At 38.4% G+C, this 139,659-nt stretch overlaps 14 protein-coding genes, 2 long non-coding RNA genes and 1 pseudogene across 21 annotated transcripts; 6 read left to right on the top strand and 11 right to left on the bottom strand.

Annotated features, from left to right (window-relative positions):
• Positions 1,830-4,263, top strand: LOC18785945 (probable pectinesterase/pectinesterase inhibitor 51). The gene is made up of 2 exons (XM_007219695.2): positions 1,830-3,437; positions 3,528-4,263. Exons 1-2 carry the CDS (start codon positions 2,498-2,500, stop codon positions 4,205-4,207), a joined length of 1,620 nt encoding a protein of 539 aa, XP_007219757.1. The 5' UTR covers positions 1,830-2,497; the 3' UTR covers positions 4,208-4,263.
• On the bottom strand, positions 8,004-8,840 carry LOC18787479 (SKP1-like protein 1B). Its single transcript, XM_007219334.2, has one exon. The coding sequence runs from the start codon at positions 8,838-8,840 to the stop codon at positions 8,370-8,372; it is 471 nt and encodes a 156-aa protein (XP_007219396.1). The 3' UTR covers positions 8,004-8,369.
• LOC109947222 lies at positions 9,483-15,775 on the bottom strand. Its single transcript, XR_002270184.1, has 4 exons — positions 13,359-15,775; positions 12,375-12,524; positions 11,834-11,891; positions 9,483-9,842 (listed from the first exon to the last, which is right to left on the bottom strand). It is a non-coding gene; the product is annotated as an uncharacterized LOC109947222 (long non-coding RNA).
• Positions 15,919-21,867, top strand: LOC18785669 (B3 domain-containing protein Os04g0386900). 5 transcript variants are annotated; one of them, XM_020557130.1, is made up of 5 exons: positions 15,919-16,221; positions 18,038-18,100; positions 20,314-20,367; positions 20,794-20,942; positions 21,291-21,867. In XM_020557130.1, exons 4-5 carry the CDS (start codon positions 20,802-20,804, stop codon positions 21,591-21,593), a joined length of 444 nt encoding a protein of 147 aa, XP_020412719.1. In that variant the 5' UTR covers positions 15,919-16,221; positions 18,038-18,100; positions 20,314-20,367; positions 20,794-20,801; the 3' UTR covers positions 21,594-21,867. The 5 variants fall into 5 exon arrangements, with proteins under 5 accessions (XP_020412719.1, XP_020412720.1, XP_020412718.1 ...); XM_020557129.1 differs by having other exon boundaries at positions 15,920-16,221; positions 20,771-20,942; XM_020557131.1 differs by lacking the exon at positions 20,314-20,367.
• LOC109947223 lies at positions 22,375-23,984 on the bottom strand. Its single transcript, XR_002270185.1, has 2 exons — positions 23,523-23,984; positions 22,375-22,528 (listed from the first exon to the last, which is right to left on the bottom strand). It is a non-coding gene; the product is annotated as an uncharacterized LOC109947223 (long non-coding RNA).
• On the bottom strand, positions 26,491-26,916 carry LOC18786098 (SKP1-like protein 11). The gene has a single exon (XM_007219058.1). The coding sequence runs from the start codon at positions 26,914-26,916 to the stop codon at positions 26,491-26,493; it is 426 nt and encodes a 141-aa protein (XP_007219120.1).
• LOC18787625 (probable pectinesterase/pectinesterase inhibitor 51) lies at positions 28,379-30,324 on the top strand. The gene is made up of 2 exons (XM_007219487.2): positions 28,379-29,551; positions 29,645-30,324. Exons 1-2 carry the CDS (start codon positions 28,612-28,614, stop codon positions 30,322-30,324), a joined length of 1,620 nt encoding a protein of 539 aa, XP_007219549.1. The 5' UTR covers positions 28,379-28,611.
• LOC18787032 (SKP1-like protein 1A) lies at positions 32,764-33,323 on the bottom strand. Its single transcript, XM_007221028.2, has one exon. It carries the CDS (start codon positions 33,321-33,323, stop codon positions 32,853-32,855), a length of 471 nt encoding a protein of 156 aa, XP_007221090.1. The 3' UTR covers positions 32,764-32,852.
• Positions 33,958-37,515, bottom strand: LOC18785527. Of its 2 annotated transcripts, XM_020556675.1 has the most exons (6): positions 37,236-37,515; positions 37,065-37,114; positions 36,807-36,912; positions 36,664-36,722; positions 34,426-34,506; positions 33,958-34,320 (listed from the first exon to the last, which is right to left on the bottom strand). In XM_020556675.1, exons 1-5 carry the CDS (start codon positions 37,347-37,349, stop codon positions 34,455-34,457), a joined length of 381 nt encoding a protein of 126 aa, XP_020412264.1. In that variant the 5' UTR covers positions 37,350-37,515; the 3' UTR covers positions 33,958-34,320; positions 34,426-34,454. The 2 variants fall into 2 exon arrangements, with proteins under 2 accessions (XP_020412264.1, XP_020412263.1); XM_020556674.1 differs by having other exon boundaries at positions 33,958-34,506; positions 37,236-37,512.
• LOC18787350 (probable pectinesterase/pectinesterase inhibitor 51) lies at positions 40,218-43,405 on the bottom strand. The gene is made up of 2 exons (XM_007218913.2): positions 41,905-43,405; positions 40,218-41,102 (listed from the first exon to the last, which is right to left on the bottom strand). The coding sequence occupies exons 1-2, from the start codon at positions 42,974-42,976 to the stop codon at positions 40,423-40,425; spliced, it is 1,752 nt and encodes a 583-aa protein (XP_007218975.2). The 5' UTR covers positions 42,977-43,405; the 3' UTR covers positions 40,218-40,422.
• LOC109947368 lies at positions 45,232-50,721 on the bottom strand (annotated as a pseudogene).
• LOC18785061 (probable LRR receptor-like serine/threonine-protein kinase At4g36180) lies at positions 91,570-94,358 on the top strand. Its single transcript, XM_020556672.1, has 2 exons — positions 91,570-94,027; positions 94,140-94,358. Exon 1 carries the CDS (start codon positions 92,056-92,058, stop codon positions 93,187-93,189), a length of 1,134 nt encoding a protein of 377 aa, XP_020412261.1. The 5' UTR covers positions 91,570-92,055; the 3' UTR covers positions 93,190-94,027; positions 94,140-94,358.
• Positions 93,393-97,853, top strand: LOC109947367 (probable inactive leucine-rich repeat receptor-like protein kinase At1g66830). Its single transcript, XM_020557315.1, has 4 exons — positions 93,393-93,859; positions 93,973-94,027; positions 97,562-97,666; positions 97,800-97,853. The coding sequence occupies exons 1-4, from the start codon at positions 93,393-93,395 to the stop codon at positions 97,851-97,853; spliced, it is 681 nt and encodes a 226-aa protein (XP_020412904.1).
• LOC109947156 (SKP1-like protein 1A) lies at positions 100,815-102,010 on the top strand. Its single transcript, XM_020556673.1, has one exon. The coding sequence runs from the start codon at positions 101,242-101,244 to the stop codon at positions 101,788-101,790; it is 549 nt and encodes a 182-aa protein (XP_020412262.1). The 5' UTR covers positions 100,815-101,241; the 3' UTR covers positions 101,791-102,010.
• Positions 102,179-120,561, bottom strand: LOC18787089 (eukaryotic translation initiation factor 5B). The gene is given in 16 exon segments (XM_020556676.1): positions 102,179-102,760; positions 103,132-103,207; positions 114,174-114,217; positions 115,236-115,355; positions 115,665-115,699; positions 115,702-116,221; positions 116,330-116,389; positions 117,046-117,111; positions 117,266-117,376; positions 117,472-117,521; positions 117,524-117,620; positions 117,987-118,094; positions 118,174-118,890; positions 119,023-119,277; positions 119,280-120,108; positions 120,387-120,561. Coding segments are annotated over 15 exon segments (3,504 nt in total). The 5' UTR covers positions 120,060-120,108; positions 120,387-120,561; the 3' UTR covers positions 102,179-102,295.
• Positions 126,100-127,122, bottom strand: LOC109947366. Its single transcript, XM_020557314.1, has one exon. It carries the CDS (start codon positions 127,120-127,122, stop codon positions 126,100-126,102), a length of 1,023 nt encoding a protein of 340 aa, XP_020412903.1.
• Positions 129,330-136,992, bottom strand: LOC18786831 (protein SCAI). The gene is made up of 10 exons (XM_007220486.2): positions 135,972-136,992; positions 135,475-135,868; positions 134,661-134,867; positions 133,929-134,150; positions 132,792-132,858; positions 132,528-132,671; positions 131,709-131,800; positions 130,614-130,796; positions 130,385-130,521; positions 129,330-129,976 (listed from the first exon to the last, which is right to left on the bottom strand). Exons 1-10 carry the CDS (start codon positions 136,085-136,087, stop codon positions 129,742-129,744), a joined length of 1,797 nt encoding a protein of 598 aa, XP_007220548.1. The 5' UTR covers positions 136,088-136,992; the 3' UTR covers positions 129,330-129,741.

Here is a 139,659-nt window from a genome sequence, read left to right as displayed (position 1 = left end):
GATACTTTAGATACCAACTTGTGTACCAACTCTCTAATAGAGGTGGAGCCCACCAATACAATGGGTCTCACACTCTATTAGAGAGTTGGTACACAAGTTGGTATCTAAAGTTGGTCTCCCTAGCATTTTCCTTCTTAAATACATGAAAGAAAAATAGGCTCTTGTTATGTCATTTGGTAAACTCTCAATCATTACAACATGAGCCCTGAATTTTAGCAAACCTGACTATTTTGTTATTTTCTTTTTGTTTTATTGAGGAGTAGAAATTTATGGATCTCGAGTCTTTGCATTTTTCCGAATTTCACAAAATATTGAGTGTTAAAATAATTCAATGGTTGTAGATAGGCTACGTCATCTATTATAATTTTTGTATTTTTTTTCAATAAAATTGATGGTACCGTCTTTCCGTTACGTCTTTGTATCTTTGTCTTGTATTAGCTCCTATATCTCATCACTATTCAGCCAAAACCCGTTGTTTGCTTTGCAACTTATCAATATTCCTCCAATTTATAACTTTTAACTTTCATAAAAATACTCAATTAATTGCAATACCCATTGATCACAGCTACTACCCATCTTTTGCAATACCCAATTGATTGTTATTTGAATTCAGCCAAATTCATGAAACAAAACGGCATATTTGGATGAAATGATAAACTACCCAATTTAAATTTACAAAAATGGGTATGGCAAGCAATTTGTTGATCCTCGAAATTTATGGCTTCATATGAACTTACTTTACAAGCAATATTTTCAGCTCAAATATTTAATATCTAAATGAGTCCTAAACTAATACCCTCAAGGCTCTCTCCAAAAGATAACCTGCAAAGAAACATTTATCAAGACTTATTAAACAACCCCAAGTAATTAATATCTAAATGTTGCCACACTATTATTATTGACAATCGATTAACATAAGGAACATGTGATCAAAAGAACAAGCTTTTGCAAATGACCCACTAGTGTAGTGATTTTGAGTCTTAACATTTTTGTAGTATGTGTATATTATCGCCTCTCACAATGGAAAAGATACTTTAAAAAAAAACCAAAAAAAAAAAAAACAAGCTGGAAACCTAAGTGAGACTGGAAACCTCAACCTTATAAGGGAAGTCAACTCTTCTTACATCAAATATTCCCACTTCTTTGACGCATTGAATCCATAATTGATTGTGTTTCTGGAGAAATTATACAATACTAGTGTAGTACCAGCTGGCATTGCTAATTGGTACTACGGTCCAATAAAATTTGGACATCTGTACAACTTATACACATCAACAAAACCGTCGTTAGCATCAACGTTAACCAAACAGAGGTTATCAGACCGGGAAAAAAAAAAAACACACCAGAGAGATTACCAAACTTAAGACTCTGTGACGGCCTTGCCAAAAGCTTGAAGTCATCCGACGGTGGCTTTAGATCATAATTGCTTCAGTCTTAGATCAACAAATTTGTGTGCAATTTTATTATTTGACTTTGAGTCATAACCCAAATAAATAAGCTTCAGGCACTGATTCATGGCCAGTGAGAGGCACAAGGGGTTGGTTGGGTACCAACACCACCAACAAGCCGTCAATTTTAATGGGAAATATGCAATCGCAAGATATAATTGTAGCCAACACCACTATTGTTTTTTAATTTGTCAGCCACCGCTCATGGGAGAATATGGAAAAAAAATTAGTGAGAGCTTATCGATGATGGCGGAGGCCGATGGAACCTATCCCAACTTTTCGAATTGAGGCCCAAAATCGATAAGGAATATGGCAAGTGACTTGATAAACTCCCAAGTCTGCGATGGTTCTTTCTTTTTCTTTTTGGCTGTGAGTCTTTTGATGGGCAACGACGAGTTTGGGCATCGGTTAAAGCCACCATAGGGACGTCGTCACTCTCAGGTGGCGCTGCCCCAGAGAAAGTAGTAGTGTTGAGTTTTTCTCGTTTGCAACAATGGTGGTTAACGGGTGCTTTTACTTTCCAGTGGTTACGGGATATTAAAGGCAGTACATTAAGTTAGTTGCTGATGTGTATAAGTTGTACACATGTCCGAATTTTATTGGACCGTAGTACCAATTAGCAATGCCAGCTAGTACTACAGTAGTATTGAATAATTTCTGGTGTTTCTGGTCTGACTTTATTCTTACCTAATATGAAATATTAGGTCAACCAAGCTACCTGCACTAGGGTTGTCAATGTCAGGAGGGTTTTCCCATCCCAATCAAGGTACCTGCATGAAAAAGGGAAAAAAACTTTCCCTTTCCTCTTTGTTAGAGAGGCCATAAGCCAACTTTCTTTTCCTAGTATGACGAGATTTCCTAAAACGAGAAAAAAAAAAATATAGAAAATATTTCTCTCCTCCTTTTCCTGCATCGACAAGGTGGCACCTTTATAGGCTAAAAATCAATCCCAAGTCTCTCAACCTTTGCAACTCAAAGCACTCAAACCCTCCAACTTCCAAAGCGAAAACAAAAACTCTCCCAAACCCAAGTTCCTCTTGCTCATATCCATGGCCTCCTTCCTCTTCCTCCCTCTCCTCTCCCTCACGCTCTTCCTCTCTCTCACCTCCGCCGCCCGCAACCTTCAACCTCGCAGGCACGTCACCGTCACCGTCCCTCTGATCCAGCAAGTCTGCCAAGCCACGCGATTTCCCGACACTTGTCAGGACTCCTTAGCCGAGCTCGTCACTGACCCAAACACCACCCCAATTCAAGCCATCCAATCCGTCATCCAGGTCTCCACCGATGGCCTCCACACGGCGCAGAAGATGGTGAAGGCTATCCTAGACTCGTCCGCAGGCAACCAAAACCGCACCACCGCTGCTAACAATTGCCTCGACGACCTCGGGAACTCCCGGTACCGCATTTCTCTCACCGCCGACGGCCTGTCACGTGGAAGCATTAAAAACGCACGTGCCTCGATGAGCGCCGCGCTGCTCTACCAATACAGCTGCTGGTCGGACCTCAAGTACGCCAATGACACCCAGATGGTCAACGAGACCATGTCGTTTCTCGACTCGCTGGTCGGAAAGTCCAGAAACGCCCTCAGCATGATGTTCTCGTACGACAACTTCGGAAACGACACCAAGTTGTGGGCCGCGCCTAAGACCGAGCGCGACGGGTTCTGGGAGCGGGTCGAGGGCAGAGGGTCAGGCCAGGGGGTTCGGGGCGGAGTGCCGTCGAATTTAAGGGCGGAAGTGACGGTGTGCAAGGATAAGTCTGAGAAATGCTACAGGACGGTTCAGAGTGCCGTGAACGCCGCACCGAATAACGCGGGAGAGAAGAAGTTCGTGATCCGCATAAAGGCTGGGGTGTACGACGAGATCGTGAGGGTGCCCTTAGAGAAGCGGAACGTGGTGTTTTTGGGTGACGGGATTGGCAAAACGGTAATTACAGGGTCATTGAATGTGGGCATGCCCGGAATCTCCACGTACAATTCTGCCACAGTCGGTAGGTTATTTGCATAACTTTTTATTTTTATTTATTACATGTTTTTATTATGCTTTGAAAGTAAAGGTTCTGATTGTTTCTTATTATCAGGTGTTCTTGGAGATGGGTTCATGGCCAGTGGTCTCACAATCCAGAACACAGCAGGTCCTGATGTCCACCAAGCAGTAGCCTTTAGATCAGACAGTGATCTCTCTGTGATTGAGAACTGTGAATTCTTAGGCAACCAGGACACTCTCTACGCACACGGCAACCGCCAGTTCTACAAATCATGCAACATCCAAGGCAACGTCGATTTCATCTTCGGAAACTCAGCTGCGGTTTTCCAAGACTGCAACATCCTCATCCGCCCTCGACAACTAAACCCCGAGAACGGCGAAAGTAGCACCGTCACAGCTCACGGCAGAACAGACCCTGCACAATCAACTGGTTTCGTATTTCAGAACTGCTTGATCAATGGCACCGAAGAGTTCATGAAGCTGTATCAAAACAACCCCGAAGTGCACAAGAGCTACTTGGGGAGGCCATGGAGGGAGTATTCAAGGACAGTTTTTATTAACTGTACCATGGAAGCTCTTCTTTCCCCAGATGGGTGGATGACTTGGAGTGAGGATTTTGCTTTGAGCACCCTTTTTTATGGGGAGTTTGGTAATTCTGGAGCTGGTTCTGATTTTTCCAAGAGAGTGCCCTTTAGTAGCAAGATCCCATCTGAGCATGTTAATGCATATTCTGTGCACAATTTTATTCAAGGAAATGAGTGGATTTCAACATGAAAATTTGTAGGGATTTTGAAATCCGTTATTAATAATAGCAAATATTAATTAGTGAATGTACAAGGAAAATCATCTTATTGTCAAAATACTTTTTTATTTGAAGTACTAAATTTTTTTTTTGGGTAAATATCACGAGGTGTCCTCACACCAAAAGGGTGGGACTAATCCCTGCTCGGAGTTTGACTTGCACCTGGCGACAAAGTGCTTCCAACTAGTTTCGAACCCCTACAACTTAGGCACCAGGCAATCTACCAGCTGGAGGTGGCAGTTTGCCAACCACACCACACATTGTACTAAATTTTTCAATATTTGAGTTTTAATGCTAGTTTTCTGTGCATAATTTTATTATGGGAAATGAGTGGATTTCAACATGAAAAATTTGTAGGGATTTTCAAATCCTTTATTAATAACAACAAATATTAATTAGTGAGTATACAAGGAACACATCAAATTGCCAACATAATTTTTCAATATTTAATATGGTAGTATTTTCAAGTACTGTCTTTAGGGATATAAATTTTTTTTGCTATATGATTAAAAAATGTAGGTTTTACACATTTGATTGCTGGATTTTTTAAAAAGGGGTCAATGGTAAAGATTGCTGAGAACATCAAATCACCAAGTTTTTAATTTACTTGGAAAAGGACCTTTTTTTCATTAGGATAATTGGTTGAGAACTGCCAACTGGTTGCTGAATGTAAGAATGTAGTCATGGCTGCTCTTGCATCCTGTATATGAATATAGAAAAACTTCAAAATTATTGCGATACCTTTAGCCGACATTGATTTGGCTGATTGAAGGAAAAAGTTTGTTTTGTTCTACGTTTTACAGTTGAGTGTTGAGGTACTTTAGGGACTTAATTCTTGGTTGGTTTTCATATTTTATTGTCTTAACTAGCCTTGTGGCTAATTTATCTAGTAGATACTTACGTTTTGTTGTGATCAATGTTTAAAAAAGCATTGAACACCTCGCCTTAAAATCGCCTCAAGTCGCATCTTGTTTAGCAAAATACTCATTTAGTGTACGCGACGAGGTTGAGGCGTTGCGAGGTGGTGAGAATGGCGGCTGAGGCACAACTTCAACGAGAAAGACGAGCCCTAATTTCATTTTCAACATTTTATACTCCACAAACGAACAGCACAACATGTGATCACTTATACAAATATCGTCTTTGAGCCTGATATTAAACCAAACGGTGTGTTTTCTCCTTCTAGGGATCTCATTGAATCTTTCTTCTACCACCAAACCCCACCCACCCGATGGATAGATCCAGTCCAAACCTGAAACTTTGATCTTCTCCAGCAGGTCCCAACCTCAATTTCAGTTTCTCTTCTCTTCTAACAAAGGCTGTAAGGAGGCTCTCTTCTACATGTTCTCTTTCTTTGTTACTATGTTTTTGTTAATACGCTTGGACTTTAGTCGACACGTTTGCTTGGACTTCAGTCATGTAGTGAAAGCAAAACTTTGTCTATTATCCTGATATATTTAAGATGGAGGTTTTGAGTTTCGCTTTTATGTTGGTTAGTTCAACTCTAATTTTAAAGGTATGATGTGAAAGCTTTCTTCATGGAAGCCATGGATGAACCAGATCAAGCTTCTCAGACTAGAAGTATTGAGAGAGAGAGAGAGAGAGAGAGAGAGAGTAAGCAAAACAGAATAGAGTTCTCAAACTGATTTTCTCATCTTACTCCTTTACAGAGTTTTACAATTAGAATTATATATCTCTACTAGCTAACTAACTTGTGAATTAAGTTAAGAACAGATTAACAACAATAACAACCACCCAGCTCATTAGCCAGCTCATCCTAACTAACAGACACGTGACCATCCTAACAGACACGTGCAGCATGAGTTACATTCATTCTGGCGGTTTGGGTTGTAGACTAACATGATGTGTTTGTTTGTGGGTCAAAGAATTAATAAAATATGTCACATAATTAATCAAAATTCACATTGATTTTACTGACTAGTGTACATTGTGAGACAAAAAAATTGGTATTTGGAAAACAATAATAGAATGTGCTTCGGTACTTAGTCTTAGATGGGACATTCAGTGGTAGGATCAACAGTGTTAATGAAACTGGAGTTGAGCTATTGTTCGAATTCAACGACCAAAATGCTAATTGGGCAATGTACTATTGCAAAAAATTGTTAAATTTTATATGAATGGGAATTATTTCGTGCGAGTTCATTTTTGGGATTATATGATTAATTTCCAAGGGATGTAATTTGTTGAGAATTTATCGAAAATAAAGAAGCTTCTAATTAACACACAAAAAAGGAGACATAACTCTTGTGTATATAAACTTTTATTTGTATTATTTTTAACAAATAAATCCTTTTCATATTTGACAAAAGTGAGGCTTGCAAAAATCTTGGTTAGACCTAACTAAGCAATCACCAAGGCCGACCCTGACTTTTGGGTGGCCCTAGGCTAGAAATGAAAATGAGGTCCATTTCTCTTTCATTCTTCTAAAAATAAAAAACTAACATGGAAAAAAATAATATGCAATTAAATACATTTTGGATAAATAAATATAGCTCCAGTATTGGCCATATAATCGCTGCCCCAATCTGAATATAAACAAGAATGAGGATACAAATAATTTGTACTCATTCATATTTCCTCGCTAAATAATCTATTAACAAGAATTTTTGGATAATTAAAAGAATTTCTAGTCCCTAATGGCTTTATTTCATTGATTGCTACTTTTAGCAATTAAATACTTAAATGCATGCAATTGATATTCATATATTATAGAATTTTCATTTGGACTCTTCAGAAACATTTGTAATCAGATTTGGGGCCTCTAAATGCCAAACTATTGAAATTATTCTCCTCTAAAATCATATTCTTCAACTTGGTACATATATAATATATATATAATTTGGTGCCCTATAAATGCGATGCCCATGGCCAGCACTGGCAATCACCTAAGCGAAAACAAAAACAAAAACCCAATAACCAATTGAATTATAGGGAGTCTCTAACTATATAATATCTAACATATTAATTTTAATAGATCACTCAAATGTCCACTGATTCTCCTTACGAATCTCCTCTTGTCCCTTTTTCACCATCCAGTCAAAATGTTCTTCAAAACCATCTGTCCATTTTACTGACGCATAGATAACATCAAATGGAGAAGGTAGATCGATTTGTCATGTAGTCATCATGTCATCATGTCTGTGTCTTTGTTTCACGATGTGAACAATTGTGTGGTGAAAACCATGTAAGCATGTTGATGACATTAATTCAAAGTGTTGTGAATGACTAAAACAATGATTGTTTTGTGTTGAGCTCCTGAATTATTATTTGTGTATTGAATTCATTCGCCATCCAAAAATTTCAATCTGGAATGGTAAATCTCCAGCTTCAAAACAACACAAAACAAATCTCAATTTATTATTATTTTGAGTTGAACTCTATTGCAATCCATAGAGTAACTTGGCCAATTTGCAAACTTGGGAAGAACCAATTAGAAAAGTCATTAAGTTCTTAACATAATTGGTTAATTCTGTTCATTAATCTTTTACGTAACATAATTGGTTAATTAAGATCGTCATTAACTTTGTTCCTGCATATTTTTTCGTCGTACGTCTTCTTCAGTTGCATACTAAACTGAGGCAGAACCAAAACCAGCCACCAAGTTGAAGAATCCAAATTCCAAAACCAAACAAAGAAGAGAGAATAGTGCCCAACTCAAAATAACCAAAATCCCCAAAAGCAAGACTTGTCTCGTGAATTCAATTCCCATTGCCTAATATATATATATATATAAGCTAACATGTTGAATGTAAAATTAATAGAATGGCCCTTGTATGAATGCAAATGATTTCGTGTGAGTCCAGTTTAGTTATTCTATGATTAATTTCCAAGAGATGTAATTTGTTAAGAATTTATTGACAACAAAGAAGTTTCTTAACACACAAAATAGGAGACATATAACTGTATCATTAGAAATATTTGACAAACAAGGTTTTGTAGAAATCTTGGTTACATCTGAGCAATCATCTAACAAAAAAATTAATTAAAAAAAAACAATTGAATTATAACTAGAAGAAAAATAATAGACAGAAAGTTGAATTATGTAATAATAACAAGTATGTAGGGGATCTTGTTATGTAATAATAACAGGTATGAAGGGGATCTTTAACTCTCTCACTCAAATGCCCATTGGTTCTCATTACGAACCTCCTTTTCTTCCTCTGGCGTGAAGTCATTTTTGATGTTGAAGATCTCACGAATCTCTTCAGGTGTCTTTCCATTGATCATGTCCGCCACAGTCTGGCAAGTCAAATCCAGCAGGCTCTTGACATTGAGATAGTTTGCAGCCAAGATTAAGTCAAACATAGTACTCTGGTCCACCTTCACGAACTCAACATCCCATTTCTTAATGTCCTCTTTGTTCTTCTCGCCATCAGCATCCTCTTCATGGTGCTTCTTGCAGTACTCGATCACCTTCGCTACGATGTTGCTAGTCACGTTCGGCAGAGGTATTGGGCCATCGGCGCAGTCGTCCTCCACCATGTGCTTGATGGTCTGTGACTGCATGGCCACAGCCTCCTCCACCTCAAAGATCTCACCGTCGTCGCTCTTTAGGGTTATTTTCTTCATCTCAACGGAGGCCATTGTTTTGGTCTTTGTAATTTTAACTAAGACTTTGAGTTGAGAACTTGGGAGAGTTTCTTTTTTGGCTTTGGTTGAGAGATTTGAGTTGCAAAAGTTGAGAGACTTTAGGGTGATTTTATAGCCTACCTATAACACCTTGTCCGTATAGAAAAAGGAGAGATATATTTTTTTTTTTCTCATATTAGGTAACATTCTCATACTAGGAAAAGGAAAGTGGCTGACGGCCCCTGCAACAAATAGGAAAGGGAAAGTTTTGTTTTTATTATATATTTTTTCTTCTTCGCTGTTTATTGTTATAAATCCTTTTTCATGGAGCTTGATTTTATCCAACCCTATTATTGGGCAAGATTTTGGTAGAAGATGATGGGGGCGCTTGGCCTGGCTGCACTAATTAAGGATGGGATGACATTGACCTCTTGATCTATCTTAAAGTGGCTGTTGGCTCGTTATGCGTTAACAGAGAAAGAAAAGAAAAGGAAAAAACTGGCTCAGAGACTGAAGTAATGAAATGTAAGATTGATACAACTTCAATTACTGAAATCAAGCAACGATTGGACCCCCAAAAAAAAAGAAAAAAAGAAGAAGGAAAATATAGGAAGAAACACAGCACACCTTTTAAAATAGAGTTGAGGAAACCAACAGTTAAAGTAAAACTCTAAACCTCCATGTTAATATTGAAATAGTAGCAACACATTCTCTTTCATCTCTATCAGGATAAATAATATACAAAGGTTTGATTTCTCTTACTGAAAATTCATAATACATAAGAAGTTCGGATGCTAGGCTGACCTCGGTTTCATTCAGATTGACTAAAGTCCAAGCATATTAATGTAACTATTACAGATGTTAAAGAAAATAGTTGCTAGTTGTCGCCTTCGGTAAACTCCCAATCATTGATGAAGGATAAAAGTATGAACCCTAATGCCAGACATTCTGGACAGCCTGAACCTGGTTTGCGGCTCAACCTGCAAATCATCCTCAAGGCTCTCTCCCAAAGATAACCTGCAAGGAAACATGTATCAAGAGTTACAAAACAACCCCAAGTAATTTGCCAATGCCTTGATGCGATTATTTATGTAGGTAAACTGTCTCTAGCTTGAATCGGAAACTGTTAGATAAAAATCACCAAAAAGTGAGAAAGAAAAGGTTGCAGCAGACACCAACAACTTTTACAACACCAATACAAGTAATCTCAAAAAACAAACACAAAATTACTCGACCAGCCTGGCAAACTAAGCACAAACTAAAAGAAAAGGGCAGAGACAAAGCAATGCGCTGGTAAGGATTGAAACCTCTGCAGCAAAAACATTCCTATGGTAAGTTTGGAGGCTTAGGACATGCAGCTCGTCCCATTGTCACCAAGCACACCCACATGTATGTAATTTTTGAAACTATAATAAACTAAAATGCATCCATTTAAGTAGCCTGAACAATTGACTTGTTGCATAATTCAAAGGACCTTCTAGCTCCAAAGGACATGTATTTTTTTTAAAAAGAAGCTCCAAACGACATGCTATTCTCCATCACCAAATAACCTAGTTTTATAGGAGCAGGATTAGTCATCTGATTTGACTTTTTTATATATACACTTCCACTTAAAGAAAAATCCAACTTCCTTCAAGGCTCTATATAACACAAAAGACAGCAGGGTAGCATTATCTCAACATTTGCAAAACACAAAAAGGAAGGATGATATGGCAGAGTACAATAATATGCAATACATATGTCATCCAGTCCAATAAGCATCCCAATAGCATTAGAAATGCAAAATCATGTCCAAATTCCACTCTACATAAAAGACAGAGATTCACTATTCTCACAAATTCCAAAAATCATTTTATGATGCGATGTGGATTAGTTCTCACAACAATTTGAGATTTGAAGTAGAAACACATGAGGAACACTACAACAAGCCAAAATATTTTTAACAACAAGAATGGAAGGTTCCAGAGCCAAATACTTGCAAGTTCTCAAAATTATAAATGAAAATTAGCCAATTTGAGTTCGGGTTTTAGCAATGGAATTATTTACAAAAAGGTAAAAACAAGTAGAATAGATTACAAGTATGACTTTGTCATCATAAATAGCAAGAGAGAAATGAAAACGTCAATGGAAAATGTGGAGTTTAATTATAGGACTCGAAGCAAGTGGACAGATTTTGCAAGGCCCATAAAGAATAGGGCCACTGAAGAGACATACGACCTTACTAAGATGTCCCAGGGAGGTGAAAGTGAAACTGACTTATTTATCCAAGGATGAATGGATAAACTCAGTTGAGTTCTTCATATAAGGGAAACCAAAGTCCCATGGTGGGTTTTTTGCTCTACAGAAGGCCAAAATAAGTCCCAGTTGCAATGTCTTAGGTTCTCAAAACTGCATACTCTAAATTCACGGTAACCCTTTTTTTGTAACACAACGTTGATGTGGGAACAAACCAAAAAGGTAACAAAACCAAAAATAAATGCATAAAAATATAGAGATGACGACGTTGACCATTGACTCTGGTACTGTTAACTACGACTTGAAGACAAGATGGCATTGGTCGGAGGTTGTTACGACGTTTCGCCTCATCTGCTATTACTCAACTCAACCCCTTCCGAGAGGTCGTGAACCGCGTGAACAAAAGCCACAGTCGAATACACATTTACAATAATTCCACAGGTATATACTTTTCAGAAAAAAGGCCATTAGCTTAGCTTCACAGAATTCACTGTGCCATTTCATAAAAAACTACTCATGACTGAAGAGGGAAACATGAAAAGTTTCCTCATTGTATTTAAAATTTTCAGCTGACTCAATCATGAAGTAGCAAAATATGTCAACACAATACAAACACACAAAAAGTAACCAAAAGCAGAACCAAAAGTTGCCATGTTTTGTGAAACCGATACAAAGTAAAACATATAAAAATGATACTCAGACAGTTCAAAATCTAGTTAATGTTCAATGAAAGTATTAGAAGAACTAGCATATAACAGACTTCGAGAACTGACCTCTATTTTGATTTTGAATTGAGTACGAACATTCTCAATTATTCTCCCAGGTCGTGATCTAAACACAATAGATACGAAATTAATCACAGTTCTATAAACAATAGCAAACAATGGACAAAGAATAGGACTAAACATTAGTATTGACTATTGAGTATAGTACAATAGCAAGAATCCAACATGAAGAGTACATAAAAGGGAGACCAGTTACAACATGACACAGAGGAAGGTGCTCTCACTCAAAACCGCCCCTCTCTCTTCTCTCTCATTGATCTCCCTCCCTTCGAGCAAGAGGGCTTGGGGCTGATCGGAGAAGAAGATTGGGGAAGAATTTTGTTTTAATTCTGTTCAGCTTTCATCGTCTCCCAGTCCTTGATTCTTCTCTTTTTATTCGTAAATCTTTAAATTTAGTATTGCTCTGTCTTTCATTCTGAAATAATTATTACTTAACCACAAAACTCTTTTGATGTCTAGAAAGAACAAGGAGTATCTTTCACTAGCTTCAACATGAAAAGAAATATGGCAGAAGAAATAAGTTACTGACCCCCTGAGTGGCAAATTGCTCTCGATCATCCAAAATCAAGATCACTTCATATGCATCTTCAAATGTCTCCCCAAAACTTAGAAGCGGCAAGGAAAAGACATTTGAACTTGCTTTGAAACCATCTGATCTAGACTTGGGCACAGGATGACACTAAGAAAATCAACGAGTCAATGAGCAACAACATATAACAGTAAACTCAGCAGTGTTCAACACAACTCGAAAAGGTGACTTTCAAATCTAATAAAGAAGTGCTATAGAGGTTCCTACTTCAGTGTTACAAATCTACTGCTAAAATTAGCATGTGACTATTAAAGTATGATTTTTAGTAAAACTCTGTATGGAACTATTTTGACACTTTTCAATTTGACATGATATTTTCAGATATATAACAATTCAAAAGAAGGTGTCAAACTTATTAACAAGGATCCAAAGAATCTAAGCCTAATATACGATTCATTGTTCTACGCCATAGATAAGCGTTGAGGAAGCCTCAACTGAAATTTCACAAACAAACAAATGTAGACAGTCAAATAAAATGAAATCATACAAAGGTTGTGCATAAGAAAACAAGAACTGGATTCTATACAAAGGTTGTGCATAAGAGAACCCACGCTGAACTATATAAAAGGTTCCAACAGACGATAGCTTAATTTTTCATTGCCACACTCAAGTGAGCACTTTAAACTGACATTTACAGGCAACCTGCCTTCGTGGTATTAGGTCATAACTACCTTCATGGTCTTTGGACATGCGTATCCTCTACCAACTGAAAGATATTCACAGAGTTCCAATCCATTTGCCCATTCCTTTGAAGGAAAATCCTTCAGAAGCCTAGGTTTGTTTTAATACACTTAAATCTCCTTCTATCTCTTTTTATAAAGAAAACATAAGGAAAAAGATAAATGCAACATTCAAGGGCCTTCAACAATGCTTATCAACAATAGGAGAATATTAAAAAGAAAATTAGCAAATTATCATACGGACCTGCTTCAGCTTTTAGGCTTGAGGTGTGAAAGGCACCCGATTTTACGTCAACAGATTCACCAACTGCCGCTGACAAAGCAAAAGGAAACTGTGGCTGTGCAACTTTGTCAACACTCTAAGAGACATAGTTAACCGCAGGAGAAGCTGCATCAGAATCCTTCATTGAAGTAACTTTACCCCAAAAGTTCAACATGGGAGTACCAGCATTTGACTCTTCTGCCGGGTATAGCAAAAAACTTTCATAATACAAAATGTAAAATAAAAGTACATAAGAGAACTTGGGTCATAAAGATACTTCTTCCGGAAACAAAAAATCAAGATACTTCTTCCCATTGATGTCATAAAGATAGCCACCTTGAAATCAAGAAAGAAAAAAAATAGCTTTCAAAATAAGAAAGCAAATACAATGACTGTACACAAGAGTTATTTGTATTTTCACAAAGACAACGTTAGGCCAATTCAAGGACACAACTAAGAAGTTTACATCAGACTCTTTTATAATCAAAGGATGCAAATCGACACTCTGCCACCCAACTGTGAAGGTTTGCTTCAAGATCTAACAGTCATTACATTCATGGGTTCTTGTAACTAGTAGGAAGGAATTCAAGGAGACAAAAACATATGGATAAACAGTAAATAGTGTGACAGAATTACTTTTCACAGTGGAATAGTGAAGACTCGGGGAATATGTAAAAAGGCTACAAGGATACAAGAATACAAGATGACTCATAATAAGCTTTCATGAGAAGAGAAATGCTAATTACTACAGATGCAACCAAAACTTGGTCCCTTTATCTAATGAAGCCACAAGGAAATGAAAGGGGAAAGAATAGAAAATACATATTACTTAGTACCTCATGTATGTATAGCGTAGGAAACCATTTCAATATTGTCTTCATATCAAATACCAATACCTCTACACTAGTCCAGGACATACAATATATCTAATTTCTAAATACATCCAAAATATTGATAAAGATTAGTGCCAAAAGAAATACTTCCACACCTTATCAGCATTGGTATTAGTAGCATTGCACTTATCAGCTGCTAAGCCCCATCTCAACAGAAAAGCAGCAGCAAGAACATTTTATAGATCCAGTAAGAACTTAAAGTTGAAAACAATGGCACAAGCAGAGACTCATATTTAGCCCCAGATTCCAAGCGTGAGAGTCGTCCTACTCTTTTCTAATAGATTTTAAACCTCAAACCACAGTTTTCCAATACCTTAGCCTCAATTAAGCCATAAGGAATAACAGTTAGTTGCCTGATTATTAATGCTGCCAGAAGACAGCTAGTGGCAGCTCATTATAGATCAAAGGCCATTTGATCCTTGTCATCATCTTCAAGAAGAGCACAAGCATCAGTGTAAAGTTGAATAGCTTCATCAGGTACAGAATCTTCCAGAGCTCTGTAAGATTCTGTACCTAACATATTTGCAAAACACAATAAGAAAACAAAATAAATCACGAAGGTATATTTGCAATACACACTAAACAAGAGCATTAGTGGCTCAATTTCCAAACTAGATCTCTATAAATACTGTAACAAACACCTTTTTTGTTTTTGTTTTTTTTGTTTTAGGTACATTAGAGTATTTCAGGTTGCAGATAGAGGTTGAAAGAAAACCCCCAATGCAGAATGGTAGAGAGAACTTACTGTCCCTTCAAATCCCAAAACAGCTAAGGAAGTTAAAAGGCTGTAAACTTTTGGGTTCAAAACAGTCATCACCAAAATTGAATAAAAAATTTATCAACAAATTCCCAAATTGTTTTGCAGTGGTTTCAACCCAGTCATCTCCAAAACCAATTAATACAATTTGCAGTTAGCTTGAAAGTGTATGAATTATGAAAAGTTCTTTTATGAACTAATTCCGGCAAAGGACTTAAATATTCTATCGAGGGTTAAACAATCTAGGACATTCCTTGTAAACCCACAGGAATTGAAAATCAGAAAAACCCACCAAAGCACCAAACCCGAACGCAACCCAGATATCAGAATCGAACATGCTGTCTGTGGTTGACATGGGTGATGAGCACAAGGACTGAAATGACTGCAAAAATCGGAAATTTAAGGCAAAAAACCTGAAAAAGATAGAGACTTTACTTACCCGCTTGTCTGTGCTAAGTAAAAAGTCAAATGGCAGCTTCTTATCAACAAATGTGTTATAGAACTATAATATCATAATCCACATGGGATTCGTTTGTCAGACCAGCCGTTACAAAATATACCAATTAACAACACAGGTCAATGAAGAAAGAAATGAAGACTTCTTCATTGACAGCAAAAGTGCCAGAAAGAATTGGAGGGCAAATTAGTTTCAAATTTCAAATTTTAGGAAATTCTATATATACTAAAACCCAATGCAACTAAACACTGTAGTTAAGCACAGTGAAATGACGAAAATGCCTTTCTTTTTACTGTTTTGCAAACTCATTTTTCTCATCATCACAGTGAAATCACGGTTTTGCTCTTAGTCGATTGTTTTGTGTTTTCTCTTTTTTGCCCTCTCTTTCCTTCGGATGTAACTAGCAGCTGTTTCTTCTTGAGAGGTGTCTGGTTCGATTTCAACTGGCTGATTGGAGAGTTTCATGGGTAAAGATGGGAGAGCTGGGTTGGTTCTTCGATGTCTACATCTGGAGGCTTTGACTGCTTTACATAGCTTGCTACCATAAAGAAGCTGATGTGGTTTGCTTAAAATGCTCTCCACTTAGCCTCTTCTTCTGTTCCCTATTTGCCCAGCCATACGTACTCTTCTGTTGCAAACGTTTCATCGTTTCTACAGCAAAACACCACCAATTTAATAATTGGAAATTTTGAATTAGAGATTTGTCCCTTGGTTGTCCCTTGCATCGTTTGTCTTCAGGTATGCTTCCCGTAAACTTTTTAACAGATATTTTGGTCTTCATCTGAAGAATTTGTTTGTTGGCTGGGAGATTTTTTTTGTCAAGGGACTTTCTTTCTTTTAGTGGTTTGATGTTCATTCGACAGTTGAAGGCTCTGAAAGCAAGCTAATATATAGAGTGACAGTAATTATAAATAGATGGATCATGGATCTTGGTGCAATTTTCTCTGTTTTTTTTTTTGGGCTATTTTTTATGCTGTTTTGATTCATGGGTTGGTTTTTATGTATTGTGTTTTTAGAAGTTGGACTTTTTGGAATTTGATATTGATATGGGAATTGAAAGCTTTCAGTTCAGGATAATGCTTTTTAGTGTGTGTTTTTTTTATATGTCAGTCAGAGACTCGAATCTTATCTGCATAATATTTCCCCTCCTTTCTGTTTCTTTTGGATTAAACCTGAAAAATAAAATTAAAAAACAAGTGTCCAATGCAATGCAATTGAGACTCTACTTAATGAAATTGTTCTCTGGCTTTTCCTTATCTGAAGAATGGCAATTTTCCATGGAAACAAAGGAAATTAGGATATTATATGGAAACAAAAGAAATTGTTGTGTTATGTATTGCAATACAGTTAGTGAAAGAACTTTTTCTTAATATATATATATATATATATATATATATATATCAGTCCCCTTCTATTGAGGGATCCCTCAAATAATTTTATTTGAGGGACGCCCTTTAGGGTACCCTACAATTCTTTTCTCAATAATCCAAATCATCTATTTTTTAGGTATTCATTCATAGATCATCCTTACAAAAAATTAGACAAATCGGAAACCGTTTCGACATCCAATTATGTCTTACAAAATCAATGAACACCGTGCTTTAAGAAAAGTACTAAAATTTCAATAACTTAATTGAGTGGTCACATGATATCGGATTCAAGTGATTTTTTGTAGAGATGATCTTTGAATGAGTATCTACAAAATAGACGGTTTGGATTAGTGAAATACAATCCGGAGTGGGGCCTACAAGGGGTGTCCCTCAAATAAGCTTATTTGAGGGATCCCTCAATGGAAGCTCTCTGTATATATATATATATATATATATATATATATATATATTCAATTCATAGTGGAAATAACTTTAAAGTGGGAAAAGATCATCAATTTTTAACAATGGGAATGAGATTTTTTTTTTTTTTAAAAGGTTGGCTACATATCAAAACACTGTCAAAGATGTAGCACATGTGGCACTAATGCTCTAATTGGGGATCACCGGTTGTTCAGAGCCCTGTTTTAGAATCTAAAATGTCTTTATTTTTCGCTCTTTTGATTGTTGCTTAATTTTTTTTTCAAATTGCTCCTCTGTAAATGGTTGGTTGCAGGTCACAATTATGGGCCATTGAACTAATTTTCAGAAACAAATTGATCACATTGGCCTAACTAATTAAATAGTGTTTGATTTTATCGAATTTGTTTTTTATAGAACATTTGGTACTGGTCTACACTGTCTTGCATGCATATGGGTTTTGAAATGAGTTGTGATGTGTTTATTTAGTTTTCTCTTTATGGTGTTGGTTACTTTTCAACCAATTAACATGTGATTCTCCTCTCAAGGATTTTGAAAAGAAACCAGTCTTCACTTTGTATCATCATATTTTCATGTTTTCAATTGTTTGTGTAAGAAAAGGAAATGAAACAAAAAGTATAGTTTCTGTTGGGTTCAATACCAAAATCAGTATTGAAACAGATTAATTAATTGAGACTGTCTTATCTCACAAGCAAAACCAAAATTATATTTATTAACCTAATTTTTTTTTTTCTGTCTTTGTATAGCTGTTGTGATCCTGCTTTTGTGTGGCTGTTTTTCAAAGTGCTTGATAGCTTCTTTGACTACAGGTTAGTGTTTCATCCATTTTTCAAAAGACTGCATGCATGGTGGCTGTAGTTTATTGATTGCCAAATATTATGACAATTGAAAATTCTCATTTCTGTGGTTCTGTCAATATCACGGTGCATTTGCTTTGCTTAATTACAGTTTAGGTGTGATTGATAATTTAAAATTTTATAAATGCATGTTTTTTCTCCTTTCCAGTTATCAATCTGTTGCTTGGGGTTTTAAATTTCTGTGCATAATGAGTAAAAGGACTAGAGACAGCAAACGAAATTAGATGATGCAAGAAGCTCATAGTTTTGCCATTTCAAATGGTATAGAAATCTCTTATGAAAGTGTTTGTCTTGCTGATGATAAACATAAAACCAGAGAAGAAAATGTGTCAGATTCTGACAATTTACCAATTATCGGTTAGAAGAAGAAAAAAGCCAGGGCAGTTCCAAAATTGCCTCTCCTACTTCCACATCAGATTTTATACTCTTTCCTTTTCAATTCATTCATCTCATTAACGTACACATTACATACATAATATTTCATTGTTCACAGCTTAGTTCCCCACTCAATTTCTCTATATTAAGTGGTAGTTGATTGCATTGAATTTGGGCAAAGTTTCCTTTCTCATAATTGTCTTCAATTATGATTCAATTTTTAAGAAAATTTATCAACTCTCTTTTAAAATATGATTTTTCTCAAACGTCTTTTAGAATGCAATTTGGTTTCATTCCTTTGAGCCAATGTGTTTGATTTTAAAGCATTTGCCTTGCATAAATTTTTGTGGTTTACACAAGTGATGTACATATATTTCAATTCTCCCTGATTCTAATATTTTAGTCACTTGAAATTTTTGTTCATATTAAGAAACTTCCCTGTTTTTAGAAGTTGGGGTATGGAAATTTGATAACTTCAATAAATATATAAATTTATTTACTCTTTTTAATTAATTATTAAAAATTTATTTATTTTCGTATTTTTTTGGAGCTCCCATATGAACTGACTTTCAATTACATTTTTCAAATTTGAAACATCATTATTAAATGTTTTAAATGTAATTAACAAAACTATAACCTATAGCGTCTTATCTCTACCTTTATTCTGCTTCTATAGCTTACTTCTCCACTAGATTATCTTACTTCTATAACAAATTTGCTCATTAGTTCACTAGATCATCTTATTTCTGTTTATAGGTTATTAGGTATTTTTAGATCATTTAAATTGTGGTTTGTTCAGTTTTTGTTGTTAGCCTTAATTCTATAACAATAGCCATTGTCTTTGCTCAAATTTTCTCATTTGTTGACACTAACAGCTACCGTTTACCAAGTTTATACCAACAGAGTCAACACCCCTTAATTTGATTCTATTAAAATTGTCACAATTGTTTTCAGTTTATTTTCAATTGATTCAATAAAATTGACCTTATACTTTTATCCATCAGATTAATCGAATGCTTGATTTATGTAAATTGTTATTTCTCTGGTTTACTTTTTTAACTTAATTCTATCATAATAATTAACGCTTGCCATTTTCCGACTTTAAAACCTCTTGAATGGAGAAGAAGGAACATCAGCCGGCTACACAACAAATGCAGCAACAGCTAGATGCCCTTGCAAGAAACATCAAAAAAGAAAAATTCATGTCCACCACCCATTAAAATATAGATAAACGCATGTACAAGTTTTTTTGGAACAATATGCAGCTCAATGCTGCTCATATTTTGATGTTTTAATAACTGCTTGATATATTAAAATATGCATAATATTTTAACATAACAAGCAGCATATAAAACAGGTTAGTTTATTTTTTACAACTTAAGCTTGCCAAACTAAGCATGATGGCACTGTTTAGATCTCAATTTATATATAAATAGGGCCAGTATTTTAACATAACAAGCAGCACATATATCATCTTATTAATTTGTTTTTTGTAACTTAAACATACTAAACTAAGCATGATGCTACTATTTAGATCTCAATATACATATAAACAAAGCCATATTTCCTACATATTTTTACGACTTTATACACATTGGACGCAATTTCAAAACCCACAGCATTGCACGGGTGCCCTTGCTAGTACATATATAAAATAGGAATACATTAACGTACAGTCTTACCAAAAACAAATTAGCACAGTTCTTAAACCGAGCTGAGCTTTTTTTCGCTGACTGGCTCTCTTCTTCTTTCTCTCGCCGTTGGCTCTGTCAATCGGCTACTTCCACCAGATCTTCACGCTCTCTTCTTCACCTCACCAAGCCACTTCCACCAGACCTTAAAAGGTATTTTCTTTTTCAAAATGGGTTTCAAATTTCTTGGCTTTAGGCATTGTTGTGAATGTAGTAAGCCTATGAGCTGTCGATTTCATAAGAAAATGCCCAAATTTTTCATGTCATAAGGTCTACCCAATAGATGAGTTTACTGTTTTTGTCTATTGTCGAACGTTATGTTTAGTCTGTTTAGTTTCTATATGTTTCATGGACTTGTTTCATTGTGTTTCACCCTTTCGGATTATTTCTAATAAGTTTTTGCCTACAAGTGCATTTAATTCTGAAGTTCTCTGAAATTCTTTGCAACTTTCCATAACCTTTAAAATTCATGATCTCTTTTTCATCATAAGATGTTTTTTGTGTTTTATTTGTACTGTTGGGTATGTTTTCATTAGTATTATGATTGTTTTTGCAGATAATTTCTTTGTTAATTTCCAGTTGATGAAATGGGAGAACCTCAAATGGAAGATCTATCCACATCAAATCCCGTGATTGAACTGGAAGGGGATGAATTTTGGCCACTTTCTGGGAAACCCTTTTTCGATGTGGTTCTGACGAAAACAAGTATCAAACCCATGTGCCAACTGGTAAATAATCCCCTAATTTCTCATGTTTAAATGGTGGTGAGACTTCCTTCTATGTCAATTTCTTAACTATTGGTGCCAGTCTACATGATCATAGTTGTCAATTGACCATTGCAATGAAGTAACAATTTGTTTGATGAGCATAATATATGGGCAATTTGCACATACGTCTTAGTTTTAAATAAAGAGTTGCCTTGTTTAAGCGAAAAATAATTTAGCTACTGTTGAAACTTTCTTTTTCTTTGCAACTGTAGGCAATAATGTTGTGCATTGCTAATTCACTAATTTGGGATTATCATTTTCTTTTCTTTAATTAGTCTAATTCGTTGAAACAATCATTTGTTTGAGCAGGTGGTCCCAGGCAAATTTAGTGCAACACTACCTTCCTGTTCAATCCCTACGGTTCTCACATTTCGGGGCAAGAACTGGGAGATGACATATCATGGGTCATCCAATTATAAAAGGCTTGATAACTGGAAAGCGTTTGCCATTGACAACAATTTGAAGGTTGGAGATGCATGTGTGTTTGAACAACTGGAGTGCAGCAGTACTAGGCTAGTATTCAGAGTCCAAATTCTCAGAGGTGACATCCCATCAGAATTTCTAGACAAGCTTGATGGTGATAATGTAGATGCACCAATTGTTCTCGAATAGTATATGCCGTATTGTCTTTTACTGGATGTTGTCAATTTCCCGAATGAGGTTACTTTCGGAAGCTAATATGATTTGAATTTGATGGAACTCAAGCAGAGCCTATTAAGGATGCGATAATTGTATGATTTTGAGTCCATGTGTTCCAGTCTAGGAGTTATGGTGTCATTTGACACAATACTTAAGTAACATGAGTATCTATTACTGTTTGGATACCTTTAAAGAATGTAATTTAGTAGCGTACTTTCTAACAAACATCCTCTTTAATAATTTCGTACCATTCAACTGTCATGCTGCTCAAAATGCATCAAATAACTTGAGGAATGATTTCTGAAGGTCTCATAATCGATGATGGTAATTGTATTGTCTGTTTTTTTGATGAGTGAGATTTAAAGCAAAAAACGAAAAAAGAAAGAAAAAAAAGAAAAGAAAAGACTTTACTTACCCGTTTGTCTGATGTGGGAGTTGGAGATGGAGAAACAAGCAAGGGAGAGCCAGAGAGAGGTTTAGAGCAGTAAGGATAAGCCCAATACATTTGCAAAACACAATAAGGAGGATGATATGGCAGAGTACAATAATATGCAATATGCAGAACTCAAATTCCAAATTTCTTCACAAATGTGTTAGTTTAACAATTCTTGACAAGAGCAAATAAGCAGAGTAAAGTTGTCTCCTGAGGTGTAAATATGTTATGTCAGGCTAAATCCATGAGATAAATAAATTCTATTTAAGCATCCCAATAGCATCAGAAATGCAAAATCATATCCAAACTCCACTCCATATAAAAGACAAAGATTTAACTGACAACCATTTCACCATAACTTGATTAATACAAACTCAAATAAACAAAGGAGCCAAACAAAATATACATTACCATGTCCAAATTAATAAGTTTCCTGGCGAGCCTGATGATCTGCACCTATTTCATCTGCATATATCTACAAGGAAATAAACCAAATTAATAGGTTTACATTTACCCCTCGGCCCATTGTAAGACTTGGAAATCATTAGAGGGGTAGTGCAATAAAATCAAATTAAATTCCCGATCGAATATGTTCCTCCCCATAAAAGTAATTCTCCAATCCAAATATCTTAACAATACATCTTCATTGCAAATTTCATATTTAAATGATGAACCAAACTTAAATGTGATTCGATCAATGACAACATACAAATAATATAAGTATAATATAAACAATATAATATAATTATAATAAAAATAATATAAGTATAATATAAGTCATGAAATCAACAAGCTATAAGTTATAGCTGTAACTACTATGGTATAGGGCTTGTTTCGTTCAATGAAAATTGTGAGAGGGGACATATTCCCAATACGTCAAGTACACTTAAGTCATATTTAGTCTTATTCAAGCCTCTACACTTGAAGTCCCAATACAAATTTTTTTTTTTTCTTTTCTGAAACGACGTTTGTATAGAGGCTTTCACTCTATAAGGGTGGTAGCCCTCTCCATTGGAAGTTAAGTGCACACCTACTCTAATAGTAGCTCTCACCTAGTCCCTAATGGGTAGCCCTCTCCATATTTACTAAATTGGTGTACTAGCTTCACAATAAAAACTCATAAGAACACAAAAGAGAAGCAAGAAACACATAAAAACTCATATATGCCAGTGCTAAACACAGAAAAACAATATGCTCAAGAACTATCCACTTTCCCCCCAATACTGAGCATACGATGCAGTTCCTTCGTTGCACACTCAGTACTGGACTCAATACTGAGCATACGACATAGAGTCCTGGTCGCATCCTTAGCGGAGTGGCAAGAAGGGCACCACTGGTCCCGAGTGGAGGCCGGAGATGTCGACTCCACCGCCACAAAATGTGGCAAGGGCAGTGAATATGGCGGCAGGGAGTTACCTTTAGGTAGCAAGGGCCCGCCCAATACTCAAGTATTCATATCGAGAACTTACCTTTGTGACTCTGCCTCGGCCTCCCCATCTGAGAAGAGAAGAATGTTGGACGCAACGCCTTCGAGGACTGCTGTCGTGAGCTATGGCCACCACTGGTTTATTGGGATAAATAATTACCCTCGAAACTCATCCTTCGCCCAAGAATAGAAGAATGCTGGATGCAACGCCTTCGAGGACTACCATCGTGAGCTATGGCCACCACTGGTTTACTGGGATAAAGAATTACCCCCGAAACTCATCCTTCGCCCAAGATGACAAGAATAGACGCAACGCCTTCGAGGACTACCGTCGTGAACTATGGCCACCACTGGTTATTGAGATAAAGAAGTATCCCTGAAACTCATCAAGATTGTTGCTAGGCTAATCTTGCTACGCATAATCAAGACTGTTGCTACGCAGATAAAGGAAAAGTGAAACGCTTGAAAACCCCAAAATACCCTAGATAAAAAGAAAGAGACTAGTCTCATTTTTACGCATCCAATGGTTTAGAACACACCACCATCCCTCATCCAATTTACTAGGAAACCATATTTTAGTTTTAAAAAAGAATAATGCTACTCTTACCATATTTGTATACCACATTTTTATACCACATGATGTGGCAAATGAGGTGGACAACCACATTAATTAAAATTATTTAATATTTTCTTTTCTTTTATGATTCATTAACACTTTTAAAAAATTATTAATTAAACTTTCTTTATTAAAATACACTTCATTAATTTAATTGATGTGATATATGATATAGACATGCCACATCATGTGGTATAGAAATGTGGGATAAAAATGTGGTAAGTGTAGCATTAAAAGTTCATGTCACTTTATACTCCAACAAAAAAAAAAAATCGCTTTTACACAAATGATGATCTTATATGTAGTCATTTCATTTTACCTTTGTATCATTACTAAAATATGAAGCGGCTATAATACGTATAAAATATCTAAGTTTATTATTCAATAACTTTCTTTAAAACATACGGTAAAAAATTCGATCATTTGATAAAAATGTAAATTTATTTATTCTGTTTTTGTAATTTGTAGCCTTTTTTTTCTTTCTGTAATACGTGAAATTCCAAATAAAATTGGCGAATAATAAGTGTATTATTGTAAAATATTTGAAAAATATTATTGTCTTATTTGTGAAAATAATGCATGAGTACGTGCATAATGCTCGAATCGTACGTTTGAGCTCAATAATATACAATTTTGTTCCTATTTTTCAAAAGCATACGACAAACAATAATTTTTTATTATTAATAGGTACGTATGCATATCATACGTGTATTAACTAACTGTGTTATGTGGAGGAAACTGACATTTTTACCTTTATGTCAACGTACTGGGTCAAGAAATTAACCAGTAAATATTTAAATAGTATAGCCATGCGGCTATACTATTTATTTAAAAACTAAGAAAACGGGACCCAATATAGCCGTGTGGTTATACTCTTTAAATATATTATATTTACAAAGTATAACCGTGCGGCTATACAATTTATAAAAAGGACCCGCCTAGCGCCTAAGTGCCCTCTTTTTTTTTTTCCTTTTTTTTATATGAGTATAAATCCGCGACTATACTATTAATTATTTTAAAAATATATATTTTAAAGGCACCGCAGTATAGCCGCAACGATTGGTTTAGCTTCTGTATTTTTGGTAATAAAAACTGCAGCTAACATTTTTTCTGCCATATCAATTAAAATGTGGGATATTTTTTGTCAGAAAGTAATTATTTTGTTTGGTGTTGGTTGTTAAACAAAAAAAGAAGAAGATTTGTTTGGGGTTTTATGATTTTATCCTTTTGATTTGTAACAGATTACAAATTGTTCAAAAAATGGGGATAATATTACTTTTGTTCATAATACCATAGTACTTTTTCTCAAATACCTTTCATTATAAATTCATTTTCATAGTTCCTCATTCCCAAATTCTCATTGCATTCTCCCTAATTTAGGAAATTGTGCATCTAACTCCTATACAGATGACTGTAGCACTTCGAATGCAGGATAACTGCTCTTAACTACTTGAGCTAACATACACTTACTTTATTGATTTCTAATTATTGTAACAATAAGAGAGTAGAGAAAGAGAGGCATAATTGAAGAAGCATTTTCGCATTCCATTAAAACTTATCGCTTCCTAAAAGTTCCTCTGTAATTTGATGATAATAGAGCATGATACAGAAACTAGCAATGAACGAGGTAATATATTATAAAACCATTGATTTTTTCCATCATTATACATTTGTAAACATTATTGAGTTGAGATGACCCTCTCAGTTTCTCAAATTATGAACTCTTTAGGAGTAAATATCAAAACAAGTAAATAGTACTTTAAATTTTGTTTCCTCTCAAAAAGCTATTTATTCAATAAATTTTTTATTACATGTAGCATGAGATGATCCATGCATGGTTACAAAAGTTCGAACACAAGATTAAGTTTTTTAAAAAATTATTTTAGCTATTTTTTCCTCGTAAGTGTGAAGAAATTAGATAGATCAGTGTGTGAAGGTATTTGTGAAGTGATGGGACACTTGTGTTTGGAATGGTTTGTGATGAGGGGAAGAATAATTTGCACTCTTACTGGCTCATGTATGTATGGAAATTATTTTGTGTGAGTACAGTTTGGGAAGTTCAGTAAATTATTATTATATGATTAACGGGGATACGGCTCTTGACGCCACCTTGGAGGGCATTGTTTTTGACATTTGGGAGCAGGACATGAGGGTACTCGCTTTGCCACTCGTTCTAGAGGTTCCCATGTTTGGGATGTGATTTGGCCACATTGGCGGTTTAATGTACTAGCTGGGGATGCAAACCCTTTATTTACGTCTATGAATAAAATTTCCCGAATTTTGGCACCCAAAAAAAGGAAAGTTAATTATTATATGATTAATTTCTAAGATATGTAATATGTTAAGAATTTATCAAGAAAAAAGAAAAAAGGTATGTAGGGGTTGTCTAACTCTCTCACTCAAATGCCCACTCATTCTCGATGTTGAAGATCACACGGATCTCTTCAGGTATCTTGTCCTTGATCATGTCCGCCACAGCCTGGCAAGTCAAATCCAGTAGGCTCTTGATGTCCAGATAGTTTGCAGCCAAGATTAAGTCAAACAGCTTGCTTAGGTCCACCTTCACGAACTCAGCATCCCAGCTCTTGAGACTCTCTTTGTTCTTGACATCGGCATCCTCTTCATGGTGCTTCTTGCAGTACTCGATCACCTTCGCTAGGGCGCTGCTGGTCACATTTGACAGAGGTATCGCGTCATTGACACAGTCGTCCTCCACCATGTGCTTGATGGTTTGTGACCGCATGGCCACAGCCACCTCCACCTCGAAGGTTTGGTTGTCGTCGCTCTTTAGGATTATCTTCTTCATCTCGTCAGAGGCCATTGTTTTGATCTTTGTGATATTAACTAAGTCTTTAAGTTGAAAACTTAGGAGAGTTTTTCTTTTCTGACTTTGGAAGTTGAAGAGTTGAGTGATTTGAGTTTCAAAGACTTGGCATGATTTTATAGCCTGCTCATAACACCTTGTCCAAGTGGGAAAAGGAGACAATTTTTTTTCTCTCCTATTAGGAAACATTCTTATATTAGGAAAAGGAATGGGCTGATGATGGCTCCTTTTTCAAAAAGGAAAGGGAAAGTTTTTATATTTTGCGATTTATTGTCGTAGATATTTTTCATACAGCTTAACTAAAGTAACTTTTGATTTTGTTCAATCATATATTGTGATAATTCCTTTTTCCCCCGATAGGCAAAACCCCATGACAAAATTTAGAAGACGTGTTAGGATGCTGGCTAGTTTCACACATGCATCATGCAGAAACATAAAGCCTACAACACCTGACTCTTTGGGGCAGATTTTGCATTTTGGTAGAAGATGATATGGATGAGATGAGATTAAACTCTTGACCTATCTTAATCGTATGACATATTTTCGTACATTTTCTTACCATTTTACTAACCCTAATGGCTTAGCTGCAGGCGCACTTTCCATTCATAAACAAGAAAGTAAACAATATGGCTTGAAACAAGCTTAGTCAAGCTACTCAAATGTAAGATTGATACCGTTTCAATTTCTGGAATTCAAGCAATAGCTGGAGAATAAACAAGAAACTCAAATGAATTACATCCAATTACTGTTTTACAATGCCGACTTTTTGTCTCACAATGTACCACTAGTCAGTAAAATAAGATTTTGATTATTTATGCGACATTTTTTACTAATTCTTTTACCCACCAGCACACCTCAACATTAAAAGTAAAACTCAAACCCTCCATATCCATATTCATCTGTACAAGAGCTCTTACTCAAAATTCATAATTTTAGCCTCCTGATTATTCTAGTACATGACTGAACTTCTATGCTAGGTGAACCTCGGTTTCGTTCAGATCTCGTCTAAACTCCAAACATAGTAATGTAATTCTTAAATACATGAAACAAAAATAGGCTCTCGTTATCTCATTTGGTAAACCCCCAATCATTACAACATGAGCTCTGACCCACTATTACAGTGATTTCGAGTTTTAGCATCCTTATAGTATGTGTATATTATCGCCCTCACAATAGGAAACTTAAGTGAGACTGAAAACCTCCACCTTGTAAGGGGAGTCAACTCTTATTACATCAAATATTCCCCCTTCTCTGACGCATCGAATCCATAATTGATTATGTTTCTGGTCTGACTTTACTCTTACCTAATAGGTTTTGTTTCCTTGTAATATATACTGATGTAATTTAGCTCTAGTTCTTTCCCTTATTGAGTCAACGGAATTATTTACACAGCCTTCTATGTTCTTTATGTTTGACCAATATGGTTGTCAATGTCATGAGGGTTTTCCCATCCCAACCAAGCTACCTGCATGAAAAAGGAAAAAGAAACTTTCCCTTTCCAACTTTCTTTTCCTAGTATAACAAGAGATTTCCTAAAACGAGAAAAAAATATAGAAAATATTTCTCTCCTCCTTTTCCTGCATCGACAAGGTGGTAGCATTATATATATAGGCTATAAAATCACTCAAACCCTCCAACTTTCAAAGCGAAAACAAAAACTCTCCCAAACCCAAGTTCCTCTTGCTCATATCCATGGCCTCCTTCCTCTTCCTCCCTCTCCTCTCCCTCACGCTCTTCCTCTCTCTCACCTCCGCCGCCCGCAACCTTCAACCCCGCAGGCACGTCACCGTCCCCGTCCCTCTGATCCAGCAAGTCTGCAAAGCCACGCGATTTCCCGACACTTGTCAGGCGTCCTTAGCCGGGCTCGTCACTGACCCAAACACCACCCCAATTCAAGCCATCCAATCCGCCATCCAGGTCTCCACCGATAGCCTCCACAAGGCGCAGAAGATGGTGAAGGCTATCCTAGACTCGTCTGCAGGCAACCAAAACCGCACCACCGCTGCTAACAATTGCCTCGACGACCTCGGGAACTCCCAGTACCGAATTTCTCTCACCACCGACGGCCTGTCACGTGGAAGCATTAAAAACGCACGTGCCTCGATGAGCGCCGCGCTGCTGTACCAATACGGCTGCTGGTCGGGCCTCAAGTACGCCAACGACACCCAGATGGTCAACGAGACCATGTCTTTTCTCGACTCGCTGGTCGGAAAGTCCAGCAACGCCCTCAGCATGATGTTCTCGTACGACAACTTCGGAAACGACACCAAGTTGTGGGCCCCTCCTAAGACCGAGCGCGAAGGGTTCTGGGAGCGGGTCGAGGGCAGAGGGTCAGGCCAGGGGGTTCGGGGCGGAGTGCCGTTGAATTTAACGGCGGACGTGACGGTGTGCAAGGAGAAGTATGAGAAATGCTACAGGACGGTTCAGAGGGCCGTGAACGCCGCACCGGATAATGCGGGAGAGAAGAAGTTCGTGATCCGCATAAAGGCTGGGGTGTACGACGAGATTGTGAGGGTGCCCTTAGAGAAGCGGAACGTGGTGTTTTTGGGTGACGGGATTGGCAAAACGGTAATTACAGGGTCGTTGAATGTGGGCATGCCCGGAATCTCCACGTACAATTCTGCCACAGTCGGTAGGTTATTTGCATAACTTTTTATTTATATTTATTACATGTTTTTATTATGCTTTGAAAGTAAGGTTCTGATTGTTTCTTATTATTTTTCAGGTGTTCTTGGAGATGGGTTCATGGCCAGTGGTCTCACAATCCAGAACACAGCAGGTCCTGATGTCCACCAAGCAGTAGCCTTTAGATCAGACAGTGATCTCTCTGTGATTGAGAACTGTGAATTCTTAGGCAACCAGGACACTCTCTACGCACACGGCAACCGCCAGTTCTACAAGTCATGCAACATCCAAGGCAACGTCGATTTCATCTTCGGAAACTCAGCTGCGGTTTTCCAAGACTGCAACATCCTCATCCGCCCTCGACAACTAAACCCCGAGAACGGCGAAAGTAGCACCGTCACAGCTCACGGCAGAACAGACCCTGCACAATCAACTGGTTTCGTATTTCAGAACTGCTTGATCAATGGCACCGAAGAGTTCATGAAGCTGTATCAAAACAACCCCGAAGTGCACAAGAGCTACTTGGGGAGGCCATGGAAGGAGTATTCAAGGACAGTTTTTATAAACTGTACCATGGAAGCTCTTCTTTCCCCAGATGGGTGGATGACTTGGAGTGAGGATTTTGCTTTGAGCACCCTTTTTTATGGGGAGTTTGGTAATTCTGGAGCTGGTTCTGATTTTTCCAAGAGAGCGCCCTTTAGTAGCAAGATCCCATCTGAGCATGTTAATGCATATTCTGTGCAGAATTTTATTCAGGGAAATGAGTGGATTTCAACATGAAAATTTTGTAGGGATTTTGAAATCCGTTTATAATAATAGCAAATATTAATTAGTGAATGTACAAGGAAACTCATCTTATTGTCAAAATACGTTTTTGTTTGAAGTACTTTTGTTCTACATTTTACAGTGGAGTGTTGAGGTACTTTAGGGACTTAATTCTTGGTTGGGTTTTTCGTATTTGCTTGTCTTAACTAGCCTTGTGGGCCAATTTATATAGTAGATACTTAGGTTCTGTTGTGATCAATATGTTTAAAAAAGCGTTGAACGCATTGACTTAAAATCGCCTCAAGCCACATCTTGTTTAGCAAAATACTCATTTAGCATACACGACGAGGTTGAGGCGTTGCGAGGTGGTGAGAATGGCGGCTGAGGCACAACTTCAGAGAGAAAGATGAGCCCTAATTTCACTTTAAACATTTTATACTCCACAAACGAGCAGCACAACAAGTCCCAACCTCAATCTCAGTTTCTCTTATCTTTGAAATTCCGAGAAATACTAACAAGGGCTGTAAGCATGCTCTCTTCTACATGCTCTCTTTCTTTGTAACTATATGTTTATGTTTAAGTTTTCCTCCCAGCCAAAAGCTGTGTTTATCTTCTACAAAACTTGTTTCGTTATCTGCAACTAACCCAAGAGGCTTGTACGTAGTATCATGAGGTCTTTCAGATTATATCATCGGCCTCGTATCTAATACCACAAAATTTTATTACGAATATAAGATCAAATCTGACAAATGAGTAAGAAAGCTTTTGAGAGAGATGAATGGGAATTGAAGGACACATTAGTGCAATATATTTTTGAGTGGTTTGGATAGATCCCTTCTAAATTTTCCACACAGATTGATTTTGTGTAAACCTTATGTCCTTTTTTGTTATTCCTGCATTGGTATATTATCCTGATATATTTACGATGGAGGTTTTGAGTTTCTCTTTTAATGTTTGTTGGTTCAACTCTAATTTTAAAGGTATGATGTGTTTGGTTTAAAGAATTAATAAAATACGTCACATAATTAATCAAAATTCACATTAATTTTACTGACTAGTGTACATTGTGAGACAAAAAATTGGTATTTGGAAAACAATAATAGAATGTGCTTAGGTACTTAATTAGACTCAGCTGGGACATCCAGTGGTAGGATCACCGGTGCTAACGAAACTAGAGCTGAGCTATTTTTCGAATTCAACGACCAAAATGCAAATTGGGCAATGTATTATTGCAAAAAATTATTAAATTTTATATGAATGGGAATTATTTCGTGCGAGTTCATTTTTGGGAAGTTTAAGGATGTAATGAGAATTTATCAAAAACAAAGAAACTTCGAATTAACTCACAAAAAAGGAGACATTACTCTTGTATATGTAAACTTTTATTTGTATTATTTTTAACAAACAAACCCTTTTCATATTTAACAAAAGAGAAATTTGCAGAAATCTTGGTTATACCTAACTAAACAATCACCTAAGCGAAAACAAAAATAAAAACCCAAAAACCAGTTGAATTATATGGAGTCTCCTTACGAATGATATCCAACATATTAATTTTAATAGATCACTGGTTCTCCTTACGAATCTCCTCTTGTCCATTTTTCACCATCTTGTTCATAATGTAAACAATTGTGTGGTGAAAACATGTAAGCATGTTGATGAAATTAATTCAAAGTGTTGTGAATGACTAAAACAATGATTGATTTGTGTTGAGCTCCTGAATTATTATTTGTGTATTGAATTCATTCGCCATCCAAAAATTTCAATCTGGAATGGTAAATTTCCAGCTTCAAAACAAAACAAAACAAATCTCAATTTATTATTATTTTGAGTTGAACTCTATTGCAATCCATAGAGTAACTTGGCCGATTTGCAAACTTGGGAAGAACCAATTAGAAAAGTCATTAAGTTCTTAACATAATTGGTTAATTTTGTTCATTAATCTTTTGTGTAACATAATTAGTTAATTAAAATCGTCATTAACTTTGTTCCTGCATATTTTTTCGTCGTACGTCTTCTTCAGTTGCATATACTAAACCGAGACAGAACCAAAACCAGCCACCAAGTTGAAGAATCCAAATTCCAAAACCAAACAAAGAAAAGAGAATAGTGCCCAACTCAAAATAACCAAAATCCCCAAAAGCAAGACTTGTCTCGTGAATTCAATTCCCATTGCCTAATATATATATATATAAGCTAACATGTTGAATGTAAAATTAATAGAATGGCCCTTGTATGAATGCAAATGATTTCGTGTGAGTCCAGTTTAGTTATTCTATGATTCATTTCCAAGAGATGTAATTTGTTAAGAATTTATCGACAACAAAGAAGTTTCTTAACAGACAAAATAGGAGACATAACTCTATCATTAGAAATATTTGACGAACAAGGTTTTGTAGAAATCTTGGTTACATCTGAGCAATCATCTAACAAAAAAAATTATTTTAAAAAAACAAACAATTGAATTATAACTAGAAGAAAAATAATAGACAAAAAGTTAAATTATGTAATAGTAACAGGTATGTAGGGGATCTTTAACTCTCTCACTCAAATGCCCATTGGTTCTCGTTACGAACCTCCTTTTCTTCTTCAGGCGTGAAGTCATTTTTGATGTTGAAGATCTCACGAATCTCTTCAGGTGTCTTTCCATTGATCATGTCCGCCACAGTCTGGCAAGTCAAATCCAGCAGGCTCTTGACATTGAGATAGTTTGCAGCCAAGATTAAGTCAAACATAGTACTCTGGTCCACCTTCACGAACTCAACATCCCATTTCTTAATGTCCTCTTTGTTCTTCTCGCCATCAGCATCCTCTTCATGGTGCTTCTTGCAGTACTCGATCACCTTCGCTACGATGTTGCTAGTCACGTTCTGCAGAGGTATTGGGCCATCGGCGCAGTCGTCCTCCACCATGTGCCTGATGGTCTGCGACTGCATGGCCACAGCCTCCTCCACCTCAAAGATCTCACCGTCTTCGCTCTTTAGGGTTATCTTCTTCATCTCAACGGAGGCCATTGTTTTGGTCTTTGTAATTTTAACTAAGACTTTGAGTTGAGAACTTGGGAGAGTTTCTTTTTTGGCTTTGGTTGAGAGATTTGAGTTGCAAAAGTTGAGAGACTTTAGGGTGATTTTATAGCCTACCCATAACACCTTGTCCGTGTAGAAAAAGGAGAGATATATATTTTTTCTTTCTCATATTAGGAAACATTCTCATACTAGGAAAAGGAAAGTGGCTGACGGCCCCTGCAACAAATAGAAAAGGGAAAGTTTTGTTTTTATTATATATTTTTTCTTCTTCGCTGTTTATTGTCATATATCCTTTTTCATGGAGCTTGATTTTATCCAACCCTATTACTGGGCAAGATTTTGGTAGAAGATGCTGGGGGGGCTTGGCTGCACTAGTTAAGGATGGGATGACATTGACCTCTTGACCTATCTTAATCCTAATGACTTACCCTGACGACTTAACTGTTGGCTCGTTATGCGTTAACAAAGAGAAAGAAAAGAAAAGGAAAAAACTGGCTCAGAGACTAAAGTAATGAAATGTAAGATTGATAAAATTTCAATTACTGAAATCAAGCAACGATTGGCCCAAAAAAAAAAGAAAAAAAAAAAAAGAAGCAAAATATAGGAAGAAACACAGCACACCTTTTAAAATAGAGTTGAAGTAAAACTCTGAACCTCCATGTTAAAATTGAAATAGTAGCAACACATTTTCTTTCATCTCTATCAGGATAATATACAAAGGTTTGATTTCTCTTACTGAAAATTCATAATACAGCCTCCTGAATATGCTAGCACATAAGAAATTCGGATGCTAGGCTATCCTCGGTTTCATTCAAATTGACTAAAGTCCAAGCATATTAATGTAACTATTACAGACGTTAAATAAAATAGTTGCTAGTTGTCGCCTTGGTAAACTCCTAATCATGGAAGGATAAATATGAACCCTAATGCCAGACATTCTGGATAGCCTGAACCTAGTTTGCGGCTCAACCTGCAAATCATTCCACTGCATGCAAGAGGAGAATTGGAAAATGAACTCTGACTTTTATCAATCCTGTTTTTTTCTTCTTTTTCCAGAGTTGGAGAAATGGATGGGTTCATACGAACTTACTTTACAAGCAACATTTTTAGCTCAGATATTTAATAATTAAATGAACCCTTGATACCCTCAAGGCTTTCTCCCAAAGATAACCTGCAAGGAAACATGTATCAAGAGTTACAAAACAACCCCAAGTAATTTGCCAATGCCTTGATGCGATTATTTATGTAGGTAAACTGTCTCTAGCTTGAATTGGAAACTGTAAGATAAAAATCACCAAAAAGTGAGAAAGAAAAGGTTGCAGCAGACACCAACTTTTACAACACCAATACAAGTAATCTCAAAAAACCAACACAAAATTACTCAACCAGCCTGGCAAACTAAGCACAAACTAAAAGAAAAGGGCAGAGACAAAGCAACACGCTGGTAAGGATTGAAACCTCTGTAGCAAAAGCATTCTTATGCTAAGTTTGGATACTTAGGACATGCAGCTCATCCCATTATCACCAAGCACACCCACATGCATGTAATTTTTGAAACTACAATAAACTAAAATGCATCCATTTAAGTAGCCTGAACAATTGACTTGTTGCATAATTCAAAGGACCTTTTAGCTCCAAAGGACATGTATTTTTTGTAAAAAGAAGCTCCAAAAGACATGCTATTCTCCATCACCAAATAACCTAGTTTTATAGGAGCAGGATTAGTCATCTGATTTGACTTTTTATATATACACTTTCACTTAAAGAAAAATCACAACTTCCTTCAAGGCTCTATATACCACAAAAGGCAGCAGGGTAGCATTATCTGAACAGTAGGAGAAAATACTCTGCCAATATAACTTCAGCATCTTAGTAAGTACAGAAGCAAGGATGGCAGCCAACACAGCACATCTAATCCCCAACATATGGTAAATTTGTTATACTTTAACAACACTGCCGTAAAGCAGAGAATTCCTCAACAAGTTTTCAAAGCCACTTCCAGAAAGACCTAATTTATAATATGAATTGAGTGTAGACCAAATAGGCATGATTCACATCACTATCTACTATTACCAAGTGACAATAAGGTTCACATCCTCACACTAAATAACAATAATCTTTGTAGCATGTCCAACGTCCAGATCAGTTATTTTATTTTTATTTTTAAGTAAGAAATTTATCACATTGGCCATAACCAAGCATTGAGGAATGAGAGGGAAAAAAACAGAAAAAAGAAATAAGGATAGCACAAAATCAATCTGCATGGAATGCATAGAAAAACTAGAAGAGATCTGTCTATCTTTTTTTTTGGTGTCGAAAGAAAGGATCGATCTAATCCATTCCACCATTGTATCCCTCAATTCCCATTAAAGAACGGTCTTCTCCCTAAAAAAATTATGTTCCTCAATTACCAGATTTGATCCAATTCGTAATAAAATTTGGTGCTAGTAAATACGAAAGGTGGCTGCTGGTATAACCTGAAGGGCCACAAACCACGGGAGACTGGCCTTGATGAGCACCACCAACATTGAATTAAAAACTGAGAAAATAGTAATAACATTTTAGAAGGAAGAGAAAGGTTCAAGAATATATCCCAGTTGTCAAATGATAGTGCAATACTCAGCTAGCCAACCTCCATTAGGTAGGGGATCTTTATGAATGCCAACTATTTGCTAGTCAGTACAGTTCTGAGGATATATTTCAGTATAATACCAGAAATTGTGTCTTTTAAGAGGTCCTAGACTGGTCCAACAACTGCCCTTGACTATTACTACCTTTAACCAATCGCAACACAACCTCAGTGTCTATACTAGACAAATTAGCCCACAGGCGGGTCAACACAAGCAAATATGAAAACCCAACAAAGAATTAAGTCCCTAAAGTGCCCCAACACTCAACTGCAAAATGTAAAACACTTCAATCAGCCAAATCAATTTTGTACTGTTGGCTAAGGTATCGCAATCATCTCAAGTTTTCTATATTCATATACAGGATACAAGAGCAGCCAAGGCTACATTCTTACATTCAGGAAAAAGAGGCTTGATTTTTCACCTTCTTAGTGAACCAGTGGGCAGTTCTCAACCTTTTTTCCTAATGAAAAGAAAAAGAAAAGTCCTTTTTTCCAAGGAAATAAAAATAAAAAGTTGGTGATTTGATGTTCTAAGCAATCTTTACCATTGACCCCTTCAAAAATCCAGTAATCAAATGTAAAAACTACATTTTTTCAACTATGGCCCTTATGTCGTCTTCAAAATTCTAATTATCATGTTGCATCAACTCAATCGTACAGCAAAAAAAAAATTAGTATCCCTAAATACATGGAACTTACTTGTGCATACAGTACTTGAACTCTTGGCCCCTAACTAGATCTTTCTCTCCTTCTTCAAGCTACAACCAGAACACATGCCACATAAAATAATAAGTATAACGGAACCAAGCCAACAAAGTAGAGTATAAAATAGTCCATCTTACCGGATCACTCTCGTAGACAAGCTCATAACAAGTTGAAGAAAGGCATCGCACAGCACAATTCTCTTTTGCTATCAAAGAAGCCTTGCATTGCCAACCCCACAATCCGCTATTCCCATAGTGAAAGCAAAAAAAAAAAAAAAAGGGAGCAATCAGAGCACTATCTTATCTATGATTTGCAAGCTGACAATATGCTTACTACTAGGCAAAGCACAAAAAATTAGTAAATGGGAAATTAAAAAGAGAGAAGGAGGTTGGTACCTCTCAATATCTGCATAACATTGGTTCTTCTTTTGCCTCGTCTCCATATCCTGCCAAATACCCACATGCAAAAACCCATCAAATTTCGGAATTAATAAAAAGAAACAAAAATCCCAACAAGCATAGTATCGAATAAAGAAATTAACAGAAAGTAAGAAACAGAGGCATTACAGAGATTGGGCGACGAGACTTGGCGAGAACTGTGGGAGATAACAACAACAATAACAAAACTAAAAGCACTGGACTTCCGAGCGAGGAAGAACATGAAGAATGTTGATTCGCCATTCTCTTCTTCTTCTGGGAGTTGAATTTTGAACAATTTTGACTTTCTCTTCTTCAAGTTTGTGAGATGAGAGGCACGGACACCTGACGTGACTTAGGCTCAGCTCAGTTCGCTGCAGACGCTGCTGGATTAAGCTAATAGCCCAATTATCATCCCCATCGTTTGGCCCGTAAATTACTTACTTTTTTTTTTTGGACGAAAGCCCGTAAATTACTTTGATGCAACCAATTTGACCACTTTGCCTAACAAAATATTGTGTATGTGTGTGTGTGCGTTTTTTTTTTTTTTTTTTTTTTTGGGGACCAAAATTTTGTGCTTAATGGTCTTGCAGTGGACTCTTTTATAATCTATTCTATGCTATTATTTAAGAAAATTATCTTTATTGATTTAAAAGGATAAAATATCAATTTTTCTAACTATAACCAAACCATTCTGATAATTGATTTCAAATAGTATTATAAAAAATAAAATAAATTTTTGTTCAAGCGATAGTCTAAAATAAGTCTAATTGATGTGGAGGCGGACTCGAATGAGGATTTCACTAATAAACTCATTTTACCATGACATAATATACAAAAACTCTTATAAGTGAAAAACCCAAAACTAATTACTTGTCTTTTTCTTTTTTTCCGAACCTGTCGGCTGTCGGTGGACTGCTCGAGCTGCTCTCACTTGTCATTTTTTATTTGGTTCTTAATGTGTTAAAATTTTATATTAACCAATTAGAAAATAACAGTGACTAGTTTTGGGTTTTTCTCTCCAAATAGGCTCTATATGAATTTTTGTATAACATGTCATGCTAAAATAGGTTTTTGAATAAATATCTAGACTAGAATTTGGATGCAAGGCGCAGACTCACTCCCTAGTTAACTAACCTAACATCTTCAATATTAAAACTTAAATATAGAAAATTTTAGTACTTCAAAGTAGGGGTGGAGCGGTTCAGTCCGGTTTGGTTTCTACCTCACACTGGAACTATTACTATTTAACCGGTGCAGTTCGGTCTCGTTTTGATGAAAAATATTATGAAATCGGTCGGTTCGGTTTAAACCTGTTCCGGTACAGTTTCCAGTTTTTTCAGTTTTGGACAGGAAATTATTTTATTTATTTTCAAATTATTTATTTTTACAACTTTCAACTAAAATTTTATTTTTTTGGCTTAAAAATTCACAAATGATCCAATTTCATGCAAAGAGATATAATTGGGCCTGAAAAAGGTGCTTTGAAGTTGAGTTTGGGGAAATATTAGTTATGGGATTATAAATTTAGCATTGGACTTAAATAATTTTAAAAAAAATAAAAATAATACGCAGTTGGTCTAGTCCGGTTCGATTTTGTAAGTTGTGAAACCGACACTGGAACCGATTTGAACCGGTCTAGTTCGGTGCCAATTTGTTGACTTTTTAGTCAACACGATTTTTTCTCCTTTTTCCCATTCGGTGCAGCTCGATGTTTTGATTTTCTGGTCTCAATGCCCACCTAATAACAAACTTATATATTTAAAAGCTAACTACAAAAGACCCATGAGGTCATTTTCAATATAGGCCATGGGGTTTTAATTTTATAAATTACACCCTCAGGTCTCGTTTGGTACGTGGGATTGTACTGACTCATTTATGTCGATTAATATTAATTTGTTATGGATAGTATTGACTATTTATCCATAATATTATAAGGTGTTTGATATAATTCCGGATAAATAGTTTGACTAAGTTATACATATGATAAGTTTTTTTCTTTCTTTTATTTTTGTCAAAATCTATAAGACAAGATTACATCAACTAACTCATTATTATAATTGTAGAACTTGGGATGTTTATTGATGGGAAATTTTTTTTTAATCACATTTTGATATATTTTAAAAAAAAAAAACCATACTTTCTGATGGTTTTTGTGTTGACATCGTCCTTTTACCATCCTCCTCTAAACTCAAATGCAATATTGAAATGTGTAGTTGAGATTTTACCAGATAGAGTCAAATCCTGGTTGAATTGCTCTGACATCTACAGCAACCCAACCCAACAAACAAGTCATGTATTAATTTGCATATAAACAAACAAACATAAAACTTAAAAATCAAGAAAGTATAAAACTTTAAATCAAAATGAAGAAAATTGATGAAAGCAATAAACAACGGACTTGTTGAAAGGGGAGAACGTCAGAGCCGAGCTTGGACTTGTTAAAATCTCCCTCGATAGGTGGAGAAATATCCGTTGATTGCAGAATTGACTTCGTGATGTTCTCTTTATCCTGGGGACTTTTTCTTCTATTGGGTATGCCAACCCCACCAACCCATGGAATTGCAATTTCACAAACTTGGACGTGGTCGATCGCTATGAAGCGAGAGTCAACCCCAACCCCAACCGTTGACTGGTGCCTCTTGCGTAGGAGAATCATAGGGAGAAGAAGATGAAAAAAGTCCAAACTGTTTAAAAGAGTCGGGTAATTAAATAATACAAGTTGACGATATGGACTATTTACTCCAATTTAGAATCTAATACGATGTACCAAACGAATCTTCAATGTTTGTTTTCAAACATGTCCATATTTTATTTTTATGAAGACATACATGTCCAATTTAATAAACCGTGTGGTTGGAATATTGAATCTCAATTCTCCGTGTGTTATTCAATGAAGATTGTGGTCGAAAATACACGTTCTTATTCAACTTTCATTCTCAATCAACCCAGACAAGACTGCAGACTTTTTCCATTTTTTGTCTCTCAGACCAATTTGGATCTCTCATCTTGTTCAACGAATGCGACTTACCTTGAGGTTGAAACTTGTTCGTCCAATGTCCCAGAAAACTCTGAAAACGAAAGAAATAAATCAGTGATGGTTGATGGCCTTTTGCTCATGACTCATTCAAATCTCACGCCAACCAGAAATGTAAATTATAATAAAGAGGGCACATTATAGGGTAAATGTTACAAGAACTGACAAAGAAAAAATCAACCATATTTCCCTCCACAGCTCCACTAAAAAAGTATTTAATAATTTGATATGAGCTTCTTGTACACTCACTACTAATTAATATTTATTGTTATAACGGATTTGAAAATTCCTATAAAATTTTCATGTCGAAATCCACTCATTTCCCTGAATAAAATTCTGCACAGAATATGTATTAACACGTTCGGATGGGATCTTGCTGCTAAATGACACTCTCTTGGACAAATCAGAGCCAGCTCCAGAATTACCAACTTCCCCATAGAAAAGGGTTTTCAAAGCAAAATCCCCACTCCAAGGCATCCATCCCTCTGGGGTAATAAGAGCTTCCAAGTTACAGTTTATAAAAACTGTCCTAGAATACTCCTTCCATGGCCTCCCCAAGTAGTTCTTGTGCACTTGGGGCTTGCTGCGATACAACTTCATGTACTCTTCCGTGCCGTTGATCAAGCAGTTCTGAAATACAAAACCTGTCAACTGTGCGGGGTCTGTTCTGCCGTGGGCGGTGACTGCATTGTTTTCGCCTTTCTCGGGTTTCTGTTGTCGAGGGCGGACGAGGATGTTGCAGTCTTGGAAAACCGCAGCTGAGTTTCCAAAGATGAAATCAACGTTGCCTTGGATGTTGCATGACTTGTAGAACTGGCGGTTGCCGTGTGCGTAGAGAGTGTCCTGGTTGCCTAAGAATTCACAGTTCTCAATTACAGAGAGATCACTGTCTGATCTGAAGGCTACTGCTTGGTGGACATCAGGGCCTGCTGTGTTCTGGATTGTGAGGCCACTGGCCATGAACCCATCACCAAGAACTCCTGCATAATAAGTATTAAGAAACAATTAGCATCCTCACTTGCTCAGGAAACTATCAAGCATAACAGGAAAAAGCTCAAGGAAAAATTGTTGCTTTCATGTCACATTTATTTCCTACAAAACGTGGGTGAAGTTGTGGAAAAATGCAAACCAGAAAGAAAACATGAGAATCAAAATAATAACAAGTGCCAAACTGAATGAAACACATTTCTCTGTTTTGTCTTGGGACAAAATTATTGCTAATTGCTCAAAACAAGACACACAAATATTCTGATAAAAATGTTCCTTGGCAATATCATCATGACTCTCTCGGTGTCTTGAGAGTCATGTGCGACAGCAATACCAAACCAAATACGACAAGTAGTGGAATCTTAAGCTAAGCCTTTGAATAAACCTGAAAATCTTAATGCCATAATACCTCTCAAATCCCCTAGCTTAGTACTAGCCAGCCATTATCCTAAGCACCCATACCTAACAAGATTAATTGAATAAACTCTCTCTCTCTTCCCATTCCGACTAAATACTTCCATGTCTCAAAGAATGAGTTCATTTTACTTCAGAAACACATGAAAGTGTTTCCCACCATTCTTTACGTTTACAAATTACAATTGCTTAGATGGACCGCAACATAAGAGTGTGTTCCAGCATGTACTGCACGCACCCATCCTCCACAATTACGTGGGTGCGGGCCCACACCACCGCACCACAAATAGTGTGATCGCTATCTACTGCATTTTTTTTTCACTACCGAGTTCGAATGGCAAATTAAAATAAAAAAAATAAAAAAAGTATGCAATGACCTACCGACTGTGGCAGTGTTGTACGTGGAAATTCCGGGCTGGCCCACATTCAACGACCCGGTAATTACTGTTTTGCCCATCCCGTCGCCCAAAAACACCACGTTCCGCTTCTCTAAGGGCACCCTCACGATCTCGTCGTACACCCCAGCCTTAATACGAATCACGAACTTCTTCGCTCCCGCGTTATCCGGTGCGGCTTTTACCGCCTCCTGCACCGTCCTGTAGCATTTCTCGCTCTCCTCCTTGCACACCGTCACGTCCGCCTTTAAACCCGACGGCACTCCGAACCGAACCTCCTGGCCGGACCCTCCGCCCTCGACCCGCTCCCAGTACCCGTCGCGCTCGGTCTTGGGAGGGGCCCACGACTTGGTGTCGTTCCCGAAGTTGTCGTACGAGAACATCATGCTGAGGGCGTTGCTGGATTTTCCGGTTAGGGAGTCGAGAAATGACATCGTTTGGTTGACCATCTGTGTGTCGTTGGCGTACTTAAGGGCCGACCAGCAGTCGTATTGGTAGAGCAGCGCGGCGCTCATCGAGGCACGTGCGTTTCTAATGCTTCCACGTGACAGGCTGTCGGTCGAGAGCGAAATGCGGTACTCGGAGTTGTGGAGGACGTCGAGGCAGTTTTTAGCTGCTGTAGTGCGGTTTTCGTTGCCTGCGGACGAGTCTAGGATAGACTTGACCATCTTCTGCGCTGTCTGCAGGCCATCGGTGGACACCTGGATGGCGGACTGGATGATCTGGATTGGGGTGGTGTTCGGGTTAGTGACAAGCCCGGCTAAGGAGGCCTGACATGAGTCGGGAAAGCGCGTGGCTTTGCAGGCTTGCTGGATCTGAGGGTTGGGGGAGATGACGTGGCTGCGAGGCGGTTGGTGGTTGCGGGCGGCGGAGGTGAGAGAGAGGAAGATAGTGAGGGAGAGGAGGGCGAGGAAGAGGAAGGAGGCCATGGAAATGAGAAAGAGGAATTTGGGTTTGTTGGATGAAGAACAACATGGTAGCTTGATGGGTTTTATGGGTTTTCGAAGATGATGGGTGGTCATGGCGTCATTGGGTGCGTTATGAATTTGGGTGCGCATTCAATGGGTCAATTTTAGAATTTGGAAGTTAGTGGGTTTCGGGAGTTGGATTTGGTTTGTTTGATTCTGGTTTAATTTTAGGCAATAGGAATTGAATTCACGAGACAGGTCACGGGTATGGCTTTTGGGGATTTTGGTTGCTCTGTGTGTCACGGATTTACAGAGTGCTAGGTTTAGGGATTTGGAGATTTCAGTGGAACAAGGAAGGCCATCTGGCAGATTTGAATTGGGCGAGGGAAAAAGGCGAGCAGTAAACCACTCCGCAGCTCAATTATTTCTCTTTTGGTTTTAGACTTTGGATTCTTCGAATCCGGGGGATGGTGGAGAGAGTTTTTGGTTTTGTTTTCAGTTTAGTAAGTAACTGAAGGAGAAGAAGATAAAATATGCAGGGTAGTTAATGACAATCTTAATCTACCAATTATGTTACGGAAATGTAGGTTAACAACTCAATGGACTTTTCTAATTGGTTTACTGTTTTACTTTTTTCATGGGTCAATGGTATCTTGACGAAACAAGAAGATAACAAACAAAATAATAATTCACGTGTCTCGTTTATGACAAACACATGTACGACTAATTTGACGGTCTCTGTTTCACAGTGAAACTTCCATACAACGGCGGTAATATTTTTTCTAATTTTCGCTAATATCGTAATAAAATATTTTGATTAAAATAGTAAAACAGTGTAATCCGGTTATAAGTAAAATTTTCTACCATAATATGAACAGAATTTTACCCAAATAGAAAGAAAATATACATATTAATGAATATTGTAATCATTATCATTTTCCTATTAAGATTTTGAGAAGTATAATATGGTCAATGTAGAGAATCTGAGGTTTTGTTGTCAAATGGTAGCAATCAAGAGGTTTTATTATACTCTTAAAGAGGCATCGAATTCTGATTAGCCTCGATTATCTTCATTTATATATATTTTTGACTTTGTTTCGTCCTTCAATTAATTTCTTTGATTTCTTCACTTTCTCCATCGATTGCATTGTTTGACTTTTTTAGTTTCATGCCTTGAAAAAAAAATCATTATGCCATTATCTTAAAATTAAACTATATTTCACTATAATTATAAAACAAGTCAGCACTTGCAAATTATTTCCACTCTTTGTGATTAAATTTGCACAAAGAGTGGAAACAATTTGCAGATCATGCCATGTTTTACTTAGGCCAAATTCTTCACGAAACCTTTTGAACTGCAGAGTATTTCTTTTGTATAAAGAAGAAAGATGATATATAATTCTCATGGCAGCACTTGAAGGAGAGGAGGAGGACGGCGAATAGGGTTATATAGACAAAGCAATAAAGAAGGAAGAACTAGGAGTAGGTGCTACTGCAACGAAGATGGAGGGATTGTTAGCCGTTTTTATTTTGTTTTTTTTTCCGTAAAAGGGACTGTTAACGTCAATTTTAAAGAAAATTGCAAACTTATTAAGTGGGTGTGTTCTCACGCATTGAATTATTTGGATGGTCCATATTTTATGAAATGCGGGTAAATATACAATCTCTAAATGGAGAAGCTCGGGATCCCTACTATAGTGCCATGAGAGTTCGAGCGTAATGGTTGAGTTAACTACAAAAGGTTTGGCTAAGCACGAGTTGAAAATTGACATTATTTGCTAAGCACGAGTTGAAAATTGAAATTAATTAACACATCAATGTTTCGAGCGTACTTCTGGAGGGCTCCAAATGGCAATCATAAATATTCAAGAAAAACCTGGAAGCACTTTGTAGGCTTGTAACCATTGCAAGATATTTCGTTAAAACTCAAAGGAACATTTAGATTGCACATGACCTCACCGCCAATCACCTGATTCTTATCTTTGAAAGCAATCACCACGTCAATACTGTAAAGGTGAGTAGTATTGAGAAGCAAGGGTTCCTCAAACACCATAAGCTTCCACCCTTGAACAACTGCATTCTGAAAGATGGTTGTATTATTGGCTTCTAGGCGAAACGTTGTCTGGCTGTCGATCAAGGTGACAACGCCAAATCTTTTTTTCTTAAATAGTATGCAGTGACTTGGTTGTCAATCAACTCAAAGGGATCCTTGTAAGGGTTTGTGAGGGTGATGTTGAGGGGGAGCTTGTAGGAGAGAGTATGGTTGGTTTCGGTGTAATTAAATCGGGTAAGATAAGCACCGTTGATGCTGAATTCAGGGCCTTTTGGCTCTTCCACACTCAAGCAGGCATACAAAGTAGTGCAGCTTATAATTAAAAGGAAAAGTAACAAATAACAATTATATCTTGCGTAAATCTTTAGTTTTTCATAACAAGATCAAAAAGTATATACCATAGACCTTTTAACCAAGGCCAGAGGTTTATTTTCCTAGTTTAAACATGATGATACACACTGAACGAATATAGTCATGCAGGAAGAAATGGAGCCATTAAGAATATTACAGGAATGCTTACGCTGTTTTAATGCTTTCTGCAGCTTCAGAACAATTTGGATCACCTTCCACAAGATATCAGTTTCTTAAGTCCACACCTCTAATATACGCAACGGAAAGACCAAGCACATCAGCATAACATAAAAATAATATAATTTCACAGTAACAATATATGATGACAAAGAGCCTAGACTAAATCCAACATTCCAGGAAAGCTAAACCATCAAATGCATGTAAACACACACTAGAAGTACACAAATTTCTCTAGTAAATATTGGAGCCAAAAGAGCCAAGCATAAATAGAAAGCAAAATAAATAAGAAACAAAGACAAACCAATCATTGTTTAGTCATAACTAATCAGTTGTAGTCATTCACAACCCTTGAATGTGGTGCATCATAGTATCCTTGCACAAACATAGTCAGGATGATATCCTATTGTCATTCAAGTACTGTTATCCACACAACATGCATACATGTTTTCCACCCATACTTTTGATTCATCTACTTTCAATAAGCAAACAAATGCTTATCTTCAATACCTACCAAGCAACACAGTCTACATATGGGAAAATAAGAGCTTCCTTTCAAATTCGTCATCCTTGACATGAGCACAGAAAAATGTTACAAATCCTCAATAGGTGTATATATATTCAGTAAAAATAAATTTTGTTTTCAGCCTTCTATTTTGATATTCTCCTATTCATTCTCTAACTAAAGTTGGTTATTTAACATAAAAGCAGATTCATATTAAAAGTTGAAGCTAAAGCCAGAAGCTAAAGCCAGAAACACTAGTTGTGCGGTACTGAGTATGTAAAAAAACAGCTTAGTTATGCTGCAACATCTGTAAAATAACATGCATGCAACATATAAAAGCAACTTCACAAAACAAATAAAGACAAAACCTTGAGTCATTTCGTTAAGAGCCAATACCAAAAGTCTCAGTTTCTGATCCCGGTAACGGTTGTCTCTGATTGAACAATGTAAATCATCCACTTTCTTCCTCTCAAAAATAAAATCAAGTACATATTCACTCTCAAGATGTTTATGACGAGCTACTCAGATTCCATCTCCAACTGGTAACCTCCTAACCTGTAGAAGAGTCAATTTGTTAACTCCAACAAGTGGAAAGAAGATTGGTAACAAGAACAAAGACAAGAAAGTTTAGTAAGACACAATTGTTTACATCGTAAAATAACAACTAGAAAATTCACTATTCATACAAATCTCAAAAATCATTTTATGATGCCATGCGGATTAATACTCACAACAATTTGAGAGTTGAAGTAGAAACACATACGGAACACTACAACAAACCAAAATATTTTTAACAAGAAGAATGGAAGGTTCCGAAGCCAAATACTTGCAAGTTCTCAAAATTATAACTGAAAATTAGCCAATCTGAGTTCGGGTTTTAGCAAGGGAATTATTTACAAAAAGGTAAATACAAGTAGAATGGATTAGAAGTATGACTTTGTCATCATAAATAGCAAGAGAGAAATGTAAAAGTCAGTGAAAAATGTGGAGTTTAATTATAGGACTCAAAGCAAGTGGAGAGATTTTGCAAAGCCTAGGCAAGAATAAGGCCACTGAGGAGACATGCAGCCTTACTAAGATGTCCCAGGGAGGTGAAAATGAAACTTACTTACTTATCCAAGGATGAATGGATCAACTCAGTTGAGTGCTTCATATAGGGGAAACCAAAGTCCCATGGTGGGGTTTTTGCTCTATAGAAGGCCAAAATAAGCCCCAGTTGCAATGTCTTAGGTTCTCAAAACTGCATACTCTAAATTCACGGTAAATGCGGGAACAAACCAAAAAGTAACAAGAAAAACAAAAATAAATGCAAAAAAATTACACACTTGCAATATATTACTGACAATTCTACAGGTATATACTTTTCAGAAAAAAGGCCATTAGCTTAGCTTCACAGAATTCACTGTGCCATTACATAAAAGACTATCTCATAACTGAAGAGGGAACCATGAAAAGTTTCCTCGTTGTATTTAAAAGTTTCAGCTGACTCAATCATGAAGTAGCAAAATATGTCAACACAATACAAACACACAAAAAGTAACAAAAAGCAGAACCAAAAGTTGCCATGTTTTGTGAAACTGATACAAAGTAAAACATATGAAAAGGATACTCGACAGTTCAAAATCTAGTTAATGTTCAATGAAAGTATTAGAAAAACTAGCACATAACAGACTTCGAGAACTGACCTCTATTTTGATTTTGAATTGAGTACGAACATTCTCAATTATTCTCCCAGGTCGTGATCTAAACACAATAGATACAAAATTAATCACAGTTTTATAAACACTAGCAAAACAATGGACAAAAAATAGGACTAAACACTAGTATTGAGCATAGTACAATAGCAAGAATCCAACATACACGACACAGACATGATGACATGACAAATCTAAAAAATTCAGGAAATACACAGGGGAAGATGCTCTCACTCACAACCGCCCCTCTCTCTTCTCTCTCATTGATCTCCCTCCCTTCGAGCAATTGAGGTGGTAAGAGGGCTGGGGATTGATCGGAGAAGAAGACTGGGGGATATTTATGTTTTAATTCTGTTCAGCCTTCATCTTCTCCCACTCTTTGATTCTTCTCTTTTTATTCGTAAATCTTTAAATTAATTTGATAAATTATTGCTCTGTCTTTCATTATGAAATAATTATTACTTAACCACAAAACTCTTTTGAAGTCGAGAAAGAACAAGAAGTATCTTTCACTAGCTTCAAAATGAAAAGAAATATGGCAGAAGAAATAAGTTACTGACCCCTGAGTGGCAAATTGCTCTCGATCATCCGAAATCAAGATCACTTCATATGCATCTTCAAATGTCTCCCCAAAGCTTAAAGGCGGCAAGGAAAAGACATTTGAACTTGCTTTGAAATCATCCGATCTAGACTTGGGCACAGGATGACTCTAAGAAAATCAACGAATCAATGAGCAACATATAACAGTACACTCAGCAGTGTTCAACAGAACTCGAAAAGGTGACTTTCAAATCTAATAAAGAAGTGCCATAGAAGTTCCTACTTCAGTGTTGCAAATCTACAACTAAAATTCGCATGTGACTCTTAAAGTATGGTTTTTAGTAAAACTCCGTATGGAACTATTTTGACACTTTCAATTTGACATGATATTTTCAGATATATAACAATTCAAAAGAAGGCATCAAACTTATTAACAAGGATCCAAAGAATCTAAGCCTCATATATGATTCATGGTTCTGCCACATAGGTATATTTTGGAAGAAGCCTTGAGGAAGCCTCAACTGAAATTTCACAAACAAACAAGTGTAGGCAGTCAAATAAAATGAAATTTTTTCCTCGGAAAACAAGATCTGGATTCTACTCCACTTAAAATACTAAGCAGTCAATTTTTGTGCACAAAAAAAGCAAAAAATAAAAACAACTTTCTCTGTTCAAAATATTACCAGGAATCATTTCCAAACTAACTTCATTCATCTCAAAATAATTGTAACACATTTCTTATCAACATTTTAGCATATAAATCTACTTAAATGACTCCCCTTTGAGCTTCAAAGGATGGGAAGAAATAAGAGGGAGGAAAGTGGGTCCATATCACTTGACATGACATGATATTATGGAAAAAGAAAACCCAAATCAGAGGGAAGGTCTAAACTGAACTAAGCAACCAAGACCAAACTCTTTAGTTAAAAGTTTAATCTTGAAAAGGACAGTGTCAGCAATTATAATAAATCAATGAAGATCGAAACTGATTATTATTCCCAGTCCACAAGTCAAGATAAAATTAAAAAGCTAGTAAGAGACATACCTTCACAATGTATAGCCGTGGAATATCAAATGATTTCTTCCACCTACTCACAGTAGGGGATAACAATATCATTTCCGTGGCTGAGTCACGATGAGCAAGCTCCTGATATGAAATATTGTCCACATCCAGAACAGAAAGCACTTTAGCATTAGCAGTTTTTTCAATGGGGTTTTCCATACTAGACCCCATGAGACATTCACGTGCAGCTTCCTGACCTTCTTGACTAAGCATGTACCTGCAGTTTCTACATGCATTACCATCTTCTAATAGCAAAAATGCAATCAAACTGTAACTTGACAATTTCCAGGTCTACGTTTGTAAGAACTGCTCGCCATAATACATGATTTCTAAACATTTGGTTCAAGCAAGTACTAAATCAGGTTGAACCTAACCATACCACGAACAAGGTTCCATAGCTAGTAGTATCATTATTTGCTTAAGCCTGTAATCAACTCAAATGTCAATTACCTAACAAGAAAATATTTGCCCATTGCCGGTTTGACAAGACATGCTTCTATTAAACAGAAAAGAACTAACTGTACAACAACGATTCTAATAAATTTCACATGATAGTCCATCTGTAAATGATCATTTATATGAAAACAGATCTTTCCTACTATATACTTTTTAGTTGTGAATGATTTTGTAAGTAATTCATTTTTCATAAAGACCATGTGGTTCATTTTTCCTTGTTCTGCGTAAATTTGTGAAGTTCATAAGGCGAGAGCTCTTGCCATTCAAATTTACAAGTACAGAGGCAGAAAATTGATATAAGATAAATATTAAATTTCTAGACAGCATAACAAAACATGAGAAAGAAATGTAGAAACAAAAGAAATACTTTGCTGGGCAACTCGATTTGATAACCTGTCTCTTGGATATCAATGTCTTCATGCAGGACCATCCACTATACCACTCCCTTGCAGAACTCCCAAAGCGTCCAGCTTTTCCCTTTCCCTTCTCTGGCCCAAAGAGCAGAGAACCCAGTCTCAAAACATCACATACATTCAAATTAAACCCAAATAAACAAAAATAAAATAAAAGATAATTACAGAACTAATATCATAAATTAACATACCTTATTGGCACACGAGAAAGCCCACTTGCTTCAGCTGCATCGATAAGATCCTATTTACGCATAAATTCATTCCCATTTCCAATTCCCCGGATGATAACTTAACATCAGAAAACTCCAATTTCACAAAAAAAAAAAAAAAAAAGTGACAAAAGAAATTCAACCACAGCTGTGTGAGAGTGCACTGCAGTGCATATTAGCTAAAGAAAAATTCCAGTTACCTGTAAAGTGTAATCAACAATGCATATGCTACAGAATTCTTCTGAGGAACATAGCGTCTGCTTCCTTTGGTTCTCTTATCTAAACAAAAGGCATATTTGACAGCAAAACTAATGAATTTGAAATGGAGATCATATAAACAGAGAATGTAAAGCCAACGAGGAATGAAACGCACAGTTTCTAGACAAGTCTTCTGGTTCAGAGCTGCCTGAATCGGTCTCGGAAAAACCTTGCATGAGGCGCGAAAATCAACTTCACCACGTCGCTTGGAACGCCTTCGGTAAATAATTTGTTGAGGGACAAAGAAGGTGACAGAGTTGGGAGGAAGAATTAACGGCCCAGAGGAATCCAGTAGGCGTTTTCGGCCCAAAGTAGAGACAAATCCAGAGCTTTTTTCTTTCCTTCAATAAAATGGCACTTATGCAAAAGACTCAATAGTATAGTGATTTGGACTCATTAATGCAGTGGTTTGGAATAATTGTTTTCTTTTTCTTAGTAAAGTCTTATATTTGAGTCCTAACATCTGTGTTGTGTATATGAGTTTAGTATATTATCGCCCTTCTCAATATGAGATGTCCTTAAAAAAAAAAAATTGGCACTATGCCATGTAGTTATTCCTTCCTCCTATATATGAAACTCATGTGTATGTGATTCCTTAAAAATGAATATATGATCAATCATGTAGTTGAATTGTTTGGTTAGATCAGAGTTCTAGTGAGAAAGGTTAAAGGTCTGTTTGGTATTTTACTTGGATCCCATTTTATGAACTCAAAAACAGATTTTAAGTTCAAAGTTCAAAAAACTCATTTGATAGGCCTATTTTTAAAAATCCAAACCCAGAGAACAAATTTTTCTTTTATAAAATTCTTTGGACTCAAATAGCTATTTTATGCTAGGGAAAATTAGACTTTCATATTTAAAATTTGAAGGGGTGCCTTTAATTGATGGGGCATTGATCTATGCAAATACCAATTTGATGAGACTGAAAATCTAAAATATAAACTCTAACAATCATGTCAATACATGGAATCGAAGCTTAATTATGTGTGTAAAGGTGAGATTTTCTCGATCCATTTGTTCGATCCACACACTCATCTAGTACGCCTAGCTAACACAATCTTAAAAATAGAATAGAAGTATTACAAGGGGGACAAAATACAAAAAATCTGTTTAGGCATTCAGTTTTTCCTCATGCAAATGCTTCGTTTGCACAATTATGACAAGGCATCCACAAAACACATTTTCTACCATGTGCCCGGAACAAGAGATGATTCAATTAAGAAAACCTGCATGTGACAACATAAAATATCAAGTAAATAAAATAATCTGCAAGGAAAACATATAGAACTAATTGAGAGACCAATAATATTACTCCTAGTATTGGTTATTGTGAGAAATAATTGGATCAGTATTTAGGAAGAAAGTTACCTTCAGGATTGAGATTGACTAAATTGCTATAAAATAAATACTGCACATAAAACAGATTTTTACAAAAGGAGAATTGAATTAGAAGAACCTTAATTGAGTCGAGGTAAGTGTTGGACACTCTGACCTTAAGACGAATTACGCCCCACACTGGTGCTTATGGTTCACTAGCGTTCGCCTTCCAGGATACAACGACTCCCCTCCTTATGAAAGAAGTACTACAATTCACAAGGAACTTTGAACCAAAATTATGCAGGAACCTCTCTTTATGAAAACTCTAATGCTCTCTATATATGAAAGTATGTATGTAGAGAATTGATTGAATGATTAAAACTGCAGGAGGATTGCTCTATTTCTAGATGATGAAATACCCTTTCCAAAAAGGTATCCCAATATGAAAAGGCAAACAATGCATCCCTTGGTCTGAAGAGTTGTCACCCCAAACAATGCATCCCTTGGTTTGAAGAGTTGTCAACCCCTATGTGAAGATGTCTTTAACCCAAGGGTCATGTCTTTAACCCAATGGACTTTATTATCGGATTTACTTGGCTAATCAGTAAACGTGATGTCTTGAACTGTTCAGCCGTTTGTGCAAACCCAGACAATAACACTCACACAACACCCTTCTAAACATATCTGGTTCGATCGGTTGTGCTCGTTTTGGCCCTGAGCGATTCCTGGTATTCATGAGAGCTTTAGAGAATTCAAGCCTTGAAAAGTTCTCATAGAAACGGCCTCATTTCACACTCACATAGGTGACTTCCTATTAAGAGTATCCTACACTACCCCACTCGATATTTTCAAGCTATAGGAATCATTAAAAATCAAAGATTACCCTAAAACACGCTACAGGCAGCACTGTTTCATCATAGGACATGGGTAGGAGATGTAATCTCGGCAGTGCTACTACTTAATCATCCATAATTTGGTTGTCCCTTTTGAACCTAGATCTTGGGATCTCCAGTCAACTAGGTTAGGTATCCACTATGGCTATGGAGACTTTAAATATTTAGGCTTATGCTCCCATTCCCCTCGATGATCAACTAACTCTCTAGTTTGACCTTTAAATATTGAATCCACTAGGTTGACTATATCATAATTTCATATATGGAAATAAATTCCATTCAAGAGTAGTTGTACTACGTTGAACGTTTAATTTATGAGTAACCTTCTAATACTCAGTTAGACACCCCCACATTTGTGGTACTTATAGGAAGGTCTCTAACCTTCTCATACGTTGTATAAGAGAAATTTAAACTCTTGTGAACATCAAAGCCTCTCTCCACAAAAACGTGGTGCTTATGAATTAATCTAGAAAATTTCCATTTTCTCTGTTAGGAAATAGAATTCCAAATTTTCCTTCATGTCTGTCACCCCCTCAATTTTCACATAACTGTGGAAGGTATTAAGCAACATGTTAATCATTTTTTTTCATATGCCTAAGAAGTAGAAAACTTTTACTTTATCCTTAAAGAATGAGATAATAGTTCTATAGTATTAGTTTATAATTTCCTTTAAATCAATTTAATGTTGCATTAGTAATAGAACAATGTTTATAATGTAATTAACATGTTCTAGTTACCATACCCTCATTAATTGATTAAAGCAAATCATTATAAAACTAATTTTCCTTTATAAAGTGCACATCAATTTATACATAGGGTAAGGCTTTGGTACCCTTTGTTCATATGCATCTCATTCTATAGGTAGTACAATGGAGATATTTATTCTTAAAATATCTTCACTTCTTAGGCTCTTTGTAATAGAACTACTAATTAGCTTTCCCCCTTTGAAGCCTCAAAGTTTTCATATCAAGTGCCTCACTCGAAATACTTTGACTGGTTTCTAACCATGACCAACATGGTTGCTGGCATGATCTATGATTGTTAACATAGTCCTACATGCTTTCTCATTTCTCATACAGAGTAACAAAGTCCCACACAATTTACAAAACAAAACTTTTACAAATTTCTGAACTGTAACTTAGATTTGTTGAACTTTGAATTGTATAAAACAAAAGAAACCAACTGAAGGCTATAACTGTCTATTAATCCAACTTTGTATTGTATATATGACAAAAGGAAAAGAAAGCCAACTAAAAAGGGAAAACTGTTGTAAAGAATAAACATGTGGAGCCCACATGTATGGGGCCCACAAAGAAATTAAGCAAAATATTTTGGAAGCTTATCACCTGTACACTCACGGGTATCCTTTCTCAGCCTATAAATAAGACCACCATCAGAGAAAGAGAGAAGATAGAAGAGAAAGGGAGAAACGGAAAAAGAAGAGGAAAGAAACAAAGAAGAGGAAAGAAAGAGAGAAGAGAGAAGAGGAAAGAGAAGAGGAAAGAAAGAAGGGGAAAGAGAAAAGAGGAAAGAGAGAAAAGGAAAGAGACAAGAGGAAGAGAAGGAAGAAAGAGGAAAGAGAGAGCAGAGAGAAATTCTCCTAGAGAGAAAATTCAGTGAGCCACACATATTGTAAACACTAAAGTTGTAGCCATATTATTTTACATAGTGGAAAAGTTACTAATGCTGCTCTCCGGGGACGTAGGCATAGCCGAACCTCGTTAAATACTGTGTCTCATCTACTTTACGTGCAGCTCAATATTCGCACATATTCCAGGTCATTTTATAACACGTTATCAGCACGAGAAGCTCTCAGGTATAATTTTTGTGCTGCACTATTATTTATACTACTAACCATTATGTTGATGTAAGGAATAAAAGTAGTGAAGAATCTGTGGTCTGCTAGACAGATATACGAGCAAACCAACTGGAAGGATAAGTTCCTTGTCTCTAAACTTTTCCATTATTTTATTATTTCTTTACAATATTTAATACATAGTAAGGTTAATGCAGGTGTACTGGTGACATTGGAAAAGCAGAGGCTTAAATTCAAACATGTACAAAACCAATTTAATATGATAAGATATGTTGGAAAGCTGTTTTTGGTTTAATATATTATAATGACAAAAAGAAAAGAACATATGCAATTGGGAGCATGCATATACACAGAACACATCCTTATCATTCGATTATTGTTTACTTTTATATATGTTTATCTTATATATATATAATTATAATATTAATATTGAAAGGTAGAGGTTTTTATCCCCACATTTATTTTATTTATGGTATGGTGTAGGTTTATTACCCATACGACAATATTTAAAGGGTGGTGCGGGTTTATCGTCCACGCCTTTGCTTATTTATTTTATTTATGGTATGGTGTAGGTTTATTACCCATACGGCAATATTTAAAGGGTGGTGCGGGTTTATCGTCCACGCCTTTGCTTTCATTTAAATGTATGGAGCAGAATTAGTGCCCATACAAGCACGTTTACTTTACCGCACATTTAATTTTATTTAAGGTATGGTGCGGGATTAACGTCCATACAACAAGCTATTTAATTTATTTAAGGTATGGTGCGGGATTAACGTCCATACAGCAAGCAATTTAATTTATGAATTTATTTTACCGCACATTTACATTTATTTAAAGTATGGTGCGGGTTTATTGTCCATACCAGTAATTTATTTATCAGCAATTTATTTTATGGATTAATTGTGCTGTATGATGAGTTTTTACAGTATGCAGATCAGGACCAGAAGTTCCTTGATCCTCATCATACAATTACATCAGGACTTGAAGATCCTTGATGATGATATTAATATGAGAGCTGGCAGTCTCTCCGGTACTGTATTTGTAAACATGTGATCGGACTTAAGGGTCCTTGATCCCTGACATGTAAATAAGGACCTAGAGTTCCTTAATGATGTAACAGTACCGTATTAGTTTCATGGTGCCGTACACATGGATGATAACTGTACTGGCAGATGAATAGATACGTATTCATGACTTGATGAATAGTACTATTCACATGAATAGTGACGTATGCATAAATATGAACCATTTTGGGTAAACCGTCACTATATACAAAAGGGAACCTGCAGTTTCATCGTGCCGTACACATTGATGATAACTGTACTGGCAGATGAATAGATACGTATTCATGACTTGATGAATAGTACTATTCACATGAATAGTGACGTATGCATAAATATGAACCATTTTGGGTAAACCGTCACTATATACAAAAGGGAACCTGCAGTTCCTTAAACTCATGGATGAGCAATTAAATGAGATGCCAGAAGTTCCTCAAAATATGGACAATTATGTAAGGGCTTGAAGTCCCGAAATATGTACAGAAAATTGTAAAAATGTCCATACCATAAGAATATGTGGCTTTGGCCTGAAGTTCAAAATTTAACAGTGTTGAGAACCTGAAGTTCCAACAATTAAATGGACAACCCTTGAGGTATTATTGCAAATTGTGGTATGCCACATATTTCTTTGGCATAAGAAGATGATGAATTTAATAAAGTTCAATTTTGTTATAATAGACACCTCAAGGAAGAAATATATTTTGTGAATTCCGGTTGTTAAGAATACACCGCGAAATGGATAATATCAATATAAACCTCAAATAATGAATTGAGGCTCCCCACATATTTTGTTATATCTGGGCCGGAAGCCCATGGATCCAAATATATGAGAGATCCTAAACTTGAAGTTGTGGGTATATAGTAGTTAATGCTCTTCACTACTATATTGCGATATTATCATGGCTTTTACTCAATTCACATTTCATGTCCATTTGAAAAGGGCAAATAAATTCTGAGTTTGTGCCCAGGCCAAAAGTTCCGGGCTACCATGCAATTTGGGAGAGACAATGTGGTTATTTGAACCTATAAGGCACAAGGTTCCAAATCGTCATTTTGAAAAGACGTAAAAACCACAGGTGCAAGTTTAAGAATGTGCGCAATTATTATTACAGGAATATACAACAGATAGATTTTTTTCACCTGCAATGAAGGTGCAGGCCCTGTAAAATCTATAAAATTACATTATGTTCTGGAACCCTCTGAAGGAAGAGGACGGCGCCTCTTAAGCTTGGCCATGAGCTTCTCGTGGTCTCCCAAAATTCTTTCATTAGAGACCTGCAGCATGTCTAGCCTTCTCAGTGTATCAACAGAGTACGAACTCACCAGTTTCAACAAGGAATTATTCTCTCCTTTAAGTTTCTCAACCTCCTGTTGAGACTCATGAAGCATTCTTTGAAGAGGAAGCCATTTTTAAGAAGGTTTCGAAGAAAGTCTTAGGAAAACTAAAGTTTCAGAAAATGAAGAAATTTGAGTTGAAACGCAGTTGCTCCAATCAAGTTTTGCAAAGGCCATATCTATAGGAGGAAATATGGCTACTGTTTTTCAGGACCCCAATATCTTCTCGAATCCCCATATTATCTTTTTCTTTCCTAGAGTCCAAAACTTCACGTGGCCTCTAATAATGCCTGTCGGCACTTTCGGCGTTTTCAAGTATTATTTTCAAAGCCGATCTTGCTTTACGGATTTCACGGAGCTACTTTTTCAAAAGTATCCCGAGAATCTCGCAATTTTCCTATGGTTAATTTGAAATTCACCGGTTCTACCTATTCATTGTATTTGTGTATAAATGTGTTACTAACGAAATTTTCTTTGCAGAAGACATCCAGTTTACTCCATACCTAGTGATGCGATATCTACTTGTTTTTCTTATCAGTAAGCACTCAATATGCCCGAGAAACAAGACTATCTCTGATCATCCATTCAGAAAGCAAGACTATCCCTGATCATGTTTCCGCTACATCAGGGAACTGTGAAGGCGACCTTATGCTCTAATCTCCTGAGGTCCTTCTAGACTAGGAGAAATGAGAGCTTGTTGTCTGCTCCCACCAGCTTCCTTCCTTGATTGCTTACCTTACCTTGCAATCAATATCACAATCTTTTTGCATTTTTTCTCTTTTTATAACTCTCTGTTCATAAGAGATTTTATTTCTTTAGAATGAACATCTGAAGAATGAATCCATGCAGTGATCCTAACTCTGAGAGTTATTTGTTTTTGACAGAGAAAAGAATTGTGATTTTTGCTCTTGCAGGATATAACAAGATCATCAAGCGATACTTTATATTTACTGGGCCGATACGAGCTTGAATGATACTTGAGAAAAGTTTCTCCCACCTAAGGATGTAAGCAATACTTGTGTTATTTTATGCTTATATACCTATTTGATATTTTATCTTGAAAGGTAACCAAATGGGGAGATAAGTCCGTTCCAAAAGAATGGCTTGTATGTATCCATGAATTATTAACGCAAATTTTACAGATTGCAAGTTGGATACATTGATAATACACTGCACAGATTAAAGTCCCATAAGAACAGAATATGGGTATAGCAGTGATCAATATGATGCACGCCTGTTGCGTAGCAAATGATGTGGATTGAAGTCCCGAAAGGACAATCCTTTGACATGTCAATATTGATATTATGCACGCCTAATGCGTAGCAAATTATATGGGTTAAAGTCCCATAAATTAATTGACATGTATGTATTAATCTGTGGCATGCCTGCAGCATGACAGATATATGGGTTCTAAATGTTCCAACTCCCTAAATGGAGATTATCCACGCCCTACTATAAAATAACGCTCCATTGGAGGTTATAATCCACATTCTCACATAATAAAAGCCCCCTGCAGTGGCTTGGGTACCCAAAAGCAAAGAAATGCTTATAATTGATGCATGCGCATGCAAATGAGAATGGTGGGATCATGAATTGATGAATGACAATTTTTGATTTTAGAGTAGCTACTCAAATCATCAATGGGCTGTGTTGATTGGAACCACGTTCAATTATTAAATGTCGACAATATTATTGGCCAAAATGGAACGAGGTAATTCCATTATAAATGAGAATGAACGTGAAAGAACAAACCCACAGTACGAACCCCAAATTTGTCAATACTGAAAGTTATACTTGGGTGTTCGGAATAAAAGGGAATATACCTACTTTGTATGACACACTGTTTTCTGGCAGAAACAAGGAATGTTGGGTTTTCTCCATATTTACAGATTCAATTGTGCCCCCTCTTATTACACAATTACGGAGACCAACATATTATCTTTAAGGGTTATTAAATGCACGGAGCATATCGCCAGAAGCGATTTTCCTAAAGATGTATAAATAGCTGGGTTAAAACTATATAATGTGTCATAAAGTTTAATCCCTTTTAAACAAAATCCGTTGAGCGGATTGACATTGCATAAAGCAAGTCCCTAAAGGACATGTGCTTGAAGCACAAAATTTGTACTCAATATTAATATGCATAAATTACCTCAGTGAGTACATTAATTATAATGTGATTGCAACACATTAAAAGCTTCTGCAGAATTCACGAAATATTTATCTCAACTTAAAGATCGAGCATTATGCCAACGAGATTCTTGCTTATTCTAAGAAAGTATTGAAGCATTTTTATGAGGATTATCCGTTGGGCACTTTAAGGATTTTCCGGAACTATATTGGACCGGACATCATATTTTCCAGATAAGGCTCAACTCCATCACCATCATTTTGGGATGATGTGAGGTATATTTGATGCTATCTCCGCATAACACCATGTATGGGCATATTCTTTCATATGATCTTACAAATAGCCCAGGTTTTGTTGGAAACGCGGACTCTGAAAATTTCTATAATTTACATAGAGATAGCTCACTGGAAATATATTTACTATATGAATTGTTGGTGGCTACATCATTCACTCACTCCGAAAGATTCTCACTCCAAAAGATAGTTATGAAGACATCAGGGGGAGATATTAATCAGGGGGAGCATCCAGAAGTATGCTATACAGATTGTTGTACTCTTCTTTCTTCCTTCCATCAGTTCTCTACCTTACTAGGTTTTCTCCAAGCAAGATTTTAATGAGGCAACCAATCTAGGGACATGTGGTCTCCAAGGGGGAGTGTTGTAAAGAATAAACATGTGGAGCCCACATGTATGGGGCCCACAAAGAAATTAAGCAAAATATTTTGGAAGCTTATCACCTGTACACTCACGGGTATCCTTTCTCAGCCTATAAATAAGACCACCATCAGAGAAAGAGAGAAGATAGAAGAGAAAGGGAGAAACGGAAAAAGAAGAGGAAAGAAACAAAGAATAGGAAAGAAAGAGAGAAGAGAGAAGAGAGAAGAGGAAAGAAAGAAGGGGAAAGAGAAAAGAGGAAAGAGAGAAAAGGAAAGAGACAAGAGGAAGAGAAGGAAGAAAGAGGAAAGAGAGAGCAGAGAGAAATTCTCCTAGAGAGAAAATTCAGTGAGCCAGACATATTGTAAACACTAAAGTTGTAGCCCTATTATTTTACATAGTGGAAAAGTTACTACTGCTGCTCTCCGGGGACGTAGGCATAGCCGAACCTCGTTAAATACTGTGTCTCATCTACTTTACGTGCAGCTCAATATTCGCACATATTCCAGGTCATTTTATAACAAAAACAATTAAAATTTGGTTGCTGTCTGTTTGCAGCGTTAATATCAATGTTAATTAAAGGAAATCAACTCTATATAGAATAATCAACTAATTAAAACTCAAGTCATCAATGCAGTAAGGCACTTGAGATACAGACAAAAAATCGTACTTTAAAAACTCAGGTCAGTAATGCAATAAGGCTGACATACGCATCAATTTTAAACTGTTTTGCACCTTTTCATCTAAATGCATAAACAGAGACTAATATATATAGCAATTAACACAGATTTAATTCGTTTTAAGATTGTTGAAAATATGAGTGCTAAATTGCTATAAAATAAACAGAATAAATACTGCACATAAAACAGATTTTTACAAAAGGAGAATTGAATTAGAAGAACCTTAATTGAGTCGAGGCAAGTGTTGGACACTCTGACCTTAAGACGAATTACGCCCCACACTAGTGTTTATGGTTCATTAGCGTTCGCCTCTCAGGATACAACGGCTCCCCTCCTTATGAAAGAAGCACTACAATTTACAAGGAACTTTGAACCAAAATTATGCAGGAACCTCTCTTTATGAAAACTCTAATGCTTTCTATATATGAAAGTATGTATGTAGAGAATTGATTGAATGATTAAAACTGCAGGAGGATTGCTCTATTTATAGATGATAAAATACCCTTTCCAAAAAGGTATCCCAATCTGAAAAGGCAAACAATGCATCCCTTGGTCTGAAGAGTTGTCACCCCAAACAATGCATCCCTTGGTTTGAAGAGTTGCCACCCCCCATGTGAAGATGTCTTTAACCCAAAGGTCATGTCTTTAACCCAATGGATTTTATTAATTTCCATTCAAATAGGAAAATTAATATTAGTTAATATTAAATTTCCAACAGTTTCAAAATAGAGAACTCTTCTGGATTACCATTCAATAATATTCGTACGCCCTTCAAAACTACTGAGGTTCAGTATCTTCGAGACCACTGCAGGTACCTCATCTCCTATGAGTTGCGGTTTCATTTGACTTGCCGAAAACTCCTTTGTTAGGAATGACATTCTCATCATTTTCTTGTTTGACATCCATGTTTTCTTCAGTACAAGCACAGAGAGAAAGTAAACATCAAAACAATGGAAAACAACACAAGAGAAATTAATTTTCATCCAGATAGAACCAAGGTAACTAGACAAACAAAGATATTGCTCAAATTATTTCTAACAAGCACAGAGAGAAAGTAAACATCTAAATCCAGTTTAACTATAAAGTATAAACATCATCAGAATCATTCTCAACAAGTCCATAAGAAGTGATCCCATTTTTTTCATCGGGTCGGGGTAGAGACCAAAAGTCTTGAGCGACCAATTCGGCAGAACAACTCAAAAGATAAAGAAGTATCGTTAATTTATAGACCAGAACCACAGAAACAATAAAGAAATTGAAATGGAAAAGGGAACAAAGATTACTTTCAACAAGAAAACGTAGGTATAAAATCCTCCGTATGCAAATCTTTGTACAAAAATTGAAGCATTTTTAAATCCCACTTCCCAAAGAATTGCTAAGAAGAACATGCCTCTTCACCCACGGTTTGTCCTTCACTTATGCCAGGATCTGGTGGATCGGGATAGTGAACTCAATGAAGGTTTCTGTTCTTGGGACTCATTCTTGGATTTTGTGTTCGAACTTGTCGTTCTTTTGGCTTGACTGCCTTGTTGGGTGGTCAGCTTACTTGCTGACTTTATTCACAGCAATACGGTTATTGTCCTAGAGCGCGTAGCGTTCTGCTGTTGTGATGACTTCTACCAAGGTTTAGCTCAAAGTTATGGTTAGCTCACGGTATAGCTCGTTCTTGGTTGGCAAGCCCTTCTTAAAAGTTGAGGATGCAATTAAATTATTGTATCCTATGATGTTCGCCTTTTCAGCCTTGAATCTTTTGAGATAGTCTCAAAGGGACTCATCTACCTTTTTGCGGAGGTTGAACAGGTGGTCTGGGTGCTTTCTCACCGTCTTGTAGGAGGTGTACTCCTTTGTGAAAATGAGGGCGAACTCCTTGAAGCTGCCTATCGATGTGGACCGTAGATTGTGGAACCAGTCCTGAGCTGCTCCTTACAAAGTCATTGCGAACACTTTGCATATCAGGACGTCATCTGCCTTGCACAAGATCATGGTGCTTTTGAAGTGCTTCAAATGGCTCTCGGGGTCAAAGTCCCCCTTGAACGGTATGATGGACAGTGCTGCTAACCGCTTCAGAGGTGTTGCCTGCTCCACCACGCTGGTGAAGGGCTAGGAGTTAACTCAATCAAGTTCCGTGTAAAAGGCCTCCTCCGTGCTTCCCTTAAGTTGGAGAGCTTGGAGTCGGTCATTTACTAGCCTTTCGACATCTTCTACCTACAGGGTCGGTGGCTCGAGTCGGCGTCTTCGGTGCTCCGAGCGCCACTGGTTAACTTCCTCCTTAGCTTTCAAGGGACGATCCCCTTGGTTGTTTTGCCCGTGGGGCATATTAAGAGATTGAGCCTGTGAGGATTCTTCTACGACTTGTTGCCATGTGTTGGTTCTCGAGCGGGTTGGTGAGCGTTAGTTGTTACGTTCGTCACACAATCATTCACAAACTCCAACTGCTTGTGGGCCCAGCCTAGAATGGATACTTCCTTGTAAGCCCAAGCCAGCGTGGACATTGGACTGTGGGCCCAGCCTCTAGCGCACATTGGTTCTTGGACCTAACCTCAAACGGATCGTCGACTGACTTAGAGTATGGCTTGCAGATGTCTGTGTCTCGTTAACACGATCTTGTTCTCTTCCTTACCCGCTTGTTTCTGTTCGACCAGCTTGGTGAAGGAACAAGCATCTAATGCTTAGGAAATGAACTTTAGCCACAACCTATACAACAAAAACATTCTAAATGGCGGATTCATTTTGTTTATACTAGTTGAGTTAAACTTTTTTCACTTTAAACCAAGTATCTTAGCCTAGTCTCTTTGAACACAAATAGAAAAGGGAAAAAGGGAATAGATCTTTACCCTTGATGACATTTTCTTGATTTCTCAAGAATGAACACCTTTGTTGGAAAAGCCTTTTCTTTCTCTTGATTTTGACTCATTCACCTTAAGGCTCCAAGATTGGAGTCCTCTACCTCACCACACCAAATGCTCTTAGAGATAAAGAGAAGGCAATCAATAAGTATAGATGTGTAGAGGCTTTTTTGTTTCGGCAGCTACTGATGAGCCTAGGCTGCTGTAAAGAGCCAAATGTACTAAATTACCCATTGAGTTTGAGTTCAAGGATCAGACCCCAAGATTGTTTCAAAAGGGTAGCTGAGCCTTAGGAAACACCTTGGTCTTCTTCATCAATGAAACCAACAGTCGCTTACATATAAATTCTTGGCTTGGCATGAGAAGCTTGTGGCTTGGGAGCTGAGCATTTATGAGTTTAGCATGAGAAAGAGAAAGAGCTGCGATTTCCTATGAGAAACAGAGTTTTTAAGGTAAGGGGAAGGGATTCTAATAGGGTTCATTGAAGAGAGAGAGATGGGGGAATAACAATGGGTGTGTTGAGTAGTTTCCGGCAGCTTGAAGAAAGCTCTGTCAAGCTCTGGAACACTTTACCAAAGGAGACAATTGTAGAAGATAGAGGAATGAGGCTCAAAATTGCAGAAGTTTAAAGGATGGGAGATGAAGCTTGCTCTCTGGATGTGTGTTGTTTGCCTTTTTTTGAGTTGTTTTGTGGGTAGAAAGTGCCTCCCTTTTATAGGCGTTGGAAGCTCCTCCTTTCCAAGAAACCCTAATGGTTTCTCTTCCATTTTGCCAAGTCTCCCATTTCATTTCTCTTCTCTCCCTTTAACTCGTCCCATTTTATGAAATCTTCCTCTGTCCAAATACACAATGACAAGATTTTTGGGAGCTCTAAGGCTTTCCCGCAGCTGCTTCAATAATGAACTCTCATTTTTGGCTACCTCCTTATCTTATTTCCTTCTCTCTTCCATGGCAAGAGCTGGTGGGAGAAAGGAATGGGTAAGGGCACTGGTCTAAAGGGTGTTTTGCTCAAGTATCCTTTGGTTTTTAAGATGGCTTGTGTTGGGATTTGTCTTTGGCCATGTGCTGGAGATTGCCAGCAACCTGCATATGTAGGTAACCTTTGGCTTTTGTTGTTGTTTTGTCTCCAGCCACGTGCTGGAGACTTTTAGATATTTTGTTGGTCACTTGTGCCATTCTTTAAGGTAATGGGCTAGGTCACTAAGGGGATGGGCCAATGGACTATTTTTACTAAGGTGATGGGTTAACCCATTAAGGAAATGAGCTAATTCCCCTCAGATCCCACATTTGATAACCCACAGCTTACATCATCTTCTCCTAACTGTTATCCTCACTCAATTACCCTATGTTGTTGAATCTTTAATGAAACGATGTGTCTCACAAGTCTGGTTTCAAGCGTTTGGTTTATGAAGTCCCTTGTTTTAACAAAACTCTGCGTTTTGATTTAATTTCCCATAATCTCTCTCATCCATCCAATAAAATCACTAGGCTCAGCCCAAAATCTCAATTCCTAATTTATTAACCCAAAAGTCGAAGATAAGCCCTCATGGTTAGGGCTCGGCCCAGCCTAAATTTAATGTGCTTGGGCTGGGCTGGGGTGGGCTTCAAAGAAGAGAGAGAAAATAACGGGCCAGGTCGGGCTGTGATTTTTTTGAAAATTCAAAGCCCAGGCTCGACTCATGGGTCGGGCTTGAGAAAGCCCATCGGGCCGAGCCGAAATGGGCCTATTTCATTCGAAAAGAAGAAGAAGAAGAGGAGAAAGAAACAATGTGCCATTGAAAAAGAGGCACTCAGCTGCATCATAATTAGACCTTAACATGTTTTAAGAAATAATTTTAAAAAATAATAAGTATCATAAAAATATTTTTTGAAAAAGGATGGTATGAATAAATATGCAAATGCTTGGTGATGGGTTCAAGAAAAGCATGATTATATTTGGTGGTATGATTATATTTGGTGATATGATTATATTTGGTGATATTATATATTGTTCGTCTTATTCTTGATTTATATAATTGTTGTATTAATAATTGACACAAATTAATGTGCTAATCATCCAATTATAAACTAGGAATGAGTAAAGAACAGTAAATCAAATGAAACAAAACAAGAAATCCAAAATAAGCACAAAAAATAATTTCTATCACCCTTTTATCACTACTGTATCACCAGTTTATCACGTTTTAGGCAGAGACGGATTATGAACTTCCTCTATTTTTCAGTTTCGACATTTGTCCAGTTTTTTACCTATAACTTTTCAACCGTTTATTCAAATTTTGTGTTCTTTATATGGTTGGATTCAGCACAGAAAAATGAAGAACACAACGTGATCAAATGTAAAAAATAGATACAAAAATGAGCAGAATTTAGTGGAAACAAACACAACGTTTCAAACAAGTAACACACAAAAAAAATGAAAGAGGGGGGGTTTGTGATTCAAGTGATATAATCCTAATCCTAAATCTGTATTTATGCATAATTATTTATGGATGCAGGCCTAACATGCCAGGCTTTTGTGAGCTGGTTGGGTTGGGCTAGGCTTCAGACACCGAAGCCCATGTCTAGCGCAGCCCAATGCGGGGCGGGGCGGGCCATCGCAAAGCCCGTAATTGGCCGGGCCGAGCTATTTCACAATGGGCCAAGTGGGCCCCCATCGGCCCATGAGTCCGTGGGCCAAATGATGAGGCCTACTCAATGTTCATATTATCACCTCCATGCCTCAAACATTGTTAGATATTTAGCTGTTGCTTTTGTTTTGTTAATAATCCCTATTTCTGAGGGACTTAGTTAGCATTTGATCTATTCTTTTGGAGAATCCCATAAATGTTAGATCGTTAGACATGGGATATTGTTTTTCTTGTTTTCATGTTCAGTTTGTTTCTGTATGCCTATTTAAGCTAGGTCTCTAATTTCATTCAATAACAAGTCAATTTTCACAAGTTGTTTACACTACTGTATTCAAAGCTTAGATATTCAACATCTAGTATCAGAGCCCTATCAAGGGGCCTGATTAACAAGGAAGCCGTAGTCTTCTCACGCAGTTTGCTCTAGTTGTAGATAGTGATCCTATAGTATTTAATGATGTTGTCAAGAATTTAAAATGGAAGAAAGCCATTGATGCAGAGATATAGGGATGGCAAAAATCCTCGCCAAGTCCCGTCCCCGAGTCTAATTTTGGAGCAAAACTGGGATTGGGTACAGGGATCCCCAAAGTTTAAAAATCCCTAGAGGGTACAGGTTGGGGATGGTATTGGCATCCCCATCCCCGAACCCAGCCCGATATTATCTGTTTATTATTTTCAAATTAATAAATATATAATATAATATCCTAAAAATATTCAAATGAGTAAAGGAAGGAGGTTCAAACCTCTGACCTTCTCCTGTAACGTTAAAGCCACAACCTTACCACCAATGCACAAATAATGCTTATGTTACAATTAAAAATCAACATATTTAATAATTCCCATTGTTTTTGAATGTTGGATTTTTTTACTGGAAATGGTTTAGATTTCACTTATGTTGGCCTGCAAAGCATGGCCATATTTGATGCATAGAAATGCTTCTTGAAGCAGGAGCAAATGTATGTGAATATCCTAACTTTCTGTTTCTTTTCAATTCGCTTTTTTTGTTTTTTGTTTTTGTTTTTTCCAAATATGAACTATGAAATTACTGTGGGTTATTTTGTCAGGCATTTATATTTTTTATACAAAAAATTGGGTATTCAAGGCCAGGATGGGAGATAGCCCCCTAATGGGGACGAGGACGGGGATTCCTCGAAATGCTTAAATAGGGGATGGAGGCGGGAACGGGGCCGGTATTGCCATACCCAAACCTTACTTGGCCCGTTGCCATCCTTACAGAGATAGAAGCAATTAAAAAGAATGATACATGGGAGTTAACTCATCTTCCTGAAGGAAGAAAAACCATTGGTGTTAAACAGATCTGCAAAACAAAGCTAATAAGAAAGGAGAAGTTGACAAATTCAAGGCTTGACTAGTAACTGAGGGATATACACAAGAATATTGACAGGACTAGTCTCGAATTCCTCGAAATCCGGGATGAATCTAGTGGTAATTCCGACATCATAGCGATGTCGGCCCCACTTATTAAAGAAACGAGACTTTCTGCCAAAATTTCGACAGAGTCTCGCCTGAAAAATGAGCATTTTCAAATTTCTTCAACATGTTAAAACATATTTAATAATCCCAACCGGCAGCATACACAAGGTAAAAACATGCAATTAACCTCAATGGCCTCCGGCCTTACAATCAAACCATAACATGGCGACATAAGAGCAATGTAACAAAATTCAGTTTACAAACAGAATATAAAGTTCAACGGGTGATTTAAGAGTCATCCTACATAAGCTCGGTGATTCGGAAGTTCAGAGCTCGACTCTGCTACTCGGCTCCAATCAACTACTGTCTGGAGGGAGCAAAACAGAAAAGTGTGAGTGGACAAAAACAAGGTTTAGTTTGCATTGAGAACAACATAATATAACCCCCACCGTTTAGAAAACGATGCTGAAAACCATATGCATTCGAAACCAATATAGCCATAAGTATATATATAGTTGAGTCAAACCATACTGAAATCCGAAGTCCAGCAATGACACCTTGTCACTCATCCCATTCAAACCTTTTCTTATTATTCCCATACTAGTCCCTCGAAACGAGTGCCCATTGGCACGGCGAGCGAGGAAGTATCCTCACCTATAAACAAGAATGAATGAATGGATACACACACACACACACACACACACATATAATACAATATACATAGATATATATAACTCTGACCACTACAAAGTTTGTTCCAGGGAAACAATCCAACCGGGGGATTGTTAGACTAATCCACATGGAAGAATCCTCAATTGACCATGTGGCTAGGGAATGAGCCATACAACTGGGACTAGGCTTACCAGCACGTATACCAAAATCCTCAATACTTGTACCGCTTGCTGCGTGCGAGTAGCCGAAGTACATATTTCTGAATATGAGGACGAGATTAACATAAAGCGCCTCAAACGAGAACTTTAAGTAAAATCCTAGTTTCCCAAGTTTCAAAATGTTTGAAAGACGAACGAGACATTCCTACGGTCCAACTACGTGTTTCGAATATTGGAATAGTCTCGGGAGACGCTCGGTCAACCGAGTGGTCTAGCTTTCCAAATTTGGTCAACCATGACCTCCGATTTTCTATCTAAAAGTTCCTATGGGTTCCACAAGGTTTACTAAACATGTCCTGCAAATTTGGTCTGAATCGAACGGTCGGATCGCTCGCAATAAAAATCGGACGATTATCATTTAACGCAAATTTTAAGTCATTGAATCGGAACATCCGGGAGCCCGATTCACGATCCGCCAATTCCTACATGATCCTAGAGATACCTAGATCAACATGTTTTAAAATGAGATCGATCCAACGGTCTAAACATATCGAACTGGGATAACTCCTAATATGTGTAATTCGATCGATGGTCAAACGATAACCAAATTCCAATCCGAGTATACCGTCGTGCTCAGGACTACATGGGAATCATTTTAGGGCCAAATGGGACACCCAAACAATACCCATGCGTCGGCAGCACGTGGGTACTTAGATTAATTCCAGTGATCCAAAAATCTCCAAACCGCCGATCAAGACCTATACCTACATGACCATGACAATGAGTGGAACAACTTTTGCTCTTGGACCATGGCCGAAAAGTGGACGGAGATAACCATAAATTCAATTTGAAATCACAGAAATGGATCCTATACAACCCAACTATCAGCTAGAACACATTTAGAGGATGAAAAAGCATACCCATATCCAAGAAATTGGTGGCCAAAATAGCTGTAATGAACTCCAGGAAGTTATGGGTAAAACTGACGACTTTTTGATATTTTCAGGCAAATAACAACAACGTTGGCGGTGGCTGAGGACTAGGGTAGGAAGGTAGCGGCGCGCTGGTTCTTTTGGTACCAACCCCGTCAAGTTTGGGGGCCAAAGGTGGCAGCTGTGGTGAGAAAACCGATCAGCTCTGTTAAGAGGAGGGCTGTTTCGTGACAGAAGGGAGAGGGGGAGGGAGAGAGTGAGAGAGAGAGAGAGAGAGAGAGAGAGAATTTCGAATTTTAAAACTCAACTTTGAATTATTTACGGTTATGCCACTATGCTTTCATTAATTATAACTTCTTCGTTACAACTCCAATTTGAGCCCACGACGTATCTACGGACTCATCTTGACACGATCTATGTATTAGTACAATTTATTTCCCCAAAATCCCTCCGGATTAAAAAGGAACCAAAATACCCCTACCCCGAGGGAAAAATTATAATTTCATAATTTATTAAATTAATTAAATTAACGAATAAATTTAAATTTGGGTCGGGATGTTACAAATGTGGTCTTGCTTATGCTAAAGTTTTTGTACTAATTGCAAGGCATGATACCATTCGTTTGGTGGTTTCATTGGCAGCACAGAACTCTTGGGCCATTTATCAACTTGATGTAAAATCTGTCTTCCTTAATGGTGAGCTGAACAGGAAGTCTTCATTAACCAACCTCCAGGTTGTGTGAATAAAGATGAGTAGAAAGTTTATAGACTGAAAAGAGCTTTATATGGACTTAGACAAGTACCCGGGGCTTGATAAAGTCGTACATATTCTTACTTCTCAAAGACAAGCTTCCAAAAATGTCACTATAAGCATACATTATATGTCAAATATGGAGAGGGAGGTAATTTTATGTTTGTTTGTCTGTATGTAGATGATTTGATATTCACTGGAAATGATGAAACAATATTTGTTGAGTTCAAAAAAATCTATGATGGATAAGTTTGATATGTCTGATCTAGGAAAGATGTGCCATTTTCTTGGTATTGAGGTGGTGTAATCATCAGCTGGAATTTTCATTAGCCAACGAAAGTTGCTCAAGAAGGTTTAGAAAGGTTTTCAGATGAATGATTGCAATTCTATTCAAAATCCAATTGTTCCAGGTTGTAAGCTCACAAAAGATGAAGAATGAGTAAGAGTTGACAACACTCTTTACAAACAAATTGTTGGCAGCTTAATGTATTTATCAGCCACTCGACCAGACATGATGTTTGTGGTTAATCTCATCAGCAGATTCATGGAAGCTCCAACTGAACTTCATCTTCAAACTGCAAAAAGAGTGCTTCGATGCTTGAAAGGTACTGGTGATTATGGTGTGTTTCACAAGAAGGGAAAAGGAAATTCATTAATTGATTTTAGTGATAGTGATTATGGCAGGGGTTTGGAAGATAGAGAGTACATTTGGTCAAGTTTTTATGCTAAGTTCAGGTGTTGTTTCATTGTCCTTGAAGAAGCAGCATGTTGTTACTTTATCTACAACTGAAGCTGAATTCATAGCAGCAGCTTCTTGTGCTTGCCAAGCTGTTTGGTTAAGCTCAAAGAGATACATTGCAATCAGGTTGGGTCAACATTGATTTATTGTGATAATAGTTTGGTTTTTAAACTCTCAAAGAATACTATGTTACATGGGATAAGCAAACATATAGATGTCAGGTTTCATTTTCTTCGTGACCTTACATGGCAGGACCCGCCCTGAATTTCTCGAAACCCGAGAGAAATCCTATGGAAATTCCTGACATCACCCCGATGTCGGGCCCACTTCTAAAACTATATCCTCTTTTCCCCAAAAGGAATAAGGGTACGAGACTTTCTGCTGAAATTTCGGCAGAGTTTCCCTTGTAAATTGAACATTTTTCAAAAATTTCAACCTGCATAAAACACATTTAATATCCACAACTGGCAGCATGTACAAGATAATATCATGCAATTCACATAAACGGCCTCCGCCCTTCAAATAATTCGAAAACAGAACCGCCAGCAATGCTCTTGAATCAAATTATTGCATTAAACAATGCATATAACAAATTCAAACTTATTTATGAATGCCTACTGTAATAAACATAGAATAACTTTTTAATCAGGCCTCGTTTCCATACGAAATTCAAGACCAACTACAAATTCAAAAGTTTAGCCCGCGGCTGCACCTAGGCACTACCCTAGGCTGCCTACGTACCCTTACTGAGGGATCAAGCCACATGTACTTCTTTCAATAAATCCCGATTCAAATCCTCATACAATACCTTTATTCATCTCCCATATTATCACATAATCTCCCCATACGCCGGAATATCCAACGCCACGTATAGGGTCTGTCAACACACCGGATAACCTACGCCACGTGCGACCTCAACATATTGTCACATGATCTCCCCATACGCCGGAACATCCAACGCCACGTATGGGGTCTGTCAACACGCCGGATAACCTACGCCACGTGCGATCTCAACATATTGTTATATGATCTCCCCATAGGCCGGAACATCCAATGCCACGTATGGGGTCAGTCAACAAGCCGGATAACCTACGCCACGTGCGACCTCAACATATTATTACATAATCTCCCAATACGCCGGAACATCCAAAGCCACGTATGGGGTCTGTCCTCACGTCGGATAACCTACGCCACGTGGGACCTAACAATCACAAAATCTCCCCATACGCCGAAACATCCAACGTCACGTATGAGGTCTGTCAACACGCAGGATAACCTATGCCACGTGTGACCTAACAATCTATCATCTTCCCATACGCCGGAACATCCAACACCACGTATGGGGTCTGTCCTCACGCCGGATAACCTACGCCACGTGGGACCTAATAATCTTAAGGTGGTACTTACACAGTGAAATTAATATTCGGGGAGGAACATAGGGTAGTGCGTATAGCACCTCAAACTGACATTCTAAACTCTTTTTATACCTTTATAAATATATATATTAATTTCTAATATTATGTAAACCTCAACAACAGTCTAGCATCCGATAATCCCCTAATTTAAAACAATAAATTTAATATCCTAATCCCACAAAATCAACATAACTCAACAACGCTCAAGACCTGTCACTAGGGTCATTATAATCCTCCTAGGAAGGTAAAACTACATCGAAAGACTCCCGGTCAACCCAGGGTCAAACTACCCAAACTTGGTCAAACGGATCCACGGGGCCCACGACCCCCAAATTCCGATCCGAGGCTTCCTATGTGTTCTACAAGGCTTAGGACACACGTCCTACAAGTTTGGTCCATATCGGACGGTCGGATTGCTCACGATCGCACGATAGGACGGTTATTGTAAAACATAAACTTTAAGTTATTAAATCGGAACATCCAGGGCTCCGATTCACAATCCGTAAATTCTTACACGATCCTAGAAATTCCTAGATTAACATATATTAAATTCAAGACTATCAAACGGTTCAAACCTATCAAACCCGGATAACGTACAATAGGCGAAATCCGTTCAGGGTTCGAACATCAACCAAATTGGAATCCGAGCACACCAACGCGCTCGTCACAACAAGGGGATCGCATCGGGATACAATGCCCCATTTCTAAAGTGCCCATATGCCGACAGCGCGTGGATGTCCAAAGCGATTACGTATCGCCGAAAAATCTCAAAACCACGGCTCAAGACTCCTATCCTAGGTATAACACCCTATTTGGAACTATTTTTGTTCTTGGACCTACCCCAAAAAGTGACCGGAAGTGGCTGGAATCGGGATCCCAAAATTGGCCGATATCCAATTCAAAAATCAAGTTACTAACACTCAAAATTAATGCAATCCTACCTAACCATTAGCTAGATCATGGAAAATAGGTAGAAAAGCATAAGTCACTCGTCAAATTTGGTGGAGAATTGAGAGAGAACGAGCGGTTGCAAAATCTGTGAAAACCGGCTCGTTTTTGACGGAATCCGGTGGCAAGCGGGCTACTCGTGACGGGAGTGGGCTGAGGCATGACGGCGGGGTTGGGCTAGTTAGGTTGGTACCGGTGCCGTGGCCTGTGGTGGTCGGAACCGGTGGCTGCGTAAAAACTGATCGGAGGAGAGGGCTGCGCTCAGGAGAGAGAGACCACGCGAGAGAGAGAGAGAGCGAGAGAAATCTGATTTTTTTCAAACCCTTTTCGCCAAAATTACAGTTATGCCACTGAGGGTATTTTGATTGTATCTCTCTTGTTACAATTCCAATTCGAGCCCACCACGTGTCTACGGACTCATCTCGCCATGCTCTACGCAATGGTATAGTCGAAATACCCAAATTCCTTCCTGGTCAAAAAGTCAACTTTAAACCTAATAAAATATTCTAGGGGCAAAATGGTATTTTAACTCAATAAATTAGTACTTACTAATTTATTTCAGACCGGGTCGTTACATTACAAAAGAAGAAGTGGTTGAGCTGGTGTATTGTTAGAGTCAAGATTAGATTGCAGATATATTAACCAAACCATTGAAGTTGGAAACGTTTGTAAAGCTGTGAGGACTGCTTGGAATCTGCATATTTCCTTCGTAAACTGATTGTTTGAGTAGCATTCACTTTAAGGGACGGTTTTAGATATTTACCTGTTGTTTTTATTTTGTTAATAATCCCAATTTGTCACTGACTTAGTTAGATTTTGATATATTCTTTTGGAGAATCCTATAAATCTAGGACTGTTCGACGTGGGATATTGTTTTCCTTGTTTTCTTGTTTAGTTTGTTTATTATGCCTATTTAAACTAGGTCTCTGATTTCATTCAATAACAAGTCAATTTTCACAAGGTGTTTACACTACTGTATTCAAAGCTTATGTTGAAGAATATGAGTCCCACATCGAAAACTTAACTAAATAAAATACAAAATATAATGAATGGTTTTACTACTAATAACACCGAGGCCTTTTGTGATAAAACCCCACACCTACTGGGCTTTGTAGGTGGTTAAATTGGGGACAATATCTCAGTGTTAATTATGATCTTGGACAGTCTAAATGATAATATGTGATTGGTAGCCGATTTATACTTTCATGCATAGTATTATTATTAATAAATAATATGTGTTATATTGTTTTTATTTTATTTTATTTTAGTACAAGTGATAGTTTAAACTAGATGAGAGTGTAGTTTCTCACATATTGACAAGACCCGACCCAAATTCCACTTTGGAATCCGAGCCGAACCCTATGCGTGTCCGACACTTGGTAGGTGCCGAGCACAATTGACCTAAATGCCCTTCTACGTAAAATTTCAATTTAAAAACAAACTTGACTTCTACCGAAAATTCAGCAGAGTCTCCCCTGTAATCTGATCAATTCCCAAATTTTTACCTATAAAAAATAAGCATATATATATATATATATACAGACCAACTACCAGCATGCATATGTAAATACACTCCAACAGTTTAAATCTAAGTTCTAGGTCAGGGTATCAGAGCAACACTATGGTGACACACCCTCGCAAGAATCAGGTTAGCCTGATCCGCCCTCCTCGCAAGACTCAAGGGGCACTAAGCCCACCTGAGCTGCATCTCTCGCTTCCACAGTTCGAATATCCTAAGTCTCGTGGGGCAAAAGTCAAGCATGCTGACTTAACCAAATACTCTACTTAAACGTAAATAAAACTATCTCCTCTTGTCTTAAAACTCTGCCGCCATCCTAACTGATATCTAAAGTTCTTCCCTTTACTATACTCAGGTACTCTCATCCCGGCAGCAAGTAAATAAAATACTTAACCTTAGCACTACATGCCAGAAAGCCTTCGATCTATTGCATACTTCTAGAGATCACATAGTGAATATAAATTGCATAAAATCATTTTGAAAGCAAAGGTCCACTCACCCCTGATCCGAGCTAGCGGGACCTCTTAAAGGTCCTTCTTGCGGGTCCGTCTGTGCCCGTATGTCTGATTAAACATCATGAATATTTAATAAATAAAACTGCTCGGTACAAGCATTTAAATAAAACCTTGACCCCCGGCTCCTAGAAGTGTGTGCACTAATTTAGAAATGTTTCCTATACCCACAAAAGCTTTCCTTACATTTGAGATGGTTGAGAAGTACCTTGGGACTCAAAAGCGTTAAAGTCCCAAAAAGTCAAGCCGGGACCCCGTGGGCTCGCGACCTTACAATTATGATCCGTAAGCTCCTAGAGCTTTTAAAATACCTAGGACACAAGTCCTGAAAGTTTGACCTCGATCCGACGGTCGGATTGACCGCGATCATACCATTGGATAATTATTGCAAACCTAAACCTCGGGTTCGCGATTTCGGAAAATCCAGGACTCCGATTTACAATCTGTCAAATCCTATACGATGCTGGAAATGTCTAAAACAACATATCTGAAGATGGTTACGGTCCAAAGGCTCAACTGTATTGAACTCGGAAATCACACAATATGCGATATCCGTTCGGGGTTCAAACGTTGTCCAAATTAAGATCCGCGAATTCCTACTCGCTCATGACAACACCGGGATCACTCTAGAACCGAATGTGGTCACTACCTTGCTGCCCACGCTCCTCCACATGTGCTGGCAGCTCATGGGTGGCTTGATAAATTCCGACAACCACAAAACTTTAAAATCTTGAGCCCAACTTCCTACCCTAGGTTTAGAACATAATTTGAAGCCACTATTGTTCCTGGACCTACCCCAAAATTAGCCGGAAGTGGCCGGAATCGCACTCTCAAAATCGGTTGAAACCTAAATCGAAAATCAGTGTATCTACGCTAGAAATTCCTGGAATCCTACCTAACCAGCAGCTAAGTCACGAAAAATAGCTAGAAAACCATACCTCACTCATCCGATTTGGTGACCGAATGATGGAGACCGAAGGCTTGGAAATTCTATCAACACCAAAGCCATCTCAGACGTTTTCCGGCGGTTCCAAGGGCAGGAATCGGTCGGGAAAAGAAGAGGAAGCGGTGGCAGTTCGAACAGATCTGGTCTCGTGGCCGGTGGTTCACGGTGGTGGCGATGGGTGCGAATGGAAGGTGACGGCTGGAGGGGGAACGTTGGGAGAGAGAGAGAGAGAGAGAGAGAGAGAGAGAGAGAGAGAGAGAGAAGACAGAGGGAGAAGAGAAAGAATTGGGGTTTTAAAATTCTGATTTTGAAAATTACCATTTTGCCCTTCTTCGTATTTTGACCGTATTTTCTTCGTTAAAACTCCGATTCGAGCTCACTACGTGTCTACGGACTCGTTACGTCGCGCTCTATGCAACGGTACAAGTGAAATTTCCAAATTCCTTCCCGATCAAAAGTCAACTTTTTCCTTACTAAATTACTCTAGGGCAAAATCGTCTTTCTCCCCAATTAATTAATGATTAAATATTATTTAAGGATCGGGTTGTTATACATACAATACCAAGGTGCCATGAAAGTTCGAACCTGAGACCATTAGTCTGCAAATCAATCTTTTTTTTCTTACTAGGAACAGTTAATCATTGTTATCTAAAATCTGTCCATTGAAGTTTTAAATTACCCCATTCACCTAAGTACCAATTTCACCTTCTCTTCCTCTTTTGACTTGTAAGTCTACTTTCCTTTGTAGTGTATTTGAGACGAACTACAAAAAGACGAATATTCGAATAAAACAATTAAGTCATCACTTGTCTACTTGCATCATGAAGAGATTTTTTTTTCCTTTAATTGTTTTTTTTCCCACAAACTGTGGTATTGACTGAGAAAGAGTATGGAGTACGTTCTATAACCTTTTTTTTTTTTTTTTTTTCTTTTTATGTAAGATTAACTCCTTACTGAATGTTACAGCACACAAGCACACACCTTGCATATTGAAGGTGAAAGATCTACACTTTGGAAAGCCCCCCCTCCCCCTCCCCTACATTATTTAGAAGAGAAAAAAGGAAAAAGTATAGAATGAGGGGAACAAGAACCAAAGCTACTATTTCTTTTTTCGGTAAACAAACGATAGTCTCTGAACTAATTAAAACTAATGTAATCTACAAGGAAAGGGATTTGAACTTGGGCTGAAGGGGTAAGCTCGTCGTCCTAACCAATTAACCTAAGCCACATTTGCAGATGTATACAAATACAATAATATTGTCCAAACTACTCTAAATCTAAACTACTATATTACCTTCCTTTTATAGTCAATATGACTTTTCCCCTTCAAACTAATTATGTCTTACCGACAACCTATTATTTTATTTTTTCTATAAATAAAACCCAATTTTTATAAGTAAAACCCGATGACTGGATCCTACTCATCAATTTACCTAATTAAACTTAAAATCTGATTTATTGTACTTTTTTTAGATTCAAAAAATACCCATAATTAATGTTTATCAATATGCACATAATACATTAATGGTGTTTCAATTTTGCATAGATTTAGGAAATTTTAAGTAACTTTTTCCTCTATTTTTTAAAATCAAGTACTCTTTGGAATGTCCCAATTTGACCATTTACTGTTTTAAATTTTAAATTACTATTGGTCAGATAATTTTTATATCAAAATTTCAGGTCTTAATGATTTGTATAGTTTGAAATTAAATTTTTTTCAAAGGGAACAGATGGATCTAGAACTATAATTTCTTGTTCCCTATAGTTTTAGATACATCTATTTTAGGTTCTCGAAATTACCTACATTTTCTTAGGTACACTAAAATACAACAAACTAAGGTAATTAATTCTTAGTTATAAAAAAAAGAAAAAAAGAATTATGGATAATTAATTTACCTATACAATCTCAGTAAATTCTTATACTTACAAAATGGGTGCATTTTTGCTCACCACTTTAATCCTAGGTGTACCCTCACCACCCCTCCCAAAAGTTGACACATGTCCATGGGTTTAACTATAGTTAATTCTTTATTTGTTATTTATTTGATGACATTATTATGAGAGAGAAACAATACTTCAATAAGATTTTTCCTGATTTACTCTTATTCTAACGTAGCAAACTTTCCACTTTTCTAAATTAATTAACAACAACCCAAATAAATAATTGGCAATTGACAGGCTTCAATACTTTGAAGAACACGCCCAAATACTTTGAATCTCAATTGGCTTTATGTTAACTCCATTTTTGCTCACCACTTTGTTTTGTCTCATTTTGTTTACAAGAGACGGTTTTGACTGGCCTTTGTTTGAAACCTCTATTTTGGTTGGAAGAGAAATCTTTAAAAGATGGTAACTTTTAGCTGCTTCTTTTGAGTGCTCGGCTGATTTACTTTTACATATGATATTGGTTTTAGTTGCATTTGAGACCCTTATTTTTTATTTTCTTAACGTTTCTACCAACATTGGACTCGAAAAGTGGAAAGTGTCAATTATTTATTTGGGTTGTTGTTAATTAATTTAGAAAAGTGGAAAGTTTGCTAGGTTAGAACAAGGGTAGATCAAGAAATTTTTTATTGAAGTATTGTTTCTCTCTCATAATAATGTTATCAAATAAACAAAAAATTAAGAATTGACTACAGTTAAACCCATGGACATGTGTCAACTTTTTGGAGGGATGGTGAGGGTACATCTAGGGTTAAAGTGGTGAGCAAAAATACACCCCTTACAAAATATAGGTAAATTGGTACCTTTTTTAATTTTATAAATAACGTGCCTAATTTTTCATAAATAATGTACCTACTTATTTTATAGAACTAATAACGTTGCTATTTTTTATATATATAAATAATGTACTTATTTTCTCATAATTAATGTACCTTTTTTCTCTATAAATATTTATGTATTTTATATATAGATAATTTACCCTGATTGAGAATTGCTCATCGTCTTCAGAATCTTGCCCTTATTCCGACTGAGAATTGCTCCTCAACCAATCCATATGCATCTCACCACCCAAGCTCTCTTGCTTCACTGGGACCGTGTTTTGCTCTTTAGTTTTTTTTTTTTTTTCATTTTAGTTGGTGTTTAATTTTTAAACTTGTGTGTTTTAATAACTATTATATTATAATTTATATCCAAGGGTGGGTGACCATAATTTCCTTGGCCCACAGGAGCCAAGAAGAACGGGACCAAGTAATTCATATACTAATCATTTAACGAGCAACAAAACAAATCAAATCAAAGAATCCCAATGCAAAATGAAGGAAGCTGCTCCAAAACTCTATGATTAGATATCCGACACTAAATATACATAAGCTCACTGTCTTCGGAGTCATGGGAACTCTGAAGTTAAGCGAGTTGGGGCTAGAGCAATCCCGGGATCGGCTCTGTCGCATCACGATATTGTCCGCTTTGGGCCCCCCCTTTTTACCCTCACGGTTTTGTTTTTGGGAACTCACAAGCAACTTCCCAGTTGGTGTTCTCCCAAAAGGACTCGTACTAGATGGAGGTGGAAATGTACATATAAGGCACATCACCCCCTCTCTGTTGGTCGATGTGGGATGTTACAATCCACCCCCTTAGGGGGCCCGACGTCCTCGTCTGCACACTGGCACCACATGGCAGAGTAGCTCTGATACCAAATTGTCACATCCAGGGATCGGCTTTGCCGTAGCACGATATTGTCCACTTTGGCCTCCCCTCTCTGCCCTCACGGTTTTGTTTCTGGGAACTCACAAGCAACTTCCCAGTGGGTCACCCATCCTAGGATTGCTCTAGTCCCAACTCACTTAACTTCGGAGTTCCCATGACTCTTAAGCCAGTGAGCTCCCGAAAGGCCCCGTGCTATATGGAGGCGGACATGTACATATAAGACACATCACCCCATCTCCGTTGGTCGATGTGGGATGTTACAGATGGGATGCAAAGCCAATGGTTGAATGGACATAGGAAGGCACCTTACCAAGTCAAGTCAAGTCAATGCGTTCAAGTCAGTTGGAGCACACGTTAGAAGGCAAATCACCATATCAAGTCTAAGTCACAAGTCTTCGATCTCATCCATTAATTTTCCCAATATTCATTGATTTATTACTTGTTTACTTGGACCACTGACAAATTTTTCTTCAATGATCTTTTTCCACATAGCGACATGAGTAAGAGTCGGTTGTACGTTATATGGTTTTTTTCTTCTTCTTTTTAGAAAATTTGGTATAGACTTTAGATGACATAAGTGAAATTGGACCTATATTTAAGAGCTTCTTTTTGTAAATTATGCCACTCTAGATTCTTATTTTTTGTTGGACCCACCCTTGACTCTTAAGTAGAAAAAACTTAAACTTCGTGTAACATTAATAGTGTGTTTACTAATCAGGAATTAGAATTATCATCAGGAATTGAATTCCACCTATGGAGGATTCCTGCGTTTACTTCAAGGAATTTAAAAGTAAGTGAGGCCCACATAAAATTAGGAATTGAATTCCTGATTTTAGAGGAATTCATTTCTTGGGTGAGAGGTTGTATTCTAATTCCTGGAGAACTAACCTATTAGGAATTCATCTTTTTTTACCTATTATATCCTCATATAATTTTTAAAATTCCAAATTTGCCATCGACTTTAACCCAAGAACAAGGACATTTTAGTAATTAGTACCACTCTTACCCCAATTCCATATGGTTTAGTAAACAACTTCAATAGGAATCTGGAATCTAATTCTCTTAAATCAAACTGCTCCTCAATTCAATTCATCCTCAATTCTATTCCTCCTAATCCAATTACAGATTAGTAAACATGTCATAAGAAACAAAAATCAATTTGGTTGCTCCTGAGAATTAAAGCAGATAATTTAATCCTTATGCATTTTATATAGCATATAATTTACTCCTTTATATGGTTTTCTCCTGTATGATTGTGTGGCACTGTTTTTGCTAAACCTTGCTTTTTCTTTGTAAAGGCTTTCTTCCTTTTTTCCTATATATATCTAATGCAAGCTAGTATATATGAAGAAACACTGAGACAAACATATATCAATATATATATACTTGCAGTGTTTTTGCATGTGCATGTGCTTTTGATCAATTAACATGAAGGGTGACGGAAGGTGCTTTAAGATAAACACACCAAACAACGACCACCACCACCGATAAAGAAAGATAGAATTACTCCACCACCTCTGCTCTTTCATAGAATGGAGAAAATCAAGACTGATATGGACAACCAACTCCACATCCACCTTTGAAAATCTAAACATAATCTTTTAAAAAAATCTCTGCAAAAAAATAAAAAATAAAAAACCCAGTCCACCCCCAATCTCCCATATCCCATGTCTCTTACGCACCTCCCCTTCCCCTTCTTTGTATGCCTGTCTCTCTGTTTTCTCTCCCTCTCTCTCATATGGGTTGGGTATGGTGAGAAAAAAAATCCATATGCATCTCACTACCCAACCTGACTGAGAATTGCTCATTGTCTTCAGAATCTCGCCCTTATTCCGACTGAGAATTGCTCGTCAACCGATCCATATGCATCTCACCACCCAGGCTCTCTTGCTTCATTGGGAGCGTGTTTTGCTTTTTAGTTTTTTAGTTTTTTTTTTTCATATTAGTTTTTGTTTAATTTTTAAACTTATTTTTTTAATAACCCTTATATTATAATTTATATCCAAGGGTGAGTGACCACAATTTCCTTGGACCATAGGAGTCCAGAAGAACGTGACCGAATAATTCATATACTAATCATTTAACGAGCAACCAAACAAATCAAATCAAAGAATCCGAAGGCAAAATGAAGGAAGCTGCTCCGAAACTCTATAATCAGATATCCAACTCTAAATATACTTAAGTATTTCGTAATCATCACCGTATGTTTCACTTAAGTCAAGTCCACATTTGCAAGAGGATAATTGTAACTTGTGCCCAGGGGGATGAGATGCAAAGCCAATGGTTAAGTGGACACGGAAAGGGACCCTACCAGGTCAAGTCAAGTCAATACATGCAAGTCAGTTGGAGCACACGTTAGAAGGCAAATCACCATATCAACATCAAGTCTAAGTCACAAGTCTTCGATCTCATCCATTAATTTCCCTAATATTCATTGATTTATTACTTATTTGCTTGGACCACTGACAAATTTTTTTCAATTATCTTTTGACACGTAGTGACATGAATTAAAGTGGTGAGTCTCTCTTCCTTTTGTTCATATGTGGCCTTCATATTCACTTTTCAGTCTTTCATTTGAAAACACTACAATGGCACACTCTTGTAGCTTCCAAAGAAATTCCTATGCAGCTTCTTGGCCCTCCGAGTTCGGGGAAATTAGGAAGTGGAAAAACAATTTTCTGAAGCTGACCAGTTGGCTTTTCAAAGAAAGAAAAAACATAAAAATGGTAAAATAAAGTAATTGAGCAATTGAAAAAGCGAAAGGAAAAAAAAGAAATTACCGTTTGTTGACGTTTGAGTTAAATGTGGATGTGTAAAGACTTAAAAGTCTAGTTTACACTCAAGTATGTAGACTTAACAGTCTTTTTGTAGAACCAAAAAATTTAAAAGACTTGACAGTCTTTTTGTGTGAGTCAATCATCATCAGTTTGCATACGAAGACTTCAAAGTCTACTTGAAGATAACTGTCCACAGCAAGCTCCTTGCCGAACATTACAAATTACTAAGATGGACAAATGCTCAATAGGATTTAATGAGGATAATTAGTTGATTTAAGGAATATCTCTTTTTCACGTGTCATTTTTTATTGACCGGTGAAATATGTGTTTCCGCAGATCCCGCATTGATTGTCTTAGTAATTTCCTTTGCATCTAAAAATAATTTATTCAACCCTAAAAAAAAAATATTACTCCATCTTGAAATGTTTCCCCTTAAACTTGTTTGCCACACTAATCACAAGGTATACTAGTAAATGTTTCAAATCACCTAGGATAATTTTTTCAAGCATTATTGTGGAGATAGCAATATAGTGCTATTCCTATTACAAGAAATATTTTTCCTTTCTGAATGATACATTCAAATGTATTTCACATTGAATCTACATATACGGGTGGTTGTCCACATGGCATTGTATGAGAGCATCATTGAGCTATGTCACTATTCAGCAAAACAGTATGCTATGTCACTGAACATACACAATTCTTTTTATATTAAAAAAATTAACCCAAAATTTTAAAAATAGTACTTTTATTTATTTATCGAAATTTAAAAAATAGTAGTATGAACACTACATCTATCATCCTCCTTTTTTCCACCAAAAGAAATCTTATTTGATCTTTCTCATTTCTAATTAGTCTAATCGGACAGTCAATACCTACTTAACGTGTGAGTTCCATATGGCTGTGGAGACTTAAAAGTCTTCGAAAATTGTACAGTGCGCTAGGTGTATTGATGCGCCATGAATTAAACCTAATGCGTACGTTGTATAGTTTTTTTCTTCTTCTTTTTGGAAAATTTGGTATAGCCCATTTCTGATGACATAAGTAAGATTGAATCTATATCTAAGAGCTCCTTTTTATAAATTAGAACTAAAGAGTTCTCCTCATTACAGGTTACAAGATGCCACCCTAGATTCTTATTTTTTGTTGGACCCACCCTCGACTCTTAAGTAGAAAAATCCTAAAGAAAGGCAAAATTACTCCACCACCTCTGCTCTTTCATAGAATGGAGAAAATCAAGACTGATATGGACGACCAACTCCACATCCATCTTTGAAAATCTAAACAAAATCTTTTTAAAAAATCTCTGCAAAAAATAAAAAAATAAAAAACCCAGCCCACCCCGAATCCCCCCTATCCCATGTCTCTGATGCACCTCCCCTTCCCCAGTCCGCCCTATCCCATGTCTCTGTCTTCTCTCCCTCTCTCTCATCTGGGTTGGGTATGGTGAGAAAAAAAAAATCCAGATGCATCTCACTACCCAACCTGATTGAGAATTGCTCATCGTCTTCAGAATCTCGCCCCTATTCCGATTGAGAATTTCTCGTCAACCAATCCATATGCATCTCACCACCCAAGCTCTCTTGCTTCACTGGGAGCGTGTTTTGCTCTTTAGTTTTTTTTTTCTTTCATTTTTTTTCATTTTAGTTGTTGTTTAATTTTTAAACTTGTTTTTTTAATAACGCTTATATATCCAAGGGTAGGTGACACAATTTCCTTGGACCACAGGAGTTCAGAAGAACAGGACTGAGTATGTAATTCATATACTAATCATTTAATAAGCAACAAAACAAATCAAATCAAAGAATCCGAATGCAAAATGAAGGAAGCTACTCCGAAACTCTATGATCAGATATCCAACACTAAATATACTTAAATGTTTCTTGATCATCACTATAATACGAGAAACTTTTGTGTGTAATCATAAGACCCCATGTAATATTAACCTAAATTATAGGGGCATTTCAAAATAGACTTGGTCAATAACCAAAGTGTTTTGAAAAACTCTCGTATTATAGTTGTTGAATAAAAACTCAATTTCATTTATTATGATCAATAATATATAGTTATTATATTAATATTGGGTAGAGATATTTCCATATGTTTCACTTAAAGTCAAGTCCACATTTGCAAGAAGATATTTGTAGCTTGTGCCTAGGGGGATGGGAGGCAAACCCAATGGTTGAGTGGACACGGGAAGGCACCTTACCAAGTCAAGCCGAGTTAATATCTGCAAGTCAATTGGGGCACGCGTTGGAAGACAAATCACCATATTAAGTCTAAGTCAATAGTTGCGTTGAAAGGCAAATCATTATATCAAGTCTAAGTCACAAGTCTTCGCGATCTCATCCATTAATTTCCCCAATATTCATTGATCTATTACTTGTTTACTTGGACCACTGACAAAGTTTTCTGCAATTATCTTTTTTCACATAGTGACATGAATAAGAGTCGGTTGTACGTTGTACAGTTTTTTTCTTCTTCTTTTTAGAAAATTTGGTATAGTCCAATTCTGATGACATAAGTGAAATTGAACCTATATCTAAAAGCTCCTTTCAAAGAAAAAGCATAAAAATGGTAAAATAAAGTAATTGAGCAATTAAAAAAGCAAAAGGAAAAAAAAAATTACCGTTTGTTGACGTTTGAGTTAAATGTGGATGTGCAAAGACTTAAAAGTCTAATTTACACTCAAGTATGTAGACTTAACAGTCTTTTTGTGGAACCAAAAAATGAAAAGACTTAACAGTCTTTTTGTGTGAGTCAGTCATCATGAGTTTGCATACGAAGACTTCAAAGGCTACTTGAAGATAGCTATCCAAAGCAAGCTCCTTGCCCAACGTTACAAATTACTAAGATGGACCAATGCTCAATAGGATTTAAATAGGATAATTAGTTGATTTAAGGAATACCTCTTTTTCATGTGTTATTTCTTTATTGACCGGTGAAATATGTGTTTCCATAGATCTCACATTGATTGTCTTAGTAATTTCCCTTGCATCTAAAGAAAATTTATTTAACCCTTAAAAAAAAAATATTACTCCATCTTGAAACGTTTCCTCTTAAACTTGTTCGCCACATTAATTACAAGGTACACTAGTAAATGTTTCAAACCACCTAGGATAATTTTTTCAAGCATTATTGTGGAGATAGCAAAATAATGTTATTCCGGTTACAAGAAATATTTTTCCTTTCTGAATGATACATTCAAATGTATTTGAAATTGAATCTACATATACGGGTTGGTTGTCCACATGGCATGGTATGAGAGCATCATTGAGCTATGTCACTATTCAACAAAACAGTATGCTATGTCACCAAACGTACACAATTCTTTTTATATTAAAAAATTAACCAAAATTTTAAAAGTAGTTCTTTTATTTTATTGAAATTAAAAAATAGTACTTTTATTTCTGCGTCTTACTTTTTAACTCATGCGTCATAATTAATTTGGTTTCTATAAGTTATGATGGAACAATTAGAGTGTACTTAATTTAATTACCTCCATAATGATTTGTATTCTTATTTGTGAGAACTTAGAATTGCACCTTGACATTCTTGTCTCATTGTGATTGATGTGTGATTTCCATAACATTAATTATGCATTGTATATAGCAGATAATTTACTCCTTTATATGGTTTTGTCTTGTATGAATGTGTGGCACTGTTTCAGCTAAACCGTGTTTTCTTTGTAAAGGCTTTCTTCCTTTTTTCCTATATATATCTGATGCAAGCTTAGCATATATGAGAAACACAGAGACAACCACATATCAATATATACTTGCAGTGTTTTTGCATGTGCATGTGCTTTTGATCAATTAACATGAAGGGCGACGGAAGGTGCTTGAAACTCTTTCTTGCATTATCGATCCTTTTCCTACAAAACGTAAAAGGAGGAGAAGTTGGCCACAGCTACAACCACAGCCACAGCCTCAGAGATGCTAAAGTGACAGTGAGGTGCATAGAGAGGGAAAGGCAAGCACTACTTGCATTCAAACGTGGCCTGGTGGATCACTTCAATCATCTCTCTTCTTGGGGTTCAGAAGCCCAAAAACAAGATTGTTGCAGATGGGAAGGAGTCTATTGTAGCAACCAAACTGGCCATGTGATTCAACTTGACTTCGATCAACCAAACTGGCCAATTTCATTTTTTTTTTAAGGTAAGATTATTAGTCATAAACTGATTGAGTTGCAGCATTTACAATATTTGGACCTTACATTTATTGATTTCAATGGGAGCCAAATTCCAGATTTCATTGGTTCTCTGACCAATCTAAGATACCTCAGTCTCTATAACTGTAATTTGGTTGGTCAAATTCCAAGTTCGTTTGGAAACCTCACGCACTTGCAACATCTCTACCTCGGCCATAATCAGCTTCAAGCAGAAAATCTCAATTGGCTCCCTGCTCTTTCTTCTTTAACGTATTTGGACCTAAGCGGAGCCAATCTCAGTACTGTTTTCGATTGGCCAGAAGCAGTACTTAATAAGCTCCCTAAATTAGTAGACTTGACCTTGGAGAACTGTAGTCTTCCTCCTCTTCCTACAACAATTCTTTCCACTATTCTTTACAAAACAAATTGTTCTACATCTCTTGAAAATGTTTATCTCTCTGATAACCATGTCACTTCGTCAATATTTCTTTGGTTGTCCAACTACAGTACAAGCCTTGTTGAATATTTGGATTGCAAAGGGAGCAAGAAATGTACTGAGAGAGAGAGAGAGAGAGAGAGAGCAGTGAGCCTTAGATTGTTCTAACAGAATTCTTACTCTGCATAAACATTACAGCAGAGCTTATATTCCCTCATGACTATTACATGTTCTCTCTTACATCAGTAGATTCAAATCTAACGGATTGCAATAGTAGGCCAATGTGAGTATGACACATGGCATTACACAGCTGTCCTAACAGCTGGGAATTCAAAACAGACTCAAGCAATGCACCTGGCATATAAGCACAAGGCACATAGCTAACACAGATTAAAAACAGATTGAATATAAACTGACATAAAACTTAGTAACTAATCTGAAATTAGCTAGACAGTTTACATTTTAACACTCCCTTCTAAAGTGCTAGCTGATTTCACTCCAAGCATTCTCCTCAAATAGTCAAACCTGTCTTTGGGAAGAGCTTTGGTGAAGATATCAGCAATCTGCTCTTCTCCCTTGCAGTAGAGCAGTTCAATCACTTCTTCTTGTATTGCATCTCTAATAAAATGGAACTTCCTTTTAATATGCTTGCTTCGTTGATGAAAAACTGGATTTTTAGCCATTGCTATGGCTGAAGTGTTGTCACAAAACACAGTTGTTGCAGTCGTCTGTTCTTCCCCAAAATCTTCAAGAACAAACCTGAGCCAAATGGCTTGTGATGTAGCTTCTGCTGCACTCACATACTCTGCCTCTGCAGTAGAGAGAGCCACACTGTGTTGTTTGACTGATGCCCATGAAAAAGCACCACTTCCAAATGAAAATGCATATCCAGAAGTGCTTTTCATATCTTCCTCAGATCCACTCCAGTCACTGTCACAATAACCAACTAAGAGTGCAGATTTTCCTGTCACATACTCAATTCCATAGTCAATTGTGCCTTGTATGTACCTTAGAACCCTTTTAGCTGCCCCATAGTGCATCTTAGAAGGGTTGTGCATGAATCTTGCAAGCAAGCAGGCAGAGAACATGATATCTGGCCTGGTTGCAGTAAGGTACAGCAGGCTGCCAACAATTTTTCTGAACAAACTTTCATCTGCAGCATCACTTCCATCCTCCCTTTTCAATTTATCAGTAGCCACTAATGGAGTGCTTACTGACTTGCAGTCTTTAAGTCCAAACTTATCCAAGAGAGTGAGAGCATACTTCTTTTGATGAATGAAGATGCTCCCTTCAGTTTGTGTTACTCCGATACCAAGAAAATGGTGGAGTAAACCCAAGTCAGACATCTCATACTTGCACATCATTTCAGCTTTGAATTCTTTCATCATTTCATCACTACTTCCTGTGTACACTATGTCATCTACATAGATTGACACTATTAGTGTTCCCACACCTTCCTTTGTTCTCACATAGAGAGTGGCTTCACTTGGACTTTTGTGAAAACCACACTTACTCAAGTAGGTGTCAATTTCACTATACCAGGCCCTTGGAGCCTGCTTCAACCCATAGAGAGCTTTTCTTAACCTATACACCTTATCCTCATCACCTTTAACCACAAAACCATCCGGTTGATCAACATAAACTTCTTCTTCAAGGACACCATTTAAGAAGGCTGACTTGACATCCAATTGCCATAGTTTCCAGCCTTTCTGAGCAGCAAGAGCAATGAGAGTTCTAATGGTGTCTAACCTTGCCACAGGAGCAAAGGTTTCATTGAAATCAATCCCTGGTTTTTGTGTGAATCCCTTGGCAACAAGTCTTGCTTTATGTTTTTGAATGGAGCCATCAAGATTAAGCTTAATTTTGAATATCCACTTCACTCCCACAATTGGTTTACTACTTGGCCTGTCAACCAATTCCCAAGTGGAGTTTTTCTCTATCATAAGTATCTCCTCAGTCATAGCCTTCCCCCAAGCTTCATCTTTGACTGCTTCTTCAAAATTTTCAGGTTCAATGATGCTCATCTTGCATTGAGCATACACTTCACTCAAATTCTTCCATTTCTTTGGGGTGTGATCATAAGGTTCTAATGGAGCAGAGTCTTGAGTAGTATGCACATCACTATTTGTTTGTGTTTCCATAGGAGACTGCACAATCTGTTGCTGTAACAGATTTGGTTCTGAATCCAAATCTGACACAGTTGAACTTGCTCCATCTCCCCAAGACATAGGAATTTGCAATGCCTCACTTGTTTCGCGCGAATTCCACATTGCTTCTTCATCAAAAATAACACTCCTAGACAGTTCAATCTTTTGAGTTCTCAAGTTGAGCACTCTATACCCCTTTTCACATACACCATATCCTACAAATACTCCCTTTTCACCTGTGTCTTCCAGCTTGTGCCTTTTCTGTGTGGGGATGTGAATATAGCATAGAGAACCAAATATTCTCAAATGCTTGACACCTGGTTTTCTTCCACTGAACTTCTCAAATGGAGTGGAATTGTCCAGTGCACTTGTAGGACTTCTGTTTTGCAGATATACAGCTGTATTGACAGCTTCTGCCCAAAACTTCAAAGGGATTTTCTTCTCATGCATCATGGCTCTTGCCATTTCCATCACAGTACGATTCTTTCTCTCTGCAACTCCATTCTGTTGTGGAGAGTAGCCTACTGTCAGTTGCCTTTCTAATCCCATCTCTTCACAGAACTTTGAGAAATCCAGAGATGTGTATTCTCCACCTCTATCACTTCTTAGCTTCTTAATTTGATGACCACTTTGTAGTTCAACCATGCTTTTGAACCTTTTGAATATGTTGAATGCTTGAGACTTATGCTGCAAGAAGAATACCCAACACATTCTGGTGTGGTCATCAATGAAGGTGAGAAAATATCTGTTTCCTCCAGGAGTGATGGTCTGCATTGGACCACAAATATCTGAGTGAATCAGTTCTAGTGGTTGAGAGGCTCTCCAAGCTCCTTCCTTATCAAAAGAGCATCTGTTATTCTTGCTTACTGCACAACCTGAGCAGACCTTCTCATGTTCTTGTAAATTGGGCAGTCCCTGAACCATATCTTTCTCCTGTAACAACTTCAAACTAATATAGTTTAGGTGGCCAAATCTTCTGTGCCACAGCCAGGAAGTTTCTCCAATTGTTGCTCTGTTTGCCACAGGAGGATTGACATAGTCAAGATTCAAAGGAAAACATCTGTTTCCCTTCATTGGCACTCTTGCAATGCAATCTTCCAGCTGCCTATCTCCATAGATATCAACTGCATTGTCACCAAATACAAGCCAATGCCCATGTTCTATCATTTGACCTACACTTAGCAAATTTTCATCTAACCCTGGTACAATCATGACTTCTTTGATATATCTAGTCACACCCTTCATTTCTATAGCCAAAGTCCCTTTGCCTATTGACTGCACTAGATCACCAGTCCCCATTTTGACTTTACTCTTCACACTTTTATCAATATTTACAAGTAATGACTCATGAGAAGTCATGTGATTGCTGCATGCACTATCAACATACCACATATTCACATTCTTTCCAATTGTTGCAGCATGGCATGCATAGAACATAATAGCAGGTTCAGTTACCTGATTTGCAATGTTAGCAAGTTTCCCTGCCTTGTTTGCTTGGTCACAGTCCTTGACAAAATGACCAAAACGATTGCAGCCATGACACTTTGGTTTTCCTTTAAACCAACACTCACCATAGTGTAGCTTCTCACAATGTTTGCATTTTCCAGACTTGTCTCCTTGACTTGGTTTTCCCCCTTGATTGGCACTGTTTTGAGGTTTAGAATCCCATTTCTTATCCTTGGACTTCCAGTTCTTCTTTGATTTATTTGAGCCAGAACTAGAACTTGATTGTGATCCTTTTGAGTTTATGCTCATGCTGCTGAAAGCTTTCTCAGTGGTGCTTTCTGCATGTCTGTCAAGGCGCTGAGCAAAACCTCTTAATGCTGCAATGACCTCCTGCACTTCAATAGTTTCAATGTCCCTAGTTTGCTCAATCACATAACAGACTGGATCAAACTCCTTGGTTAGACTTATTAGCAGTTTTTGAACTATCCTCCCTTTGGTCAGATCTTCCCCATATCCCTTCATTTGATTTACAAGCTCAAGTAGCCGAGTGATGTATCCAGACAAGATCTCATCATCCCTCATCCTGGTGTACTCAAAATCTCGACGCAGACCCTGCAACATGATGGATCTGACTTGCTTATCACCATGAAACTCTTGATGCAAGATATCCCAAGCACCTTTTGAGGTTTCTTCATTTGAGATTCTGGGGAAGATGTCATCTGAAACAGCACCTTGGATAATACCAAGAGCCTTAGCATCCTTCATCAACAAGGACACCATTGCTGAATCTGATGACCCTTCTTCATCAGCTTTTGAATCTGGAACTTGAAGGCCTTTCTCAACCAAATTCCAGATTCCATGAGATTTGAAAATTGTTCTCATTCGAATCTTCCAAAACTCATAGTTCTCTCCATTGAATATTGGAGCTCTAAGATCACTCCCTCCTGACCCAGCCATCTTAGACCAGAATCAATGAGCTGAGAGTAGGAATTTCTCGTTGGATTTCCAGACTCAGCTCACACAGCTTCAACTCCCTATCCAGATCCAACCTGCGCACCTGATACCATGTTGAATATTTGGATTGCAAAGGGAGCAAGAAATGTACTGAGAGAGAGAGAGAGAGAGAGAGAGCAGTGAGCCTTAGATTGTTCTAACAGAATTCTTACTCTGCATAAACATTACAGCAGAGCTTATATTCCCTCATGACTATTACATGTTCTCTCTTACATCAGTAGATTCAAATCTAACGGATTGCAATAGTAGGCCAATGTGAGTATGACACATGGCATTACACAGCTGTCCTAACAGCTGGGAATTCAAAACAGACTCAAGCAATGCACCTGGCATATAAGCACAAGGCACATAGCTAACACAGATTAAAAACAGATTGAATATAAACTGACATAAAACTTAGTAACTAATCTGAAATTAGCTAGACAGTTTACATTTTAACAAGCCTTGTCTTTCTTGACCTCTCCTACAATAATCTAACTAGTTTCATTCCCGATTTCATTGGAAACATGAGCTCTCTTGTGCATCTGGATCTCTCTGATAACCAGATTGAAGGAGCGAATCCAAATTCGTTTGCAAGGCTGTGTAATTTGCAAACATTGTGGCTTCAAACAAATCATCTGAGTGGACAATTATCCAAGTTCGTTCAACTATTGCCTAGATGTGCTCAAAACTCATTAGAGGATTTGTCTCTCTCTGAGAATGTTCTTGCGGGGTCATTAAACAATCTTACAAGCTTCTCATCTTTGAAAGCCTTGCATCTTGATGCCAATCAATTAAGCGGAAAAATACCTGAAAGTATTGGGCAAATGTCGCAACTGGAGGACATCGATTTCAGCATAAACTCTTTGAAAGGGGTGGTTTCAGAAACTCATTTCTCAAAACTCTCCGAATTAAAATATTTGGATTTATCCTTTAACTCGCTGGTTTTAAATTTCCATTCTGATTGGGTTCCTCCCTTCCAGTTGAGTGACATAAATTTGGCGTCCTGCAAGGTCGGTCCTCTTTTCCCAAAATGGCTTCAAACTCAAAATGATTCTTCCCAGCTTGATATTTCGAATGCTGGAATTTCTGATGTCCTTCCAAGTTGGTTTTGGAGAAATTTTCATCGCGCATACGTTATTAATCTCTCACAGAACCTAATCAGAGGAATATTTTCAAATTTGGTAGTGAAGTTTACAGACCTAGCGTTAGATCCAAATTATCCCTTAACTCGAGCACAAGCCTCACATCTGGATCTCTCTAATAATAACATTTCAGGGTCGCTTTGTCCAGATATGAAATTAACATATGTTAATCTTTCAAGCAACAGTTTTTTTGGAGAACTTCCAGATTGCTGGAGCGATTTGGATACTCTAGTCATGCTTGATTTGAGTAACAACTCTTTTTCCGGAAAACTTCCCATGACAATAGGCTCTTTATTTCAAATGCAAACTTTGAAATTAAGAAGCAACCGATTTGTTGGAGAATTGCCTTCATCGTTGAAGAACTGCGCAAGTTTAGAAGTTATTGATCTGGGAGATAATAAATTATCAGGACCAATACCTACATGGTTAGGTGTGAGCTTCAAGAATTTGGTTATCCTTATGCTTTCCACTAATCACTCTTCAACGGAAGCATGCCCTCACAATTATGCCATCTAATACACATTCAAATTATGGATTTCTCCATGAACAACATCTCTGGAAGCATACCCAAATGCCTGAACAATTTGACTACTCTGGCTCAAAAAGGAAATTCAATTCTATCCAGCAGACATCCTTATTTTAGATTTACACATAGGCCTGATTATCAAAAAAAATATATTAATTATGAGGATGATGCAAGCTTCATCTGGAAAGGAATAATGCGGAATTACAAAAGCACTTTGGGCCTTGTGAAGAGAATTGATCTCTCAAGCAATAGATTAACAGGAGAGATTCCAAGTGAAATCATTCATCTCGTTGAGTTGAGTTCTTTAAACCTTTCAAGAAACCGGTTAACTAGTCAAATAACTCCAGAGATTGAAAAATTGCAGTCATTGGATTCTCTTGATTTGTCAAGAAACCAGATAGATGGAAGAATTCCGACAAGCCTTGCTCGGATAGATCGTCTTAGTTTCTTGGACTTGTCATATAACAACTTGTGTGGCAAAATACCAACAGACACTCAGCTCCAAAGCTTTGATCCCCTTGATTATGCTGAAAATCCTCAACTCTGTGGCCCTCCACTTAAAAAGATGTGTGCTGATCAAAATGAGCCAACTGACTTGAGCAATGAAGAGGATAAGGATGAGTTTATAACACAGGGATTTTACATCAGCATGGAGATTGGGTTTGTTGCTGGACTTTGGGGACTTTGCGGCACTTTGATATTCAACAGGACATGGAGATACACATACTTCAAGTTCTTGAATGATTTAAATGATTGACTTTATGTGAGGACAGCTTTGATCAAGCGGCAACTAAAGCTAGCACATGCTTAATGGATAAGCTCGCGGAGGTACTCTTTCTCTCTCATCATTAATTTCGTTTTATAATTATTTTCTTATTGCAATTTTTCATTTCTCCAAACTGACGGGTATTAATTTGTTTACTTTGATATTTAACTGCAGCATCTAAATTAGGAGAAAAGTAGCTATAGCTGAATGCCTCCTTTTAGTTCAAGTGTGGAAGATTGCCAGTAAGTGCACGCACATCTGGAGAAGAGTTTCCAAGTTAATTTGGAGTGCTTAGTAGGAATAAATATGATTTATATTGGTGTTAATTACTTGTCAGAACAATTAATTCGGAGTTCTCCGATTTATGTTTTTTATTTGATTGAGAGAAATAAACAGATCCATTCAAATCCAATCATAACAGAGGCAATTATAATTATACATGAAGAAGACAGCCCCAAAGGATGGTTCTTGCAAACAATAAACCATACAAATAAGCAAGACAGTACAATTTAAGCAAGAACAATGAGCAAAACTCCACTGACATTTTAATCCAAGCTCACTCCGATTAATGTATTAATTCCAGCTATAGTGTTATTTTAATTAACTAAGCCAAAGCCAAAGCGAACTTGATTTCAAATTACAATGTGAGGCTCTGTTTTGGTCATCTATTTGCAACGTACAGCTTCTCCTTGTAAATGTGTGGCTCTGTTTTGGTCATTCTTTCCTTTCATAATTCAACATCTTGTTCTGGGCACACGGTAGAAGATGCCTTTTTGTAAATAGACTTTTTGTATTTGGTCAGGCTTGCAGTGCTCTATTTTGTAGATTTTAAGATTGTATTAGGCTTACTTGTGAGCTTCAAAATGCCTTGTACCAAAGTTTATGTATAAAATGTGTGCTAAATCTTGTGTGTGGAGTACATGATTGAAGGTCTTCCTGGAACAGCAATCACAAGTATTTTCTCTCTTTTCAATTTGTAGAAATGTTCAAGTTCTTGCCCATTACTCACAGATAAAGGCTCCAACATATGCAATTCCATCAAGGCCTGCAGGCCAATCACTGCTGTCTCTTGGATATTACAAACATTTGTAGAGCCATAATGAAAACTTGGTAGGCAAACCCAAATATTCGCATTGACCATTTGCTTAAACTTGATAGGCTAGCAAGGGGCTTGTAGCTCAAAAGGTTAAGAGCATCTATTCCTGCATTTAGTGACGGACCCATACTTTTTTCCATATGGGGGCATAAAAAACATTTCATAGTTGGCTCCTACAAAGTCTAGGTTTTCGTAGCAATACGATATATATTATAACACATAATCTATTTCAATAATTTTTTTAATATATGATTTTGGGCCAAAATCTAAGGCTTTATATATTGGACCACATGTTTATTAAGTCTTGGGTGTTGATATTTTCAATATAGGAGAGGTTTTGGGCTAAAACCTTGAATGCTTTACTTATTTAGGGTGCTAAGTGGGGATTTTGCATGCAAAATATTAGCCAAGTGTCTTATTTTTATTGGCAAAGTGTTTGGCTAGATGGGTGATGAAAACACCTAAGTGTGGGCAGCTGCTCACAGTAGGCATGTATTGGGTCCGCCAATGTATACACCCATGTTTTCTGCATTTCCACATCAACCCACTTAATTATAAAATAGAAAAAAAAAAAAGAAGGAAAAGAAAGAAAATAGAAAAAATATAACAATATCAATTTAAAAAATGTAAATAAGAGTTTTACAATTATACAATTAGTCTATCAAAATTCTTATCAAATATGAACAAAATCCATGTCAATTACACAATTAATCTAACCAAAATTAATACAAATTAATCTAACCAAAAGTACATGTGATTTGGAAGTCACGACATAAAAGTAGACGTGATTACAAGTTTGGGGTAACTTTCGATGAATTTTTTAGAGCAAATATGACTTTTTAGTGAATTTATGATGTTGGTCGAATTAAAAATTGACACGTGGCACCTTGTTAATACATCATTTCAAAAAGGAAAAATGAGAAGCGCTGGATTACAACCCCTTCTTCTTCGGAGAGCTCTGCAACTTCAATTCTAAAAGCTTTTAAAAACTTTTAAAATTCATAACTTTGGTTGTAGGGCTCCGATTGACGAACCGTTTTCTCCTACATGATCGTGAGATCTAGCCCAACAATATAAGGTAATATTCAGGGTCTCACCAGCAGCAAATAATACAACCTCTGTGGCCTTTCGTCGCTGTGTCCTTTCGTCAAGCAACTTGCGTGCATCTCTTGGGGTCGTCGTTCTGCTTGCCATGTGGTCTGCTCAGACCTCCACAAGCTGTCCATAGCCATTTTTCCAGCCAGTTCGTGGGGTCAAGCGACCCCTCTTGTCCCTTAATCCGTCCGTCCCTGCCTGCACTCGAGGTCCTAGATGTGATTCCTTCCTCCCAATATCGCATGTAACCAAAAACAAACAAAAAACTTGATAGGCCAGACCCAGATGAACCTGGTTTTCATAAACTTATTGGTCAGCTTGACAGTGGCTTATTAGAAGTCCAAATTGGTTGGGAAAGTAATGTCCACCAATTTTAGCAGATACCCTTTTGGACAATGTTGAACAGAGCACTTAACTTGATTGTTAATGTCTAGGGCCCCTGATAACACAGAGAGAGAGAGAGAGAGAGAGAGAGAGAGAGAGAGAGAGAGAGAGAGAGAGAGAGAGAGAGAGGGAGAGAGAAAAGAGAGTTGAAGAAGAAAGACACAGTATTTTTAGAGAGATTTGTATATTGATCTTTTCATCATGACTGATTACAATAATGACTGTTATATACAGAGTTAATCCTGGACTCTGTTATACACAGAGTTGAAGAAGAAACATTCGGATGATCCCCGTTCAATACATGGCCTTCCTCCTAAATGTCAACGTGCAATATTGAACTTTGGGTTAAAGTAGGTTGAATTCCACCAACATCATGACATTGTATGACCTTTGTACGGATGGAGCCCAGAAGCAAATGATCGACAAACGTCTAGATCCAAGAACAATTAAATGAGAACGACAAACATCTAGATCCAACTTCCAAGAACAAGCAAATGATCGACAAGCCTCTAGATCTATTTAATAATGCAGTCCCGCTCACCTAAGGTCCTAAAAATGAGATCATGTGAGGTCCTCTTTAAAAACGGCCCTTAGATTAATCTAACGGCACATATCATTAATAATATTAACCCACACTCGTACTCCTTGTTTTATTCAAACAACCCTTTTAATTTGTTAAAAAAAAAAAAGAGACGCACGTTCAAACGCTTGTCTTCAGCTTCTCGCGATCTTTTGGCAGCATCACCTGCAACTTCTCTCTCTTTCTCAATCTCGTCAAGCATTTGAATGTAATGGCCAAATTTCATTGTAAATTAATTACGTGCCACAGCATGTCATGATGAAATAAACGGCAGTGATTGGTGTAGTAAACCCTTTTAATGGTTCCAGATATCTTTCTGGTCTTTCGTAATCTTTTCTATGATGATAGAATGCAGCAGGTTTCAATATTTTCTGCATGATACATTAACATCTTCATTATCAATGTGATAATGTTATGTTCATTGCTTTAATGTGTGACCAGAGGTTAACATTTTTGCATGTTCTCTGCAGGTACATGGGTACAAAAGTCGGTATTAGTGATTTAGATCCACTGAGATGGCCTGGTTCAAAGTGGCGGAATCTTCAGGTGGCTTAAGCTACTCTGAGCTTTTACCAAGTGATCTTGCTTTTATGTTCCCTAATCAATATTATAATGAAGAATTTTTCTGTTTGCTTTGAATGTTCAACGGTTGATTCTTCTACGTTCACTTCATTAACAGGTAGAGTGGGATGAGCCTCCTGAAACGACCATTACACTCTGGATTCTTGGTTAAGTTTTTTATTCTGTTTTCAAGCAGGGAAGTCTGTTAGATGTTTTTTAATGACTTTTTTTTGTGCTACCAGGAGCAGAAACTGAGTGGGGAAATTTGATTAGAAGACCATCCATTCGGGTTCCTGAGATTGGAAATGGGAACTCTTTTCCTTACTCGATTTTAAATCTATGAACTCTTTTCCTTACTCGATTTTAAATCTATGTTTGGAACAGCTAGTCAATATGCTACTGAAACCTCAACTTGTTAATCATGCTGGAACTTTAGCTGCTCTACAACAGCAATCGGCTGCTAATGGAGATTTAATAGCAGATATGAAGACCATGCAGGCCAAACTCAACCAAAAGAATCCGGGTGTCTTTACAGAAGGTATATCTATGGAGAAAAAAAAAGAGAGAACTATGAAGTTATTAACAAAGAAAAAAATGGAGACATAAACATATAGATAAATGTAAATAGAGAACTACGGAAAAAAAAAATGTAAACATAGAAACACACCAAAACATAGGAATAAATAAATAAAGAATTGACAAAAAAATTCATATAAAAAAAAAAGACAAAATAAAGTAGGCCCATTTAGGCCCGCCCTATTGGACTTAACCCAACCCGACTCTTTTCAAGCCCGACTCATGGGATGGGCTTGGGCTTTGAATTTTCTAAAAAAATCGGGCCCAGCTCGCTATTTTTTCTCTCCTCTTTGAAGCCCAACCTGACCCTGCCCAAGCCCATTAAGTTTGAGCCGGGCTTGACGAGGGTTAATTGTAATGGATTGGAGGTGTGGACAATAAACAAATTCTTGATTGGAGAGGGAATATATGATAATTGATTGAATTTAACCACATGGCATTCTGACCTATTCTCCTATGTGCCTCACATGCTACACTTATTTGATTGTGTTTCATGCCTCATGATGCAATGCGTGTTTTGGATTGGCTAATGCCTGAGAGAGTGAGAGAGAGAGAGATTCTTTCTGTTTGATTCAAAATGAATGAACTAATTGTCTAGGGCTTTGAAAATGGTTTGTGGAGGTTAGTGGAGGTATGAAAATGGTAGGAAACTAATGTTTGTGTACAAACAAAATTGACTAGGGCTTTGTTCTAAACTCAATAGGGGGAGTTGATTATTGTGGTAAATAATCCTCAATTTTACCTAATCTAGATAAGGACCAAAAACTAGCATGTAGAACACATCAAAATTACGAAAAATTGCCTATCTATTGCTATTGGAGACTTTGAATTATCGATATAGCAAACAACTAGTTCAGATATACACATACCGTGTCTTTCCTATAGAGATAAGTTTGTGAGGCATCTGTTTGTGTACTTGAGAGCTGTTGGGTTTGTGTGTTCTCTTGTATTTCTTTGGTAATTAATAAGAAACTTCCTTTGGTTAGGAAGATACTCCAATATTGGAGGAACCCTTAAATTGTTTGTGTTCCTTATTCTTTGTTCATCATTTGAGTTCTTATTCTGGCTTAAAGTATAACAAGTGGTATCAAGAGCCCAGTTTCGGCATACAGAATATAATGGATTCCTCATATCATATGCTCCTCGAACAAAAGAAGCTTGTCAAGCCAAGTACATATGCAATATTAAACATCATTCAAGGAGCGCAGGTTGTAACAATATCAATAGTATTGTAACTTGCATTGCAATCCTACGCTTCTTGTGAACCAACAAAATTTATACCGATGAAGATATTCATTATTCATTTCATGATCATATTTTACCATTAGAAACATGAAATGGAAATTATGTCAATTAAAAGGAATATTAAAAGATTGAAAATTAATGAAAGTGAAATGGAAAACTTTTCGGAAATGTTTTATGTAAGGAGATGTGATGCGCAGAAAAAGCTTTGCAAATAAGATCACCCTATATGGCACACTTTTGGTAATACTAAGAAAGTAATCGGAAGATATCACTTTATTTCCTTTCTCATGTTTGTTTTGAGTAGGAATGAAAAATAAAGTTTGTATAATTTTCCAATTATATCCATATTAAATCAAATAAAAAAATGCATTTAATGATATATTGTAATTCTAAATTGTTAATTAGGACAAAATGGTCATGAAAAACGTGCATTTAATATTTGCTCATTTTCCCAAACTTTCCTATGAGGAGGGAAAACAAAACTCAAGTTGGGAGAAGGGCTTCCCTTTCCCCTTACTTTCCCATGTGCAAGTCTACTATTTCTCATGCATAAACTTACCAAACATGGGAAAACAATTGATTTCCCATCTCCAAGCCTATTTTCCTATGAACTAAATGGGGCCTGATAATGAAAGTAACCGTTGGGAATGAAAGTGAGAAGAAAAAATCTTCGTGTAGCAAAGTGTTAATCTTGGGAAACTTACAAGTAGAAAAGTGAAACTTACCTTAATTTCTATAAACAAACCCTACACCATTTAATTTCTATAAACAAACTCAAAAAGGACAATTGACCATGTTGAATTTAATTTTGATTGTTGAATTTAATTTTGATTATTAAATTACTTTGATGTCATGTTGAGTGTTTTGGATTTTTATTTATGAGCTTTTGAGGTTGGGCTTGTTTTAAGAAATGGATGGAAGTTTTGTAATTTATAGGAAGTTTGAAGCCTCTTTGTTATATTGTAAATGGATTTTGTGTGTGTTTCTAAAGTTCATTTCACGTATGTTTTTTTATTTATAATTTGAACCTCTATATTAGTCATAATAGTGAAACTCTCTTATTTTTACATGCTTTCTAGCATCTGAGTTTTCCTTTTTAGAGTACCAAGAGAGAGAAATACAAATATCTAAACCCAATACATACCAAAACAAAAATTGGGTATTTGGTTGCTGAGAAACTTCGTCTTTGGAAAAGCAGATGGAATTTGAAGTTGGGGAAATGGAGCCGAGTATTTAAAGTGTGATTTTGTTCTGTTATGAATTTAAAGTCGCCCCAACTGATGAATTAAAAAGTTTGAGTTTAATGCAGGAAAGCAATCAGGAGTCGTGCATTATTTTTCTGAATTATGGCTATAAGGGTCAAAAGATACAGATGAAAGAAAAAACCTTTCCCTTTCCAATTTGTTACAGGAAAAGTTTTTAAGAACTTTCCCTTTCCTATCTGTTACAGGTCAGACGCACAAAAATACAATTATTCCTATTTGTTACAGGGGCCATCAGCCAACTTTCCTTTTCCTAGTATGAGAATATGTTTCCTAATACGAGAAAAAAGAAAAAGAAAATATTCATCTCCTATTCCTAAAAGAACAGGGTGTTAGGAGTAGGCTATAAAATCACCCCAAAGTCTCTTAACCTTTGCAACTCAAATCACCCAGCCCTTCAACTTCCATAGCCAAAAAAGAAAAACTCTTCCAAGTTCTCAACTCAAAGTCTTAGTTAATATTACAAAGACCAAAACAATGGCCTCCGTTGAGATGAAGAAGATAACCCTGAAGAGCGACGACGGTGAGATCTTCGAGGTGGAGGAGGCTGTGGCCATGCAGTCGCAGACCATCAAGCACATGATGGAGGACGATTGTGCTGATGGCGCGATACCTCTGCCGAACGTGACCAGCAACATCCTAGCGAAGGTGATCGAGTACTGCAGGAAGCACAGTGAAGAGGCCGCTGATGGCGAGAACAAAGAGGACATTCTGAAGAACTTCACCGATGGCGAGAACAAAGAGGACATTCTGAAGAAGGCCACCGATGGCAAGAACAAAGAGGACATTCTGAATGACTGGGACGCTGAGTTCGCGAAGCTGGACCAGGTCACTTTGTTTCACCTAATGATGACTGCAAATTATCTCGACATCAAGGGCCTGCTGGATTTGATCGCCAACACTGTGGCGGGCATGATCATGGGAAAGACACCTGAAGAGATCCGTGAGACCTTCAACATCAAGAATGACTTCACATCTGAGGAAGAAAAGAAGATTCGTGAGGAGAACCCGTGGGCATTCGAGTGAGAGAGTTAGAGATCCCCTTACATACATGTTATTATTACATAATTTGACATTTTGTCTATTATTTTTCTTCTAGTTATAATTTTTTTAACTGTTCTTTTTTAAATAAATTTGTTTGTTGGGTGATTGCTTAGATGTAACCAATATTTCTGCGAAACCTCTTTTGTCAAATATTTCTATCTAATGATACAAGAGTTATGTCTCCCTGTTTTGTGTGTATGGATGAAGCTTTTTGTTCTCAGACAAATTCTTAACAAATTACATCTCTTGGAAATTAACTAAACTGACTCACAGACCAAACGGCTAAAGTTATCATGATTGCTCCTCTAATTTTTTTTTATTGGCAAGAAAAACATAATCACCAAGATTGACAACCAACCAAAAGATCACAGGCAATAAGATTTATTTATTTATTTTTCCATTGGCAATCTTTGTCAAATACATATCAATATTAACAAAAAACTGCAGAAATCAAGAACCTGATCAAAATTCCTGAGTTGTGCAACTCCTACACATCTTTGTACAGCAACTGATATTTGGGAATTCGTTCCGGCGGCAACGGGCAGCTCACGATCAGCTTCCCTTTCATAGCTCCTCTAAAAATCGCCTCCACGACATCAATGAAGTCCTGTTTTTGCTGAAACGCACCGACCCATTTGGTGTGATCCGCTGTTCCCGAGTCCATCTTCATGTGGTGGGCATTGAAGAAGAACACCGTCGATGGAATCAGAGTGATGTCGAAGTATTTGGCGTAGACTTGAATGTCCTCAGAATCGATATCGACGAGCGCAATTGCTGCGAACTTTGAGACCTCTCGCGCCGTTTTGTCGAGGATGTCGTCGAGGAGGAGGCAGACGGAATCGGAAGCTCGGCCGAAGCGGAGGACGAGGACTTTGTCGATGGTAGATCTAATGAGAGAATCCACCTCTTGCTTCTTCGTCAGCGTCGTCAATAGGTAGCTCATCTTCCTCCCCTGGAGGCACAGATTTAAACGCAGTGAAGCAATTCGATAACAGAAGTTTGAAAAGAAAGGGAAAGGTTGCAATTCAGAAAACAGAGAGATCAGGAGCATGGATGCGGTTTTGGGATCTGAAGGAGATGAGAGAAAATAAGAAAATTAGGATTTTGGGCCTTGGTATTTTTATTGATGATTTAAAATTAAAAAAATTATCAAAATTGGGATTTGGGCCTTTGAATAAAAATTGAAAACATAAAGTAATAAAAAATGCTATTTAAAAAATGCTATCAAAATTGAGAGTTCATCCTGACTATTTAAAATTACAATTAAGAGCTGTGGTGAGTTGTACATTGTCCAAGACTTACTGTAAACAAAATCAGACTTACCCGGTAATTCGCTTTCAGTGCATCAATCGACCTCCTTGAGATATGGCTGACAAGTTCATCTTCAATTCCAAAATGCCTACTGTTTGTGCAAATAATCTCACGGGAGAATATTCGCTTCTAGATCCTTCAACCTTCGATCTTCCTTCTCTCTCTTCCTCGATTCCTGTAAAAAAGACTGGAGTAAATAGACCACACCCGGGGGGTGTTGGCCAAAGGCCCTCCGATGCCTAAGTTAGTTCGAGTGTTTGTAGGAAAACAATAGCTAAGCAAAGGGTACGGAGTTTTATGTAGGGTGTAAACCGGGTGGCCGGAGCCGTGTGTGGTGGCCGGAGCCGTAGGGAGAAAATATGGAGAGTGGAGAGGGAGAGAGAGCTTCGGGTATTTCTCGGGTATAAGGAGTAGGTTTAGATGTCCCTTGAATGATGAATGAGGTCGTCTATTTATAGGAGCCTCGGGGCTAGGGTTTCGTAGGAATCCAGTTGGGCCTGATAATATCTGAATTAAATATATATTATCTCTTAAGAAGATAATATCTGAATTAAATGATATTATCTCTTAAAAAGATAATATCTGATTTAAATGATATTATCTTCTCTTTATTAGGATAATATCTTAATTAATGATATTATCTCTTTAAATAAAGATAATATCATATTAATTAAGATATTTATCCCAATTAATTAATTAGCCAGATAAACTGGTTTAATTAATTAATTAAAGAGATAATCTTCTTTTCCACGTGGCGTGCCCTGATTGGAGACGAAAATATATGCTCCCACAAATGCCCCCAGCTTCTGCATGGCGCTTGTGTGGCATGTAGGAGATGAAATTATTTTTTTTCGGACTCTCCAACTGTGTCTGGGCTTTATTATGTGAGTTGGACTCCTTTGCAGATTGGATTCCCAATTGGTGTAGGCTTCTGACTGTTGTTGGAGTTGGATTCCCAGTAGGAATGAGTTTATGATTCCTTCTTGACTCGGGTTGTCCAACCTGTATAAATACAGGGCTTCTCTTCACTCTTTCTCACATTGCAAACTTAACTTCTCTACTTTCTAGCTTGAGAAAGATCTTGGAGAGTTTTGTACTGCTTGTCGAAGAGAGGAGTTGCCGTGCATCCCAAAGTAAGTCGAGCACGTAAATTTTTTATTCATCTTCCCATTTTCGCGGAAGGGACCAGCTGGGTGGGAATAGGCTGGTTGTCGTCGTGACTGGTTGCCAAAGATGATTGGAGCAGTGGTGGCCGCTGGTGGCTGCCGAGCGACAATCAGGAAGAAGTTAGTGGACTGCCCCATGCTGAGAATGTCGAGAGATGGAAGCAGGATAGTCCGAACCCTGATGATTTGCCTGCTGAACAGGATGAGTGCTTTGCTGAACCCCCCACCAAAAAGGAAGGTCGATGTCAAGTCTTCGAGAACTCCAGCTACTTCTTTGCGGGCGAGGAATGTGTCTCCGTTGAGGAAGAAGCCAAGGTTCCTTTCTGCTGAGAAAACCCAAGTAGGAGCTATTCCCGCGTCATCTGCCAGAGTCAAACATCTTGTTGGTGCAGATAGCAAGAAGATTGGTGGTATGCGCAACATTAGGGATGTTCCCCTTAAGCCTCTCGTTGATGAGTTTGGAGATCGTGATCTGCTCCGCGACGTAGTTCGTGCACGGTCCAGGTCACCTGTTGAGAAGCCAAGAGATGCTGATTTTCCTCTCCGAAGTTCGGGTCGTTTGCACCAGTAGAAGAGTGGAGGTCGATGTGCGAGGTCTACTCATCCATCTAACCATCATGATCCGACTGTTGAGTCACAAGCAGTCAAGCGTGGAGTTGATTCATCGTCGTCGGTTCCTTTGGAAGTAAGGTTAGCAGAGGCTAAGAAAGCAAGAGAGTCATCTACTCGGGGAAAAAGTTCTTCTGCGACATCAGCGGCTGATCTAAAGGTGGACAAGCCTAGCCCTACAGGGGATGCAGGCGTGTCTGATCTGCTCAAGATTCACTTTCTATCAAGTCCATCCTCTTGTGCTGAGCTGGTTGATCAAGTCCGTCAGGCTGGTGATCTCGGTACTTTTTCAAGTCTTTCCTTGGAAAAACAAAGAGAAGCAACATTTCATCTGCTTCAAAAAGGAGTGGTTTTTGCTGCGGAGACCATCCGGAACTCGTCGTCTGCTGTTGCCCCCTCTTCTCCTCAGCTTAGTGAGTTGGAGAAGAAGAATGCTGAGCTAGCTAGCAAGCTTTCTGCCGAGCAGACTCGTTATGAGAAGAAGACGTCTGATTTGCGGGCGATGATATCTGAGCTGAAGAGTTCCCTTACTGAGAAAGATTCCGAGCTGAGCTCTTCTGCTGTTGACTTGGCAAGTCGAAAAGATGCTTATTTCCGCCTTGAGCGCAAGAATGTCGACATCTCTCATAGTTATGACAAGCTTTTGGCTAGATTTCACGCCTATCATAAGTCTGCTGAAGAATCCAAGTCCGATGCTGTCATGGATGCGTACAAGTTGGGCTACTTGGACTGCACAATTGGATATGATCCCTTCTATGCCATTGGAGATGAAGACATCGAAACGCTCTATCCTGACTTGCCCCCTGTGAAAGGTGAGGAGGCTAATGCTGCGAACACCGAAGGGGCTGAAGAGCAGGTGGCTGAAGACGCGGTAGCTGAAGAAGATGGAGCAGAGGATGATACAGCTGATGAGGCGGCGGCAGACGTCATAGATCATGCATGTGGAGCTGCTGAGAGCGTGGCTGATCAGGTGGACGCTGAAGAGGCTGCAGATCAGGGGTCTCCTGCTGGCGTTTCGGAGTAGACGAAGACTCCTTTATTTCTTTTCAGCTTTTGTAGTCTGCTTTTTGTTTAGAATAATTGGTCTTGTTTTGACCATCTTCTTTTTGTTTGAACTTGGCCGGTTGGTCGCTTTACTATGGAAATTTCAGTCTTTATTTTTTCAACTTCAATTTGCACATTGTCTTGTGAACTGCTTGAGTAACCGATTAGTGTCCTGCTGTGTATTTCCCTTGGGATTTTGGCAAAAGCCAGGGTCCCCCTTGAGGGACTCCGGGCGTGTTCTGCATTTTTCCAGAAAACGCTTTAAGACGCTTCTGGTCGTTGCCCTGCGTCTCCCTTAGGACGCTGCTTATGGACAACTGTCTGACTATCCTGCCCCCCTTAGGAAACGGATAGGAACCTGGATACCTCCCTTAGGAAATTCCTGGCGCACCCTGCAACCCCCTTAGGATGCTGCTTTGTGGGCTGCGTCTCCCGAAGGACGCTTTTGGTTGTCGCCCTGCGTCTCCCGAAGGACGCTTTTTATGGACAACTTTTTGACTATCCTGCCTCCCTTAAGAAACGGATAGGAACCTGGATATTTCCCGCAGAGAGCATGGTGACCCCCTTTTAAGAAATTCCCGGCGCACCCTGCGTCTCCCTTAGGACGCTTTTTTAGCGGGCCACGTCTCCAAACGGACGCGTTTTGTCGTCACCCTGCGTCTCCCTTAGGACGCTCCTTATGGGCAACTGTGTGACTATCCTGCCTCCCTTAGAAAACGGATAGGAACCTGGATACCTCCCTTAGGAAATTCCTGGCGCACCCTGCGTCTCCCTTAGGACGCTTTTTTAGCGGGCTACGTCTCCAAACGGACGCGTTTTGTCGTCACCCTGCGTCTCCCTTAGGACGCTCCTTATGGGCAACTGTGTGACTATCCTGCCTCCCTTAGGAAACGGATAGGAACCTGGATATCTCCCTTAGGAAATTCCTGGCGCACCATGCGTCTCCCTTAGGACGCTTTTTTAGCGGGCTACGTCTCCAAACGGACGCGTTTTGTCGTCACCCTGCGTCTCCCTTAGGACGCTCCTTATGGGCAACTGTCTTTTGTTGTGGCACATTCTGGAATTTGCAGTAGTTGCTTCTCTTTTTCAGAAATGTGCAGTACTCAGTCGTCTGCTGGGGACTGAGCAGGAAGCGTCATGGATAATATCTTTGGAGATGGTAGGCGTTCCATTGTCGCGGAATCTCCTTCCCTTCCATGGTGTCAAGCGTATAGCTTCCTCTGCCCCCGGACCGGCTGATTATGTAAGGGCCTTCCCAATTGGGTTTCATCTTTTTGGACCCTTGTCTTTGTGCAGTGATGAAGGCCTTTCTTAGCACAAGGTCGCCTGGTTGAAACTGTCTGATCTTGGCTCTTTTATCGTAGTAAGACTTCAACCGCTGTTGATAGGAGGCGACCCGGACAATGGCCTTCTCGCGCTCGCCTTCAAGTAAGTCAAGGTTGAGTCTCATCTGCTCGGAGTTCTGCTCAATACTGCCCACTTCGATGCCTATTGAGGGGACAGTGATGTGAGGAGGAATGATCGCTTCAGTTCCATAGGCGAGGGAAAACGGGGTTTCGCCAGTTGATCTTCGCTTGGTGGTGCGATAAGCCCATAGTACGCCAGGGAGCTCATCTACCCATTTTCCTTCGGCGCCTTCTAATCTCTTCTTTAGACAGTCCAATATTATTTTATTGGATGCCTCGGCCTGGCCGTTGCCTTGAGGATATCTTGGAGTAGATAAATGCTGCTTGATGCCGTACCTTTTGTAGAAGGCAGTGATCTGCTTGCCGATGAATTGCGAGCCATTGTCGGTGACTAGTGATTGTGGGCAGCCAAACCGGCAGATAATATTTCTCCAGATAAATCGTTCCACATCATCTTCTTTAGTAGAGGATAGAGCTTCGGCCTCGATCCATTTAGTAAAGTAATCAGTGGCGACGATCATCATTTCTTTCTTGGCAGGTGCCGTTGGCATGGGGCCTACTAAGTCGATGGCCCATTGCATGAAAGGCCACGGACTGTTCTGCGGATGGTAGACTTCGGCAGGCAGATTAGGAACTGGTTTGTACCGTTGGCAGCGATCACATCTTTTGACATATTCAGTAGAGTCATGGCGCATAGTAGGCCAGAAATAGCCTACGTTTAGGGCCTTCTGGGCGAGTGACCTGCCCCCAGAGTGGTTGCCACACTCGCCGTCATGAATTTTGCAAAGGACCTCAAGTGTTTGAGGGTACTTTATGCAAGTGAGATGAGGGCCGGAGTATGATCTGCGAATGAGCTTGTCGCCCTGCATGTAATATCTCGCGGCTTTCTGTTGAACCTTCCTAGCTTCGGACTTATCCATTGGCAGATTTCGATTCACCAAGTAGTCGATGATGGTGTCTTGCCAGCTGGGGTCTTCATCGATCTGCATTGAGTCAATTGGCTTTATTTCATCGATGCTTGGTCGGTCAAGGTGTTCGACTGGGATGGAGCATCTGAACTGGCTGTCCAGCGCTGATCCTAGGCTTGCCAACGCATCTGCATGAGTGTTCTCTGCCCGTGGAATTTGTTGGATGGTGAAAGTAGGAAATTCTTTCAAAAGTCCTTGGACTTTGTCGAGGTACTGAATCATTCTTGGATGTTTTGCCATGTACTCGCCTGAGGCTTGATTCGTGATCAGCTGGGAGTCTGAGTAGATGGCTAATCTCTTGATCGTCAGTTCTTTTGCTAGGCGCAGTCCTGCGAGCAATGCCTCATATTCTGCCTCGTTGTTTGACGCAGAAAAGCCTAGTGTGATGGCTTGTTCCAACAAGGTTCCGTCTGGGGTGATTATGACGACGCCTGCCCCTGATCCTTTATGATTTGATGCTCCGTCTACATGCAATTGCCACATGTCGTTAGGTAGGTTTGAATCGGCAGGGGAGGTGTCGTCTGCTTTTTCCTTGCTTTTCGTGACCATCTTCTCTTCTTCGGCTGTCGGAGTAAACTCTACAACAAAATCTGCTAAAGCTTGGGCTTTTATAGCAGTCTTCGGCCGGTAGAGGAGGTCGTATTGACTGAGTTCGATAGCCCATTTCATGAGTCGCTGAGAAGCGTCGGGGCTGTGGAGGATCGATCTCAAAGGAAATTCTGTTATGACAATTATCCGGTGCGCTTGGTAGTAGGGCCTTAGTTTTCTCGCGGAAACTACAAGCGAAAAAATGAGCTTCTCCATTTTCGGATAGCGAGTCTCTGCATCAAGGAGAGCTTTTGAAGTGTAGAATACCGGATGTTGTGCCCCCAGCTCTTCTCGGATGAGAGCTGAGCTGACAGCTGAGTCGGACACCGCCAGGTAGATGTACAAGTCTTCGCCTGGTATCGGTTTTGAGAGTAAGGGAGGTGAAGTGAGGTAGGTTTTCAAGTTTTGAAAAGCTACTTCACACTCGTCATCCCACTTGTCCCTATGTCCTTTCTTCAAGGCTTTAAAAAATGGCCTGCACTTGTCGGTAGATTTTGAGAGGAATCGGTTGAGGGCTGCCGCCCTACCCGTTAGACTTTGTATCTCCTTTGTTGTGGCAGGTGACTTCATGTCGAGTATAGCCTTGATTTGATTTGGATGTGCTTCAATTCCTCTTTGGGTGACTAAGTATCCCAGGAATCGGCCGGTCGAGACTCCAAACGTGCATTTGCTCGGGTTCAACTTCATGTTGTATTTTCGGAGTAGGCTGAATGCCTCGGCAAGGTTCTTGATGTGGTCTGCTCGCTCGGGAGCCTTGACTAGCATGTCGTCTACGTAGACCTCCATAGTCTTGCCGATTTGCTCCTTGAAAATTTTGTTCACCAGCCTTTGGTAAGTTGCTCCGGCGTTCTTCAGCCCAAAGGGCATGACTTTGTAGCAGTATGTACCTCTTTCGATGATGAAAGAGGTTTTAGCCTTGTCATCTTCATGCATCATGATTTGGTTGTAGCCGGAGTAGGCGTCCATGAAGCTTAGCAGTTGGTTGCCGGAAGTTGAATCGACGAGCTGATCAATTCTAGGCAGTGGAAAGTTGTCTTTAGGGCATGCCTTGTTGAGGTCGGTGTAGTCGACGCACACTCTCCACAGACCTTTATCTTTTTTTGCCACTAGAACAATGTTCGCCAGCCATTCTGCGTAGGAGACTTCTTCGATGAAACCAGCAGCTAGAAGCTTATCGATCTCGGTTTCAATGATGGCAACCCGCTCGGGGGCGAAGTTACGTCTCTTCTGCGCTACAGGTTTGATGGCTGGGTTGACGTGTAAGCGATGGCAGATGATCTGGGGATCGATGCCAGGCATGTCGGATGGCGACCATGCAAATACGTCTTTGTTGTTCCGGAGGAAGGCTGCAAGCTCTATCTTTTCCTCATGGCTTAGGCGCGAGCCGATCCGCGCTTTTCTCTCTGGCTTGTCAGGATCAAGGGGTACTAGCTCAACGTCCTCTTCGGGCTTCCATCCTTCTTCAGGAGAGACCTCCGGACGGATTCCCTCGACTTGGTCCTGATTCTTTGATTGCTATTGGGGAGTAGCTATTCCCTTTCCTTTCTGGTCTGCTCGGCCGTCAGGAATGAGATCTGCTTTCTCCTCTGCTTGTTCTACTCCCTTTAGATCTGCCTGATTCACAGGGAGGAACTGTGTTTGCTTGCTTTTCTTCAACCCTTGAGCTGAGCATTTTCTTGCCATTGCTTGATCGCTGTTGATCTGGCCGATACCGCCCCCAGGGATTGGGTAGCGAATCTTCTGATGTGTGGCAGAGGTGATGGCGTTGATCTGGCCGATCCATGGTCTGCCTAGAATGCCATTGTAGGGTGAGATCTCATCAATAACCATGAACGTTTGCGAGCTGATTACAGGTGGAGAGTAGACGTCGAGATCTATCGTGCCCACGGTAACCGTCGTTGCGCCATTGAAACCAGTCAGGGACTTGGCTGATTTATTGATCTTTGCCTCTAAGCCCATCTGTTGGACGACTGCCAATTGTAGGATGTTGGCTGCACTGCCCTCATCTGCATGGACTCGGTCGACCATGGCCTGAGCGATTTGAATGCTGATGACAAGGGCGTCGTTGTGCGGTAGATCCAGGCCGATTAAGTCTTTCTTTTGGAAGCCGATCACGGGATCGTCTTCTGCCAGTGAGAGGCTAGTTGAGACTTGGGAGATCATAGTAGCCTGTTTGATCTTCCTCTTCTTTTCTTTGTTGGTCAGTCCGGACTTCTCAGAGTCGGCTAGGATTGTGTTAATCCTTATGACCTTCTGGGGTGGCTCCTTGGCGGTATCGCGGTCTTCTATATGCTGGATGGCCTGCTTCGCGATGAACTCCGTGCAATGACCTTCTCTCACAAGTTCTTCGAGATGTGCTTTCCAAGCAAAGCAATTATTCGTATTGTGCCCATGTGTCGCATGGAAGGCACAATATTTTCTGGTATCCCTCTTGTCCGGATCTCCTTTCAAGGGTGGCGGTCTTTTTACCCAAGGTTTGTTCTTCACTTGGGCTAGAATTTGATGTATGGGGATAGAGAACTTGGTGTAGTTCTCTTTCGTCGTGGCCTCTCTTTGTGGGCGTGACCTGCCTTTGTCTTTGTCCCTGCTGCCAAGCCTGTCGCCTCTTTGTTCTGCCCGTTTGGCCGGTCGATCTTCCTGCTCAGTGGACTTCTTCGCGGCGATTCGATCGTCATCCCAGAGTGCGTAGCGTTCTGCGGTCGCGAAGACCTTTTCCAGAGTCTGGCTGGGAGTGATAGTCAGCTCGCGGTATAAGTCATGTTCTGCTGGAAGACCTTTCTTGAATGCAGAGGATGCGATTTGGTCATCGCACCCTACGATGTTGGCCTTTTCTACTTTGAACCTCTTGATGTAATCTCGAAGGGATTCCTCGGGCTTCTTGCGCAGGTTAAACAGATAGTCAGGGTTCTTCTTGATCGTCCGATAAGAAGTGTATTCTTTAGTGAAGACGTAAGTAAGCTCCTTGAAGCTGTTGATCGACCCGGATGGCAGGGTATGGAACCAATCCTGAGCTGCTCCTCGCAAAGTCATTGCAAACACCTTGCACATTAGCGCGTCTTCAGTTTTGTAGAGGATCATAAGGCTCTTGAAATGCTTCAGATGACTTTCGGGGTCGGAATCGCCTTTGAAGCATGTGAAAGAGGGCGTTGAGAATCTTTTTGAGGGAGCAGCCTGCTCGATTTTGGCAGTGAAAGGTGAGGAGTTTGCTTGGTCTACCTCAATGCGTAGTGCATCTTCAAAATTTCTGCCAATCTTTAAGTCTCGAAGTCGGTTATTCACAAGCTTCTCAACGTCTTCTGCACGCATGGCTAGTCGGTCATGTTGATGACCTTCGTGATTTAGACGATGCTGATTGACTTCGTCATTGGCTTGCGAGGGTCGACCTTCTCGGTTGCGCTGTCTAGGCGGCGTGTTGGTGGACTGCGCTTGTGAAGGATTTCCAGTAGTTTGGCGACGAGAATTGGTTCTTCGAGAGCGAGTAGCGGAGCGCCTTTCTTCACGGTCCTCATTGTGATGATTGTCGAGTTGGCCTCCCTGGGGGACTATCCTTTCGTGAATGTTTCTCTGTGAGTGAGCAGCAGAGCGCCTTTCTTCTCGATCCTCGTCTCGATAGCCGTCAAGTTGACCTCCTTGGGAGCCTAGCCTTTCCTGAACGTCTTCCTGCGGGCCCAGGCGAGCTTGGATGTCAGGTATTGGGCCCAGCCTATCGCGCACGTTGGTCCTTAAATTCAATCGAGGTGGGAAACTTCGTCTGCTCTGAGTGTGGCTTGCGGATGCTTGCGACATGTCCGCGAGCTGATCTCGTTGTTGCGCATTTCCTTGTCTACTTACTCCTGCTCGACCTGCTTGGTTCCCACCGAACTGCCTATCGGCGGGTTCGTTTATCCTTCTCTCTTCGCCCTGTTGTCCAAGGCCAAGGTTTTGAGCCAAGTTTATTTGATTGAGGAATTGCCTCATCAAATTGTTTTGGTCGTCCATTCTCTGAGTTAGCTGGTCAACTCTCAGATTAAGGTCTACTTGACTTCGTGGATCGGGAGGAGAGAAATGTGTAGAGCCCAATTGCACACGGGCTAGGTTTTCGTTGGATGTGTGCGTGGGAGCATGCGTCGAGCGTGGAGGCAATGGAGGGAATGGTTGAAGTTGCCCCGAGATTGGGCCAAAGTCGGCGGTGGTAGTGAGCCCAATTGGATGTGAGGTTCCACCATGCTCAACGGTGGTGCTATGAAGGTGGCTAGGTCCGGCCATGGGGCCTTGAGATGGTACAATGGCGGTGGAGGCCAGTGCGGTGGTCCTCACTGCGAGTCCAGCAGGTGGCACGGTGGTTCCAGTCACACGGGGTGGCTGTTGAGGGTTCATGGCGGCGATAGGTGGTGGGGCCGCCATGTCGATCGCGGGATCGTGGGAGGAGTAGCTTTGGGCCGTCACGGATTGAGCCATAGCGGCGGTTTTGCTCCTCGTGCGCTTGCTTCCAACCATGGTTGTTTGGAAGGCTTCGGTGGATTGGAAAATAGGAGGAACGGATTCCTTGAGCACGCGTTGAGTATAACTCGCACTCTCAACGAAAGCACCAAATGTTTGTGCAAATAATCTCACGGGAGAATATTCGCTTCTAGATCCTTCAACCTTCGATCTTCCTTCTCTCTCTTCCTCGATTCCTGTAAAAAAGACTGGAGTAAATAGACCACACCCGGGGGGTGTTGGCCAAAGGTCCTCCGATGCCTAAGTTAGTTCGAGTGTTTGTAGGAAAACAATAGCTAAGCAAAGGGTACGGAGTTTTATGTAGGGTGTAAACCGGGTGGCCGGAGCCGTGTGTGGTGGCCGGAGCCGTAGGGAGAAAATATGGAGAGTGGAGAGGGAGAGAGAGCTTCGGGTATTTCTCGGGTATAAGGAGTAGGTTTAGATGTCCCTTGAATGATGAATGAGGTCGTCTATTTATAGGAGCCTCGGGGCTAGGGTTTCGTAGGAATCCAGTTGGGCCTGATAATATCTGAATTAAATATATATTATCTCTTAAGAAGATAATATCTGAATTAAATGATATTATCTCTTAAAAAGATAATATCTGATTTAAATGATATTATCTTCTCTTTATTAGGATAATATCTTAATTAATGATATTATCTCTTTAAATAAAGATAATATCATATTAATTAAGATATTTATCCCAATTAATTAATTAGCCAGATAAACTGGTTTAATTAATTAATTAAAGAGATAATCTTCTTTTCCACGTGGCGTGCCCTGATTGGAGACGAAAATATATGCTCCCACACCTACCATACATCTTTTGCTGCTCATCAGGATTCGTCCCAACTATCTGCATGAACACACAAAAAAAGACTTGAATAAGCACACTACAATTAAGTGCAACGGTTTTTTCTTTTTGGTTAAGAAAAGAATAAATTGACCAAATGCAGAGTAGAGCAAAGCCCAAATAATACAACAAAAGTTCAAGTGGACTTCAATATCAACATAGGACAGGAAAAACACAACACCAGAAAACAAACAAAATACAAGATCACAACCACAGTAACAAGCCAATCCAGACCTAAATGATTGCAGCACACAATCAGCTAGCAACTAACACTTTGGCAACATGCTAAGTACGGAAGAATTGTACGAACCAAGGCCAGAAGAGCCCAAAGAGTAAACTCCAAGTAAATCAGGCCACCATCTAATAGCAGTCAATAACAGCAAAATGAAGAAACAAACTGGAAACAAGGTCATAGCTCCAACTCCAAGAACATGCCAAACCTGTCTAAAAGACAGCGCAAACACAGCAACCAGCTAGTCACTAAAACCAAGGGGATTCAGAAGCAGACAGGAACCAGATCACCCAGATAGTAAAGAGGAGGAAAGGCAAAATGCTAAAACCAATAAAGAATCATAAAAACGAAGGCCAAAAATGCACCAAAGAACTAGCTCGAAGAAGTCCAGCATACTCCATCAGGGAGATCCCAATTGGATTTGATCAAGGATAACAAGGTAGACAAGAGTTTCCCATTCAAGTGAGCTGCAGCCCAATCAATGAGCCATGGACATGGAATGCAAAGTTTCCGAGTACCAAGATTATCATTAAAGGACTCCTAAACCCTATGAAGATATCATTAGTCATACAAAAGAGCATTGATCCAATAAAGCCTAAATTTCTACGAGCCACTATTTCATCAATAAAGTGATAAAGCCCTATAACTTCTGCTGGGAATAACTCCATAGATTTACGCATGACAAGAATAGCAGCAGCTTCAAAAAGAACATTAAAGGTTGCAGAAATGTACTACCAACTGATATTGACAACATGAGTGTGTATATATACGTGCCAAAATTTATCATACCTTAATGGATACCTTTATCCCCTTTTTCGCTATATCAACAGGTCTGTGGTTAATTTTTATGGATGCGATGCGCCCAATAGTAATAAAATCTCTTTGAGGAAAACAAATTGGAGTTCCAACCTGCACAAAGTGCGTAAAATATAAAGATAGCTGGATATAATTGACAAACATTTCGTTAATCTTATAATATAACCCTTTCAGAAAACTCCTGCGAAGCCCCCTGAGAATTATCTAGACCCCAGTTTCTAAAATAAATCATGAAAGTCAATAAATCTTCTTGAGAAACTCCATTAGTTTATCCAAAGTGATGCAGGAGCTTCTAAAGGCTTTCAAAAACCAAGTGGTTTGGGTTCTCATTAAACATTTTTTTCTTTTTTAAGAGGAGCAGGGTGTGTGGAAGTAAAACAAATCCAGTGTATATAGTAGTACCTTTAAAATGCCTTCAAGAACATCAACCCCAAGAGAATTGGATCCTTCTTGTTGAAAACAGAGTTTGGTAAAATCTTGATCATAGAAGGAAAGACAGCTTCATCAGCAGATTCCTTCTTCTTTTCCTCCTTGAGATTGTTGATATAGCCCTTAAATTGATCGAATAAGTGATAGATGATATCAGCCATAAACATCTTCACACCCAAATCATCTGCAAGTTTCCAGGCCTCTGGTGTCACTTTGACATCAAATGCCAAAATGGTGGCAAACTCTTTCTTCTTTTCAAGCATTACACTGGCCTTCATGACATCCTTTTTATGTACAGTGCCTTTACTAATACCACTAACAGGAATATTAACTTCTGGGGTCTTCAGAAACTCTAGCAATGCTTCCAAGGAGCCTAGAGTAGATGCTTGTACGCAAACTCCCTCACCACTCTTGTCAATCCTGCTCAAGACTGACTTCATGTCTCCCATAGCTGTTTCGTTGACCTCTTCCAAATCATCATGAGGCCCTACCACATATAGAGCAGCACCAGCAATAGCATGCTCAAGACACTGCGTAAAAAATGAAACATCAAGTAAATCTCACACAACAGGAGTCCACTGGCAAATACCTTATAAATAAGTAGAAGTGGACTGGCCTTGACTTCAACCAAGAATTACCGGTGCTGTGATTTTGATACCCTGTGCGCCCTTGATTGCACGATGATTCTGATACGTTCCCTGAAACCAAGAACCATACAATCATCATCTGATGCAATGGACAGTGCGTTGTCTCAGACATTAGAGGTTCATATGAGAAACCAATTTAACTTTTGGAATAATCCAGTTGATAACAGAGAAAAAAAAATCAAAAGATATATTCAGCAAAAAGGATGTTCAAATAGTTAACATCGAAAAAAAAAACCCTGATGCACTTCAACATTACTTAAACAGGAAAAGAATCTCAAGTCTGGAACCTATTTTATTATAAAGTTAGAAATGCCACATGGATCGTTATTGAGGGGAAAAAAATGTAAACGAAAGATCCCACCGGATTGAATTTAATCCATGAAAGGAAATAGAATATTTTATAAAACTAGGTTAATTGTATGGTCCAAAATGTTTCCTATTGTATCTGAACTGAAAAAAAAAAAATTAAGTAAGCTTTAATCCAAACCACACAGGGTAGCTACTGGAACAATTTTGTGCTAACCTGGTCTATCAAGAACAATTACTGAAAAACTTTTATAAAACGAAAATTGGAAAAGAAAAAGAAAATAAAAGAACACAATATGCATGTTTAAGGAAAAATGCAAATGCATTCAGTCAAAGAGAAAGGCCTAAAAATACATCAATAACAAAAAGAATATGTCAAAAGAAAAAGAAGAAAAACTTACCTTCACACGAAGTTCGTTCATCGGATGCGGTGTCAATAAAGCTCGAATTGAAGTAACAATAGGTCCCTAAAAAGACCGAAAATGGTATTTAACATGTTAATCATCTCTAAAATTCTGAACATGTTGACAATACTAAAGCATTTGCATTTGTAAAACAAAATAACGGAAAAAGTATGCAAAAACTGTAAAAATGTCTTTGATAAAGATTTTAGATGCTTGCCTGTATGCCGCAAACAACAATTTGATCTCCTTCATGAAGCACGCCATTAACCAGTACAACATCAATTGTTGTCCCAAGGCCTTCAATAACCTTAACCTCCAACACAGTGCACTGGTGCACAAGATCAGCCTCCAATCAGATCACTCAAATTTCTCAACTGTTAAACCCTTTTACATAACTGGAAACAAGGTGAAAAGGAATCAAACCTGCATTTCATTTCTGTAAGTAAGGTTCTCAACCATAGTTTTCTCTGTAACTTAGCCAACACTAATAACAAATCTGGAATCCCTTCACCGCTGGAATATTCACAAACCAAATTATCAGGACACAGCAGAAAGATAACCACTGAAATAACCTTCACAGCAGAGACCATAAATACAAGATAAGGCTAGAGCTCATAAGACATACCTAATGGCACTTGTAGGTACAATTCTGTACGTTTCCCTCATTTCTTTATCCATATTATTCAGTTCAGTATTTAATCCCTGCTCCTTGAATTGAGTGATAATCTGTCAACCCATGCAAACATTGAAGGTTTAAACAGGAAAGTCAAATTAAATAAAGTGAAATAAAAATATAAGGTTGCAATGCATTCAGTATTCAACCCCTGCTCCTTGATTTGAGTGATAATCTGGTAACCCAATACAAAAATTGAAGGTTTAACCAGGAAAGACAAATTTAATAAAGTGAAACAGAAAGACAAGGTTGTAATGCACAAGACCTGTACAAGCTGGGTTTCGAACTGTATTTTTACATCCTTTGATTGCTGCTTCATTGCCTTCTCAATCGGTGCGTTACAACAGGTTTTCCACCCGTATAGTCTGTCCACCTAAAAGTTGGATATTCAAGAAAATAAAATTAAACATTGATGAGGAGAAACTAGTAGTGAACCAGATGGTGGATTTGACCATAATAAACCTCATCTTATTCAATGCAACAATGAACTTTGTATTCCTCATTTTCAAAAGATTGAGTGACTCTATTGTTTGAGGCTCTAAGCCATGCATAATGTCAACAACCAAAACAGCAATATCACATAAACCTGAACCTCGTGACCGTAAATTAGTGAATGACTCATGACCAGGGGTATCAATGACCAAAAGACCTGGGACCTTCAGCTTCACATCAGCTTTCAGTTCCTTAGTTCTCTCACGGATGTTCTCAGCAGGAAAATATGTTGCACCAATTTGTTGAGTAATACCTCCAGCCTCACCTTCCTGAACATTTGTGCCTCGTATACAATCTAATAGCTTAGTTTTACCAGTATCCACATGGCCCATAATGCAGCAAATAGGTGAACGAAGGTTATCCTCACTCTCTTTGTGGGCAGCATCTGAAGTTGCTGTTTCTTTTTCAACAACAACATCTTCCTTCCTACTTTTTTTCTTATTCTCAACATTCTGAGATTTTATTGATTGAGTAGGAACATTTTTCTGGGCAGAAACTGTTGGCTTGGCACCTGCACTCTTTATGTGTTTTTTCACAACAGGTTCAGGCTTAGAGTCAATCTCTTCATCAGAAAATCCATGTTTAAGAGAAAGATTAACAGCAGAATCATCCCAGCTCTTTGCATCCCATTCATCAACATCATCAATTTCTTCTTCTGCTTCTCCTTCCATTCCATTCTTTTTAACAGATTCAGCAATGTCAGATTTTTCCTCTATATATGTTGATTCCACCTCTTCAACATTGTCACATTCCACAGAATCCAGCTCAGGTACAGTGTGTTGCTGGTTTTCTTCTTCTTCTTCTTCTATGTTTTCCACTGCCTTTGCAGGAGCCACACCATTTGGAGCGATGGCTGCTGGTTTTGACTTCTTTTTCTGAATCAAGGGTCTATTAGCCGGTTTCTCATGGTCTGTGGTAGGGAGAGGCAAACTCTCTGTTGCATTAGCAAGTATCTGGTTTCTCATTGCCTCCAGCCGACGGGCTTCTTCTTTTTCCTTTGCAGTCATAGGCTTGCCTTCCAGTCTCTTCTTTAGTAGTTTCTCCCTTTCTCTTTCCCTTTTCCTACACGTCTGGCATCCTCCCTTTGCCTCTCAAGTTCTTCCAGCCTAATCCGCTCCTCTTCTTCTCTCCTCTGTCTCTCCTCTTCTTCCCTTCTTCTTCTATCTTCCTGTTCATTTCGCCTAGCAAGGGCCTCTTGCATCTCTCTAACATGCTTTGGCACTTTCTTTTCTGCTGCTTTACCTTTCACCTGATTTGTCTTGGGTTCTGTCCTTTTAATTTCTGTTTCTTCATGGTTTTCATCCCTAACATCCACAGAAGAAGTAGCATCCCCTGCAGCTGCCTTTTTCTCCTTTTACTTCTCCTTCTTCTTTTTCTTCTTCTTTGCTGCCGCAGACAGCACAGCAGGAGGAACTTCTTCACCATCCTTCTCAGCCGAACCATCGACTGAGGCAACTAGATCAGGTTCAACCTCGACTTTCTCCTCTTGCTTAGGCAGAGCAGCAAGTTTCGATGTCGAACACCCATCACCTAGCTCAGAAAGAATCTTATCCAAAACATCTTCTTGAGCAGTCCTTCCAGTCTTCTTCTTTTTCCTACTTTTCGAAGTTTCTGGAACCTCTTTACTCTTCATAACTTCAGAATCAAGAGCTTCGACTTTACCAGTTCCCGTACTTGATTTTTCTGGTTCAACTACATCCATAACGTCACTCCTAACCCCAGCTTGTTCACTCAGTGCAGTAAAAATATTACAATTGTCTTTCTTTTTGGATGATTTCTTCTTACCTATGAATATTACACTGTTTGATGTATCAACAGATTCCAAACCTCGACCATCAATCCCCATTTCGATGCTAAGAGCTTAGAGTTGAGATGATATTGATACTGAAACCTAACTGATAAAAAAAGAAAATACATAATCAATTACGCTAATAAATTCCACATGCAATGCCTGAAATATCACGGTATCATACTATCAACATGTAAAGCGGGCATAAACAAATTGGAAAATCTGAGATTCTAAAGAAATTTCACCGAAATTTGAATTGGAGAAGAGGAAGCAGAAGAACTCCTTAAAACCAATCCCTAATTACAGTTTTAAAATTCTGCCAAAACAAAAAATAAAAATAAAAATGGAAAGGAATCAAAGATGAGATGAGAGAGCATTCAGTACCTGGTAGTAGAAAAAAAGGGCAGAGCTTCTTCTTCTTCTCGCTACCTTCTCTCTCTGTGTGTTTAAAATTGTAAGGTTTTATTGCTCCTGCTTTCTGCCGACGAGGTAGGCGAAGTTTGATGTTTTTTTTTTTTTTAAAAGCCAGTTTCTTGGAGGGCAAGTAAAAGCCCTCCGACTGAGGCCGATCATTCAGATAGATGGGGGTAAACTAATGAGCTCGGATATTAATGAACTCTATAGAAGAGTTATCTATCGGAACAATACTCTTATCGATCTCTTAACAACAAGTAGATCTACGATCGCTTTTTTATTAGCGAGGGAATGCAAATTTATTTTTTTAAGGGTTTTTTCCTTGAAAGAACAAACTTTTTAAATTTATATATAAATATATATAAATAGTGAATTTGATTGAATATTATATTTTTTTTATACCGGAACTTGTATAAAGAAATCGTAAATAGGGTTCGAATTTCATAGATAATATGGAAGGTATTGTCTATAATGATAGGCAAATAAAAGACTTTAAATAGATGTGGGCTAAGGACTGTGTTGACTGAAGCTTTCGACACCCCGGAAGGACAAGGGGAGCATCGAGAGGTTGAATCCATAGTAAATAAGATGGCATAGACATAGAATGGGATTTTTGGACAAATGCCAAATGCCACATAAGAAGCTTTTATTGACCTTTTTTTGCCTTTCCTCCGTCTTACGGGAAAAACGTCTCAGAGAACACTCCTAATGAGGAGAAATTATAGGGTTGAGGAAAAGAGATGATCCAATAAACGCCAACTATTAAATAAAGTGATTCAGAGAGCGAGAGAGAGAGAGAGAGAGAGATGAAGGAAAAGAAGGGGACGGGGCGGCAGCGAGGGGGTACAGGACTGCAGACCTTGGCTGCAGTCGTCTTTTCTTTTCTTTTTTTAGTCTAGTTCTAAAGGGTAAAACTGATACCTAATATCTAGCTAGAAAATAATTTAATTAGTGGAGGGTTAAAAAGACACATGTCAATATATGAGTAGAAATATCACCCGCTAACATGAAGATATCGTATCATCCTATAATTTCACCTAATCAAAAATATTATATACAAAAGGGATTTCTTGTGGACCAAGTGAGCGACCTCCGGGTAGCTTCCTTCCAAATAGTTATATGACCTCACTAACTTACGAGTTCACTCTTCACCAGACATCTTCCCATTCCTTTCCCAATTCCAGCATTTCTAACCTTCTCTCTTCTCTCTGTTTTAATTTTCTTCCTCGTCTGACTTTTATTTCTCATATCTATTTTATAACTCATCCCTGTTATAAAATGAACTGGTATATGTGCGAATATTGAGCTGCACGTAAAGTAGATGAGATACAGTATTTAACGAGGTTCGGCTGTGCCTACATCCCCGGAGAGCAGCAGCAGTAACTTTTCCACTATGTAAAATAATAGGGCTACAACTTTGTGTTTACAATATGTATGGCTCACTCAATTTTCTCTCTTGGAGAATTTCTCTCTTGCTTTCTTTCCTCTCAACTCACTCACCCTCATTCTTCCTTCTCTTCCTCTTCTCTATGTGTGTAAACTTCTCTTGATGGAGGTATCTATTTATAGGCCTAAGACATTGGTTGTTCACCTCACAATATAATTGGTAGACAACATCATTAATATTCTTCAATCAACAACATCATTAATATTCTTCAATCAACAACATCATTAATATTCTTCAATCAATTGGGTAGTGGTTTGGTTTGGTGGGTGTGTGGTTAGGTTTAGTGGGTGTTAGTTGGCTATGTGGGCTTCACCTATTCTTCTTTACTTATTCTTCTTTACAACAATCCCATTGTTTTTGTTTTTGTTTTTATTTTTAATACAACACTATCAATATGTCATAAGGTTCGAACTTGAGACCATTGGCCTGCAAGTCAAGATCCATTTCTACTTTTGGATAGAGAAAAGCAATAATTATTCATAAATTAAGTACAGAGACCATAAGCCACAAGAAGTCAATACAAATACCTATAAAGAATTAATACAAAGATGAAAGCATAGTAACCACGCAAATGTTAATCCAGATACATAGAATGACTGGCCTGATAATTTTCCAATTTAGGGTATAATAAATTTTTTTTTTTTTTAAACGGAACCAAACTGAAAATCGATGATTTGGTTTGGATAGTGTTTGTGCAAATAATCTCACGGGAGAATATTCGCTTCTAGATCCTTCAACCTTCGATCTTCCTTCTCTCTCTTCCTCGATTCCTGTAAAAAGGACTGGAGTAAATAGACCACACCCGGGGGTGTTGGCCAAAGGCCCTCCGATGCCTAAGTTAGTTCGAGTGTTTGTAGGAAAACAATAGCTAAGCAAAGGGTACGGAGTTTTATGTAGGGTGGGTGGCCGGAGCCGTGTGTGGTGGCCGGAGCCGTGGGGAGAAAATATGGAGAGTGGAGAGGGAGAGAGAGCTTCGGGTATTTTTCTCGGGTATAAGGAGTAGGTTTAGATGTACCTTGAATGATGAATGAGGTCGTCTATTTATAGGAGCCTCGGGGCTATAGAGTTTCGTAGGAATCGAGTTGGGCCTGATAATATCTGAATTAAATATATATTATCTCTTAAGAAGATAATATCTGAATTAAATGATATTATCCTCTCTTTATTAGGATAATATCTTAATTAATGATATTATCTCTTTAAATAAAGATAATATCATATTAATTAAGATATTTATCCCAATTAATTAATTAGCCAGATAAACCCTGATTGGAGACGAAAATATATGCTCCCACAAATGCCCCCAGCTTCTGCATGGCGCTTGTGCATCAGGTAGGAGATGAAATTATTTTTTTTCGTACTCTCCAACTTTGTTTGGGCTTTCTTCTGTAGTTGGACTCCTTTTGCAGATCGGATTCTCAATTGGTGTCGGCTTCTGACTGTAGTTGGAGTTGGATTCCCAGTAGGAATAAGCTTGTGATTCCTTCTTGACCCGGGTTGTCCAACTTGTATAAATACAGGGCTTCTCTTCACTCTTTCTCACATCGCAAACTTAATTTCTCTACTTTCTAGCTTGAGAAAGATATTGGAGAATTTTGTACTGCTTGTCGAAGAGAGGAGTTGTCGTGCATCCCAAAGTAAGTCGAGCACGTAAATATTTTCTTCATCTTCTCTTTTTCGCGGCGAAGACCAGCTGGGTGGGACCAGGCTGGTTGACGATGTGACTGACGGCCGAAGACGGTTGGAGCGGCGGTGGCCGCTGGTTGCTACTGAGTGAGTATTGGAAAAAATTTGGTGGTCTGCCCCCTGCCCAAGGTGTTGAGAGATGGAAGCAGAATGGTCCAGTCTCTGATGATCTGCCGGCTGGGTAGGAGGAGTGTTCCGCCGGACCCTCATAAAGAAAGAAAGCTGATGTCAAGTAGGAGCTGTTCCCCCGTCGTCAGATAGGGTTAAACATCTCGTTGGTGCAAATAGCAAGTAGATTGGCGATATGCGCAATATTCGGGATGTTCCACTCAAGCCTCCTGCAGACAAGCTTGGAGACCGTGATCTGCTATGTAAAGTAGTCCGTGCGCGATCTAGTTCACCTGCTGTGAGGCAATGAGATGCAGATATTATTCTTCGAAGTTCGGTCGTCTACACCAGTCAAAGGATGGAGGTCGAACTAGGAGGTCTTCTCATATACCTAACCATCATGATCCAGTAGTTGAGTCACGAGCAGTCAAGCGTGAAGTAGATTCAGCGTCGTTGACTCATTTGGAGGTGAGGATGGCGGCGACCAAGAAGACGAGAGAGTCACCTTCTGCAACGTCAGCGACTAATCCCAAGGTGGACAAGTTTACCCCTGTAGAGGATGCAGGCATGCCTGATCTGCTCAAGACGAACTTTCTGTCAAGTCCATCCACTTGTGCTGAGCTAGTTGATCAAATCCGTCAGGCTGGCGATCTTGGTCTTTTCTCAAGTCTTTCCTTGGGAAAATAAAGGGAAGCAACATTTCACCTGCTTCGAAAAAGAGGTGGTGGAAGATATCACGAATCATGCAGGTGGAGTTGCTGAAAGCGTGGTTGATCAGGCGGATGCGGAAGAGACTGCAGATTAAAGATCTCCTGCTGACGTTTCGAAGTAGATGAAGACTCATTTATTTCTTTTCAGCTTTTGTAGTCTGCTCTCTGTTTAGAATAATTGGTCTTGTTTGACCATCTTCTTTTAGTTGAACTTGGCCGGTTTGATCACTTTGCTATGGAAAATTCAGTTGTTTTTTTTAATAACTTCAATTCGCATAGTGTCTTATGAATTGCTTGAGTGTTTCTGACTTGTGGCATGTTTAGCTTACGTCTAGAGACGTGTCGATGAGAATGGCTCGTGAGAGTGGCCTACGTCCGGGGACGTGTCGATGATAGTAACCCATTTTGCCTACGTCCGGAGACATGTCGATGAGAATGGCTCGTTTGGCTTACGTCCAGAGACATGTCGATGTGTGTGACCCGTTTGGCTTACGTCCGGAGACGTGTCTATGTTAGTGGCCCGTTTGGCCTACGTCCAGAGACATGTCGATGAGTGTGACCCGTTTGACCTACGTCTAGAGACGTGTCAATGAGTGTGGCCTGTTTGGCCTACGCTCGGAGACGTGTCAATGAAGGTGACCTGTTTGGCCTACGCCCAGAGATGTGTCGATGAGTGTGGCCCGTTTTGACTACATCAGGAGACGTGTCGATGAGTGTGGCCCGTTTGTGTGGCCCGTTTTGACTACGTCAGGAGACGTGTCGATGAGTGTGGCCCGATTGGCCTACGTCAGGAGACGTGTCGATGAGAGTGGCCCGTTTGGCCTACGCCCGGAGACGTGTCGATGAATGTAACCCGTTTGGCCTACGTCCAGAGACGTGTCGATGAGTGTGGCCCGTTTGGCCTACGTCAGGAGACGTGTCGATGAAAGTGGCCCATTTGGCCTACGCCCGGAGACGTGTCGATGAATGTGACCCGTTTGGCCTACGTCCGGAGACGTGTCGATGAGTGTGGTCCGTTTGGCCTACGTCAGGAGACGTGTTGATGAGGGTGACCCGTTTGGCCTACGCCCGAAGACGTGTTGATGAATGTGACCCGTTTGGCCTACGTCAAGAGACGTGTCGATGAGGGTGACCCGTTTGGCCTACGCCCGGAGACGTGTCGATGAATGTGACCCGTTTGGCCTACGTCCGGAGACGTGTCGATGAGTATGGCCCGTTTGGCCTACGTCAGGAGACGTGTCGATGAGAGTGGCCCGTTTGGCCTACGTCCGGAGACGTGTCGATGAGTGTGGCCCGTTTGGCCTATGTCAGGAGACGTGTCGATGAGAGTGGCCCGTTTGGCCTACGCCCAGAGACGTGTCAATCGCTTTTGTGAACACTCCATTGGAAAGAAAAGCTTGAACTTGTATTGATGTCTGTGTGACGACATTGCTTTATTAAACAAAAAGATGAGCTTGCATGAGTAACATCAAAAGTAACTTGTCTTCAATGGAGGTGAGGGAGGCTTGGGTGCCTGCTTAGAGCCTAACTGATAGGTGAAGACTTTCATGGATAGTCCCCCTGGAGGTGATGGGCATTTCATTGCCTTAGAACTTCCTTCCTTTGAAAGATGATGAAAGGTTTGTCTTCCATAACTTGGTAGCTAGTGACGGCTTGGAAGGCTAAAGTCGCGTGCTTGATCTTTCTCTTCTGTCCCCTGGTGGTCAGCCCGGGCTCTTAGAGTAAGCTAGGATCATGTTGATCCATATGGCTTTTTTCGTGGAGGCTCATTGTTAGTTGCGTCACAATCCTTGATTTGTTGAATAGCCCCCCTTAAGATGAATTCCGTGCAATGGCCGTCTCTGACTAGATCTTCGAGGTACCTTTTCCAGGCGAAGCAGTCGTTTGTGTAATGACCATACCCTTCATAGAATATGCAGTATCTACTGGTATCCTTCTTGGTTAGGTTCCCCTTTAAAGGTGATGGTTTCTTCAACCAAGGCATGTCATTTACTTGGGCTAGGATCTGGTGTATCGGGATAGTGAACTTAGTGTAGCTCTCTGTTGCTCGAGCACCTTCCTGAGGCTGTGATCTGAGCTTGCCGTTCTCTTTGCTTGCCTGCTTAGCTGCTTGATCAGCCTTCTTCGCGGCAATCTGGTCGTCGTCCCATAGTGCGTAGCGCTCTGTTGTAGCAAAGACTTCTATCAATGTTTGGCGGGGAGAGATGGTCAGCTCGCGATACAGCTCACATTCAATTGGCAACCCCCTCTTGAAGGCGGAGGATGCAATTTGGTCATCACATCCTACAATGTTTGCCCTCTCTGCTTTGAACCTCTTGATGTAGTCTCGGATGGATTCATCGGACTTCTTGTGCACGTTGAACAGATGGTCAGGGTTCTTCTTGATTGTCCGATAAGAAGTGTACTCTTTGGTGAAGACATAAGCAAGCTCCTTGAAGCTGCTGATCGGCCCGAATGGCAGGGTGTGGAACCAGTCCTGAGCTGCTCCTCGCCAAGTCATTGCAAAGACCTTGCACATTAACGCGTCTTCAGTTTTGTGTAGGATCATAAGGCTCTTGAAATACTTTAGATGGCTTTTGGGATCGGAATCCCCTTTGAAGCATGTGAAAGAGGGCGTTGAGAATCGTTTTGGGGGAGCAGCTTGCTCGATTTCGGTGGTGAAAGGTGAGGAGTTTGCTTGGTCTACCTCCATGCGTAGTGCATCTTCGAAATTTCCTCCAATCTTTAAGTCTCGAAGTCGGTTATTCACAAGCATCTCAACGTCTTCTGCACGTATGGCTAGTCGGTCGCGTTGATGGCCTTCGTGATTTAGACGATGTTGATTGACTTGCGAGGGTCGACCTTCTCGGTTACGCTATCTAGGCGGCGTGTTGGTGGACTGCGCTTGTGAGGGATTTCCAGTAGTTTGGCGACGAGAATTGGTTCTTCGAGAGCGAGTAGCGGAGCGCCTTTCTTCACGGTCCTCATTGTGATAATTGTCGAGTTGACCTCCCTTGGGGCCTATCCATTCGTGAATATTTCTCTGTGAGCTAGCAGCCGAGCGCCTTTCTTCTCGATCCTCGTCTCGATGGCCGTCAAGTTGACCTCCCTGGGAGCCTAGCCTTTCATGAACGTCTTCATGCTGGCCCAGGCGAGCGTGGATGTCAGGTCTTGGGCCCAGCCTATCGCGCACGTTGGTTCTTAAATTCAATCTGGATGGGAAACTTCGTCTGCTCTGAGTGTGGCTTGCGGATGCTTGCGACATGTCCGCGAGCTGATCTCGTTGTTGCACATTTCCTTGTCTGCTTACTCCTGCTCGACCTGCTTGGTTCCCACCGAACTGCCTATCGGCGCGTTAGTTTATCCTTCTCTCTTCGCCCTGTTGTCCAAGGCCAAGGTTTTGAGCCAAGTTTATTTGGTTAAAGAGCTGCCTCATCAAATTGTTTTGGTCATCCATTCTCTGAGTTAGCTGGTCAACTCTCAGATTAAGGTCTACTTGACTTCGTGGATCGGGAGGAGAGAAATGTGTAGAGCCCAATTGCACACGGGCTAGGTTTTCGTTGGATGTATGCGTGGGAGCATGAGTCGAGCGTGGAGGCAATGGAGGGAATGGTTGAAGTTGCTCCAAGATTGGGCCAAAGTCGGCTGTGGTAATGAGCCCAACTGGATGTGAGGTTCCACCATGCTCAACGGTGGTGCTATGGAGGTGGCTAGGTCTGGCCATGGGGCCTTGAGATGGTACGACGGCGACGGAGGCCAGTGCGGTAGTCCTCACTGCGAGTCCGGCAGGTGGCACGGTGGTTCCAGTCACACGGGGTGGCTGCTGAGGGTTCATGGCGGCGAGAGGTGGTGGGGCCGCCATGTCGATCGCGGGATCGTGGGAGGAGTAGCTTTGGGCCGTCACGGATTGAGCCATAGCGGCGGTTTTGCTCCTCGTGCGCTTGTTTCCAACCATGGTTGTTTGGAAGGCTTCGGTGGATTGGAAAATAAGAGGAAAGGATTCCTTGAGCACGCGTTGAGTATAACTCGTGCTCTCAATGAAAGCACCAAATGTTTGTGCAAATAATCTCACGGGAGAATATTCGCTTCTAGATCCTTCAACCTTCGATCTTCCTTCTCTCTCTTCCTCGATTCCTGTAAAAAAGACTTGAGTAAATAGACCACACCCGGGGGTGTTGGCCAAAGGCCCTCCGATGCCTAAGTTAGTTCGAGTGTTTGTAGGAAAACAATAGCTAAGCAAAGGGTACGGAGTTTTATGTAGGGTGTAAACCGGGTAGCCGGAGCCGTGTGTGGTGGCCGGAGCCGTGGGGAGAAAATATGGAGAGTGGAGAGGGAGAGAGAGCTTCGGGTATTTTTCTCGGGTATAAGGAGTAGGTTTAGATGTACCTTGAATGATGAATGAGGTCGTCTATTTATAGAAGCCTCGGGGCTAGGGTTTCGTAGGAATCGAGTTGGGCCTGATAATATCTGAATTAAATATATATTATCTCTTAAGAAGATAATATTTGAATTAAATGATATTATCTTCTCTTTATTAGGATAATATCTTAATTAATGATATTATCTCTTTAAATAAAGATAATATCATATTAATTAAGATATTTATCCCAATTAATTAATTAGCCAGATAAACTGATTTAATTAATTAATTTAAGAGATAATCTTCTTTTTCACGTGGCGTGCCCTGATTGGAGACGAAAATATATGCTCCCACAGATAATATTCTCAATAAAACTCATCAACGGAACCGTGTATGTGTGGTCGGTCCAGCCCATTTTATTGGGTTGTGGAGACACGATGTTGATAAAATAATTCCAATGTACATGAAAAAAATTTGCCTCATTGAGTTATGGCCCCTGCTTTTTTGTATGTCATGATTAATTTTTTTTCCAGATATGTTATAATTAATTTTTTTCCAGATATGTTATGATTAATTGAGTATCAATGAAATAAAATAAATATTTTGACAGTTTGCGTTTCAGATTTGCAATAAAGAAAATTCGAGTGCAATGAGTATAAATCATCCAGAATAGTTTACAAAATAACGTTGCACCTAAATGAGATGTTGGGCAGCAAGGCTTATGACTCAACTTGACTCGAGGGAAAACTGAAATCCAGGCCAACCTGATTCAATTAGGACGGGTCACTCGGGCGGATTGTCAGGAGAAGAGCTCTCTTCTATTATACAGACATCAATTTTTGTTTTTCTTTCCATTTAATAAAAAAGAAAATAATAAGTCCAAAGTCCAACTTGTCTCTTACAAAGGTTTTGCATCATCTTGGACGTTCTTGAAGGCTTAGAAATTTCCTATACAAACACCAAGAATCTGAAACACCAACGGGGAACTCACAAATCATTTGTCTATCTCTAATGTCCTTTGCCCCATATGATTCATCAAGATGACATTGATTCCGAGTCACCCTGTCTATTTTCTGGGAGTTCAAGTCCTTCTGAAAAGACGAACTTGCCTGTGGCTCCAAAGACGTTCACTATCTGCAAAATTACAGTTTGACATGCTGCTGTCGTTGGCAGGACAGACGCTGGAAGACACGGTATACATTTGGGAATAAATTCCTTCTTATTGAAAGTTGGAGCATAGAGTGATAGCGCTGCCCGACAAAATAGGAACCTGAAGGAAGAAGACATAATTTATACAGAGATACATGTATCACACACACAAGGGAAATACAATTGAGTAGATTTTGTACAACTTAAGTACTGGAGAGAAACACTAAGGTGACAAGGAACCGTTCGCCCAGAAGATAAGAACTCTAGGAGAAAATAAGCAAAGAGATGAAAAGGTTAACCAATTTGAGAGCATTAATACAAAGAGCTGATAACGGTTTGATTTTCCATGCTCACAGTGACAAAAACCCAAAAGATGTGTTTGTAAGAGCAGTCCATAAAGCTTCATAGTGGTAGACAAAATTACAACAACAATAAATAAATAAAAAGAAGAAGAAGAAAACACTAGAGACTCTGCAGGGCTGCACATTATATACTTTTACATAAGAGCAAAGAAGAAATAGAATACTACCGCAAAAGGAGTCGCCTTAGGAATGGGTCACTCAAAATCTGTGCCCAAACAGGATCAATAGTGTCTGATGTCACCAAAGTAGACCCCCAGTCACTAAATGAACTGGAAAGAAGCTTCTCGGCCTTGTTATATGTATCCTGATACGTTTTCATTCCATAAATTTTTAGGAAACACTAAATAAATGTATTTTTCAAGTAAGAAGAGAAAAAAGTGTCAACTTTTTACGCACCATGTCAATGTCAGATCCTGAAATACCGATCAATAAACAGAAAGCCTGCAAAGGAGCTGTGAGGAAAATAGTGAACAGGCTTCCACTTGACTGACGAGAGGAACCAATAGAAGCAAATGGATATGAAGAACTAGAAGATAGGAGCATTGCAGGTGTTTCACCTTTTTGTACTCCATTTATGGCCTGAGCACATTTTAAACATTAATTATCTTCTCTATAGTTTAGAGTAATAGAGATTTCTATTGATCCTTAAATGAATTTTAAGAAGAGGGAAAAAGGGGGGAAAATGAGCATAGGTCTCACTCATCAAGCTACCATACCAATAATTCTGCTCAGTGGAGAGAGAGAGAGAGAGAGAGAGAGGAAGGTTAAGATTATTAAATAGTGACAGGTACATACATCTAGGTGTCATCTGATTCTTTGGGGAGTAGATATAACTGACTATGCAAGTCTAACAGTACCCAATTACTATATACATTAACAGCTTCTTCAGAGAACAATATCACACATTTGTGGAAATTTGAAATCACTACCAAAGACAGTACTCAACCTTCAGTCATTTTGTGAACTTTAAGAAATTAGCCAATTTAGGAATGATCAGTGCATCCAATGAGGCCATATGAAAATTTTAAGAGATGTAACATAAGGGGAGAGTTAGGAACTTGCAGCAGATATTGTAGTGTGATATGAAGAGCTAGAAATATTTATATTTTTCTGAAGTAAAATTAAATATACTGATTTTTATAACATTTTTCAATACACTTCACCTGAAGTGTGTCTATATTTTTGCAGAAAGATGTTTTGGTGGCGTAATACTAAATGCTGCAGAACGAGAGCACTGCAAACTTTAAACATAAACTTATTTGCTTAAAACACTTAGAGCTAATCTATGGACCATAAATCTATTGAGTTGTAACAAGAGATTATCCAGCTACCCTTGATATTTTAAACCTCACAGCATATCTTCAATTTTAAATCCCTAAACTTCTTTACAGGTAAAAAAAATTATTGAGATTCCAGTCCAACCCTCATACACACATCTAGAAATTTCTAACTAAAGGATGTGTAATAAAAAAATAGAGTTAATATACTTACCTCAAAAGCTTCACTGTTGTCAGAGTCAATGACTAGAAAAAGTGGTCTTCTTGTAAATGGAACCAAGTCACTAGGATAAATGCTATTCATTCCTGAAAAAGGTATTGCGTATAATATCAGAATAGTTGATCCTTATAAGTTATGCAAAACAAGATCTAAGTTTGAGCAAGCCATTCCTATTGTTCAATTCAATATCTTCATAAAGAATAACCAGGAAATCCATTGATGAATTACACATTAGTAAAACATGACATGTGAGAAACAACAAATGTAGGTCTAGACTTTCTATGGGTACATAATTACAAATTCACTACAAAGTGTTAAAATATTTTGCTTCTTATTCAACCAAATCAATCTCTTCTTAAACCCACTCAACCTATCCTACCCCTTCAACCACCATAATTCAGAAAACATATAACCTTATATTTTATTATTGCTGCCAGTACTAGAGATCACTTGATTTGAACCAAGGCACCTCCTAATCAAGAGTGCATCATTAGCTTCTCCTTGATGCACCCCTACAACCTCATCTTGCAAGAACTCACACAAAGGGAAGAAAGAACGACAAACTACAAATTATGACAAAACACTTGGCAGGCATTTCAGACGTTTTGAGTTTTTTCTTTCTTTTGCTAGGCCAACTTTTTAGGGACGTCGTGCAAATCTAGACTCAGGACGGCCCCTTAGACAACATTTTTAATATTTACTTATGCATATAACCAAATTTAATCATTTCAATGGATGGTATGTAATTATTTGTTCCTCATTTGTTTCAGTAGATGGTTTGCAATTATTTGGTCCTCATTATTTGAAAATTACCTCCATTTCCATGGGTACCAAACTGTAAACAACCCGCTTGAAAGCTTGAGCCATCTCCTTTACTTTGTCCGCGAGAAGGGTTTAGTCTATCAGATGGATAAGCCAACGTAGAAGGGGAGGTCGCATCTGAGTACATTCCAGCACCTGCTGGGGGCATAAAATCTATTAAATGAACTATTTTAATTATGAAAAGAAATGTTGATTTACACAACACATAAACAAAACAAAACCCCTGAGCTAAGATACAAAACTAATTTCTCACACCTGATGCTGACAGATAGATCAAGATAACTCCATCAGGGGGAAGCTCCTCACAAACTGTGGCCAAAACCTGCCAGTCATGCAAACAGTACTGAAAAGTTATCACCTATGCAGCTCTTAATTAAAAATAATACATCGTTGTTGCAATCTTGCAGAGAGAGGATCATTATTCAGATACAAGGAGAATTAACTATTGCAAAAGGGGAAAAATGATGGCAAGAGTTATATTTGATCCAAACCCATTCCATATGTGTTTACTGAAAACAATGGTGTGCTCACTCAAAGTCACAGTATAAATATAAATTGTTCATTATTTTACAAATTGATATGTAGTAATTATTAGCTTGATCCTCCAACTATAGATACTATGATGCAGAGACATGCCTCCTACCACACCTGATGCCCATCAGACGTGGACAGGCACTCAATAAGCCTCTAACGTACGTCAGATGGAATTGCTTAAGTGTCTGCAAAAAGAAAAAGGATTATGGGCCATGACACGACTGTGACACAATCCAAACACATCTGGGTCCTACACAAGATTTGGCCCATGTACAATAAGAATCATACCTTAAAAGTTTTCTTTTACTAGAATGAAGCATGAAACTTCAGTTTCAAGCATAAATCCTACAAAGATGGCCGAAACTAATTGCATAGAGGGGATGAGGGGGCAGATGTAAAAGAATCAAGGAGAAACTCTATTGTCATATACAAGTTTGTTGTGACACAGATGCATAGCAGGATGATAGCTGCTCAAATCAAGAACAAAAGGACATGCTTCCATGTAACTTGCATTAAACTCAAGAGGGATATATTTCAGAAAAAGAAACTCCAACCTCATGTTTACACAAGAATGATTGTGTAGGTCACTAGTCTTTGAATTCATTCTAGTAGTTCAAGTAAACAGGGCTGTCCATGGTTTTTCCATTTAAGTTGATTCTCGTTGTTTTACAAAGGCACTGCTTTTAAGACTTTCGGTAGTCAATGCCATTGAACATAACTAGTATATGGAAGAAAGGTTACAACCTCATCATAGATTTATACTACTGTAGTTTCAATACATCCAAAATGTTCTACAAGCTAACAAGTCAAGAGCAATGAGCAAATGATCAGTAAATTAACATTACCCATTATACTCACTGCTAGAAAATGGGTAACAGAAGGACGATACAAGACAGCTTTTCGTGGGTTTGGTGGCAGGGTAGGATCAGCAATATCCTGGGAGTAGTTAATGCGGCTGGAAGCTGGTGCCCCATTCTGACCATTTTTAGCACCACTTGACTGGTAAAATGAACCACTAGGTTCCCACTCCAGACACTGAAGCATCCTAAAAGTGTCAAGAGTGAGCTCTGAAAACTTTACCTGATTTGGATATAACCATAGAGAAAACAGAAAATGTCACAAAAGTAGTCCAGTTATTATATTCATAAGGAATCAAAAAATATGTAATTGAGAACCTTGACTACTTTGTGGATTGGAAACATCAAGAAGTAACCGAGAACCTATTCCAGTTATTTTTGCAGATTGGAAAGCTGTTCGTATTTGGATTTTTTGTTGTCTTTTTTTAATTCAAGAAAAATAATTTTCACTAAATAAAAGATGACAGTTACAACACATAAAACAAGAGGTCCCCTTAACGATCATCCATCTGAACTACATCTAGAAACAGAAATATCAAAATAGGAAAGAAGAAAAGAGAACTACATAGTCCACAAGGATTGGCTGTTTTGTTGTTGTTATCTAGAGCTTTTGTGCACTAGCTGTTTTATATTAAGTGACACAACTTGTCCACAAAGGATTGCAATTTACTTGAACAATTATTGTTTCATTGTCCAAGAGAAAAAGAGTGAAGGAAAAACCTCAATACCTAACCTCATTATGATGGTAGCTGCTCAGTATCGCATCACGTAGTCTCAGAGACCTCTTTGCAACTGATGCGGAAACATGTGGTAAGGAATCTGGATGACAGTCTAGGACAAGACTATACCTCAAAGGCCTGATATTCATAAAAGCTGTGTCAGCTTTCAAAAATCTAACTATTTCCTGAATCACCAGCTTCCATTCTTTAAAATCAGTTTCCTGGAAACAAGATCATTAAAATGTCACTATAAAACCTATCTGCAAGAACACAAATGCTTAAACTTTTCAACTTCCATTCATGAATTTGAGTGGGGAAAAGTAATTATAGAGTTATGCATTACATATTACATGGAAACAAAATCGTATGACTAAGTCATAGACCGCAGTTAACCCCATAAATATCAAAAAAATAAATTATGATTTTACAATCAAAGCTACAACATCCATTTGGGAATCCATAAAATCACACCAAACTGATGTTTTTCCATTATTCTCAATGACTGCAGAGCCTTTTAAAACTATTCCTTTATCCATGATGTTATGATTGCCTAGCTAGTTATATATAATCTTATATAAATATTGAGATATATTTATTGCATTCTTATTTTTCTTTCTTTCCATTTCCTTTTTTGTATATACTTGTACAGATTTTCGATATTTCTTGTCTTTTCAAGTTTGAAATTAAGTACTGGGGATAAACACACAAAAATACACACTAAATTTAATTTTTCATTTTAAAAACGACACAAAAATAGACAGAGCAATTCAATGTTCACGAGTAGTTCAAGAAAAAACCTTAATAACAAAATACTGAAAAAGCACAAACCTGGAAGGTCCTCTTGCACTCATCAACCAAGACTCTGAGCTGATTAAGCAGCTGCTGCACCATCTCCCGCCGATTCAAAAGCAAGCAGACCATGAGAAACCTAGAAATGAACCTGAGCTGCTTGCTGGCCAAGCCCAGGTCCTGAAACATGCCCTCCTTAAAGTATTCTCTGCTCAAAATCGCCTCGTAGAATATGTAAGCCTCGGAGAGGTAGCTGGCCTCGCTGGTCCGCATGTACTGGCCCAAGTACAGCTGAGCGATTCGCGACGCGATCTCGCCGATCTCCGATCGACGAAGACCGGCCTCCACGAGCTTTTGGCGATTTTCTTGCTGGAACTTCCATAGCTGCGTGTACACCTTGAAGACCTTGTAGAAGTAAGCATCGTACTCGTGCCTGACCAAAATTTTGCGAAAATAAATAAATTAAAATTAAAATTAAGAAATAAATTTTGAAAATTTAGATTTTGATGCAAGAAATGGATGGGAATTGGAAGAACCTGTTGCGATGGTAATAAGGGAGCTCTCGAATTTTGGAGAATTTTTTGTCGGCTTTGTGGAGGAGAGTCCAGTAGAACTCGCTAACTGGGATGTTGGGGGTTGGCTGTGCTTGCATTGTCGTTTTGGGTTGGTGTGGTGTCGTTTTGGTGGGTTGGTGGTGGACTGGAAGTGTGAGTGAGCTAAGAAAGAAGGAGGAAGAGGAGGAGCGAGGAATTTGTCTCCATTTCCTTTCTCAGTTCAGTAAACTTTGGAAATGGGCTTTCTGTTTGGGCCATTTATGGGTCGCTAGGTTTTGTTTTGTTTTTTTTTTCATTTCTCCATCAACAAAATAAATCTATATATATTTCAATTAATCCCCAAAACATGTTAGGGCCCGTTCAGTATCATTTTCAAGGGCCATTTTCTGTTTTTGTTTTCTATTTTCACGTAAAACATATTCGGTGAGTTATTTTGAGAAATAAGCTAAAATTGTTTTCTGAGAATGAAAATGAAAGTATGAATAAATGTTAAAAACGTCAGAAAGTCGTTTTCGTTTTCGGCGTTTTTGTTTTCGATCTCTCTAAATCAAAGCCAACTCTCCTCCGTCACTTGAGCAAACAATCCAATCAAATTATATCGAAAACAATCAAATCTCCTCCTTCCAACCATAATCAGCCCCAAAATTTCAAGAAAAAAAAAACTCATAATCACACAAATCTGCAACTAAGAGAAAAAGACAAAGAGGAAGAAGAAAAGAAAAAAAAAGGGGAAGAAGAAGAAGAGAAAGAATCAGAAAGAGGAAGAAGAAGGGAAAGGGAAAAAAGAGAGTGAGAGAGAGTTGCAGAGGGAGAGATGAGAGAAACCAGCCACCACATACCCAACTCAACCACCATCACCACCTAATCTAACCACCACAACCATTAATTAGTGGAACCAGAGAGGTGAGTTGATGGGATTTATGTAATGGAAGGAAGGAGGAGTGAGAGTGAAAAAGAGGGAAGGAAGAAGAAAAGAGAAAGTAGAGAAGAGGAAGAAGGAAAGAAAAAGGAACGGGTCTGGGAAAGAAAGAAAAGGAGAAAAAGGAGAAAAGAAAAAAGAAAGGAGATCAAAGATAGTTTTATCTTTTAAAAAACAATAGAATTTTTCATTTGTTAAATTTTACATTTTTAAAAATATTTTTTCAAAACATAAATTAGCAAAAATACCCTTGAAAAATAATTCATATAATATTATTCTCAATTTGTACTACCATACATATTTTCATTGTTTATAATAATTTTAGTCTCTAAAAATATCAGAATTAAAAAAAAAAATTAGAACTAAAATTAGCAAAAATACACATGAAAAACAATTGTACTACCAGACACATTTTCATTGTTTTTGTTTTCTAATTATCTACCAAACGCATTTTCATTTCTTGAAAATGCAAATTTGTTTTCTTGTTTCATTCTATGAAAATATTCTCCGAAAACGTTACCAGACGGGTCCTTAGATTTTCTTTCCTGGGAAAAAGGGATTCGGCAATGGTTTTTAGGGATTCCTCGAAGAGTGCTGTTAAACAAATCTTAAAATTAACTGAGTACACCCTAATATTTTAATCAAAATGTAATTAACTAAGTATACCCTAGTACACCATAATACTTGTAGCATTACTTCATAGTTGATTTTGAGCTTAACTTTTTTAATAGTGTTTATAAATCTTTGACTTTTCATATGAATTTATGCTTCTACTAAAAATGTTTACGCTTTTTTTGCAATTCCAAGTTCTTGCAATCACCACCTCTTTCGTTAAAAACACAAAAGGACAAATGGGAAATTAAGCACAAATTATCTCATGACATTTTTTGTGCTGGAAAAAACCAAATGAGCAAAAAGTCATCATAATTATTATATTTATGTTACAAAACAAGAACTGCCAATGGTATGAGAGATTATACAATAGTACCGTAGCATAGATGAGGTGGTGCTACAGCCCGGTAGTTTTTCAACACGTGGTAAAATTTTGACACGTCAGACATTGCTTAAATGCGTTCTAACGTCGTTACTGATGTTTTCAAGTTACAGTTCTAAGGTCAATTATGTTCCTTTTTTTTTCTTTTCTTTTTTTTGAATTATGTTCCTTTTTTATGCTAAGAAACCGAAAGAAAAGCTCTTCACAGTTCAAAATTCTGATTGATTGTTTGAAGTATGGATGATATTGTTGTTTCTTTTTCTTTAATAATCGAGAACGATATCATATTGTTTTGGGTGAAATCAAGATCTGAATGTAGTAGTCGACGAGGTCAAGGCGGTCGTCGTGGTGCTTCGCAGCGGCTGGTCTGGAAAAAAAAGCTAGTCTCCATCGTAGCCCCTCCCTCCTTAGCCTTGTAAATGACAACTGATTGAATGTAGGATTTTTCGAACCCAACTCCAGATTGCACCAACACCTTAGAAGATTCTAAAAAATTTCATACGTGTCTTGATTATTAACAACAATGAATGCTCAATTTCATCCACGATTTAAGAAGAAATCGAAAAATTGGCTTAGAGGAATTGAACAATAGAAAACCCAGACCTTGAGAGTAAGAGATAAATTTGAGGAGCTTCAACTAATTATCATAAATTTCGATCAAGAATAGCTTCAAAGAAGAATCTAGTCGGGTTAAACGTAAACGGTGTTAAACCGTCAGACGACCACAACGACGTTGCCTAACGTTACAACTTCATTTGAGTTTAATTTCCAACGTGTTAAAGTTTTATTGCGTGTAAAAAAAACTACTGGGCTGTAGCACCACCTCATTTGTGCTACGGTACTATTGTATAATTTCTCCAATGATATAATGAAAATGAAAATAATAATTAATGTCACCAATATGATGCTTCACAAAACTACTCAATAAATATAGGGTCATTATCATAAGGGTCCCCTACACCAGCTTCATTTATAAACTGACGTATACGATCTTGATATGGCGTAAGCCAATTTGATGCAGTTATAGTTGTACATCTCAACCAACGCTCATCAATTGGTGGCATAGGGTGTTGACCTTCCAAATAAACCTGTAAAATAAAATAAAAAATAAAATAAATCAAGTTATGTGAAAAGAATAGTAAGCAAACATATATATGCATAAACATCTTAATTTTTTTACCTTAATCCAGTGGTTGTGGTTAACAAATCCAATAGAAATCTCATAGCGATAGATAGAATCCAATGGAGCAGTCTCACATAGAAAAAAATATAAGTGACTGATGTACTGACCAAGTCATGAGGATTACATTATAACAAGATGCAATGAGGTGTCCCATATCTGGTATAGTCATCCACCTATCTTGAAGTGGGAAGTCCTCAAAATAGTCCAATATAAACTTAATATGTTGTACCCATTCCTTATCATTAAATATTAACTAGTATATGATAGATTCTTTCCTCAACTCCTTCAACAAGTCTGCATACTTTGCCCCAAGCATTGTCACCAAACCCCATCAATGATCCAATGGCACTAAAACTACAATTACCATCACGCTTAACATCTTGTGCCCCTCTAATATGTATCAACATATGTTTAGGAAACCACTTGTTAAACTCTACTGTTAAGCAAGAGTCATCTACAATGGGTTTAGGCCTCTAGACCCAAATTACGATATAAACAACAGTATACAAATTTAATATTGTAACTATTTACAGGTAGATCTTAAGGCGGCTTCTTTGGATTCACATATGGCAAT

Source organism: Prunus persica, chromosome G2, assembly GCF_000346465.2.
Source record: "Prunus persica cultivar Lovell chromosome G2, Prunus_persica_NCBIv2, whole genome shotgun sequence".
Taxonomy (NCBI): Eukaryota; Viridiplantae; Streptophyta; class Magnoliopsida; order Rosales; family Rosaceae; genus Prunus; species Prunus persica.
Note: the sequence above shows the minus strand (reverse complement) of the source record. Positions and strands in the feature narration are given on the sequence as shown.

Coding starts and splice junctions, on each gene's coding strand:
- LOC18785945 (XM_007219695.2), top strand. CDS start 2,498: ATGGCCTCCTTCCTCTTCCTCCCTCTCCTCTCCCTCACGCTCTTCCTC. Junction 3,438..3,527: donor GTACAATTCTGCCACAGTCG/GTAGGTTATTTG, acceptor TCTTATTATCAG/GTGTTCTTGGAGATGGGTTC.
- LOC18787479 (XM_007219334.2), bottom strand. CDS start 8,840: ATGGCCTCCGTTGAGATGAAGAAAATAACCCTAAAGAGCGACGACGGT.
- LOC18785669 (XM_020557131.1), top strand. CDS start 20,802: ATGGGAGAACCTCAAATGGAAGATCTATCCACATCAAATCCCGTGATT. Junction 20,943..21,290: donor TCAAACCCATGTGCCAACTG/GTAAATAATCCC, acceptor TTGTTTGAGCAG/GTGGTCCCAGGCAAATTTAG.
- LOC18786098 (XM_007219058.1), bottom strand. CDS start 26,916: ATGGCCTCTGACGAGATGAAGAAGATAATCCTAAAGAGCGACGACAAC.
- LOC18787625 (XM_007219487.2), top strand. CDS start 28,612: ATGGCCTCCTTCCTCTTCCTCCCTCTCCTCTCCCTCACGCTCTTCCTC. Junction 29,552..29,644: donor GTACAATTCTGCCACAGTCG/GTAGGTTATTTG, acceptor ATTATTTTTCAG/GTGTTCTTGGAGATGGGTTC.
- LOC18787032 (XM_007221028.2), bottom strand. CDS start 33,323: ATGGCCTCCGTTGAGATGAAGAAGATAACCCTAAAGAGCGAAGACGGT.
- LOC18785527 (XM_020556675.1), bottom strand. CDS start 37,349: ATGGCGAATCAACATTCTTCATGTTCTTCCTCGCTCGGAAGTCCAGTG. Junction 36,723..36,806: donor TTGTCTACGAGAGTGATCCG/GTAAGATGGACT, acceptor TTCTGGTTGTAG/CTTGAAGAAGGAGAGAAAGA. Junction 34,507..36,663: donor TTCAAGTACTGTATGCACAA/GTAAGTTCCATG, acceptor GTTTCCTTGCAG/GTTATCTTTGGGAGAAAGCC.
- LOC18787350 (XM_007218913.2), bottom strand. CDS start 42,976: ATGCGCACCCAAATTCATAACGCACCCAATGACGCCATGACCACCCAT. Junction 41,103..41,904: donor GTACAACACTGCCACAGTCG/GTAGGTCATTGC, acceptor CTTATTATGCAG/GAGTTCTTGGTGATGGGTTC.
- LOC18785061 (XM_020556672.1), top strand. CDS start 92,056: ATGAGCTCTCTTGTGCATCTGGATCTCTCTGATAACCAGATTGAAGGA.
- LOC109947367 (XM_020557315.1), top strand. CDS start 93,393: ATGCGGAATTACAAAAGCACTTTGGGCCTTGTGAAGAGAATTGATCTC. Junction 94,028..97,561: donor TAATGGATAAGCTCGCGGAG/GTACTCTTTCTC, acceptor ATGTGTGACCAG/AGGTTAACATTTTTGCATGT. Junction 97,667..97,799: donor CAAAGTGGCGGAATCTTCAG/GTGGCTTAAGCT, acceptor CTTCATTAACAG/GTAGAGTGGGATGAGCCTCC.
- LOC109947156 (XM_020556673.1), top strand. CDS start 101,242: ATGGCCTCCGTTGAGATGAAGAAGATAACCCTGAAGAGCGACGACGGT.
- LOC109947366 (XM_020557314.1), bottom strand. CDS start 127,122: ATGCTTGTGAATAACCGACTTCGAGACTTAAAGATTGGAGGAAATTTC.
- LOC18786831 (XM_007220486.2), bottom strand. CDS start 136,087: ATGCAAGCACAGCCAACCCCCAACATCCCAGTTAGCGAGTTCTACTGG. Junction 132,672..132,791: donor GATCTATCTGTCAGCATCAG/GTGTGAGAAATT, acceptor TGCCCCCAGCAG/GTGCTGGAATGTACTCAGAT. Junction 130,797..131,708: donor ACAACAGTGAAGCTTTTGAG/GTAAGTATATTA, acceptor AAATGTGCTCAG/GCCATAAATGGAGTACAAAA.